Source organism: Ochotona curzoniae, unplaced genomic scaffold (assembly GCF_017591425.1).
Source record: "Ochotona curzoniae isolate NIBS_2020 unplaced genomic scaffold, NIBS_Ocur_1.0 contig_2754, whole genome shotgun sequence".
NCBI classification, from domain to species: Eukaryota; Metazoa; Chordata; class Mammalia; order Lagomorpha; family Ochotonidae; genus Ochotona; species Ochotona curzoniae.
The window spans coordinates 16,115,229-16,227,825 of NW_024465582.1; the positions used below are offsets into that span (position 1 = coordinate 16,115,229).

Sequence of the window (112,597 nt, forward strand, 5' to 3'; positions counted from 1 at the left end):
ATCTCTGCCACACCCATTTTCCATCCTAGTGGGAGCTTCAGTGACTCGCTGACTCTAGGGAAGAGCATTTGCCTGGTGAGACCCCTCTGATACAGTTTGTCCACCCACAGAGGAAAGTTTGAGAAAACAGCCCAGATTCAAAATTTTAATAACAGCAATCCCCTGGAAGTCATGGATCAACCCTTGTGACAGACTTCTAATGGGGGTGAGTGTTTTATCAGAGCGCCAGGGCTGGAGTTCCGGCTGTGTGTTTTTTGTGTGATCATAGATGAAAAATAATATAAATTCCAGCTTCCTGCTGTTATGCATCCTAGACAGCAGGTGATAGTTTAAGGATTTGGATCCCTGCCATTTGTGTGGTAGGTCTGGTTAAGTTCTCCCTGTTGCAGGCATTTGGATGGTAGATTCTCTCTCTCTCTCTCGCTCGCTTTCTCTCTCTCTCTCTTTCTTCCTTTCCCTCTCCCTCTCTCCCCTCACCTCATTTCCCCTTTCAAATAAAAAATCAGCTAACCAAAAAAAATAAATAAATAAATAAAACGACCTTCCCCAAAATCCGTTTGTTAAATCAAAGCTTCTTTAAACTCCAGCTGAAATTTTAGTTACAGAAATTGAGGCTTATGCATAATATTGTTCTGGTCCCCAAATCAGGAGCACTTTAAAATTTGCAGTCAAGAAAATAGATGAACTCTCTCATCTAAAAATGTCTAGAAACACACTAGCAAAGAGGTAAAGAAAAGTAGGAGCTGCATGATGAGGAATTATAATTAAAATATTCTAACTTTTGTTAATGGCCAAAGAAGAAGGTTCAAGTTGATTAGACAGCTACACATATCCACCATACTCGCTACTTCTAGGAACTTTAATAGTTGCCATTGTATTTAATCTATATTTCAGAGCTAAGGAAATAGCTTCAGAGGAGACAAATTTGCGATTGTCTGTTCAGTGTCTTTATTTGTTTCCTTTTCTCAGTCCCAGAAAATGCAGTGTTAACATAAGAAGAAACACTGATGGACGTGAAAGTATGAACTCAGTTTCTGAGCTGAGGTTTAGTCATGTGGAGTCACGCAGCTGTCCCCCAAGGCCTTGTCCCTGGGACCGTGCATTTAGAGCTTCCAGGCAGTTCTCATCATAACTATGAAGTACACATCTGTGTCAATGGATGCACTTACACCTGCGTAGTAGTTCATAAATTCCTCAGGGGTCACCTGCAGCAGAAATGTTAGAAACAAAGGGAAACTTGATGTCTTACTGCTTCAGTGGAAGCCCGTCTTGTGTACCTGTAAACAGAAGGACTTTTTGAAGCAGTTTGGGAAGGACGGGTCATAGCTGAGAAACAGATCTAACACAAGAGAGAAAAAATTAAGCTGAAGAGGGCAGAGAAATTGGCACAGGGAAAGAGAGGATGAAAGCCTGGAAAATGTCCCAAGCAACCTAAATGCAAAGTGAGGACAGGTTTATCATGAGAGTCCATCAGTTCTGGTAAGTGAGACTGAAACGCAGAGTAAAGAACCCATGCTCTAGAACTGGAGTTAAGGTCGTCTCTCTGTGACACACAAGGATCAACACGCCATGTCCTGTGCCAGGATAAGAAACGCTTCTCCTTTCACCAAGTGTAGTTCTCTCCTGCAGACAAAGGAAGAGGTTACCAGTCAGACATGCTGGGCGCCACGGTTTTCCAACATGCAAATCATCTATGCACTAATAGCGCAGAGTGAGCCAAACTATCTTCTGGCCCCACCTGTCCCTGCCCATCATTCTGCTTAGACGGGAGGACATACACTAATGAAACCTGTTTGGGAAATTCATTGTTCTCTAGCTAGCCCTCAATTTTCCATGTTCAAGCGGGATTAAAACCATCACAAGATGGGAAATCCATAGGTAATTCAAAACCTCTTGCTAGTTCATAACAACAAACTCTTCTTACCATATTTTTGCAGGTATGCCTGATGCTTCTAAGAATCATAGAACCTGGTGGAGCTATATATTTTTTTTTGACTGCTTTGTTGTTGTTGAAATTATGTGAACAGAAAAGAATAAAGGTAGAGGATCCATATTTCTCTCCCTTGCACCTCTCTCAAAATCAATTAAAAGCACTGGGCTTAGTGTATAGTATAGCTTGCTCATCCATGGTCTGTAAATACAGCAATCAATATATCATGGCCTAATTATACACTTTATTTTAAAAATTACCATAAATTTTCACTATATCAACAATTCCTTGTGCATTTAGGATATGATTCAATGTATGAAACTTTGAGTTGCACAAATTCAGACATTTTTATTATGTTGCATAACGAAGATCTCTGTAGTGTGATGACCAGTTGATAAATGCTCAGCAAACGCTGCCCAGATTCAATAGCATGCTAACTGAGGCTCATGTGCACCTCATACTCAATAATTAAAAACTCAAGTCTGAATTCTTCAGAGTCTCAAATATAAATGCGTATAGGAGACACTTAACACACTTAATATGTAAATTCTGGTCTCCAACCCCCAAAGTCAGACTATATGGTCCTGTAGTACAATCAGAAATCTGCATTACTAACTTATCCCTCTCTCTCCACCATAATCCCAAACAATCAGACTTGGGTTTTGCTGCAGGGACTGTAATGTTCAGGTGACACCACATGCTGGAACTGCTCTTAATTCAGTGATGTCTCTGAGTCCTGGGGAGCTTCAAGTGGCTGATTAAATGTCACACAGGGAGGGGTGGAGACTTGAATCAGCTGAATCACAACTAGCTGCCTTGATCTGCGTTAGAGAAAGGGGCAGCTGAGGTTTCCCATGACGATGAGGAGGAACCACCTGCAGAAAGTACGACAAGACACCCCTGGGATCCACAGACAGTTGGGTGAATTTGGGGAAATGGCAGTTGGCTATTTTTCCCCCTGACATCTCAGAGATCAAAGGCACAGCAACGCTGGAGCAAAACATGCAGCTCTGCTACTTCTGTCCCCAAAGATGTGATGGCCCCACGGAATTTAAAAACCGCCTTCTTTCACCGACCTCCACAATCTCTCAGCCTAAAGAAGATGGGGAAAACGTCAACAAGAGACCGAGAATTGCCCCATGCCTCTTCCCCACCTCCTCCTAATACGTAGGTCTCACTGTAAAGTGTCACACAAAAGCAAAGGGGAAATTCCCTTCAGAATGGAAAAGCCTCTACTTCCCCTGAGCACCGCCTCTTTCCGTCCACTGTCCTGCAAGTTTTTCCTGTATTGCAAAAGGACTGAGGTCACACATGCTGAGGTTCTGCTGCTTCTGACATCAGTCGTGAAGAGAGCCCCATCTCCCATCTTCCGGACCTCAGAGCAGAACTGGCTCTGGCTGTTACAAGCTCATGGATATCAATTTACCTGTATTGGAGTCCCAGCTCTGCTCTCAATTCTAAGTTCTAGTCAATGGGAGGCAGCAGCTGATGACTGAGCTGATGGCTAGCCCCAGCCTCCCACCTGAAAGCCCTGGATTAAGTTCCTGGCAACCTGGCTTCAGTCCAGCACAGCTCCAACCATCCTGGACATTTGTGCAATCGGTCAGCACATAGGCTCTATCTGTCTCTATCACTTTGCATCTCAAATAAGTAAAATCATTTTTGCAGTCCATTTACGGTTGTGGGTAAAAGACACATGCCAATTCCATCTCAACTCACATATGGCTATAAGGACACAATTCTTTACCAAGCTATGCACTTTTTTGGTTTTTTTTTTTAATCTATGTGCTTTTAATGGAAAAATAACAATTTAATGGAGATGGAGTGGTCACTTTTTATTCAAGCTAATCTCAAAGCATGTCAAAGAATAAATCAGAGTGAATTCTGTTACCTGGTATTCTCTTTACCAAAAGCTGCCTCTAAATGGCAAAGGCTCATTAGGATGGATGTAAAAGGCACTGGAACATTCTAAAAGGCCTTGTGAGTCTATCACCCCACCAATTAAATGGTCTAATTTTAAAGTTGAATATGTTTTACAGGATCTTGTTCATGGGGATGTAACTAGTTGAACCAGAGTGTTTTATCAAAATGCCACATCCTCCAGATAATGGATATCTATCTGAATATGAATTCCCTACCAATGCAAGTGCATTTATAACAAATGTGTTAACAACGTGTTGAGATGTTTAAGGCTTTGGACCCATCGTCCCTTTGCAGTGTTAAACGAGATAGAAAAAACGTTGCTTTTGATTAAGCCTTTTACTTACCAATCCATCTTTCTCATAAGGAGAATCAAAGTTATCCAGAAATTTCCTGAATACTTGTTCCTCTGACCATTCTCCATTTTGGTACTTGGGGTGATGTTTTGCATTATACACTTCACGAAGGTCTTCAATGGTTATAACGCCATCTCCCGTCTTGTCTAACTTTCTAAAAGCTTGCATGATGACCTCTTTTCTGGCTCTAGACATTGGAGGCTAAAAGAATAGAAAAAATACGTTTACATTTACTCAGCAGATGAACTCTCACATCTCATGTAATGAAAGATCATATTCCCTCAGTGACAGGAAATAATGCAATGTTGTGTGCCATTAAATTCTACGTGTACTATTTAATATTTAATTTAATATGTACTATTAAATTATTTACGATTAAATTCTACTGCCACAAAAACGCCCCTGAAACTGAACCCAAAGTTCTACCCCAACTCCTCACAATGCACTAATAACTTCTGAGGTCAAACCTTAAAATAACCAATGGAGACTCCTTGAGAGTCTATTTCAGCAAACACACTGATTCAAGGGGCTGCTTACTCTTAAAGTGAGAAGAAATTCATTGAAGTCTATCAGACCATTTCCGTCTTTATCAAACCTCCGGAAAAGCTCTTCTATCTCTTCCTTTTCCATGACCACAGCATAATCATTTAACCCTTTCACAAACTCTTTGAAATCAAGGGTTCGGTTATTGTTGTCATCCATAATTCGAAATGCTCTGAAGAAAATACACACACAGAATTTTTTTAAAAAAAGCCCTCACAGACCACAAGCATGAAGGTTTAAAAAGCAATTTACAATTAAGGTTTTCCAAAGGAGAATACGGCTTCTTCTGGCGCCTTCCCTTCCAAAATTGGAACACACACACACAATCACTCTATATACATAGCATGAACTATGTTCCCAGTGCCTGACTTGGCTAACAGACCCAAGGAATGCAGAATTTGGCTATTTCTCAATTAAAGGAAGCCAGAAAATGTAGGTAGGTAAACCCTATTTATGCTGTTTTAATCTATGCGTCCTCTAAAACCTAACATAGATTGTATGCATCGCTTCTCCTATTTTCAACGTAAACCCACGAACTGCCCAAAATGGACAGAAAGGTTGTTAGTACTTTGAAACAGATCTGATGATCTGTTACTAATCCTAATCCCCTTCAAACACATGTTACACATAGCCTTTTCTATAAAGAAATCATACACTCCTTCCTCCCTATTGTGCTCAATTGTGACACTTGAGATGCTTCCATAAATCTCATTTTGCCCCATTGTGTTGACCACATGTTCCCATCTCCACCATCACTTCCCACTGCCTTGAGAATTTTCTGATTTGTCGACAGTCTGGCATGTAGAAACAGCTCTTAACTACAATTCAGGAAAAAAAAAAAAAACTGGGCTTGCATTCCAATTCTACTACTAAAACTAGCTATGTGACCTCAAGAATAACATGTAACCTCTGGCTCTCAGTTTTCCATGAAGGACTAGATCGGTTTGTCTTAATTCCCTACCAGTTGTAAGGGGGAAAGAAAATGTATAATCTGAAGCAGAAGTTGTACTTTTCTTTACATGGGAAAAGATCAGCTCCTTACTCACCGGTATTTCACACATCATTTCAAAAACAAGAAAGTGAACTTTGAGTAAGGGAGCCACACGGAGTAGAACACAGGCTTCATAGGGGCAAAAACCCTAACTGCTTGACTACTTTTTGATGTTCACTACATAGATGTCACTCTATTAGTATTTGCTGCCTGCATGAATTAATGATTAAAATAACTAATGAATACATACCCGTGCTACAGTAACAAAACTGATTTTCTCATAAAATGCTTGTAAAAAAACATTTGCTAAACATTTTTTTTAAAAAAATTGAAATAAATAATTCACTATTAAACCCCTGGGGTGGGGGATTTGGTCAGGCAGTGGACACCTTCAACCCATGCCAGGGCACTTGGGTTTGATTCCTGATTCCAGCTGCCTGTTACTGCCAGTGGTCATTTCTTGAGTAACTGGATTTCTACCACCCATGTGAAAGACCAGGATTGAGTTGCTAGCTCCCTCCTTGCATCCTGTTATGGGCATTTGGGGAGTGAATCAGAAGATAAGAGTGCGTCCTTAAGCCGTTGCTCTTTTTCTGACTCTGAAATAAACGAGTAAATATTTTTAAAGAGCAATAGAAGGTCCAAACTCATTGGCCATCTACGGCGTGCCAAATACCGCTCTAAATCCTGTGAGGAGAAATTCAAAAGGAGCTAGACTTCATCTCCTCCCTAAGACGTTTAGAGCAAGAGGGAAGGAAGGACAGAGACAGGCAAAAAGAGGGAGAGAGACAAGAACAAGTACTGTTCGAAGTCACCGTTACAGGGAGACAAGATGCACTGCAGGTCAAAGCACATTTCAAGGATGCTTGAACACCCTCCAAGGCAGCCGGAGGACTACTGCTCGGGGAAAGGTAACAGAACAAAAATGGAAACTTGAATTAGTGGCAGAATATGACCAGTTATAAATATCCCCTGATTTGGGGTTTTTAATTTACTTCTTGAGAGGAAGAGGGGGAGAGAAAGAGAGAGAGAAAAAAAAGAAGGAAGGAAAGGAGGGAGAGAGGGAGAGAGAGAGGAGAGAAGGAAAGGAGGGGAGGAAGAAGGGAAATGCACCTCCACTGCTTCACTCCAATATGCCTGCCACAGTCCCTGACAGATGGAGACAGAAGCCCAATCTATGCCTCACATCGTTGGCAGGAGCCCAATTGCCTGAGTCCTCACAACTGCCTCCCCTAGTCCACATGAATAGAAAGCTGGAACCAGGAACTGGATGCAGTTACTGAAGTCAGGGTACCCCAATACAGGGTGCAAACGCCCCCCAACAGTGTCTTAACCTCTATATCAAGTGCCCACCCTTATTTTGAATTTTTAAAATATTTTTAAATGGTTTTCGTGTGAAGTGACATCACCAAAATAAAAGCTGGAAAGAACTCTAGCAATGGTAGGTTAAATGAGTTAGAGGACAAAATCCCTGGAAGTGAAGGAACCACTAAGAATACTTTATAGCAAGAGTTCAGGGGAAAGATATTTAGTGTCTATAGGAAAGCAGCTGAGGTAAAAGTAAGAAAAGAGATTGCAACATTTAATAGAAGCAGAGGAGCCAATGTGACAAGTTACTGAAGCAGATTCTAAAGTTTTCAGTTGAAAGGAAATGTGCAAGTTGGTGACAGCATTAAGGAGTAAGTGCTGCAGGAGAATCTGTGTCTGTATCAGGGCTGGATGAATTTTTATTTGGTTTTGGACAGTAAGCCAATGATGCAGAGCTATTAATCAGGTACTTATTTAGTAGGGAGCTAGTGTTGTTCCTGATAAAAGATACAAATTGCGAAATGAGTTTGGCACTCAGGAAGAGTTTTCAGTGCCAAGAATGTGGCAAGGGACTGGGGAAATTTTTAACTAACTCAGGAGTGGGCAAGATGTATGGTGAATTAAAGATGCTGGCAACAGCATCTTGGGAAATGTCTACATTTAGGAGGCAGCTGCAAACAAATGCACAAGAGCGTATACGGCTGGAAACCATCCAAATGTGATGTCAGAAATGACAATGTCAAGATAATAATAGAGGCACCCTGACCTTTGCCAGAATAAAGACTCAAGACAGGATGGAAAGTTTGTTCCAGGAGCCAACATTTCTCAGGATGTTGGAAATCCTGGAGGTTGGCAAATGGTAGGATCCAAACTTCAGGGCTGTCCTACAAAGCAGGATTTATGGGAGAAGGATAATGAACCAAGAGGGAAGAACTATTCTCTGTGCCTGAAGGAGAGCATTAAACATTCAGGTGACCCTAAGGAGTAGAGGGGGAAGAGACGGAGCAGAGATTCGGACAAGGCCAAGACTGTAAAGGAAACACAGGCTGAGGATGACATGGTGTCTATGGGCAGCAGTCAGGTTCATGGCAGAAGAACCACTGCAGGTGCAATGTGGGGACATGGCATAAGGAAATCGATCAGAAAAAGGGAAAAGGCATGAGATTTTCAGGGGTCTGCAAAGGCAACACAGTGGACCCAGAATGAGAGGCATCAATGCCATCATACTGAAAGGAAGTGGGCACATCTTACCACTAGATTGTAACAACCTAACCCCCAGGGTCCCTATCCACCACAGCCCAAGCTTTGTGACAGAGTTGGGCTTGGTCTGAGACTTAGAAATGCTCAAAAGGTACTCTATCCCTTCCATGGGCCCTCTATTTCCCAACACTCATCTTTCTGGGCCACTGCAAAGTTCATTGACATGACTCACTCCTCTTAATCTAAGGCTTTCATGGGTACTGGAGAAGGCTTAAAATGAGTTAGCTATTTTTATAGGAAAGGCAGATATACAGAGAGGAGACACAGGAAGATAGATCTTCCATCTGCTGGTTCACTCCCCAGACAGCTGCAAATGCCAGAGCTGAGATGACCTAAAGCTGGAGCCAGGAGCTTCTTCTGGGTCTCCTACCTGTGTGCAAGGTTTTAAGGACTTGGGCCATTCTCCATATATTGCTCACCCAGGCTACAAGCATGGAGCTGGATGGGCAGTGGAGTGACCAGGATACAAACCAGTGCCCATATGGGGTCCCAGTGCTCAAAGTGTAAGTTAAACCAATTGATCCATTACACCAAGCCCTGGAGAAGTCTTCTTCACCCACAAATCATCCAGAACATGTACAGGGCCTGGACCATGGCAGACACTCACTAGGGTTTGCTGGAATGCGCAGAACTTGCCAGCGGGAGGCTCATAATCTCCCTTCACCTTGGACTTCTCAGGCCCAAGAAACTTGCACTGTGAGTACTCAGAACCGAATCCACCACCTGGAAGATCTCCCACAGTCAGCGAGCTGTTAACTATCAAATGGGCAGTTCTGGTGTTTATAGGAGTGAGCAAAACATGACTGTCTTCAGGTAGAACTCCATATTCTGCAGTTACCACCAAATCATCACTCCTTCCTTCCTCTTCTTTCCCAATTATCCCAGCTACATGGAGTATCTTCCTCGTCATTTTTCTAGGTCTCTCTACTCGTTGCTCATGTGTCTCCCTTATCTAAAGTTATCCCAGAAGCCTCCCTGTCCAACAGCACACATGGGCCTTGCTGAAATGGGATCTACGAACCTAAAAGAACTCTTTGCAACTCTGTACATCACAAACAAGGAAATGACATGCCCAAGATCACACAGCCAACATTGGCCTCACCCAGTCATGCCCAAGCTCTGTGCTATGTGTTATCCGGGTCCTACCTGCCAAGTCCTTTGATGCCAGCCGAGCCTCTGGCCAGGCATTGCAGTCGGAGTCTTTCGACAGGGTCAGTGGCCGTGGTGAGCTTTTTCTTGGCTTGAATTGCCATCTCTCGGTCATGGCGTGCTGTCCCTGCCATCTGAGAAGAGGAACCCACAGTGCAATGATGCAATTCAGTCCTCGCCATCACCCTCTAGCTGGACAGGGCGACAGCAGCCTCACTAAGAAATATATTTACAACTGGCTCTGCCCTGACACTTCTCAGTTTCTCAGTCTCCAGGCATTAAGTATGCCAACTCTGCACCTGGCACATTGATTACTTACTTACCCAGTCCTAAAGACACCTACTTTCTCCAGCCAGGACAACATTTAAAACACACAGCCATTTTCCAAGGGAAATAATTTTTCTGAAGCCTTCCCCCCTCCATAGAAAAGAAATCCAACCTTGCTATACTTTTTTTGAACTAATCTGATGTGTGTCTTTTTATTTCTATTTCTGCATATTCCTTTGGCCCTATGTTCTCCCCTCCCCTTTGAACCAAGCATTAATTTCTATTATGTCCATCTTGATGAAAACTTTCAACACTTGAGCCTTAATGATTCTTACTAATAGCCAGTGTGTTCTTCTTGATTAACAGGTCAATGCCCCTTCAATACCTTACGAGGTGGAAGGGCAGAAAAACAAAACAACAACAAAAACATAGTAAGTAGATACTACCACCTGACAACTGCATGTAAGACTATTTTCCCAATTTGTACTTCTGTGTTTTAAATATCCAGAAATAGGAACAAAGGTGAGTGCAGAGACAGGCGCCTCCTGGGTGTCATCAGAGCGGACACACTGGCACAAGGAGAGTGCATCCTCTGGATTCACCCAACACAGAAACAGCTGGGCATTTCCTTTTGAGGTGATGAAAATACTTTTGGAATTTAACATAGTTGGTGGGTGGAGAACATTAGGAATGCACTATACGTTTTTGAGTAATTAGTTTAAAGTTATGTAAGTCTCATTGATTTAGAGAATATATCAATATAGTAAGAAATGGGGGTGTGGGAGAATCTGGTAAGGTGCACAGATCACGCAATGACACAGTTCTTGGGAATTCACAAGTTCATCTAGTGCCACCTCCTCTTGTTTCAGGTGTGCTGACCATCCTTGTCTTTGTTGCTCTGACAAAAATACTGTGATCAGATAATAAATACCACTGTATCTGACTCCTGGCTCTGGAGGCCAGCAAGTCCAGCAGTTCAGAGCCAAGTCCCTCTTGCTGCAGCAAACTGTGGCGGGAGGCTTCTCAGGGTGTGACAGAGCAAGCAAGCCGGCTGCTCTTGCAAAGCCATCAGTGGTATCAGGGCCGCTTCATAACCTCACCTGAGCCTGATCACTCCCGAAGGCCACACCTCCGGCACCATCAGCACATAAACTTGGGTGTAAGCAGCAAGTGAGCTGTCAGGGGATGCGGTCCAGCCATCTTTCATTGGTAAAGGCTGGCCCAGGACCCCAACTTAGGCTTCCGCGAGGCTAGCCCCACCAGCAACAATAGGGGAAGTTGCGCAAAGCATTGGTTATTATCACACAGTCATTCTGTTCAACAAATTACAAATATGCATTCTGAGCTGTTTTCAAGGCACTGTGCTTGATCAGGATGTTAGTGTGTGAGGCATGACTCCAGAAATCAATCCCTGGAAAACCGTGGAACCTTAATAACTGAATCCTAAGTCCCCCATCTAAGAAAAAACAGGAAATACTAAATATGCCATCCAGGATCTATAAAGAATTCAAGGAACTCCATAACAACATAACAAATAGCCCAGCTGGGAAATGGGCAAATGACACGAACAGGAATTTTTCAAAGGATGAAATACAAATGGCCAATAGACACATTAAACACTCAGAATCTCTAGTCGTCAGAGAAATGCAAATTAAAACCACACTGCTTTCATCTCTGCACAGTTACAATGGCTATCATTGAAAAATCAAAAAAAAAAAGCAATAAATGATGGCAAATATGTGGAGGAACAGGTGCCTTAATCCACTCTTAGTGGGAATGTAAACTACTATAGCCACCATGGAGGACAGCTTGGCGACTCCTCAGAACTGCGAAAATAGATCTACCATACGATTTAACCATCCCACTCCTGGGAATTTACCCAAACACAATGAAATCAGCACATGAAAAATTATCTGTACCGCCATGATTATTGCAGCTCAATTCACAATAACTAAGATATGGAATCAACCCAGATGCCCATTAATAGATGATTGGATAAAGAAATGTGTGATATATACACTATGGAATACTACTCAGCCTAGAAAAATAAAAAGTCCAGAAAAAAAAAAGATGGAATTGGCAATCACTAGATTTAGTGAAATAAGCCGGTCCCTAAAAACAAATAGTGTGGCTTTTCCTTGATCTGTGATGACTAGTACACAGACAGCAAAAAGCATAATCTATGTGAGAGAGATTGATATTTTGATGTTTGATTATTGCTTAGATCCTTCCTCTATAATCTTGAAAAATAGCGGGGCTTTTTTTCTTCCTTGTCATGTGCTGAAATCTTTACCTAAGGGACTGCTAAGCCTGTGATGTTAAAGAGAAATGAAAGAATGTTACTGTAAAAATTCTGAAAAGAAAGATAGAAGGAGGGGGTGGGGAACACAGGCGGAGGGAGAGTATGGTGAGACCTATCACTATGCCCCTTAATCTAGATTGTGAGATACGTGAAAATTGTTCGCTTTATCCGAATGAGTTATAGCATTTTTTTTTATCCAAACAAAAGAAACTGGGGCTTTGGAGGAAGGCAGGAGTTTCTGAAGTTTGTACAGACACAGAGTAAGGTCTGTCCCCATACATACATCACTGACATCATGAGTGTCCCTGGTCCCAAAAGAGCTCTGAGCGCTAAGGACTTGGTGACAAACGCTGAGCTTCCAGCCTGCCCTGCAATCCCGCGGACGCTGTGCTGCGGATGCCCGTGCCCACAGCGCCACCGCGTGGTCGCTCTGCGTCTCCGCGTTTCACCCCGGCGGCTGTATAGCTTCAACAGACATCTGAGAACCCAGGGTGTTCTGGGGCTGAGATAACTGGATGTGCACCCAAGACAGAACAGAAGCTTACAGCCTGGCAGAGAGAATGCCAACCCACAGCTGAGCCGTGCCAAATCCCCAGAGAGAGGCTGACGCTGCTTTGTGGGATGACTTTCTGAACAGATTTCAGATTTCATCCTAATGAAGCGGCAGAGTGGAGTCGGGCTGTGGAGTCGAAGGAAGAGCGCTGTGCATTTTAGAGAGCAGGTGCACCAAGTGCTAAACTGACAGGAAACAGAAAACAGTATAAAGAAACGGGTATATTTCAGAAAGGTCGAAGAGCACGGGTAGGAGAGGGGGCGTGGTGGGGAAACAAAGAGTGGAGGGATTAAAAGAAAGAAGAAACTAGAAAATCGGGCAGGGGGGTGGAAACAGACAAGTAAGCAGGTACCACAAAGCAAAGAACCACTGGGGTGTTTGGACTTTGTACTGAAAGCAATGGGAGGCCACAAGGAGTCCTTTGGGGTGCAGGGAGCCGGTGGACAGGAGGACGAGACAGCCAGCCAGAAGCAAGCGCCACTTTTGGACATGAACAGTGTGGGGACGTGGAGCCGAGGACGTCCATGGTGGCGGCCTCAGAGCTGGCACCCCACTGCTGGCTCCTCACCTCATCCTAGTCAGTGTGTGCTTGGGAAGGGACGTGCACAGACCCACACCACACAAAGGCCTGGGGATCGGGGCACAGGCGAGGTGGGACCACTGGCAGCAGAGGTGGGGGAAAGTTTGTGTCTGTGGCCCCTGTTCAGGCTACCTTGCAGCCTGAGGCTACAAGCCCAGGGCTCAGTCACTGCCAATGCCATCTGCCTGGACTTCGAGAGTGCGTGTAGAATGAAATTGCACGGACTATTCTCAATAGGGTTCAGTGGCAGGTTTAAGCCAATTTTTTTTTCTCATTAAACTTTGTTTCAATGGGTCCCAAAATTCTGTGACAGATTTTTGGTCCAGTTGTTTCCATGAAAAAGTATTGATTTTAAAAACTAATAAAACTGCCACACACAAAAAAAAAACCAAATTGTCCACAAAACATTTTCCTTTCCTTCTGAAGGTTTTATGATGCATTGTAATCATTAACCAGTCTTTTACTATTGAGACAAACAGTTCTGAGATGGTTCTTCCACCACTAAGAATGGGGTGGCAGGTGTTTGGGGAGAAGTTACTCAGCCCCTGCCTTCACTTCATGCTATTGGATTGTCTTTGGTGCCCCCTAACGGCAGTAAGCCGAACTACAGCTCGCTTGCTTGCTCTCTGTCCTCTAACCATCCCCTACCACTTCTCCAAGTCCACCCACTCCCCACTCCCACCCTAGGGATCCTTGAAGCAAACACGACAAGGCACCAAGCTCTCCCCCAGCCTCTTTCTTGCAAAATCCAAAGAAACCGTCTCCCCGACCCGTCCTGTAAACTCGCACCCCTTTTGGCTTCTCTGTCGCTATTCTGCTGGCTTCCTTGTTGTAGAAAAAAGGCTGGTTGCTTGGAAAAGCCAAGGAAACAGGCAGGGCTACTCATCTCAGATCAACTTTGAAGAAAAGTAAAGTCAGGTCATGCTGAAGCGCAGAGGGAAGGGCAGAACTGGGTAGCAAGAAGGCTCATCAACAGCCATGCAGGGCGAGAGGACAGTCAGTCTTTTGGGAAAGCTCCCATCCCAGCAGGCTGGCTGGCCGTTCCCTGGGGAGGTCAGATGGGGACTGTCCCCAACTTCTGTCTGCACTGCTGGGTGCTGAGATGCAGGCACCGTGCCACCCGGGCACAGGAGGTCACGCAGCTCCCATCCTCTGCAGAGCTCTTCTATTATCCCAAGTGCCTATCACATCCCCCTGAAGCCAGCAAAACCCATTTTCCCCACAGTCAGACCCTATAATGATTTTTGCCTTAAGAACAATCGTTAAAATACCTGTGCTATTCCATTAGCCATTCTCAATAGCAAGAGACCTGGAATTGGTCTAAGAGTTCCATGTGACTTTAAAACATTCTGCTATGTAGAGAGAAAACAGAAAAGTCGATACAGAGGGCAGGTAGCTATAGATCAAGCCGGTAGGACTTCCAGATAGTTCCAAGGACTGAGAAAATTCTTTCAAGCACTTAGCCACATCCAAGCTTTTCCTCTCTCGCCCAACTCAAGATCAATTCTCAGACCAGTCCCCAGTAATACAGTAAACTCCTAAAATGTATGTCGTTTTGCCATCCATTTTCAAAACAAATGCAACCTTTCACTTTCTTCTTCCACCGTTCTCACTTCTGTGCCCACTCCAAAGGACTCACGCTTTTCTAGCTTTTCCACCTTGTGAGGACATGGGCTTCCTCTCCTCTGGAGGCTGCAATTTAGGAAGCAGAGAGAAAAGCCCTTCTCCGACTCTAGACTTGCTGCTGTCTCGAACTTGGAATTCCCAGTCTCCAGGAACTATATTTTGTTCCTTATTGATTACTCAGGCTAGGATAGTTTACTATAGCAGCATGAATGGGCTAAGACTCCTGCGATCCAAAATTTCTTTGAGAGGGGCACTTATTTATTGTTTTAATTAAATAATTTATTTTAAAAAATTCTTTATTTTTCATGGTACAGTTCCTTAGGCTCAGGGACTTCCCCTTCTGCCTTCCCCCCACCCACTGTTTTCAAGGGAGCACTTTAGAAATATTAATTTTACTTATTTGAGGGGTAGAAAGGCACAGAGAGAGATGGGGCATACACATACACACAGGTAGAGGTAAATAGAGAGAGAGAGAGAGAGAGAGAGAGAGAGTTTTCCATTCTGTTGTTCACTCCCCAAATGACTGTGACGGCTGTGGCTGGGGCTGGGTGAGCCAGGGTGAAGTCAGGAGCCAGGAGCTCCGTCTGAGTCTCCCTGTGGTGGCAAAGCCCACGCATTTGAGCTGTGATATGCTGGTTTCTCAGGTGCACTAGCAAGGGTCTGGGTCACAAGTGGAGCCGTGAGGATTCATACCATTGTTCTGGTAAGGATGTGGGCTTTGCAGACAATGGCTTAACCTGCTGCACGACAATGTGGGGCCCCAAAGGGCCACTTTTATAAAAGAATTTTTTTTTTTTTTGCGCAATCACAGGGTTTCTCCCCCCCATCCTCCTGCTGATCATGTAACAATAAGACAAAATTCCATGCAGATGGCGCAAGTTTGTCCAGTCACTGCCTTCAAACATATTCTGGTACATTTCTTTCATTTTTAAATTAAACTTCAAGTATGAAAAGGTCTTCTGAGTCTAAATGAAAATTTTAGTCTAATATCTAGTCTAATATCTCCAGTAAAGAGAATGAGAGAGAATTAAAAAAAATCACATCCCTATTTTAAAAGCCAATTTTCTTCACAATTGGAGTTCCACTCTCAGAGTAGCTGGTAAAACTGCCTCCAGAGGACACGAAAGAGCCCTGGGTGTGTTTCTAGCACATGCGAGACATCTTCCAGCACAATGTCATTCACACAGCCCATCGCCTCACATCTCACAGTAGGGTTAGGGGGGTGGGACGTGTCCTTCACGCGGGACACTCGTTTAGCCTGGCAGGTACCTTTGGCTTTTGTCTGCTGTATTAGCTTTTTGCTCTTGTTGCTACAGATTGCCTACAAAGAGAAGGGGTTGATTCAGTTCATAGTTCCAGAGGCTCAAGAGGGATGGCACTATCTCTGGCTCGGTCCTTAGGAGGGCCCTCTTGGCTGTGTCACAGAGGACAAAGGACAATACTGGGAGTGAATGACAAGTGACTGCAGCTGGAGCAGGAGGCAGAGGAGCTGGTGGGGCCAGGCTTGCTTCTCCAGTAGCAGATCCTTGACTAGAACGACCTTAGTCTTCCTAAGCGCAGGGCCCTGATGATCTTCCTTTAGGCTCCATCTTAACAGGGCCACCCTGAGAACCAAGTCTTGGATGCACAACCCCTTGGGGGACAAATCACATCCAGAACATAGCTACAGGTGCATGTCCAGTTTATGTTTGCCTGATCATGACCTTGGACCTGGGAGCCAGACTTTCACTTTCTGACATCTCTTGGAAAATCCAGGATCTTCAGAAGGAAGACACACATTTAAAACAGAATCGCGGGGTTGGCATGTTCGCTCAATTGGCTAGTCCTCCACCTCCAAGTTGCAGGCATCCCATATGGGTACCAGTTCTTATCCCGGCTATTCCACTTCCCATCCGGCTCCATGCTTGTGGTCTGGGAAATCCCAGACCAAGATCACAAAAGCCCATCTCAGTGCCAGGCTGTTTCCTGTAAGGACTGACAGCCTGGAAGTGGCTTCTCACAAACTTCTGGGACCTCTTTTCACCACCGTAACATCTACTATCTTCTCTTCTTAGCTAACACAGGATAAGGCTGATTAAATCAATAAATAAAGATTGGTTTACCTTCAATGTTAACCTGCTGCCACAGTTGCTTGGAACCGAAACTATGGACGCATCTGGGAAATCTGGTCCCCTCCCCTGTCTCTTTGCCTCCTCCCTCTTACCTTCTTCCTCAGAGGTCCTGGCCCAGCCTCTTAGTGTTAATTGGACAATTTAGGAACAACGAGGGCAGTCTCACAACCTCATTGGTCCGGTTCACAGTCAATCCCTATGCTGACCTTACCTTTTCTCAAGTTTACACTCCGGTTGCCTAGGAAATCCCACGGCCAGTGCAAGTTCAAGCTGTTTACCCTGGGAGAGGAGCCAAGGCAGAAATCTTGCTGGAAATTGTTTGGTTTCTAGAATGATAGTAAAATTTGCCCCCTATATTGTTTATGCTAATATACAGCAAACTGTCTCTCTTCTTTCAGGCAGCCCCTCCCTGCCCTTCTGTTGTCTCCACCAGATATGTTGCTAGGATGCTTTATTACCAGGTGAGATTTAAGCCACAGCTCCTGGGAGCAGGCAGGTGCACCTGCAGGTGCATCGGAGTGCTTCCCTGCATTCACACGCGATTACAAAGCCATGCCCATTCTTAGTTTCTCCTCTCCTTTCCTCTTTTCTTCGGTTTTTATTCACTTCTGTCACTCTTGGCTGTAGGTTTGCCACATAAGCAGCAGCTTAACAATTCTGCTTAAAGAAAGTTATCTAAATCTTCCTGCTTTTTTGAGTGTCTATGACATTCACCCTAGCCATGCCAGTCCCACCCCTGTGCACCCTTAAGTTGTGAAGTGCCTTTCCATCCATTACACAGTTTACAGGATGTGCGTTCTCAGGCCAGTGTGGTATTTGTTTTCTAGGATCTCTGAGAGGACAGAATCTGAGAGAATCCCCAAGAGAACAGAATCTCTGCTTTCTTATCAAGTGAAACAGGTGAATTTTAATATTCCATGTGAATTTTAATAAACTCTGAAATTGATTGTGAAGATTTCTAACAATGTACTGGTGGGGCAAGAAAAGCCCACTTGTTCAAAAATATATATGTGTGTCTGTTTCATGTCACTTTCTTTTTTTTCCCCCATTTTTACAAAAGTTTATTTGTAAATGCACAACAGACTCCAGGTCAACACTGCATTCTAACTACAGGTGACAAAAGACGTTCCAGCCAGGAATGCAGTTGTTCGGATACACGTGGGGTCGAGGGCAGCATCACTTCAGTTGCAAGGAGCAGCTTACTTTTTGCCAGATTTCTTAATTCCACCTGTGGCCAAGGGACCCTTCCCTTCAGAGTTCACTTTCAGCTCAATTTTCTTCTGGTTATCTTTCTGTTTTTGCTTGAAAAACTCATCCTCCTCATCCATATCCTTGACCTGCTTCTTGGGTGGTTTCAGGGGCTTCTTGTTGCCACCTTCCTGGCCAGACATGAAGACCCGGTCCCCAGAAATGGAGTGATGTCATTTTCAACAAATGAAATTGTGAAACTGAGCTAATTAGCAATTGAAAAGCAGCCATTTAGACAAGATGCGTCTCCAATAACCAAAACAGTCCAAATCTGTAATTAATTAGTAGGGCATGAGAAGCCAAAAGAGAGCTCTTAGAAGACTAAGAGGGAGCCTGGTTATCTTTCAAGATGTCCAACACAGAGTTTGAACAAACATGAAACCATTCAGGAATGGCTGAGTGAAGTTGTTCAACTGAGCAAAACACATTTGTACTATGGACATTTGAAACATGCAATCTAGAGCAGGCATTTGATTCAGCTGTGTAGGAGCTGCTAGAGATGCCTGCATTCCACACTGGGGTGCCTGGGGGTGAAACAACCTTCCATCTCCTCTCCACTCCAGCCTCCTGCTTAGGTACATGCTGGGGAACAAGGTGACAGCTGAAGCATCTGAGCCTCTGCCACCATGTGGGAGATGCAGATTGAGTTCCCAGATCCCAGCTATGGCTTGAGGGAGATAAGTCATCAGACAAAATATCTGTTTTTCCAACTCCAAACTTATTTATGAAGTGACTGTATGGAGAGCTAACTCTGCCACTCTGTTCTCGGCAGAGAAACACACAACAAAAACAAACACTTCCTGCGAAAAGTCAGCATTTATTCCGTGAATAAATGTGGTTTTTTTTTTTTTTAATTTTCCTCCTCAACTTCCTTTGTCTTGCCAAAGGGGGCGTTTACTCTTTCACTTGACGTTTTTTTCACTTATCAGCGTTATAATTCACTCCACATCAACCCATAGACCTCCTGCTCATTTTAGCTTACAGCTGAATCTTGTTTCTACTGCCTGTATAGATGTTCCACTGTCTCTTCCTTATTTTGTTTAAATTTTAAGAAAACATGTGTTTCATTTGGGATGCATCATGAAATCTTTTCCTCAAAGAATTTCATTTATATGCACCTTTGCTTCCTATTTTATAATGCAAGAGATGATCTGGCTTTCTCATGTTTTCAAATCAATTCCTTTTCTTTCCTTGCTGAGAGGATCTGTTCTAGACGAAATGCAAGGGAGCAGGCAAGGTCTCCTGTGCTTTGGAAAAAACTTACAGAAGAAGCAAGAACAAAGTATCAAATGGAAAAACATGCCAAATATCTGTTATGATTTTTTTTATGTAAAGTGATAAAAAAAATAGAGGACAGAGAATGAGACGTCATCGTGACAGGGAGGATGACATTATCCAAGTACTATGTCTTGGAGAAGAGTGAGGAGAGGGCAAAGTGGCTGGTGAATTCTGTGTCTGGGTGAGGATGGGTGGGGGTCTAGAGAGATGAGTCACAAGAATCAAGTCAAGAAACCTGTGTGTTGTGCACAGGTTTTCTAAACCAAGGCAGACACAAGTGAGGAGCCCGTTGCAGGATCACCAGCAGGTGGAGAAAAAGAGGAGACACAAGGGGTACTTTGTGCTAGTTCCTCCAAGGAATCAGGAACTGCCTGAAACCTCCACCCCAACTTGGCACCTGGCATCATATCTCTTTCAGCTTCTTGGCCCCACGCAGCCACTTGGCCACCATGCTCAACAGCTTGCCAGCAAGCCAAGCGGAGCCCAGAGTGGACCCCAGCAAGAACAAGAAGACGTCAAGCAGGTAGTGCTCATGCCACTGCTGCTGGGAGGCATAGGGTTTGAGGTGCGCTGCCCCGTGTGTCTGGAGAATATGGTCGATCCAGCCCACCAGCCTCTGGGATGCCGTCAGGGGGTGGGAGTGCCTGATGACACTGGCAGCCACAGCTGCAGCCTTGTACCTGTTGGCAGAAACAGAGATGGGCTGTTCCTCATTTGGTCTTCCAAGACCTAGGAGGGATTCTCTTTTTCTATCTGATACTCTCATAAATGGGTTATAAGGAAACATTGGCTTTGCGATAGTTTACTAGAGTCACTTTTAACAATCAACAACAGGAGTTGGCGCTGTGGCTTTGCTGGTATTAAGCTGTCACTTGTGATGGCATCCACATATGCACCAGTTCAAGTCCTGGCTGCTTCACTTCCCATTTAGCTCCCTGATAATGCATCTGGCAGGGCAGCAAAAAATGGCCTAAGTGCTTGGGTCCCTGCACCCATGTGGGAAATCCATAAGAAGTTCCTGATTCCTGGCATTGGCCTGGCCCAGCCGTGGCCATTGCAACCATTTGGGGAGTAAATCAGCAGATAGGAAATATCTTTTTCTTTCTTTCTCTCTCTCTCTCTCTTCCTTTTCTGTGTAACTCCAGCTTCTAGATAAGTACATTTTCAAAAATAAGCAATAATCCCTACACACAAATATCCACACTTAATGCTACAAACACTAAACTACAAAAAAGATTAAATTTATGAGGACAAGTGCCTACTGCAAGGTAGCTTATAATATACAATAAGAAGGTCATTTATATATGATACAGTTATTCATGCACATGTACATGTACCTGGAGCACTAATTTTGTGCCAGTTTTGGTCCAGGCCTTTGAAAAGCCACTGAAAACTATAAACTTGCTCACGGTTCTCTATTGGATGCTGTTTGAGTGTTCCCCAAGAGTTCATGTGTTGGGATCTTAGTCCAAAGTGTGATAATATAAACAGGTCATGGGACTTTTAAGAGGAGAGGCCAGTGGGCAGTTGTTACTGACCCTTCCTCAGTCCCTCTGTCGTCCTGTCCCTCCACACAATTTCTTCTTCTTGCATGTGTGCCCTGTGGGGTGCCATCTGCCTCGAGCTGACTCAGCCACAGAGGCCCTCAGCAAGGCTAATCAATGAGGTCATGTGGTCTTGGCTTTTCAGCCTCCAACACCTTGAGCTAAAGAATTCTCCTTTCTTTATATAAAGTACCCAGTCTCAGGTGATTATTTTTATGTAGCAATTGAAAATGAACTACTTTTAGAAAAAAAAAAAACCCACCACAGATGAAGTTACAAATATATACAATTGCTCTGGAATGAGTGATAGACTATTTTCCAGGCATTCCACTATAATGGCCAGGTTTTCTCCTACATACTAGATAAACTGTTAAGCCTTCAGGACCGAGTCAGGCTGGTGCCCTTGAAACTCTAATAACCTACAGCTCTTATTCATCGCAGGAAAAAATATGCACTTATTTTTGTTGTTGTTGTTTTTCTTTTTACATGAGGTCACTGTGCAGAATGAACCATTAATTACTTTAGAGATCACTAAGCCTCTGTTATTTCCTCATTTAACCCAAAATCATTAACTGCTCATTTTTGTGGATAGTCTAAATTGCTCCAGTGTTACTCAGAGAGCGTGAGGCAGCTGTTAACATCATATACCCATTCCTTGACTTGACAAATTCACTTTCTTTTGGGAAGCACACCCACCCAATGCCTTCAGGTTTAGGCCTTTGTTCAATCTACAGGACCACAACTCCAGAAAGCGGCATACCTCTTGTCTCCAATGACTTGTTTCATCATAAAAGCCAAGGTATCTGCCTTGAGGTTATGCAACTGAATAGACACACCAAGCTTTTTAGCTTCTATTCTGACAATGTTTTCAGGCTGGTCTCCAAAGAGAGGAATCCCCACCATGGGCACAGCATGCTGGATGGCCTCCATGATGCTGTTCTGCCCACCATGAGTGACAAACAGACGGATGCTAGGATGAGCTGTGGAAAGCAAAGGAAAAGATGTAACATTACAGCGTGGGAAATTTCAGAACATCATGCACAGTAAGGAAGACATAAGAAAATACCAAGGAAATCTAGAGGTATGTTAAAGTCATTAAGTAATGACTTAGCTTGTCCAAGAATGTACATTCCAAAATATAAAATTCCAGGCCTTGCCTTTGTTTGGTGATGTTTGCCTCAACTAGAAATCAACTAAGCATCATGTCCAGGGAATTTCACAGAACAGTGTTAAGTAAGGCACATGCCTCTTCTACTGATCCATCCACATCTAGGTTCACCCTGTGCCTCTCTTTGACTTTCTCATAGCTGTTCTTTCCCTGAGTCTCAGTCTGCATTGAGCTCACTTTTACTCACTGCCTAGTAATTCCCAACTGTTTTTAAATTCCTGCCACATTTGTTGACAACACAAACTATGTATCACTCACAAAATTTGCACTGACTCGATTATATGTTTTGTTATTTTAAGAAGTCATTAAAAGCAGAGACCAGACTTTCCTATACCTCAGTGTTTCCAGATTCTGACTTATCCACCTTGAATTCATTGGAGATGTAGCCTGTTTCCTTAAGAACTCCAATGTGTTGATTCTTTTCTGTCCTATGGAACCTTTTGTCTATCTATAGAGAGCTCTTCCTTTCTTAGACTGAGACCCACAGATCTGGGCAGTGCTTACCTAGGAGGTCACTCTGAGGAAGCCAATCCATGACTTTCACATTGGGAGCCCACTTGACATCTTTGGTCCAATGTGAATGCTTACATTTCCATATTACCCCTTGTGAGAGCTGGGCAAAGGCACTGTTCATCTCCTTAAGGACTTCCTGGGTCTCATAGGTGCTCACCATGGACCCAAGGGCCACAAGAATGAAGCCTGAGTCCCCAAACTTAGCAATGAAGTTCTCCAAGTCCTAAAAACAGACAATAAAGAGTGACAGGTTGTATGTGAAAGCTGAGGCAGTCATGAACTGAAAGTCATATTATGCTCAAAATATACCTAAATTTTTGGCAAATGTGCTGTAGTTTAGCCAAAAATTCATTGTCTTGCATGTTGTATCAGTTAAGGTGAAAGACAAATAGAAGGAGCAGACAATGGCATACTCACACCCATTGTGACTGATATATTCATGTTTTTGGTGTAAGGCTGCAACAAATTCTGCATCTGCTTTCCTTTCCCTGAGTCCTTCAAACTTCCTGACTCCTGGGTCAGTGCTTGGCTCTGGGAGAAGTCCAGACTCCTGAAGGACACTCATGCCATTAAGGTTGACAACAAGAGGATTTGGTCTTTCTTCTACTATTTGGGGGTTCCAGTTCATGCACTGCATCTCAATCTACCTTTGCTATCCCTCACTTTATATTAGTTTTCTCTCTGTGTCTGTGTATCAGGTAGGGCAGACTTCAAGTATCAGACTTCAAGTAGTATCACAAGCAAACATAACATTCTTACAAGAATACCCAAGCACTAACACAGTTACATAAGCCCATTCTCAGCAATAAATCCTTTCATTTATCCTAAAGAAAAAAAAATACACCTTCCTGTCCATTACTTGTGCTCACTGTCCTGGCAGTAGTATAGCTCTTGGTACAGCTCAGTGTCCTTCGCACTTGGTTCATGTCCATTGTGATGTTGAGAACTTCTTCATTCTCTGAAACCCTGGTTCCAGGTCCAGACCATCCCTCTCTCTCCAGAGAGTCAAGGTCATCTGGGAACTTTTCAAAGACAGAGCAGAGGTGGCAGTATTGGAACGACTATCAGTGGAAAATCAAAGCCCAACAGAGGAAATGGTTCTGCCAGAAGCTGAAATGGAGAAGCTGGAGAAACCGCTGGGGCGTAGAAGAAATGGAAACAGAGTGGGTTAAAACTCTTGCTGCCCTCACACAAGCTACACCATTTAGTATGTTTGCCTCCGTATTCCATGGTAACCTCAGTCACGGACCTTTGTACCTCAGACCCACCTATTAGGCAAGGCCTCTCATAATCCCACCAGACTTTATTTATACAGCTGAATCTTTCACTGCTCTAAGTCAACCAGAATCCCAGAGAACTAACCTCATGGCTGTCTCATGCCTACCTCCACTGGACCCTACTCTCTCCATCTGAGAGCCTCTTTCCCAGGTCCACTCCTCCGCACAAAGTTCATATCACCGTAAATTATTTCCCAATTCCTTCTCCCTCAGTTGGGGGAGGAAACTGTGGTGCCTGAAAAATCCAGAATAATCCCTGGCTCTCCCTGGCTCTGAATGAAACACTAACAAGAAAGCCATCCACGTCATCTGAACCTCTGTCTGTCTTCTATTTCTGATAGTGGAACGGATCACACCAACCTACAATAAGCAAAAATATTGTGTCTCATCATTTGTATATAACAGTAGTCCAGTGCTGATAACATAACGGGCAGCCAACCCTGTTAAAAAACCTGATCCCGAGGCCAAGGAGATCAGCGAGGTCAGGTTCACAAGTGATACTGATTGCAGCCTACTCCAAAACAATTCAAATGAGGTGTCCATATGGAACTGAGGAACCACATCTCTACACACAGGAGACACTGGAGACAACACCCACGGATTGTGCTGTCAGGCCCTGGTGGTTCTACCCTGGTAATTCCCTGCTCCAGTGTTCTCTAGTTTACTGTGAATAACCTGTCTCCTTAACCATTGTGGCATGTAATGGACATTGCTACATGACTCCTGTATGCATCATCACACAAAATGCAAATGAAAACTGAGGGCAGGACTTGGATGAGGTCAAAGAGCCTGTACTAGGGTGTACTTGGTATGGAAGCCTCAATCTCAAGGTCTCAAAACTTAACAATCTCAAGCAAGACTTAACTTGCACAATCCAGAAAGCAGGCACTAGTGTCGCCTCTGCCTAACCCTCTATTCTCAGGGGTCCTCTGGCAAGTGACAGTGAACAGCCTCTGCACAAAGCCCAAAGTGAAGACAAAATTGTACTTACTTGTGGTACTGGCTTAATAGGTTTCACCATTAATCCTCCAACATAAACAGTGTTGGGATTCAGGGGCCGGGCAAATTCAAAGGCAAAGTCAGAGTTTACAAACCAGAGCTCTGCTTTCTCTAAAAGATGAGACAGAATTGGCCTGGAGCCTTCATGGAAATGCTCCTTGATGCTGTTATCGAACATAGACTGCAATTTTCGTTGCTTCATGGAGAAACCAAAAAACGTCAGGAAATTCTTCACCCGGCCCCAGAAGTTCATGTGGTCAGTCAGCAAAGAACTGAACACTGGCACATAAGACAGCGGACTTGGAAGCCCAAAATCCAAGGCACCAAACGAGGAGGCTAGAAGAGACACAAACGGCTTCCCAAGCTTCTCAGCCACCAGAAGAGGACAGTAGTCAAAGATCTCCACGACTACCAGGTCGAAGTTCTCACTCCTCAGAGACTCCAGGATATCCCTTCTGCTAAGCAAATGACTGCACTGAAACCCCAGTTGTTCCATTAATTTTAGCAAGTTTTCGAAAGTTCCTCTGAAAGAAATAAATGGTGGCCATGGCAGATGTTAGGTTTGTATCACTCAAGAGTATCTTGACCTCTAAAGAAAATAACCCAGAGGCCATCTAGCAACAACCTACAGATCTATCATTTTCCCACAAATACCCTCTTCCTTGGTCACTCTTGCCCAGTTATTTCTGCTCCCTATAATGTTCCTAACCCTCATCCCCTTTCCTTGATCCCGACCCTGCCCACCATCAGAGTCAGGATCCTGCTGCCCTCAAAGTGGTTGCTCAGTGTAGCAAATCTCAGAGTCCTGAGAGCCACTGCTTTCCCCTCATTTACTACATTTGTAGTGGTTTTCCTTGTTTACTGTGGAAGAGGCTTGATGACACAGCCATCAGTGTGTTGTAGGTTATTTTCTTTAGACTTCACCACACCGTGACAAGTGAATAAAATTTTCAAGAAAAGCAAGGGGGTGAGATGAGGTGGTCAGCCAGAATGGGCACCTCTAACATCAAGGAGTTATGTGTTCCTTTCCATTCTAGATAAATATAAAGGAGATGGCATCACATCTCATTGTGTACTTGGCTGATTGATTTACAACAAAATAAACGTTTACATGGCTAGAAATTCTGTGAATTCAGTTTTCTCTCCATTTACAAATCAAAAGTACTTAAAAGCATTCATGTAAAAATGGAATTCAAAGCTAAGATTGTTTTGGTATAAAACATTGACAGTCATGCATATCATATACGGTTTGATCTCTGTATTAACAAGAAGAACGTGGGATACCTTAGTGTCTGTGTTGGGAGATTCTAAGTGAAGGGTTGCAAAGAAGGGCCAGAAAGAATCATTTCCCTAATTTTCACAGAAATATGTGCATACTCACAATGTAAGAACAGTAAGAGTACAAAAAAATTTCCAGTGACTACTGTGAGCAGTGGCTGGAATAGCGCTCCGGAGACTAATGAGATCTCGCCATCTTGGACCCCGCACACTTCCTGCTTCTTCTTCCCACGGCTCACAGGATCTGCACCGTTCTGGTTGCCCACCAATTGGCTATGACCTGGTGGCACCTTGCCTGACAAGTCCACCCACCAACTCTGGCGGCCCATCCCTTAATGCTCACTCACCACTGCCCTCCCACCCACTTCCTTCTCCTCTCTGCCTCTGCACATGCTGTGGCTTCCCAGCCAGTTATCTCCCCACCTTCACTCATCTTGCCCCCTTTCCCTTTTAGCCCCCTCCTGCCACCATGGCTGGAGATGTTTCCCTTCTATCTCTCTTCTCCATCCCTGCCTCTGCCTCCACTCCCATCTTTATCCTGTTGGAGTAATGGACCTCCTGGGTTCCTTGCTGCGCCTGGTATTTTGGCATTAATGGCATCAAACTTGTGCTGAAGAGAGAACTTAACTGTGTGTAAGAACTGCTGGGTGGTTTTATGTGTGATGTTCATCTACTCCATTCACGCATCATCTGTCCCTCCACCTGTTCATTCATTCCCTGATCCTCACTTCAGTAGCTTCCACGTAGCTACGGCCCATTAACATTGGTTAAAACAGTAACTTTTTAGTTCAAAGAATGAAAAAAAATTACCTGCCATGCAGTGCTTCTTCCATAAAGTTATCAAAGCACTTGTTAAATTCCTTTTGATGATCTTGAGGTGGAATCCAACTGGTAACTTTGTATGATTTTTCCTCTTCTTTAAAACCTAAAAAGACACCAAAAGGCTAAACATGTTAAATATACCATAAAACATGGTAGCACCATCATAGCCACACCAATATTTCATCCTAATTATTTTATAATTATATAAATGTACACCTTTTGAAGTATTGTTTTTATCTTTTGATGCTTTCTCATTTACCCTGGTTTATAAGCTGACAGCATTTACTAAAACAATAATTTGTGATGTTTTATTCAATTTAAAGTTTTGGAAGTTTCATTTAAAACTTTCATTGGAAGATAGGTTTTGACTGTTTCCAGCTTTTTTGAGGGGTACAGATATAGTGCAACCATGTGGACGTCCTTATCTGAGGAGATCCATCTGGCATACTTACTCAAGGCAGACATTCACAAAGGAGTTCACAAAAGGGATACCCCATTGTCCCAGAAACTCTCAGTAGATTCTCTAGAAATCACCTGCTCAGCTTAAGGCCTCTCCATTCCTGACCCTGTGATGAAATAAGTATTGAACCCCTCTGCACCTGCAGCTTTTGTAACAAGTCTAACACTTTGGATCTCTATTCAAAACATTGCACTGTAGAGAAAACACATTCCTCTATATAGGTTTTTAGTGAATCCCAATCACGCTTCTAATTTAGAGCCCAGTTCACTTTTAATAGGACCCCTTGCTATTAAAATGATCTCCAATCTGTCCAAACTGCAATACTATAGGCACTACCATGGGGCTCCCCAGAGCCTCTTTCACTATAAGCTTTAGCCACCTCTTCTCTCTCATCCAGTTGTTTTCTAAACCACTCACCTTGTCTGCCTGGTTTCCTATTTCTGCTGCAATAAACTACTATAAATTTAGTGGCTTCATACAATATCCTTGTGCTATCTTCCAGATCTGGAGATCAGAAGTCCAAAATGCATCTCATTAGATTAAAACCAAGTGAGCTAGAGGACAGCTCAAAGCCTTGGGATTCTGCATCCACGTGGGAGTCCCAGAAGAAGCTCCTGACTCCTGGCTTCAGATTGGCTCTGGTCAGTACCACCACTTGGAGAGTGAATTAGTGAATGGAATATGTTTCTGTCTCTCCTTCTCTCCGTAAATTTGACTTTCCAATAAAAAGTAAATAAATCTTTTTTTTTAATCTCTTACGAAGGCATCAAGCCACCTACAGAATCCCTAATATTTGCCCATCTCAAAATCTTTGCATTTGTCATACCTGAAAAGTCTGTTTTGCAGTATAATATAACATATTTATTGGGTCCAGAAATTAGAACATGGATATCTCAGAGGGAGGTATCACACATCCACCATTGACTGCCCTCTGGGCTCCAAATATTAAAAAGAGCATTTGCTCCAATCCAACTTACTCCAGTTTCTCAAATCATAAAACTAGTAACTCAAAATGCAAAAATCTCATCTAAATTTTGTCAACTCAAAAGTCCCAATTACATCAACCAAATAAATAATCAAAATCAAGTATGTTTGAAGATCTGGATATGATTCATCCAGAGGTAAAATTTCTTTCTCTGTGTGATGCTATGAAATCATAAAAGAGTTCTCTGTTCCCACGAGTCAATAGGGGAACAATAAAATTGGGACAAAATGGACAGAAAACAATGAGTCTTCAGAAATATTGAACAAACAACAACCAACATCAGATTTTGACTTAAAACTTGGAATAACCCTCTCGCATTCAGCTCCCACCTCCTCTGGGCCCACCGCTGCATTCTTAGCATCATCCTCTGTTTCTCATAGAAAGTAACAGGTGTTTTCAGCTGATAGTTCACCCATTGATCTCCAATAGACAGAATTTCCTATCTACTCCCCTGTTCCTTTCCATCAAAATTGACAGTACTTCTGTTAGCATAAGATTCTCAGAAACCTTGTGCATTTTCTTAGTTGTCATGAAAATTCATACTCATTGACTTTTGATAATTTCATCTCTGTGAGTGGAGCACAAGCAGTAGAGGGTTCATGTACCTCAAGTAGCTTTCTGAGCTGGGGGTACAGGTTCCCAGTGAACACTGGGATCCATGGCCCCTCACTGCCTATCTGTAAGCACCAGCCCTCTTCCACATGCTGCGTTATCTATGAACATTTTGTCTCACTGAACTCAGACACGTTCATGGAACCAGGACACATTTAGTCTGCTTCATGCTCATCTTTCACTCTTGAGTGGCTGAGGGCTGTGACCATTCAATCCTTCAGGAACATTAGCAAAAGTTCAGAACAACCAAGATAAAAAGATTCAGTGCTTTCCTGGCATGAAATCCCATAATTTTATAATCTTTTGCAATTATAACTTCCCAAGTCAAGAAGTTCTGGTTTCTTTTTGTCTACAATTCCTATCTCAATTATTTTTTTTCTCTCATATTTTGCTAGACTCGCACACAAAAAAGAAACCTATAAAACTATAAAATCCATTTCCCTTGAAAGTCTACTTATGATCATTTGTGTGGTCTCTAGGACAATAACGAAGTTCTCTTCCCACATCTCTCACTTCTTTCTGAGTCTGCACAACATAGTGCTTTGCATCCATATTTCTAATAGTCTGTCACAGTCTGTCACACCAAACAAGCCACCCCACTGTGATTCCACATCCTCATTAAGGCACGACTATACTTTAGACCCTATTTTCTTTAACACCTGATGTCACCGGTTAAAGTCATAAATAAATAAGCAACATGCAGAGGACGTACACAACCATTCATTAATGAATGGTTCCAATATTTCTATACACTGAATTGGCAATCGCATCAGAAGTAGTAGCCCCATTATGTGCTTTCCTTATTTGCAGATGTCTATTCAAGCTCTGCTAATAAAAGGAAAAAAATGAAAGTTCGGTGTCAAAGCCTCAGAGATAGTCACCACAAGAGAATATTGAAAACTCCTAAAACTAGGACAAAATGATAGGAAGAATATGAATTTCCTGAAATTGTTTATGGATTTTAGCTTGAATGTATTTGTTGTAAAGAATGGAAAATCTGCATCTTTCAGTAGTGTCTCAAAATTCCCAGTCGCTACCAAATTAATTTTAATTTAAAATTGTAATTTCATATAGTCCAATCATAATTAGAAAATTATAAGAGACTTATATCGGGGCCAGCGCGGTATTCTATCAAGCTAATCCTCTATCTGCTGTGTTGAGATTCCATATTTGCAACAGTTCAAGTCCTGCTACTTCACTTTTGATCCAGCTTCCTGCTAATGCCTGGGAAATCAGCAGAAGATGACTCAAATTCTTGGGCCTGTGCACCCACATGGGAGGCCTGAAAGAGGCTCCAGGATCCTGAATTAAGATTGGTCAGCTCCAGCTGTTGCAGGCATTTGGGGAGTGGACCAGCAGATGAAAGATCTCTCCACCCATCTCTCTATCTCTCTCTCTAATTCTGCCTTTCAAATACAAATAAATGAATCTTTTTAAAATGGCATTAAAAAGTAGTATACTACATAGATTCAAAGAGATTTCACTGATGTTCAATGAGGATATGGAAACTAACCTAGCAGGCAATTACAATGGTACTGGCTGGGACTCAAAAAATATTTATATGCCAGTGTTCATAGCAGTACTATTCACAGTAATAAAAATACATAAGTAGCCCAAATATCTGTGAATGATTTCACAGAATACTATATAAAATTCAAGTGGAATATTATTCAGCCTGCAGAAGGAAAGAATCAAATACCTACTAACTTATGGTTGAACTTTGAAGACATTACAGTAGCTGAAATAAGTCAGACACAAAAAGACAAATGTCTTTTACTTATATAAGCTCCCTAAAACTGTCAAATTTTAAAAGTTTTTAAAATATGGTTTCCAGCAGGTAGGGGTAAGGCTAATAGGCAGTTATTCTTATTTTTTTTAATGAACTGTATTTCAGCATTTACTATTTTTAAAATATTTTTTGTTGGAAAGTCAAACATACTGAGAGGAGGAGAGATGGACAGGAAGATCTTCCGTCTACTGATTCACTCCCCAAGTGGCCACAATGGCCAGAGCTGAGCCAATCCAAAGCCAAGAGCCAAAAGCTTCTTCTAGGTCTCCCATTCAGGTGCAGGGTCCCAAGGCGTTGAGCATCCTCAACTGCTGTCCCAGGTCACAAGCAGAAAGTTGGATGGGAAGCAGGGCTGCTGAGATTAGAATCAGCACCCATATGGGATCCCAGTGCATGCAAGGCAAGGACTTTAGCCACTTGTCTATCACGCTGGACCCAGGCATTTATCATTTCATGGTAGATTAAATGATTAGTCTGTGATGAAGAGATGGGTGATAGTGATCGTGGTGCAACAATATGAATGTCCTTAAAGTCGTTAAATTCTATAAACTGGTTTAAAGGGGAGTATGTTATGTAGAGTTTACCTTAGCATATTTTTTAACTAAATGAAAAATTTCTACAGAAAAGTATTGTTAGCGCCTAAACAAGAGGCTAAAAGTCACCTGCCTAATTTTATAGTATCTCTCAATATGTTCTTTTTCAAAGATGCATGATTTGCAATTTTTTTAACTTTATTAAAAAGGCAGTTAATTTGAAATGAATTTTTATCTACTGACTAACTCCTCAAAGAGCCACAACAGCCAGGGCTAAGCCAGGCTGCCTGCAGGAGCCCAGAGCTCAGCCAGGCTTCAAATGTGGGTGGCAAGGAACCAGTCAGGAAGCTGGAATGGAAGACACAGTCAAGACTCAGACTCAAGCACTCCAATATGCGATGTGGGAATCTCGCGCCCCATTGTAATAACAGCATCTCATGTCTGTCCCACACACGCTTGATTGGGGAAAACGTTTTAATCAAATACAGCACAACATTTCATGCTGAATAACCCTAAAGTGAACAGGTCTACATTTCCCAGCGCTGTCATTATCCTGTCAGTTCTCCTCAAACACGCCCTTTTGATCGCCTGACTGAAATAATTTCCTTATCTGTCAGCAGAGAAGAGTTGATGTTATTTAGGAGTTATGTTTTAGCTGAAGCTCTCCGGATTCAATGAATCAGTTAACAACATCCAACATCACCATACACACACCCACTCGTAGTCACTCATTTTTCAAAAATAAAAATCACCTCAGTGATACCTTAGCTGCAAAAACAGGGGCTCCTTCAGACATCTTTTTTGATAGCTATCATTAAATGAAGAAACAACCTATGATAAATAGAGAAAAGGTGATTTTTCACAGATAAAAATTGTTAAATTTGGCTGAATATTTCTGCTTCACATACTTTCAAGCCATATTATACAGTGACATTTATCAAAATAATCTAATAACCTGTGGAGGCTGTTTCAAACGGCGTCGAAATCCAGATAAGGAAGAAAAAATATGGGAATATGGAGTGTAGAGTCCTGGTCAACAGAAATGGACATTTTTCCACACTTACACACACATACACACACACACACACACGCATACACACACACACATCCACACAATACAAGTTTTGTATCTTTTGAGTCTGACTTGATCTTTGAAAATATTTTGCTAAGTTTTTTCTTCTACAATGCATTTTGTTCTTTGCCTAGAGTAACAAAAATCAGCAATTAGTGAGAAAATATACCTGCCATCAAAGAGTTTCCTCCCTGATGAAGCATGGTGACATTATGGCCGTGATCTTGGAGAATCTGGGACACCCGGGCCACCAAGAGGTAATGGCTTCCACCTAGGAGCCAAGTGCAACGTCAGGTTCATTAAGATGACAGTAGAAGGTTTGATTGGTTGCATGATGCATTCAGGAAAAAGGGTTTGGGGAGCAGGAAGTTAGAGCTGGTGGAGAGGAAAGGAAGAAGAGAAGTTTTGTCTGTATCTCCGTCTCCCTCTGAGTAACCCCCAGATAGCAAAGCCCAAGTGTCCAAACTCTTCATCTATGGCAGGCCTTTCTCAGAGCTTCCCACTAGAGGCTCCCAGTCTCCATGTCAGGGAGATGAGTTTCCCTGTGCTTACCCCTGAGAGGGTCTCCATGCTAAGGAACATGCTGTATTTTCTCTAGGCCTTAGGGAAACAGCCACAAGCTAAAGAAGGAACCACATAGCGGAGGGAGATTAGGTGCAATGTCAGACCTGTGCTTCTGAAGGATTCCTAATGATCAACTAATGAAAGCGATTTCTGAACTCTTTCTCATCTGAAATTGATGCTACTGTAGGAAATGGGAATGTGGAAACTAGAAAGTGAATCCAAGAAACAGCTGTGAGAGCAAGTTGGGACTACGTGGGGTTCCTGAGGTGAGGTACTCCATCCCAGCCGAAACAGCTGCTCCTAGGACAGCATGGAGATGCTAAGGAAGGAGAAACCCAGTCTACAGGTGACGTGTGAGTGCCAGCGCAACAATGCTTCCTCTCACACCGTGTTCCCCCGCCAAGCATCTGCTTGAACCGGAGGGACTTGGCAGCAAAGAAAACGATGGAAAAGTGCAAGGCAATGCCCAGTGTTTGGGGATGCATGGGAGGAGAGCTAGAGAAGCAGTACACAGCCCTGGGAAGGACTCAATATTTACACCACCCAGACATGCACAGCTGAAAGCAACAAGAGCTCGCTAAGTCCAAGCCCTCTGCATTCTTACTGATGCAGGATGCCCCAGAGGCAGCCATTCACTATGGGTCTGGGTGAGTCAGGTGCATTCTGGAACAGGATTCCAGAAAGTCAGAAACCACACCAGCTCAGCAAGCATGGAAACTCTCTCACTTATAGCTACTAATATTCAGAAGCAAAAATGTATATAGGTTTCAAGTGAAATTACATAGTTTCTTTTTTAAAAAAATATTTGTTTTTATTTGAAATGTAGATTCACAGAGAGGAGAAAGAGGGGGAAAGAGAGCGAGACTAATTAAAAATATTCTAATTTAAACTTCTGATTTAAAAAATAATTTAAAAAAATTCTCACTAAGAAGGGTGGAAGCGTGGAAGGTGTGCGGATAGTCCTGGGATAAGCTGTCCAGAGATGAGCAATCCTGAACAAATGGGTGCATCACCATCAGGTTGCTGTGCTCTTGAAAAGAGAAGCTGTATTCTTTGATCCTCCCCATTTCCTCTTACAAAAATCCAAGTGAGGACTAGATGAAATAATCTATGTTTCCTTCCAGCTCTAAACTCCCTACACGTGATCCGATCAATGAGTTTGAACAGATGCTCATCCTAGAAAGACCCCTTTCTCCTGCCATATTTTCCTCCTTAATTTCTGTTCACTTTGGGCCCAAAGTAAAAAAGATAAAAGTGAAGCACCACATGCTTCAAAGACTTCCAGCCGCCAGGTTAAGAGCAGGGATTTCAGCCCCACTGGTTCTCAGGGTTTGCTAGGAATGGAGGCACACTATGTGCTAAGACCTGTCGCACTCCATCCTAATTCTGGTGCCCTTTAGGAATCCTGCATTACAGCCCCCACGGGTTGTACCCCAGGCTACTGCGCACAGCTCCCTCCCTGGAAGGAGCTGGGGCACATCCTGCCTGCGCCCTCCGGGAAGGCAGCCAGGGTCTGGTTCGTGTTCCAGGGGTGTGTTCTGAACAGAGAGAGGGCAAAGGAGAGAGCTCTGTTTGTTCCGAAACTAGCTTCTCCACTTCAGCGGAAGCAGATCCTCCTTGTCCCACATCTGGGCCAGCTCCTCCTCCATCTACCACCCTGGACACCAGCCTCCTGGGTGATCCCTGGTCCCGCGTTGATTATTTGAGCCCTGACAGCGCGCGAACCCCGGATCTCCCAGCGTCGATTTTTGCATCACTCACTCACCCAGTGTGGACACGGTCAGGATTTTGGCGGCGTCTGAGAACAGGGTCCCAGAGAGAAGGAAGCACCCCAGAAGCAGCATCCTCTACCCAGCCTTGTTCACTCCTGCAAGCAGCAGCCCTGGGGACTTTGTGCCCCACTGGTTGGAGCAAAGGCACTGGAAGCAGACCTGGGAAGAGGTGAGAGAGGTTTTCTGTCTGCCCACACCCTCGCCCTTTTGTCTCCTCCTCTTTTGGTGCGCATCCATTGGATATTGGGTCATCACCTAACCAAATCACAGGTAGTCTGCAGGAGGGGCCACTGAGCTAATCCTTCATCCAGCCCGGGCAAGGACTCCCAGCCCTCCCTCTTGGGAAACACGAAGAATCAGGGTGGCGAGGGCCTTCTGAAGAAGTCACATAGGAGTCAGCCTCATCTAACTCTTTACTAGATGCTGTGCTGAACACATCGCGTGCCTTATTTCCCAGGGACTTGCTTAAAATTTCTAACTCGTTTGAAGCCCCCCACACCCCGCCCTGCTTTCGAAGAGAATCGTTAAAAGCAATCTTGTCTGCCTTTGCTGGCAGCTGTCTGTGAGGGCCTATGTAGATGTCAACATCAGTGAAGGGCTAACGCCCTAATCCTGGAAGTTGGAATCTCTATCTGAAAGACAAAACGGCTGAAGCCTAGCCTGTGATTCCAACTGAATTGAGCATCTTTCCCAGATCTGCCAAATACAAGATGAAGGCACTTTGCATTTCTACCCCCTTCTTTATATCAGCTCTGGGAAGGGTAGAATCACCTTTGCACTCCATCTGCTATAGAAACAGCCTTCAGTGCAACCCTAAAAACATGCCACGAATGAATGAGAAAGCAGCAATGCAGATAAAGGGACTGAGAGAAGTGCCTGAGCACTTTGATCAAATCCTAGATAGCAAACGTGCAGGATGAGGCTTACTCTGTTTTCTGCTGTTACAACAGAATACCACGGACTAATTTATTAAAAAAAAAAAAAAAGAAGAAGAGGCTTGCTTTGGGCTCACAATGCTGGAACCTGCACGTCCAAGAACCAGCAGCCACATCTGGGAAAGGTCTGATAGCATAGTTACTGGCATCACATGGCAGAGGTGTACAAGGGTGGCAAGCAGGTGCATGAGGAAGACAGGGAGCAGACAAAATAACAGAGCCACTTTGTGCCATAGCAATGGGCCACACTCACTCCTACCTGCCACCTGAGCTGCACAACCACAACAGTGATGCAACCAGAGCAGTAACATGTACTGAGTATAGAACTGCACATCACCTTAATTCAGGATACAAATTACCCTGTTACAATGCAACAGCTTTACTGGGTAATGAAAAAGTCTTTCAGGTACCAAGACTAACAATAGTCTATTGTGGCTAAATGACAAGGCCACCTAGATGGGTTTCCAAATAAGAATTCCAGATAAAATCAAACAAATTGTTTCTCCAGGAAATACCCACTAACAAAAAGGAAGCCTAAAGCCTGGTAGACCTCTTCAGATTCTAAAGACAGCACGCATCCAACCTGGGTGTTCTTTCTGCCTTTTAGTCAAAATGACCCACAAAGCTGCCAACTTTGAACGGGGCCTTTTGACAACATCAAGACTTGGAAGCCAGTCAACAAATTATCACTCAGCCACAGCCTTTGAAGTCTTCAGAGCCTACTGACCTGAAAGAATTATGAGTGTCCGCAACCAGCAAGCCTGCTGTTTATAGTTTAAAAACTAACTTGTAGGGAACATTTTGGCCCCTTTCTGTACTGGGACCCAGGACTCCCAGTGCACTGTGCCTATTGACTCTTTGGCTGGTTTTCTTATGACATTAGGCAATTGTGAGTATATGGAATCTGTTAAACTGCTGTTGTCATCCAATCAATGGATTATTGAGACTGGACACTGTTTCTTCACAATGGACCTGATTTTATGCTATGATAGAGGCCTTATTGCTACTTCATGTTACATTTGTATTGACTTATGGACTCCTGTGTAAAGCTTTTGTCCCCAAAGGCTTACATTAATAATATAAGAGGATAACATTGTAGTCCAACTACAGTGTTTCGATGTGTGGACTTTGGGAGATGATTGAATTGGACTGTTATCAGAGAACAGCTGCATATGATTAAATCCTGGAGACTTTCATCAAGACTATATAGTCACAGCAAGCATGTTCTGTGACTCTTGCCATGTGCTGCTTGGAACTTTGCCAGCCAGGACATCAGCACCAGGAGTCAAACCACTTGGGCCCAGCAGATCTTAGAAAGGTGAGCCTCCAAGACCATGAGTTCAAATAAACTTTTTCTTTGTGTAGGTAGGATGCCTCGGGTATTTTGTTCCAATAATGTTGAAAGCTGACTTCCATAGGCCATTTCTCAGATGCTACCACATTAAAGTGAGTGGGACAGGGGAGGCGAGACTCTATCTTTACTGGGCAGCTTTCCTGAGCTTGGAGAACTAGCCACCAACAAGTCCTAGGGCTCTTGATACCTGTTAGCCAGTATAAACCCACTCCATATAAATTGAGTGTTTAGGTCTCCTATCCGACAAATGAGGCCAAATTTGATCTATTTCACATTTTTTCTTTTCCCAGATCCACTATCTCTTCAAAAATACTTATAGTCGGAGTCCAATGAATAGCTCTGCTAACTTCTGGTGCTTATTTTTCTCTTTATGGGGATTTCATTTAACCTTTTTTATAGTGCAGCTAGCACAGAATTCCATGTAGGTTAGGGAGCACAGAGAAAGAGAAGCCCCTATGGGAATGTGCCATTTCCTGTTTCCTGATACCAACCTCAGCATTTTACAAACCTTATTGTCAGTCAAGAGAAAGAAAAGTTATCAAAGAGCAAGTTAACCTTTATATGCATGAGTGTGCAGGTCAATGCCAGCTCTCATCAGGAAGTCTAAAGTTGCCGCCCTCTACCTCTGTGGGAACATGATGATGAGGACACATTCCTCCTGCTCGTTAACATAATGAGTTTTGCACAGGATTTCACAGCCATGTCTACCGTAAAGAGAGCTCATTTGTGAATCACATTTTCACATTAAATTACCCTAAAGAACGTAACTTTCACCTTTCTTGCATTACTTAAGGTTTATTACTCACTAGTTTTTGGTAAGAATCTTTCTGGAGGAACAACAGCCATTCTTTCCACCTGCTCAATAATTATGAACTGGCACTCTAGGACTGAGACCCTCTCTTTGCCCTACTTCATAGCTCCCATCAGCCTTGAAAAGTTTTTGAGACCAACATAGTGCCAGGGGCTCCCTCAGGCCCAGCCAGAGAAGTTTCTAGGAGTGCTTGCTACTTTGGCATATCAACATATGCCAAAATAAAATTTTTCTTTACATGCTTGAACATTTTTTGGCCCTTTTCCATGTTCTTTGGACAGCACAGGTAGGTTATGCTAACACTCAAGTTCCAGCTCCCTAAGCCCGTGCCATTTGCTAGTGGAGAGACTGAACTGTCTTTTGTCTTGAATAGTCAGGAATCAGAATCTTGGACAAGTAGGACAGGATGCTCTTATGGTGGAGAAGTTCTATGAAGATTTTTGTACACTCTCTCCATGTTCAATCAGCAAAGAAGCTCTCAAGGGACTTAAGTGGCAGGAAACACCTATGCAGACCCACCAGAGCAGATTCACTCCTAAATGCACCCACACAACATAGCTTCCTCAACATTTATGAGAATGCACAGGAGAGGCAAATAGAAAATGAAAGAATTGGAGCAGACATTTGGTGCACCGGTGGCGGCTGCTTGGGAGTGCCACGGCAGATTCACTCTTAAATGCACACACACAACACAGCTTCCTCAACATTCATAAGAATGCATAAGAGAAGCAAATAGGAAATGAAAGAATTGGAGCAGACATTTGGTGTGCCATTGGTGGCTGCTTGGGAGTGTCACATCCCATCAGTGCCTGGTTTGAACCCTAGCTCCACTTCTGATTCCAACTGCCTTCTAACGTACACCTGGGGATGCAGCAGGTGATGGTTTAAAAACATGCATGGGTCATTCTGGTCAATGTGGGAGATCCAGACTGAGTATCTGCCCCTCAGTGTTAGCCTGGCCCATCTTGACAGTTGTAGATGTTTAGAGGGTGAAGTAGTGGATGAAAAAAGTCACTCCCTGGCTGTTTCTCTATCTGTCAAATAAAGAGCTGAAATTATAAGAAAGAAATAAGGAAAGAGAAAAAGAACGAAAGAGAGAAAGAACAAAAGAAAGAGAAAGAAAGAAAGAAAGAAAGAAAGAAAGAAAGAAAGAAAGAAAGAAAGAAAGAAAGAAAGAAAAGAGGAAGGAAAGAAGGAAGGAAGGAAGAAAGAAAAGAGGAAGGAAAGAAGGAAGGAAGGAAGGGAGGGAGGGAGATCTTCCTCTCTGTCTTTCCTCCTCTCTGTATATCTGGCTTTCCAATAAAAATAAACAAATCTTAAAAAAGAAAAAAAGAAAAGAAATGCTGCTGATCTCGTTGTTCCTTCCAAAGTCTGTTAGCTGACACAGTCCACCTTAGTCTCCATTCACCCAGATATTTGCTGTTGGTGCTTGGCTGGGGTAATTGTCCAATTTGTTCTTTCTTCTTATGCACTGGCACCCAATGTCCTCTGCAGACCCCAATGAACTTCCGTATCCCCCATGTGCATCTGGATATGTCATCCACTGCTCCATCTACGCCACTTGAAAAGACCCAGTTCTTAATCATTCCATGGACAGACCACAGATCCTGCAATTCTCCACATGATTGGAATTCTGAGTCCAGTGCTTCCTTTAGGGGGAATCACCAAATAAACCCTGACCATTGTGATCTCAGATCTGACTTTTGTGTGTGCTTGTCAGTATGGAGTACGGCTCAGTCCATCACACACATCAGCCTACGCACACACTGGTAGTGGCAATTGCTGGGTCAATTCTGTCTCTAGCCCTGTCTCTACACAAACCAGTGGGTGCTGCCACCCAGCCCAACCCTGCCCACTATGAACTCGGCCCTCACGTACTCCAGCGGCCTAGCTGGAGCAACCACCAATAACCCCTACCAGGCCCACATCCAGCCCTGGTTCCTGTGCTTACCAGTATGTGCAGCAGACTGATCCAGTGTGTTCCACATCCCATTCAGTTCTCATACACATCAATGGCCATCGAGGCCTAGTTCAACCCAACCAATCCCAACATCCAGCCCACACTCATGCTGGTGGGGGCCACTGCCTGTCTAACCAGGCCTGCCCCCAGCTCTGGTTCTCATGCTCACCAGTGGGTGTTTTCTTAGTTTGGCTAGAATTTCATCAACTTCACAGATCTCTTCAAATATTTGAATTTTGGTTTTGCTGACTTTTCTCTAAGTCTATCTACTTGGAATTTCAATGGTTTTTGTTCTATGTTTTATTAGTTATTTTAAATGCAAACAGAATATAAAAAACTGAATATATAAAGTACAGTACATATATTTCACTACTTGTTCAAAAACATTTGCTTTGTAACCACTGCTAATAAATATTTAAGGGTTAAATAAGTCATAAATTTGCTTCTCAATGAAGTTCTCTCAAATGAAATAAAACGCAGAATCAGCAAAACTTAGTAATTTGTAGAAATTTAATTTTTTTCATGCAAAGCTACATACTTTACTATATTTTAACAACTAATCATAAGCATTTCAAGATTTCTTACATCACAATACGTTAAAATACTATGAAGGAACTGCAAGAACTATAAGTCAATGAGTCTGTGAAAACCAAACGGAAACAACTTTGCCACTTTCTCTAAACACAGACTTGAAACTGCAGTGAGCATCTTCAGAGAAAAACAGTCAAATTATAACCCATCCATCAAACAGGAAAACATCTGTCATTACACATTAGGTAATAATGGCTGATGAAAGATAATTTTGGCATCATGTACCAAAAATTAACATAATAAACATTTTGGAAAAGTATCATCAGATACACATCTGAAAGATTTGTTTCCTATTTCATCCAATCAGCTAAACTAGATATAAGTAAAATAACAAGTACTTCATTAATGCAACCCCCAAATCAGGCTTTTGGTACACTTTGCTTGGGGACTGTTAATATAAAAAGCTTCTGAAGCAATGGGTGAGTAGCTTGAATTTACACAGGAATACTGAATTTTAGAATATTGCCCTAAGGAAACAGATCTTGTGAAAATTTTAAACTATTTAAAAGCAATACTACAATGAGTCACTTATAAAACATTTATAAAAATTAAATATCAGAAAGGAAGATCATCAACAGTATAACCTGTACTTTTCAATGTTTTAATTCATAAATATGTATTGGATTATAGTAATTTAAAAGAGGTCCACATATTCTCTACTTTCTAAAATGAGAAAAATCCTTCAGACTGTTTTTAAAATATAAACAAAAACAAATCCATTGGATTGCTTTAAAAGATAAATATGTAATCTCTCCCCTCAATCTTGGTATGTTCAGTAGGGAAGATGCTAGCCAGCATTGAGAAATCCAGTGCTAGGTGAGCAGGCTGAGAAGTTACATCATTAATGTCAATTCTAAATGGTACTGTACAGTGTAATAAGTTACGAGGACATCTGTCTGCCACTGGAAGCACTTTTTCTACTCCTGTGAACTGTGTACAGTGAAATTCTTCTACAAAATGACTTGAGATTAAGATAACCACAAAAGAGGATTTTCAGGGAGAAAAGATTTAATTTTTCTCAAAGTATGTATTGGAAACAACTGTCATTTAGGATATGCATGAGAAGAGAAATATGCCAAGAGTGTTGCTGTTCTAACAAATTAAAAAATTACAGCAAGGCCTCAGTTGACCTCAACAGATGAGCTTTTTTCAAATATAAGTAAAATTTTAGCCAAACAAGGTGGATCAGAGGATTAGAAGTGAGGAACATCACGCTCCAGAAACAACCAGAAGAAGGGTGGGCACAGTGTCTGCGCCATTGAGGCGAGGCAGATCAGAAGGCCTTGTCTCTAGCAGCCGGGAGGGAGATGAATCTCCTCATCTTTTAAGTCTCTGGGGGCAGGAGAGAGTTAAGGGGGTTGGGAGGAATTCAAAGTTACAAGACTTCCATTAACTCCAATACATTGTTCTGACTCATCTAAGGCGCCTGTTGATGTTGCACGCAATTCATTAATTCCTTTTCATAAAAAGAGGTTTCAAGGTTCTGAATACCTTGTATTAAGTCCATTTACTATAGTGCCTTGTTTTGTGACTTACAAGCACATATACTGGCCAGCTAATGGTACAAATACATTCAGTTGTTGCTTAGTTGTCCGGTATCTACTTTAGGCGTAATACTGCTATTTCAAATAGCAGGATTCTTAGAAGCAGTTCATTTCGAATGCTCTGTTCATTAAAAACAATTGGGCACACAAAACAAAAGAAAAAAATTGCTAGCACATTAAAAATTATACAGAAAATCTGAAGGGTGGTGTAAAAGGGGTGAAGTAAAAGAGAAAGGAAAGGCAAAACCTGAAATCCATTCACTTCTTAATACTCAGAACTTAACATAATACAAGCGATTACACATGGAGATTCAAGTATGCTAAGGTTTTTCCGGGACATCTTTTGCTTAGTGCAAATATACTTTTATATTTGTAATTTTTAAGGCATGATTCACTCAAATTACAAGGACAAAACTCACCTATTCAACAGTGAATTATAATAGAGAATTTATTTTTCTTTTATTATAGTAAGCGATATACCATCAAGAACATTCTATAAGTATTTTAAATGATGCTTGCCATTGAATATATATGAAATCCCTGCATTAATATGGTACAAGATACTTTGGAACCACATAGGCTGTCCTTTCTATCCATGTTTCAGTGTATATTTAGCTTAACTTTAACAAGTAAGCACCTCATAAATGCTAAAATCTAAATGCAAATCAATGGGCAACATTTTTCCTCAATGTTCAGATTGTCAAGTTTTCTGATTTATCGTTTATGAGAAAAACTTTCAAGTATATTGATGCAGCTCTTAATATTTTTTGAAGTGAAAGTTTGTGTTGAAATTATTTAAAAGCCTTTGTTATTTGGTAAAAGCAAAGTTTAATAATTAGATGCATACTTTAGTTCATATTTAAGAATTTTTTTCCAAAAATTATCCATCAGTAATAAGTTATTTATGAACTAAAAAGTTAAGTAGCAAGTTACAGATGATGCATGAAATTAACTGCTTACTTATTACATTTGGGAATGATTATTTTAATTACTGGCTTACTGAATATGGTTACCTAACAACTATTTAAAAAATTATAATCAGTAATTTATTATCATGTAATAAAAGACATCAAAAGTAATTATTCAACAAATGTACTTTGTATGTAAAGTTCATGAGTTTTGTAGTACTATTTTTTTGCAAAAAAGCCATTACATCTTGGGCCCACACAATGGCCTAATGGCTAAATCCTCACCTTGCATGCACTGGGATCCTATATGGGTGCCCATTTGTGTCCTGGTTGCTCTGCTTCCCTTCCAGCTCCCTGCTTGTGCCTGGGAAAAGCAGTAGAGGACAGCCCAATGCCCTAGGACCCTGCAGCGGCCTGGGAGACTCACGGGTTCCTGGTTCCTGGTTTCAGATTGGCTCAGCTCTGGCCATCACAGTCACTTGAGGAGTGAACTAGCAGATGGAAGATCTTTTTCTCTCTCCTTTTCTCTGTATATCTCCCTTTCCAAGAAAAATAAGTAAATCTTAAAAAAAAGAAAAAAAAGCCATTACATCTGAATAGGCTTCTCAAAACAGAAAATTTGCATCTGCCATAGTTTTTAAACAAGGTAGCTTAACAAACATTTTTTTTAAACAATAAACTTTTACTCACCAAAGGTTAAATCAATGCATTCTGCATCAAGATTACTCAAAGAAGTAGCCTTTGTACATGATCATGTTTATAATTCGGTAAGACAAGTCCTACTTAAAAGGTTGCATATTCTGGGTCACTGAACCAACCAAACAGTATTTTGGAAATAACTCAAAGTTAAAAGGAATCTATACTGTTTGCTGAGTATATGTAACTGTAAAACTCAACTTTTAAATCTGTAAAAGGTAATTTAAAGGAAATAACATTTCTTTACATGCTTCTGCCAATTTATCATAAGACACCTAAGAATTTATTGTAAAATTGAGTAGTTTTTTTCTGCTTCTTCTATAACAGCATCTATTATGACAAAACTGATAATAAACATTATATACTTAAGAAAAAACATTCCCAAGTAAATCCACAGACCACTATTTTCACAGACTTTGATGAATTAATTCTAAAAGAGTTTTTGCTTTGGGAATTTTAAGATTTCCTGTAATAAGAAATTGGACCCCTATCTGGGATGATCGTTTCCCCATTCCAATACCTTCAAGTACTGCTAGGAAAAATGACACAGCTAACAACTTGCTCTGTCTTTTAAATCTCATCTAGTCAAATCCCTCACAGTAGTTTTGGGAGGTAGATTGGTAGGTAAATGGCAAGTATCAACTTCATTCTGCAAATGATGAAATGAAGGCACCAAAGAGTTATATGGTTTGCCCAAAGTATTCTGTGAATTGGTCATGAGATTGCAAGCAGTACGAAATGATCTCTGCCTGGTCTATTACTCTCTGACCACACTGCATAATACAGAAGTCTGTGTATGAGGGAGCTCAGAGAAGCATGCTATACAACTTTCCATTACAGTAAAGCCAAACATTGATAATTAAAGAGGATATAATTTCCAAAATCATAAAAACTAAAAGATCAAGAAGGATAGCTGATTTGGATAACGCACCTTTCAACACTTGCACAGAACTGCAACTTTAAAAAATTTACCTGCAAGTACTCATTAATTTCAACTTAGGATTCACAGTAAGATTACCTTCAACCAATATGTAACCCTGTCGTTATGGTGACCATGTAATTTACCTTCCAACTTAGATAACTAAGAGTGAAAGCTAGGAGTTACTTTCATAAAGATAATAGGTACTAAAATGAAGCTACCCTGGGCAAACTCAAGTAACGTCATTCAGTGTAGGATGGATCCTATGAGAGCTGCAAATATTTTAGGGACATAAAAATCTCTGCAAGCATGTTTACTTTGAAATAAAATGCTAGTGTCTGAAAAATAATATCCAACATTGGCTTAAACAGTAAAATAATAAATTAATGATAATAAGCATATTCAACAAATAAATTACGTATTTTAGTATAGTGTTGTTTCGTAAGAAAACATAATTTACATGTTAATAATAAATGATTGACTTTTCACCTTTAGATATCAGAATTTTTTCCCTAAAAACATAAACAGCTATATACACAGATAAGAGAATTTTGTGGAACTATTTGCTATATAAAAATGACAACAAAAGAATTTGCCACTAATGTTTCAGATTTTTTCTTGAGTGGAATGATCAACATTGAAATATGCATCATGATAAAGTTAAATATTTCTCTCTGAAATGAAAATCTTACAAAGCAATACCAAAAGCATAAAATCCAATTCCTATGGAGATGGAAAGAACAATGTATCACCTGATCTTAATATACATGCTAAAGACACTATCAGTTGCAATATAACCTCAATTATACATGCAAAGAACCATGGGAATTTGCAATCAGATTTGAAAAACATATTTTTACATTCAGTTATGTCTGGTAAGTAAACCTTGGCTTAAGACATGGGCATTGTGAATATGGTTATTTTTGAGGTCCCCATTCACTTACATTTCTTTGGGAAACACAGATTGAACATTTCCCTTAGAAACAGCAAAAACGTTAACTCACATTAAAACTATATATTATTATTTAAAATATAACTATGGCTTCCTTGAACCTCTGAAATAACTCTCCTGAAAAAGAAAAAAAAACTGATCTGAAACAAACTTGTTCTCAACATATACAGATGTTTACCTTGAATAAAATACTTCACTGTCAACTGTACTTCTAAGGCAGACACCTAGGAAATAGTATGCAATAAATTCCTATTAGAAAAGATGATACTGTAGTCAGAGAATAACTATCATTATCAGGATGTGATTAATTCTGAGTGCCTTATATATATACGTATATATATATATATAATCCTGGAAGTTTACACTGAGAATACAAAGCAAACTGCATAGCACACAGATGTTCGTGGAGACTGAATTGATGTGTTGATCTTGGTTAGTTGTTCTACACCTTTTTTTCAGAATTTAAACATCATCAAACATTCCCTTGTGAGACATTGAAAGATATCGTCCACCAGGCTGATACCTAAAAGGTGAACATAAAGAATCAGTCTGAGACAGCAAAAAACAATAAGAGGAAGAAAAAAATCAGTAACATTAAAAAGAACTGGCTAAATACTTCATAAACAATGTGAAGTCTTCTAGTAGCTGAGAGCAGAAACCTGCCCTCCAAGGATATTACCCAAAACGATAATTAATAATTACAAATCAATCAGCAACTCTTTTTCTCTCTGGAGCACAAGTGCAACAGAATGAAGGAGAGGACCTAAGATGGTTTGACAGGGAAAACATGTGCTGATTCTGACCACAGAATAACAGAGGAAAACTGGTCACACTGCAGTTCCCAGGGTGCAGCTGGAGCTAAATCTGCAGTGGAAGTCTACAAAAAGCAGACAAATGCCTAGAGGAGGGCAGAAAACCCAGTCTTGCAGCAGTGAGCAGGATACTGTCAGTGACTCCTGCACTTGGGGACTGGAGGGAACATGGTTTTCCTGGAGCTAAGCACCCACAACCACAGGGAGAAAACACCATCTCAATAGGAGCACAAGCCATTGCAACACTGCCCAACTGGAGCAGTTAATTCAACATTTCCCAGTGAGTTTGAGACTGGTCTGTGGAGTTGGCAGGGGACAGGGTGGCCACTCAAGCCCCCGAAGCACTCTCCTAGCTCTCTATTAAGATATTTGGACTCTACTTGTCAAGGTGGAGCACTGACCAATCTCTAATGGTGAGGCAGATGGTTTGGAGTATGTTCTGGCTCATTTGTTGAATGGGGGAGGCTTGAGAAGATTAGGGTAGGTCGCCTGCTTCCTGTGACTGTGGGAGTCCTGTGTTCTGTGACTGTGGTAGAGGGTGCAAACAGCTGCAGAACCCACCAGTACACGTGAGATGCAAAGGGAGGGGTGTGAGCCTAGTAGGGAGGCAGTGCAGGCGCGCCTGCTGGGTCACTGCTCCCACTGGTGAGTGTGAGAGCTGAGACTAGAGGCAGACCAGGCCGGGTGTGCTACAGCACCTATTGGCCTGCATTTGAACTGGGCTAGGGGGAGAGCCAAGCTGGGCTAACTGACTCTATCTACTGGTGAATGCATGAGCTGGTTGAGCAAGCCACAGCATGAGGGGCATGTACAGGGACTGGAGGCAAATCCTGTCAAGCTGGATTGCAGAACCACCTGGAGAACGCAAGATCTGGGAATGGGAGTGGGTCCAGTAAATAAACTATGGGCACCTCTCTGATGGGCTGCAATTTCTACTGGTGAGTACAAGAACCAGAGCTGGGGGCGGGCCTGGTTAGACAGGCAGTAGCACCCACCAGCATGAGTGTGGGCTGGATATTGGGATTGGTTGGGTTGAACTAGGCCTCAATGGCCATTGATGTGTATCAGAGCTGAATGGGATGTGGAATACACTGGACCAGCCTGCTGCACATACTAGTAAGCACAGGAACCAGGGCTGAGGGTGGGCTTGGTAGGTGTTATTTGGGATCACTCCCACTAGACTACAATTCCTGCTGGAGTACGAGAGGGCCGAGTTCATAGTGGGCAGGGTTGGGCTGGGCCACAGCATCCATTGTTTTACATAAGAGATGAAGACAGAGACAGAACTGAACCAGCAACTGCCACTACCAGTGTGTGTAGGTTGATGTGGGTGACAGACTGAGCCAGACTCCATACTGGTATGCACACACAAGAGTCAGAACTGGGACCACCTCAGATGGAGTTTCTTTGGGAATTTCCCCAGCTGAACCACTGGATTCAGAATTCCAACCATGTGGGGAATTGCAGGATCTGTGGACTGACTATAGAGTGCACATGTGAGAACTGGGCCTCCTCAGGGGATAAGATAGAACAGTGGATGGCACACCCAGATGCACATGGAAGATATGGCAGTCCATTGGTGTCTGCAGAGGACATCTTGTACCAGTGCAGAGGGAAGGCAGAATAAATTGGACAACTACCCCAGCCAAGCATTGACAGCAAATATCTGAGCAAATGGAGATTCTAATGTGGACTATGTCAGCCAATGAGCCTTAGAAGCATTTCCTCTTCCTTGGAGCAGCGAGACTGACAGCATCTCAGAATAATCAAATCCACTTGAACAGAACTCTTGGAGCATGTTCCCTGTTGGGGACCCTGAAATGATATCAGATGGCCATTCCCCATGCTGGGATGCAAAAGGATGCAAAAGAAAATTTGGAAACAATGGTCTCACCCACTTTCCCCTAACCCTTGATCCTTCCCACCCTGATCAACTATGTAAACATCATCAAAGAAAGAAAAAAAAAAAAAAGAAAAGAAAGAAAAAAAAAAGAAAGAAGAAATTCTGTATGTCAAATAAAAAAAGCCAGTGGAAATCCCTGCCTTGGTGTGGCAGAATAAAGAATTTTGGAGCTAGGAGACAAACCCTTGGAAATAGCTCAGTAAGACAAAAGAGAAGAAAAACTAGACAAAGCAAAAAAAAAAAAAAAAGTGCCTCAAAATATTAAAACAACTACAAGGGAGGGAATCCTCCCGAACTCCTCCTATGAGGTCAATATCACCTTAATTCTAAAACCAGAAAAACACTGTAAGAAAGAGAACTTCAGATCAATATCCCTGATGAACACAGATGTGAAACCCCTCAAGAAAATGCTAATTACATCGAACAACACATCAGAAAGAACTTTCACATGGACTAAGTGAAATTTATTCCAAGTATATAGGGATAATTAAACATATGCAAATCAATAAACTAACAAAGAGAGGAATAAAAAAACAATTATCTGAATAGGTGCAGAGAGAGCGTTTGATAAAATTCAACATCCTTTCATGATGAAAATGTTAAGCAAACTGGGTAGAGAAGAAACATTCTGAAACACATGCAAGGCAGTTAAAGCAAACTCACAGCCATCATCATCCTAAACGAGGAAAAGCTGGAAGCATTTCCACTAAGATCTGACATAAGACAAGGATGCCCACTTTCGTCCTTGTTATTTAATACACATTTTAGAAAATTTTAGCCAGATCCATTAGACAAGAAAAAGAAATCAAAAGCATACAAATTGGAAAGGAGGAAGTCAAGTTACTCCTGTTTGTAGATAACATGATTTCATATAGAGAGGAATCAAACACTCTTCTAAGAGACTATTGGAATTCACAAAAGAGTTTGGTAAAGTTGCAGGTTATAAAACTGACACACACAAAAAATCAATAGCCTTTGTATCTACAAACAATGCCATGGCTGAGAAAAAATGAGTAGCATCAGTACCACTGACTATAGCTTAAAAATTTTTAAATACTTTGGAATAAATTAAGCCAAGGAAGTCAAAATCTCTACAAAGAAAATTCCAAAACATTAAAGAAATAAACAGAAGAATACACACAAAAAAGGGGAAAATCTTCCAGGTTCATGGTTTGGAAGAATAATACCACAATGTCCATGTTACCCAAAACAATTTACAGATTCAATATAATCCCACTCAAAATACCCAGGACATTCTTCTCAGATCTAGAAAAAATGATGCTAAAATTCAAATGGAAACACAAGAGACCTTGAATAGCTAAAGCATTCTTAGACAATGAAAGCAAAGTTGAAGGCAATTATAATACCTGATCTCAGGATACCACAGAGCATTTATAATAAAAACAGTCTGGTTCTGTAACAAAGATACACATACAGGCCAATGAAAAAGAATAGAAGCCCCAGAAATCAATCCAACCATCTACAACCAACTAATCTTTGATAAACGAGCTAAAATCAATTCTTGGAAAAAACAATCTCTTACCTTATACACAAATCAATTCAAAAAGGATCAAGGATCTAAATGTGTAACCTGATATCATCAAATTAATAGAGAAAAACAAGGGAAACAGCAAGACACTAGCAAAGGAAAGATTTCCTAGCAAAGATGAACAGATAATAAAGATAAAAATAGACAAACGGGATTACATCAAGCAAAGAAGTTTCCACACTTCAGAGGAAACACTGGACAAAGTGAAGAGGCGAGCAACAGAATGGGAAAAAATATGTGCAAATTACACAACTGAAAAACAATTAATATCCAGGATCCACCACAACAAAAAACCAACAATCCAGTACAGAAATGGGCAAGGGACATGACCAGGCATTTTTCAAAGGATGGAATACATGAAAAAATGCTCAGAATCACCAAGGCAACAGGGAAATGCAAATAAAAACCACAGTGAGGTTTCACCTCACCCCAGTTAGAATGGTTATCATTCAAACATCAAAAAACAATAAATGCTGGTCAGGATATCGGGGGAAAGGAACACTGATACACTGATGGTGGCAATGTAAACTACTACAACCATTATGGATGGAAGACAGTAAGGAAATTACCCAGAAATCTGAAAATGGATCTGCAACATAACCCAGCCATCTCACTCCCGGAAATTTACCCACGTGAAATGAAATTAGTACATGAAAAAGTTGTTCACATTCCCATGTTTATTACATTTCAATTCGGAATCTAACCAGATCATCAACTAATGATTAGGTAAAGAAAATGTGACACATACGCACTGTGGAATACTAGCCACCCATGAAAAAGAATAAAATCCTGTCTTTTGCAACAATGTGGATGCAACTAGAACCAATATGCTTAGTGAAATGTCTCAGCTCCAGAAAGTCAGATATTATATATTTTGTCTAATTTGTTGTAACTAATATAGAATACAAAAGATATATTGGAATGAAACAGAATCTTGTGATTTGATTACTATTTTTTCCCTTGCTTATACTCCTGTAGAAATGGAGTCTTTCTATGTTTTACTCATTGGATATTATGGTTAGTGGTGCATTAAACCTGTGATTATGGAGTGGATTAAAATCATGGTTTTACTAAACCTGAAAAATAAAAGAAAGGAAAGAGGGAGGGAAACTGAAACAGAAGGAAGCATTGTTATCAGAATTGGTCCTATAAAATATGTTCTCTTTGTATCAAATTTTTTTAAATGACAGTTATAAAAAAAGAGGATATAAGACATATCCAGATTAATTTGATAATAATTCTCAATTGTTCAATATAAGCAGAATGTGTTTTTTTTGCTCCTTATAGGCAACAACAGGTAAACATCTTCATGCAAATGCTATTTTGCTTTTAATTATTTCCTCATAGCAGAATTATTTCCATCATGCAGACAGAGTTGAATGCTTGACCTGTCATTTACAAGTTCTGTGATCCTATTCAACTTAATTTATAATACATTTCATAAACAAGACTGTTAGAAGCAGGCATATAAACATTACTATGAATCCTTGTTATTATAATTTAATTCCTTTTAAATTTATACCACTTTGTGCTGTATGACGACACCAATTTCAGTTACGACTACTGAATGATGTAATTTCTCAAATTAGAAGAGACAAGAAGGTAGAAAAATTACTTGATATGCTTTTAAGTTAGTGGTAATGATGATCATTTTCCTTATGTTTGAGTATTAGTGATTTTTAACCTTGAGGACTCATTGTGCTATTAGATTCTGGAGGAATCTAACAGAGCCAAAATGACACAACAGCGACTTACCTCCCTGACTCAGACTCAAGCGCATCATCAGTGAACGTTTCTGCATTAAAATCCAAAGGTTCTGCATCTTGGAGAAGCTCTATGCGGTCCCTTTCAGTTTTATTATTGGCCCTGGTATATTTGGATACTGCTGCAAAAGGAGGGAAAAAATATTTACTTCCTCCTTCCTCTTAACATACAGGTTACAGTTGATCAGTTGATAGATTCACAGAAAAATCAATATTCTAAAGGATCTGAATAGCATGGAGAGAAATAAAACAAGACAACTACAGGGCTCACTAAATGATTAAAATTATGAACAGCATAACAGAAAATGTGAAGGAATTTCCCTAGTCTTGTAGCTAGCCTAATCTCAAAGACAGATATACATGATATTTATATTAGAATATAAAATTATGTTACTAAATTATTCATTATCAGAGAGAATATTATCAAAGAGAATATTATCTTGGGAGCTGGGACTTGACGGTATCAGTATAATCAACTCAAGCTCTTACAGAAACATCTTAGTCTTTGTCCATGAGGAATAAGGCAAGCAATGACTAACAGATTCAAAATGCATGGGGTCAGCATGAAGGTACAGCAAGCTGATCCTCTGCCCTGTGGTGCCAGCATTCCCTACAGGCATTGGTTCTGGGCCCAGCTGCTCCACTTCCAGGCCAGCTTTAAGTTTGTGGCCTGGGAAAGCACCAGAGGTTGGGACCCTGCACCTGCGGGAGACCCAGAGGAAGCTCCTGGCTCCCAGCTTAGGATTAGTTCAGCTCTGCCTGTTGCAGTCATTTGGGAAGTGAACAAGTGGATAAAGATCTCTCTCTCCCTCTGTCTCTCTTAATCTCTCCTTCATTCTGTAAAATAATCTGCCTTTCAAATAAAAATAATAAATAAATCTTTAAAACAAAAAAATGCATGCTACAAATTTAAAATCAAAATTTTCTAGTAGCTACATTAAACAGAAAAAAGAAATAGATTAAAATTAATTTTAATATATTTAAATTAACATAACCAAAACATCATTTCAACCTAGGGTACCAGCTACATTTTATATGCTCAACAGCTACAGGTAGCTAAATGGTTACCATACTGGTTGGATACAGCTCTGCAATTAATTGTCCTATTTTAATTTTCTCATTAACAAACTAAGTTCTTTCAGTGTTGTTTTAAATAATCCAATTATCAAAAAATTCAATTATCCTTAAAACAACTTAATGATAGAGATCTTTAACTTAAGGCAAGTCATTAATATTCTTAATTTGTCCTCTTGAACTAAGCCCTAAATGTAAGCCACTTTATCTTTTCATCATTTCAAGTAGTGTTGCCTATGAAATTCTAGGTTTTCTCTAACTCAACATTCCAAAGTTTTTCTTACTTCTTACCATCTTCCCATTCACCCTGATATTTCCAGGCTCTAAACTTCCCCTCTGGTAACCAAGAGCCCAAATTCCTTCACTGATCTTTCCCTCTAGTTTTCAACTTCAACTAAAGCTTTAGCCTTCCCCTATTTATTGTACACTAAATGTCATTTAAACACATTTTCTTTTTAGCACAGTCAGTGCCCATTTTTGGCTCTCGTCATTTCTTGACTGGACTGCCAAAATGACTCCGAAATGGTTTCTAAGTCTTGTAAAATTGTGCTTTATGTGGCCATGAAATCCTTCCTTTTAAACCAAAAATCTTCATGCTTCTTCATAGACTGAAGTCACATCTCCAGGACAAAATCAACACTTTGGAGCAGACCGTACCTGTTTCTTGACACTGTGGCCTCTTATCAGTGTCTAAGGCTTGAGCTGTAGTAACAAAGAAAAGCAAGCACTTCTTCAAAGGTTCTCTCAGGTAACGATGTCCTGCATGCATTCTCCCTTCGAATTAAAACACCCCTTACTGGAACCTCAGTGGTAGAGCGCTCTCAACGATATTATTGCTAAAAGACAAATATCCATTGCCTGCTTCTTGCTCAGTGCAAGGTTTAACACAGGTTTCTTGGTACCTCCTCAAAGGCAAATGGCTTCTGTCTCATTTTAGTGTAACTAGTCACTGGTCTCCTTCCCCTCCTACCTGTGTTTTCCCTAGCATATACTGAGGAACGTAAGAAAGTAAAGTCATTGTAGATACATACAATTCTAACTGTCAATCTTGCTTTGCAAGCAAGCTTAAGAAAAAAGCAAACTAAAAAAATAAACAACTTACATCGGTTAGTACTAACATCTGAGAAATTGGACTCTTTCAGATCCATGTAAGTATTTCTGTTTCTTGTGGAATCTTCTCTGTTGTGTCCATAACGTTCTTTCCACTCCTAGAGAGGAGATATAAATATAAAATAAAAGGACTGGACATTTGTAAGTGCCAAGAGGTTGTAGACACAGGATTCTTTTCATGTGAAATTTATTAGCACTTAGTGTAGTTATAGTGTATTTAAAATTCTGTCATGGTTTTTATCATTAAAATTAATCTCTGTAAGTTTTAACTTTTAATGAAGAAATTCACAGTTTTGCTAGCTATCATTATAAAAAATTATTTTGTCCAAATAACAATATTACAACTATAAGCTTGCCACAGTTATGTAAAAGTATGAAAACCTGCAATAATGAAAAAGATATTATCAAATTTTCCTTCACTCAAATCAACTAAACATATATAGGATTTGAAAAGTCATTTCCAGTAACAAAATTTAAGTTATTTAAAAGCACAATTAGACTATGACTCATATGGAATTAAAGCTATCTCAAATGCAATAAAACAGCTTCTCCTACCCATCCAATCTTAGACTAGAAAGCTCGGAAAGGTGATTTAATTCAACCTTTCAGGCAAAACAGTCTCACTTGACTAGGCAACATTGAATTTTCTGTCTGAGCAACTTATCGCAATTTTGGTAAGCCGTGAAATTTCCCTGCTGTCTTACATAATGTTTGGACTTAGTTTGCAATTTCACCAACAATGTATAAAGGAACCATTCTGCTTAATGAAAAAAGCCAGTCCCCAAAAGAAAATATCATATACATTCTCTGACATGTGGTAGTTAAGATATAAAAAAACGTAAGAATGAAAGTTCAGAACAATATCTTATGATTTGGTTATTACTTATGGCCAGCAGAACATTGGTCTCTGTACTTTCACTTGCTGAACATTACGATTAGTGGTGCACTAAACCTGTGACTATAAAATAAATTGAAATTATTCTAAAAATTAAAAGCAAATAAGGAAGAAAGCAGATTGAAGTATGGAGGATTTGGGGGGGTATGGTTATCTTCTTAAAATCATATCTATAAAATATATATGAATCTGTCCATATTAGTAAAAATTTTAAATAATACATTTTATCACTGTTGTTTTGTCCTGAGCCAATCATTCAAAATACGTAAGACTCTCATGATATTTCACGTTTATTTTCAGCTTATGGCAATTTAATAAACACTGCACTTACTCTTCTTCGAGTTTCACCTTCTTCTTGCCTTTGCCGCTTTCTCTTCTCTAGAGACAGAAAAATGACCTCAAATTTGGTATAACATGGTTTAATTAGACATTGAAAAAATGATCACAAAATCAAATGCAATATTCTAATGTTGGAAAAGAGCTGAGAGAACACCTCATGTACATGGGATAAAGATACTCTCCTTCTTGGAGATGGCCCCACTATCTCCAGCTGAACAGCTCTTTTAAAAGACATTCATTCTTTATGGTAAACTGATATTTGTTTCTCTGTAACTTCTATTTTCTTTTAGTCCTATTTTAAATTCATATTTTTTTCCTGTTATCAGAGTCTTTCATTAGTTTCTTGAGGTTACATATTTGGTGCTTTTCCCCCCTTTGTCCATAGCATGTAGTCTATAAATGTATCATTCTGGCTGTCCCTGTCTAATTTTATTCTAGTTATCAATCTTGTTCTAAAAAAAAAATTCACCCAGGATTTGATGTGATGTACCAGATGAGAACTAATTAATGCAAAACAAAGAGGCATCAACTCGATATTATTTTCCAAGGAGAGTGCATGAAGGCTGTATCAGCTTTTGTGGAGAATGTCTAACAACCAATGTCCCATCATATTTTATCCCTATCCTAGCATCATTAAATGCCAGTAAATTCAATATATTGTTTGGGATTATGTCTAGTACACTGCTGGATACTCTAATAGACTGTTTAAAAGACTTAGCTTGAATGATTTTCCATGCAGTATCACTTACACTTCCTTAAATTAATTTGGCTTATAATTATGTAGAACTTGGCAAATATATTTCTAACCAAGTAGTAAAAACTCTGACACTGTACAAGGTTTTATTAATTGTAAAGAGAAGGAGATACACAGAGAAAGATCTTCTGTCCACTGGTTTACTCTCCAAGTGGTCACAACAGCCTGAGCTAAGTCAATCTGAAGCCAAGAGCCAGAAGCTCTTTTTGATAAAACGGCTGTTGGAAGATTTTTAGCTTAAAAACTATATTGGTATTCTCTTCAAATAGGTTAAATGATTTGTTAATTATATATTTTGCATTTATACCTTAAAAGTATCTTTCCTCTTTTATCTTAAAAGGCAAATCTTACCTCGTTTAATTAGTTCTTTTCCTTCATCAATTAAGTCTGATGTCATATCATTATCTCCCATGAACTGCTGGAAACCAAGCAGATTCAAACAACGGGTCCCCAAACTAATAAAAATAGATTAAAAGAAAAAAAGAGCATCATTTCACATTGTGTTCCTTGGGCCTATTATTCTCCCCCAAAGAAGCCTATACTTCAGTACCACTCAAGTTGGCAAGTAATAGAGTCACTTTAAACTAATTTAAACATTTTTAAAGATGATTTTATTTACTTGAAAATCAGACAGTTAGAAAACTTCCATTCACTGGTTGGTTCTCTAGTGATGTAATAACCAAAGCTGTGCAGGTCAAAACCAGAAGCTAGGAACCCATCTAATCTCCCACTTGGGAGGTAAGAATGCAACTACTTATCCATCAATAGCTTCCTCCCAGCCTTGCGTCAGCAAGAATCTGGAATGGAAAGGGAGCCAGAGCCCCAACCAGGCATTTCAATAAGGAGTGTGGGCACATCAAGTAATGTTTTAGGCACTATGCCAAATGCTCCATTCCTGTGTGTGTTTTTTTTTTTAAGAATTATTCTTTTATTGGAAAGGCAGATATACAGAGAGGAGGAGAGACAGAGGTTCACTCTGAGCTATTCTGTACCTTGATTCACTCCCCAAGCGGCCATTAGGCTATTGTGCTGGGCCCTCCACTCCTGTTTTTTAAGAAGTACTTTCTGTCCCTTTTCTAAAAACTTTATCCCCAAGACTTCCTTGAATAGGATATAAACTATTCTCAGACTTCTTACATTAACTCAGGCCATGAGAACACCTTCAGAACACAACTGTACCAGGATGCTCCATGTTGTCTATGATAAGAGCAACTTGCTCTTATATTCACATAGCAGTTTCAACACTGAAATATACATTCATAACTTCCAAGAATAGAATATTCTGGCTTAGAAAGGATTAATTATGCAAATTCATTTTCATGTTCTATGAATTAATTCTAATTTATTTGAAATGTAGAGAAAAGTTTCTTATCTGCTACTTCTTCTAAAAGAAGTGTTTATTAATATAAAGACAACTTTTATGCATTCCATAGGTATAATTCTCCCTCACTCCTGTGCTTTCCTAACATTTCTCGCTTCCTTCCCTCTCCTCATCAGTTTTTGCAGAAATAATTTTAACCCACTTTGTATTCACAGCATAATTTTCCACTAATCATAATATTCAGCATGTAAAAAGTGGGAAGATCATACTTCTGCAGGAATGTAAATGGGGCTAAAAGTGACAATCATATCCTAAAGTGACTGTTTCATTCCTATATCATTTTTGGCATTCTATATTAGCTACCAGATAACACAGAAATTATATATGCCCACAACTGTTGTGGGTTAGCTGGAGCCAGGAGCCAGGAACTCAACCCAGCAGGGGGCAGGGCCCAGCTGCCCAAGCCAGCACCTGCTGCCTCCAAGGGTGTACAGCATGAAACAGGAAGAGGAGGCAGGACCTGAGCCCAGGGTACCATACTGTTACACCAGATGCTTGCTCCAGTCAACGAGCCTTTAAGTAATGTTGTACTTGGGGATTATTACGCTGTATCATGTTTTCATTGATTTTGTACCCTACCACCTGCCAAACTCTTAGGATTTCCAGTAGAGTATTGATTGAGTCTTCTGATGCTCCTATGGATAGAACCATGTCATCTGTAAATAGGGAAAATTCTAATTCCTCAATTCCAGTTTGAATTCCCTTCATTTCTTTTTCTTAACTAACTCCAGCCAGGACTTCCAATGATACATTGAATAGCAATTGTGAAAGCGGACATCTTTGTCTACTTTCAGATCTTAGTGGGAAAGCTTCCAACGTTTCCCCATTTAGTATATTGCTGATATTGAGTTGTTTGCATATTGCTTAAAACTATCCCTGTCTCTCCAAAAGTTGCAGTAAAACAAAGAACTACTAAAATCTAACAGGTAAACACCAAGTTTCAAGTAGAAGTGATATCCATACCCAACCAAAAGTACTGAGAAAAACTAAAGTTAACATTCTTACCTAAAATAAGTAGCAATGCAGAGAATTACCACCAGCATTGGATAGTATATATAGAATCCATCTGCAATAAAGGATAAAACTTTCATGGACCCCATAATCTGAAGAGCAAGAAAAAAGTAAATTAAATCAGCATAGTTCTGTACTTTCATTTTTTTCCATCATTAGAAAATTTATCTATAGCCATCAATAAACTTAGACTAGTCAAAAAAGCAGAAGCAAATGAACCAAATGGACTGATTGAAGAATTGGCTCTTCATTGAAGTTGTAAGAAAAACTTGTATCTCACAAATATAACTAAAACTTTTTATAGATATTATAACTATAAATAAGAAAGTTAATAGTATCAATCAGGTCCTTTTATACTATTCAACCAATCTATATCACCTACAAAACTTTTTAAAATAGGAGAAATACTTTTTGTCTACTGGCAGCCATCAAGGAGTTATATGTCAGTGTTTAAAACATGTTGTATGGTATAAAAAGTGTTAAATAAATCCTTTAAAATGGAAAAACATTAAAAACAATAAAACAAACAAAATCACTTTATCCAGCCATTAACAATTACATATATGACCTTTAAAAGAAAGTTTTAGTTGTCTGAAAAAACCAAGTCAAATAAAACAAACAAAAAAAAGAATCTAATACACTACAGAATTTTTCTGCCAGCATTAAAATAAATTCTAAAGCAACAACATTACATATAGGCAAATAATCCAGAGGCAGACATTTAGTAACAGATGGGACACCTGCAACTCATATCAGAGCAGCTCAGGTCGAGCCTCTGCTCCCAATCCAGCTCCATGCTACCGTGCACTCTGCAAAGCAGCCATGATGGCTTAAGGAAGTAGGTCCCTGCTCCCAGTGTAGGATCCCTACATTGGGTCCCCATTTTCAGCCTCAATCTTTGCCAAACTGAATGTCTGTTACCAGAATGAATCAGAACGCAGCTCTCTGACGCCATCTGTCTCTGAAATAAAGGAATTTTAATATTCATGACACTTACAGATGTATAAGCAGTTGGCTGAGTATTCTGGTGAGAGATGGATGAGTCCATGTGAGTCAAACCCAAGAAATTAAGACACAATGGAGGAGTCAAACGACAAAATAACCTGCAGTAAATATTTATAAAAGCAGAACATAAGAAAAATGCTTTTTATATTATATTAAGAATATTTTGTGCCTAAAATGTTCATTAACTTGTGTAGTATATGAGAAATCCATAAAAAATAATGGAAAATGTGCATTATGAAAAAATTACACATCGATTTCAAAAATGTTTGCACTGAAGTAAACTTATGCTAATTTGTCATAAATGTGTCTAAACATAATCTAGTCTGAATAACCAAAATAGATATTAGTTGGAAAAGAGCCCTTATCAGAGAAACATGATTTTTGCTAAAACAGAAGCAAGAACAAATATCAGTGTCACTTAAAAGTTTATGGGGACAATGTCCCAAAGATACCAACATTTTAAAAATGACAGTTTGCTTTAAGAAGAGACAGACAACTTGTAAGTCCACAGTGGTAGATATTCCACATCAGTTTGAGAGGACAAAATTAACCCTGCTTACATCCTGTGTGAAAAAGACAAATTAGGAACAGCACACGTTTCAACTGGCTCAGCTTATATATCTGTGACTAAAAAAAAATTAGCTACAAAATGAATACCAAAACTATTATGTCCAGATCAGCCATTCTCTTAAAATCAAACCTTCTCAGGAAAGATTATTCCTGTAGGTTCTCTCCTTTTTGTCAGGCCACAGAATCTCTGAACACTCACTGTAGCTCAGATTGACTCCGTAACCTCTGATTGTTGGTACTAAGTACTAATCTATCTGCTGAAGTTCTAATTCATAAATTCAGGCATACTGCACTTTTCTTCTCCCTAACCTCGCATACCTATTTCAACCCTAAATCTCAAGCAGAGTTTAGCTGCCAGTAAGCAGCTATCTATTATTTAAATCTAGTCAATGAACTCATAGAAAAACAGAATTCCAAAATATTTTTCTTTTTTTAAAAAAAAAAAAACAAACTCAACCCTACTTACATGCCACTGAAAAGAAGGCTGTAGGCATCAGTCTGGTGATGGGAAGCCAGGTAATAATAGTTAAATACACGAATCCTGAACACAGTCGAATAAACACAGATACTTAGAAAGAAGATGGAAAGAAAGCAGGCAATCTGGAAAAACCAAAAACAACAGTGTGAGACTAACAGATTTTAAACCATCACTTTATATACTATCACAAGCATTCTCCATTTCCAGCTGATATTTACTGATCAACAGTGTAAATATAGTAATAGAAACTTTTAAAATCACATTAAGAAAGTGAAATTATGAAAGTCATCTGCATCTCAGCAAGTTCAACCTCCTAAGGGCTTCAGCTCCAAATCTACCTCTTAAAGTCTGTTCTCCCATTTGCTTGGTAACTCTTCAAATGAAGGTAACCTGCAGCTCCGCTGGCATGGGGAGGACCAAAACACTTCCATAAACTCAGCCCATCCACACATGCTCTTTCCTCCTCACATACCGTCTTGAGTTTTTATGGTCTGTACACATTTATGAAGCTTCTTTTCAGAAGTATGCACAATATTACTGTGAGAACCATCAAAACTTTCATTTCAAGCTAGGACTATATGCAAAAGATACGACAGTTAAAAATCATATTTTTGACAGATGTAAAGCAAACTGACCTCGATATAAATATAATTGTAGGTTTTTTCTGCAAGCTGTATGAAGACTGCAAAGAGGGATAAGACAGGAGTAGTGCTAAAGAATGTGCACTCCGACCACACGACAATCACAGAAAAGATGGATAAAACCACAGCTAGGATTCTGTAAAACCATGGGCGTAACAGACATTCCCAATACCATTCTGGAAGATAAAAGAAATGCTTCAATTAGGAAAACTATAAAAAAAACAACAGAGTATTTAATTGTTTCAAAAAAAAAAAAAACAACTCCCCAAAATACTTAATTCCAAAGAGAAACATCAACTTTATGGAGGCAAAACTGACACTGCCCTAGCAAAATGATCATCAATCATGGGATAAAATTATGCTACGTACTTCCTGTTGTGGTTTACTGCGAACGAGGCATTAGTGCTCCAGCCTTCCTGCCAGACATGTAGAAACTGTATAATCATGTAGCAACATCAAATTCAAATCAGGGCCACTCAACAGAAAAATGAAGCATGCTTTTCAAAAGCCTCCATGTTACGATCCACAAATAAAGACTAAGAAAAAGTTTAGGTTAAAGGAGATGCAGAAGACCTGACAACAGAATGTACCATATGAGCCAGGATTGTTCTTTTTCCTTTCTTTTAACAAAGAATATTTTTTGATAAAAATTAGCAAAAGCTGAATCATGACTGTAAATAATAGTATAGTGCCCATATTTGTTTCCTGATTTGTGATAGAAAGTGTCTTTATTGTTAGAAAGTGTACATTGAAAGCACTGATGGGCAGAGTTACCAAATCTGGATACAATTAAGGTAAAATTCAAGACTATACATTGAGAAGGATAAACCGAATGAGTATGGTGAAATGTTAACATTTAAAGACCATGAGTTAAGATTGTATGGGAATATTTCAGAGGATTCTGGTTTTAACTGTGGATTTAGGTAAACACAAAGAAATAAAGGGCCCAGCACCAATAGCCTAGCAGCTAAAGTCCCTGCCTTGCACATGCCAGGATCCCATATGGGCACTGGTTCTAATCCTGGCATCCCTGCTTCCGATCCACCTCCCTGCTTGTGGCCTGGGAAAACAGCAGTGGACACCCCAAAGCCTTGGGACCCTGCACCCACGTGGGAGACCTGGAAGAAGTTCCTGGATCCTGGCTTTGGATTGGCTCAGCTCCAGCCACTGTGGCCGCTTGGGGAGTGGATTAATGGACAGATCTTCCTCCCTGTTTCTCCTGCTGGTTTCAGTTTCTGCATGTATGACCCTCCTTTCCATCAGGCAGGTCTCTCACTTTCTTTACATAATGATTTTGTCATCTATCCCCAGTGAACCTAAGCTACTCATCTCCATTGCTATCCCTACGTTCCACTGTCAGCAAGTCCAATCCTTTCATATAATCTCATTCCACCATCCTTGTCTCTGAACAAAACCTTTGTCTAGCAACCAACTGTAAGACTACACTTGCACCAGTTAGCCATTTAGTCTATCACTTTAAAAAAATTACTTAATACCCTTGTATCCTTATTTCCTTTCTTATTACCTATCTCAGACTGTACAGTCTTTGGGGATAGCTACTCTCTGTTCTCCCGGCTCCCTGGTGCCATGTTAGTTCACTGCGCTTGCTTTGTTAAGCCACATCCTTGTTAGGCCTGACTTCCTGGCCACTGTGAGCAGGCACATCAGACATTGCCAAAGAAAAACATACAACTTTGTTGACCAGCCTCACTTTAAATTCTTCATTACTAGCTTCAGGTGGGTTATCGGATCTGCCTGGTTAACCTACCATAATCCTTTCATTTTTCTGCAGGTCCACTTTTAGGTAACTATTTTGTACCTTTTCTTTCCTCCTCAAATATCAAAAAATCATCTCTTTTATATCCACTAAGAAAAAAAAAAATTTTTTAAGGTGATTCAGAGAACTTCCCCTAGTTTGCATCACTACAAGTCATCTACACCTGAAGTGTAACTAAGCCTTTCCTCCTCTTCTGATATTCTCCATTCACTGTTGCCCAGCTTACCTCTAACACTCATAAATACCATCCTAGAAATGCTTTACTGTCCCCAAGTTTCCTCTCTAATATTATTGCCAAACTGTAAGCCAGAACTTCTCTGACGCTCCATCCTTTATCTCCAGTCAATCTTCAGTCAACTATTGTCACTTTTCTCTGTTCTTTTACAAGAACACTAAGGGTCTACTATTCTGACTGCAATTATTCTCCATGCCCCTTTCAAAGTTCCAATCAGGTTTTTAAATTTTAAAGCCATCTTCACTTTACTAAAATACAATGATCCTATCTTAGCATTCATACTTGACCTGAACTTAATATTGGAAAAGTTACTTCGCATACTCTTGTCCTCAAAACATTTTTTTTAAAGATTTGCTTAATTATTTGAAATACTGAGAGACAGAGACAGAGAGAGAGAGATTGAATAAGCACGCTTTTATCCTCTGATTCACTCCTTAGATGGTGGCACAGGTTAGGCTAGACCAGGCCAAAGCCAGGAACCAGTGTGGGTGGCAGGAGCCCAAACATTTGGGCCATTCCTCGCAGCTCTTCCCAAGGCACTAGCAAAGAGCCAGATTAAAAATGAAGCAGCCAGGACTTGAACAGGCACCCACATGGGATGCTCGTGTCACAGGATGCTGGCACATTTTCTAGTTTTTTCTGCTGATTTCTCCTGAAAACAAAAAAACTTATTGCTAAATTCTGGAGTTCTTTAGGCTTATCTTCTCTATTCCAATCATTTCTTTACAGATTTTATCCGGACCCATGGCTCACTAAACATTAATGGCAACCAAATTTATATTTGCAGCCCAGAAGTTTCCACAAATGCCAATTGTTATAGCCAAATGCCTATTGAACATACTTATACTTTAATGTGTTTATTATTTGCTTTTCTCATTCCACATGACAGAAATGTTTGTCTTCTTAAATTGACATATGAAGCTCCCAACAATAGTACTAACATACTCAAGCCAGTAGACGTAGTACATATATTTTTGTATTGAATTCTGATTACTTATGAAATAATAGTGGAATTAATGGATTACATATAATGGGACAAGCAGAAGTTATTGGGGGGAAAGCTTATCATATACTGTGCTATAATCAAAACACAAGTAAAATTCTCAACTCTTCACTACTGAAACATATATATGTTTTTATGCAGAAAAAAATATAATAAAACTTGGAAATTTTGTATCAAATTACATACCAACTGTAGGAGTATAAAAATATTGGATAAGTCTATTTTCTGGCTCTGCTGGCTGAAAGGTGTGAATAAACTGACGAGTAGCAGTAGTTTCATTTTTTGCTACATCTTCTAAATAAAATGCTTGTTCCAAAAGAATTTGCCATTGTACTTGAGTTCGACGGTGCCTCTGAACTGAATAAATCACCTAGGAGGAGAAACATGGGCAGAGCCATTACTGCTCTGATGTAACAGTGGTTAACTCCCCATGAGGGAGTCCAATTTCATTGCCACAAGAAAGGAAGGTGCTAGCAGCATTTAATGTTTGGGTCTGAGGTGTTAATATCAAAATGATTCTATACAGATTTAACAGTATGCTCAATGAGTAACTCTCCCCAACACCATACCATTACCACCCCTGAGAAAAACAACACTCTAAAGAGGATTAAATCCAGGATCGAAGGCAATGATACACACATGCACTCAAAATCTCTTTGCTGCGGACAATTGTAAATCTAACAAATTATAAGTATGTAAAATAGCTACAACTAATAATCCAAATTACCTGTTTATGCAATTTTACCAGACTTTTTTCACTTGGGTAAGTATTACGCTTTTCATCAAAATCTTCATAATCATCCATATTCCTACCCATTTTTTCCTGATACTCTGTAGGACACTAAAAGGAAGATTTTTAAAATATTAATGTAAAAAGACACAAAAATGATTTTGTTAAAAATCTTTCAGTCTTCAGCATCTGTAATTTTCTCAATAACATTTTCCTTTATTGGCATTCCCAAATAGATCTTGATCTTCTGGAATCTTTGCGAAATACTTTAAGAGACTCAATGAATTTCTTCTTCTTTCTTCTATCAATCTTTATGCTCAGATATACTATCTAGATATGGGTAGAAGCAAAGAAGTCTACACATGCGAAGCAACTAGTACTTAAGAGGATTATTCCAAGCAGATGCCAGATAAAACTTCCTACATAATATAGAAGAATTATCATAAACCTAAGATGCTGAATTTTTGAAAATGTAAAGAAAAATGAACATGTAGTTTAGAGTTACTACTGTACTAGTAGTAATTTGTTGTCTATATGAACCTTGGTAAGTTAGTTAACCTTCCTGGCAAGTCCTAAAAAAGTAGCAAACGTAACCATCATTATAGCCAAAATAAATGTGAGCTAATACTCAGTACCACAGATGGAAAATATAGGAAAGGAGATATTGTAATGCTTCTGTGGGCACCTACAGAAAAACAGAGAACTTAACAAATAATAATTTTTAGAATTATATCAATACTCCTAATTCAATATTAATATATTAAAATCTTAACTGTATGACATCTTATTAAATATGTTTTCAGTATTTCAAGTCATCCACTTAATGATACATGAACTGCGTATATTGCAAAATACATAGAAGAAGCAGATCGAAAGATATCAAACCCTTGTTAATTTTTTTGTAGGAGACACGCCTTCAGTAACCACATACAACAATGTTTGAAAAGTTACCTCCATTACTGTGTCATGGAGACTATTAGACATTACTTGACATCACAGTTATCTTCATATTTCCATGGAAAAAACCGCCAATAATTAACGCTAAGCTTGTAATAATAAGGGAAAATACCACTTAAAATTACTACTGATTTATGCTTCATATTTCCATGAACATATGTCAGAAAGACCTGAGCTACAGGGTTTTTTTTTTCATACTTTTCTGATGTTTTTAATAAATAGAATCTATACTTTCAATGAAAATATTTGATTACCTTCTTAAGTATTGTGTCCACACATTTTCTCAATGGATGGTTATACTTGATGCTTTCATTCACTTTACGAACCTCCTATAAGAACAGTAACACTGCTTTCAGTTCTATAAATCAGACGTTTCAAATAAGAATGCACTAAGTACTACAGACATTCTCACAAGTATAATTTAAACTCACATTACTTAGTATTACATGAAGTTCTTTTCACTGAACAAAGGTCCTTAAGTAAAATTGTAAGGTCAACAAATAGTCCTTATCTGGATCCTCATTTTTTTTATTATTACTTTCTAGATTTATTTCATTATCATTTGCTTACTTGGTACACAAAGATGAATAAATATTATAAATAAGTCCACAAAGGATCAAACTTGGTAATCCTCAAAGAACAGGATTGTATTCCTCCACTTTGCTCATCAAGATCAATTATCTCATCTAAAACAGAGTGAAGAAATTAGAGGAAGCAAAAATGACAAACGTCCTAAAGCATAGGCTCTTTTCCCTACCTGCAGGCTTTGTACTAGAGCACTGTTCCAACTGACTGATCCATCGTACATGTGCCTATTTAGAGCACACTACACGGCAGCACCGTGCTGCATTCAAGGCCGAGAGGGCACGGTATTAGCAGTCTTTGCCTAAAATTACAGTTTTGTGATAAAGAATAAGTAATTTAATGAACATAAGATACATAAAAGGGTTAGGGAAAAGAATCTTTAGAGCCAGTAGTTGCGAAGAAGTCACAATATTCTACACTATTCATGAATTCGTTTAAAAAGTTGAAGCCACTGTTTAAGCAGAAGGAACAGCATGTTCACAACCTGGGAGGCAAGGAACATCTGAGTAGGAAGCCAAAAAGAACATTCTGGCAGTATGGTGGAGAAAGGCTTTCAGGAATACAAAACTAGTGACAGAGAGACCAACTGACTAAACTGTGAGAAAATATTTATATGTCAAATAATCCCTAACTTTTGTGTGTGGAGCTCTCTTGCACACAAACAGAAAAAGGGGCTACAGAAGAAATCCCACTGATTAATAAACATCTCAAGATACTTGAATTCACTGAAAACAATGACAGAGGCTGTGTCTGGGCACAGCCACGTATCCCGCCACTCACAATGTTGGCATCACATATCAGAGTGCTGGTCTGAGTCCCAGCTATCCTTCCAATCCAGCTCCCTGCTAACAGGACCACCCACGTACTTAGGCCGTTAACCTAAGCACATGGGAGGCCCATGTGGGTGTTTACTGGTTGCTAGGTTTGGTCTGGCCCCAATGCTTACTGTTACACCCACTTGGGGAGTAGAAACAACGGATGGGAAACTCAGTCTTTCTCAAACCTGCCCCTCTGTCCCTCAAATGCATACATCTTTGTTTAAAATTACAAATTACAAAATGAGATGTTTTCTAGTAAAATTATTTTAAAAATTGATATATTTGATGAATGTAATGAGTTAAAACTTTGAGAAAACAGGCTTTATGTACAGTAAAAAGTGATATACTTTACTTGGAAAATATTTTAGTTACATCTGTCAAAATTTAGAACATATAGACTCTACGAATAATCCATACCAATACCAGAGGCAAAATCAAACCATTCCCTAAAGGCTCTAATAATAATCAGTGATTTATGAGTGGTTTTTTTTTTTTTATTTTTTCATTGGAAAGGCGGATATACAGAGAGGAAAGACAGAGAGGAAGATCTTCCGTCCGATGATTCACTCCCAAGTGAGCGCAACGGGCCGATACTATGCCGATCCGAAGCCAGGAGCCTCTTCTGGGTCTCCCACGCGGGTGCAGGGTCCCAAGGCTTTGGGCCATCCTCGACTGCTTTCCCAGGCCACAGGCAGGGAGCTGGAAGGGAAGCGGGGCTGCCGGGATTAGAACCGGTGCCCATATGGGATCCCGGGCATGCAAGGCGAGGACCTTTAACCACTTGCGCCACCGCGCCCGGGCCCATGAGTGTTTTTTAAAAATTTTTCTTCCTTTTGAGTCCAGTACGGTAGCCTAACAGCTAAAAGTTCTCGCCTTGAACATACCAGGATCCAGGCAGCTCCACTTCCCATCCAGCTCCCTGCTTGTGGCCTGGGAAAGCAGTTCAGGATGGCCCAAAGCCTTGGGACCTTGTGCCCGTGTGGGAGACTTGGAAGAGGCTCCTGACTCCTGGCTTTGGATCAGTTTAGCTCCGGCCGTTGCAGCTGCTTGGGGAGTGAATTAACGGATGGAACATCATCCTCTCTGTTTCTGTCTCTCTTGCTCTCTGTATATCTGACTTCCCAATAGAAATAAATAAATCTTAAAAAAATAAAAGGTGGATACAAATTTATCTTATAGAGTTGTTTTAAGAATTGTTATATTAACATATGTAAATTAGTGAAGAGTTTTCAGTCTCTATAATTGCTATTGTGATCATTGTTAACTTGGGGAACCAAAGTTGAGTGTTTGGCAAACACTAAATCTGAACAACTTTTTACTACTTCATTATTATTAGCAAATTACAGAATCAAAATCAATCAATATGAGAAAGTTAAGAGGCTTGGAATAAGCCTGCAGAGCTATCATGCGTAAAACTAGTTTTTGTAGACAACATTAAAGCCTAATGGAGCTTATTCTAATACAAATGAAAAGCTTTGAATGTGAGATTTTAAATTGGACTGTAATAACTGAGTGGTGCATTTTCACAGAGGAGTAAAAGATGTGAGCTAACTTCAATAATATCTTCAAATTCATAATCAAATTTCTCTTAACAATAAAAGTTTGTAATTTATTGTGCATTTCTGTGTATATTATTGAAAGCTACATTTCAACAATGCTGTGAAACTGGCTCAAGTCGCCTGCATTTCATAGTACATGAAGTAGCTCAACGTTACAATAGGAAATGCAATTTATTGATTCAAACTGCAGTGTAATTGTTCTCAAATGAGGTTTCTAGACACAACCTTGGGTTAAGCTTTCAAGAAGAGTGTCCCCTGATCATTATTTTCATTTCTATGGTAGGGTGACCTTATAATTTATCATCTGATCTAGGAGACTTTTGAGAGTAACACTATTAAATGTTACCCCAAAACAACAGGATTAATCTTGAATTTTTCCCAGTTGGAGGTTGCAAATAAAACCTACGAGGCTGAATCGCCATTAGAAATCCATCTAGGATGACCCATTGCCAACATCTGTTGTCTAAACCCCATCCATGTGCTAAAAACAACAAAAATCAACATTGAGTAAAAGGAAATGGCATACAATTTAGCCACAACTTTTCATGAGGTTTAAATTTACTCACCTCCATAACATCTTCTAAATTTTCTTCTGCATCAGCTTTCTCTGTCATGAGCTTGGCTGCCTTAAAGTAAGTCTTCATAAGCAGATAACCTCTTTTTGCTCCATTCCAGTATGATCGAGGTATTTCCACCAAGCCATATCCCAACAGTAACACAAGAAGAAAGAGACCCCATGTATTTGCAGCAGCAATGCCAATCGTCTGAAGCTGGTTCCTAAGAAACAGAAAACATAAGCAGAGGGCTGTGATAAATACATTTTCCTATAGAAATGTAAGCTGAAAATAATAACAATGAAATGTTTTCTCAGAAAGTATTTCCCCTGATGATAAGCAGAATTTTACATTACTAATGATAGATAATTTTTTTTACTTACTAATTATAGATAATCTATGGATTTTGATGGAAAAATCAACTATTATTGCAATAATTAATGTTAATATAGAAACCACTGCTTCTATTACAGTTGAAATTGGAATCTAGAATAATTAATGGAAAAAAAAACACGAACCAAAACAGTGAGGCCCAACTACTGCTCTGCTCCTAAATTTTCAGATCTCATTTTTAACAAAATATTACAGAAAATAAGCATAAAACAGTTCTACATTTTGTGGAAATATATAAATCTAAAATTACACTAAGGGCAAATATGACCTCAAACTTAATTAAAACAGAAAGAAATAAGCCATAAGTTCAGGCGAGAAAGGAAACCATTTAAAAAATCTGAAATCTATCCAAAAATAATGTTATTGCTTTTAATATAGTTATAGGCAAAGCATCAACTCATTTACAATAGCTAATGTCTTTAAAGATGTTATTTCATATTTTCTTTCTTAACAATAAGGTTATTCAGATGCCATTTTGGAGAATCTATACAAAGCACAGATTGATATATATATCTTGTCAAAATGTCTGTTTAACTACATGTATGAGATAAAAATCTTTTTTTGTTTTTCAAAGTCATATATTTATTTGAAAGGCAAAATTACGGAAGGATTGAGAGGACAAAGAGACTGACTGATCTTCTATCTGCTGGCACAGTCCCCAAATGACTGCAACAGCCCAGGGCTGGACTGGGCCAGGCCAAGAGCTTCCTCCAGCTCTGCCACACGCTTGGCAAAAGCATCAGTGCTTGGGCTATCTTCTGCCACCTAGGGCTTAGCAGGGAGCTAGATCAGAAGTGGAGCAGTCCAGGCTCTAATTAGTACTAGTTATGGGATGCCAGCCTACTATACTACAATGCCAGGCCTTGAGAAACTAATTTTTAAAAAGGACAAACAATAGTAATGTTTTCTTACCATTCTAAATGCAAACGTGGGTTTACAGCTACATAAATTAGAAATGCTCCAAAAATCAATAAATAAGTGCCATAGTAGATTGCATTTTCTATGAGAGCAGTTTTAATCTTTCCAGTGATGGAAAATCCTCCTGATCTTGCATACGACTGCATAAAAGGTAACAGAATCCTGGAAGGGCAGAAAAAATATGATTAAGTAACAAAACATTTATATGTACTTGTACAGTCTCAAAAATACCAGAAATAAATGCATCTCAATTTTAATGTATGATTTTCCCCACTAGGAAATGATTACAAGAGGCAGGCATAATGGTGCAGCAAGTGAAGCTGTCACTTTGGGCATTGTATCCCGTGGTGGAGTGCCTGAGCCTGAGTCCTGAACTCACTGTGCATGCAACTTCCTGTTGATGTGACTGGGAGACAGCAGGTAATGACCTCAACACTCACATGGGAGACCCCAAAGGAACTCCTTGCCTTGGTCTGGCTCAGCCCTTGCTTTTGTGCGCATTTGGAGAGTAAACTAACATGGGTACAGGGTCCCAAAGCTCTGGGCAGTCCTTGACTGCTTTCCCAGGCCACAGGAAGGGAGCTGGACAGGAAGTGGAGCTGCTGGGATCAGAACTGGCACCCATGTGGGATCCTGGCACGTTCTAGGCGAGGACCTTAGCCGCTAGGCCACGCTGCTGAGCCCAGAGGGATGAACTTTGACAAGAGTGATTCTCCCCACCCCGTCTCTCCTCCGCCCCTTGGAGGGGGAAGGTAAGTAGGTTTGCTGGGAAGAAGGTCAATGGTTGCCGACTGATGACTTTCACTTTCACAGTATGGTAACAGAGTAGTCACCTGTGCTGAGTGAAGGTGCTTTGGGGGAGGAGCAAGAAAGAGCCACAAAGATAAATTCAATAGTAGGACTTAGAAATGATATAAATGGAGCCACCGTGGTGGCTCACAGGATAATCCTCTGCCTTGCAGCACCAGCAATGAGTGTTGGCACTGGTTCAAGTCCCGGCTACTGTGGCCATCTGGGAAGTGAACCTGCAGAAGGAGGATCTTTCTCTGTAAATCTGCCTTTCAAATAAAAGAAAAATAAATAAATAAATCTTTTGAAAAATGAAATAAAAACATAATTTTAAAAAAAAAGCAGAGAGTAAGCTGATTAAAGAATTAAAGAAGGCAAGTCTGGCACTGTTGACAGCCCAGCTGAATTCAATAAGCATGACTGTGTAGGAGCATTACTCTGCGGGGGTTTGTTTTTTGTTTTGTTTTGTTTTCCTCTTGCAATATTCTCTGCCTCCAGTTTTAAAGCTTTGTTGCTTGAAGAATATCTAAGAGATCAAAGTGAGTAAATGCGGAACTCAATGGAAAGCCAAGGCTCTAATGAATAAAAATGAAGACTTAGAATGAATGATTAATCAATGAGTCTATGGTTATCCACTGTCCGGAATCAGAATGATTACAGATGAGACTCTACAGAAGGTCACTCTTAAGGAAATGAACCACAGAAGTGAAGGTAATTCTCATGCTGTTAATTTCGAAGGCTGGCCTAAGAAAATACAAAGAAAACCAGGGAAGGATGATGACCTTATCAAATGCAGTTTCACATAGCAACAGGACCAGAAGAAGCCTGGACTGAAGGTCAGAAGAGAAAGCAGTGTCTGATAGGACACGGTGACAGGCAGATTCTGTTTCTGCTTATCTGATTTTCCTTTTCCTTTTTATTTTCATCTTTTAAGATGGGAGAAACTTGAGCCAGCAGAAAGAAGACAAAGATTTAAAGGATAAAAAGCAAATGACACTATATGCCAAAGTGAGAAGTTTCAAAGAAAAAAACCATAACTTTACTCCAGTTTTTTTTTTAAATCTTGCAAAGATTTACCAATTTATTAATTTATTTGGAAGAGCATCAGACAGGAAGTGAGGGAGGAGGGAAAAAGGAAGGAGACATCTTTCTTTAGCTGTTTCACTCCTAAAATGGCCATAACACAGCATTTCAGAACTATCCACGCCACTTGGACAGACCCCTCGGAATATGTGCACACCGAGACTCTGCGTTGATGTGAGGTGGCAGTTCCTCATCCCTCGGTACTGGGACGTGTGGGAGGTCGTGAATGGTTTCCCCCTTTGTCTTTCCTCTTCCCCCAGAAACAACAACAAGACAAAGCAAATTTGGAAGCAATGAATTTACCCAATTTTCTCTAAACCTCGATCCTTCCCACCCTGATCAACCGTATAATCATTATTTTAAAAATAAAATTAAAAAAAAAATGGCCACAAGAGCCAAGGCTAGGACCAGCCAAATTCGGCAACTCCAGGTGGGTCTCCCTTGTGGATGGCATTTGGGTCAACATCTGCTGCCTTTCCAGGCACATGAGTAGGAAGTGGTTTGCAGACAGAGTAGCTGGCACTCAAATTGGCAGTCTGATATGGGATGCTGAAGTCACAAGCAGGGAATTAACCCACTGCACCACAATTCTAGTCCCCAGAAAATTAACTGTTTAATTAAAAAAAAATTTAACTTACCATGTTAAAAATTGTGATGTCCAATATACTACCCTCCAGAAAATTGGCATAATTCCATCAGGAATATAACTCCATGGCTTAAAACATGGGTGTTGGCTGTTCAATAACAATTTAAAGCCAATTAATCATAAGTAACAACGAAACTAATTTTACACATAGAAAAGTGCATATATATTCAAATTCTAAATTACTGGCTCTAACTAAATATTGAATAAAACACTAAATGCAAAACTTATTACAAAACTGAAAAGAAACACACAAAAGTAATAATGCAGTTTTAGAGATGAATGCAATTTCGATTTTCAACTTTCAGTGTATTTCTGGTTACTGAATAAAATCAGGGCAAAGTGTTAAATTAATGACTTAGAACGCAGCAGTCCGAAAGTAAAGGTATTTTGAATCAAATCTCTAATGATTACCTTTGAAATACCCACTCACCTCATGTGTAGAATGGGATTTTTGTTTATTTTCTGCATTGAGTTGGGTTATGGGGAATGGAAGACATTAGGTGATTAATTCCTGGACAACGGAATACTAATAAGTAAGTTACAATAGTATAGCTCTAACAGAGATCCATGCTAGCTAACATTTAAGCAAAATTCTGTCTGAAAAGTTTTTAAAGATTTGATAAGTCTCTGACAATACAATCCTCTATTTACAAACAGTTGTCCTAGATTGTAAAGATATCTTTTAATCCAAGGTCTTCCAACAGTCTGGAATGGCTCCTAATTTGCCTCCAGTTTTTCCCTTAATTTTTATTATTTACCGAAGAGGCAGAAAGATAGAGTAGAGTTCCTATCCAGTGGTTCTCTCCCACAAATGCCCACAAAGGCCCCTGACCGGCACTTAAGCCAGGAGCTAGGAACTCAATCCAGGTCTCCCACACAGGAGGTAGAAACCCAACCACTTGAACCATCACCACGGCCTCCAAAGTTCTGCACCAGCAGGAAGCTGGGCTTAAGAGCCAGAGATGGAGAGTTGTTCTATATACTGTGGTATGGGATCTGGATATCTTAATTTGCATCTGAAATACTAAGTTCAATGCTCACCCCTACATCCATCTCAAATGTTGTTCAATGGGGAGTAACACATTTTAAATTTACCTTTACTCAAGCTAGTTTCATGGATTTTTTAAAAGCTGCATGAAGAAGCATGCAACTAGTACTTAAATTATTGGTAAAAGCTAATTCAATGTCCATTTTTTTAACATAAAAATTTCACATGAATTCCATACAATATTTTCACAATTTAAACTTTTATTTACTGTAGATGAAATATAAGAACTTCAAAGGATGTGCAATGAGAAACACTCAGCTTGTCCTTTTCACAACTTTGTCCTTTATCATAACTCTGCTTGCCTTTTTTTTTTTAATTACACTGTATTATGTGACACAGTTTCATAGGCTCTGGGATTCCCCCAACCCCTCCCCCCACCCTACCCCCATGATGGATTCCTCCACCTTGATGCAGTATTACAGATCAAATTCAGTTAAGAGTCTTTCATTGCATCTGCTTGCCTTTTGACACAACTTTACAAATTAGGCAAAAGAGAAAAGGCATGTCCCATTTTCTTGGCTCTGAGATGGGCTGAGAGAAAATGAAAGTTTTGGAAATAATATATTTAATAAGAGGAACAACTTGCACTAAAAATTCAGATCTTCAAACTTCTCACTACAATCTACTGCAAGGCCTGTGTATCAATACATATTTTTTAAAAAACAGATTTACATAGAATACAATGTAGTAAAGTCTACCAAAACAGAAGTGGAAGGAACAGTTGAGAGTAACTTTTAAAAATGTAAAATTGATGGTAAAAACTATTTTAAAATCATTTCCCAGGGCAGACATCAGGCAAAGCAGTTACAATAGCATTTACTAAGCCACGTCCTCCCAGGACACCTGGACTCAAGCCCCAGCTCCCTCCTAATGTGGAGCCTGGGAGTTGGCAGGTGATGGCGTGAAGTGCACAAGGCCCTCTCACCCTTAGGGGAAGTCACAATTGGGCTTCCAGGTCCTGACTTCAGACTGGCGGGTCGACAGCCAATAGGCATTTGGAGAGTGAATGACAGCTGTCACTCTCTCTTTGTTGTCTCTCAAATAAATAAATTAAAACAAGACAAATTACAGCCTGGAACATTCATATTTAGAAAAAAAGAAATACCTTGGAGTTGGGGCGAGAGTTGTAGATAACCTTGTGATGTTGTTCTCAGGAGGGCTGGAATTTGCAGCAGCATGCTTGCATCGGTTGTATATTGTCTACACCAGTGGATGGAGGGTTTAAAAATCAGAACCAAACCATTAGCAAGTACTTAAGGGATATGGCAGTTAATAAATCTTCTTAAAACTACTATTTTCACTATGTTTTCTAATGATCAGAATCTGAAAACAGCATTTAAATTCAAAATGTAAGCATAAGCTTATATCACTTAGCTATATTTAAGAAATAACGTAGTGTCAGATATGCTAAATGATTATAACTGCTTTTGTGACATGAACATCAGTTTCACTTCTTACCGTACTAACATCCAGGGGCAGTATGAAGACAATAAGAAAGCAGAGATACCAAGCAAGAAGGGTGCCAACGATCACAAGCTTATGTTGCTTCTTAAAGTCTCCATATCGATGAAGTAGAAACAGAGCCAGAAAAAAGACAAAAACAATCTCGAGGCCCAGAGCTGCACCACTCATTATTCAGTGCTCAGTCTGACTAAGCGCAGTTGTTCACATGCACGTCTGGATCATAATTGTATACTGAAAAAAATACACAGCTTTAATAAAGGAAATAACCAATTACTTAATAACTGATAACTTGCATGCTTAATATTAGACTATATATGATGAAAGGGATAGTTTCTATGTGCTTATTCATTTTTAAAGCGCATCTTTTTTTAATGTTGATTTAATGTGTAATTAAAATTTTTAGGAGACTCTAGAATATACCTTAAATTCTGCGCTATAATATGAAATTAAAATTATTGAGCACCAGTATATTTGAGGTACTTTCACATTTTATCTCCTTTGATCCTAGAGACCTTGAAACAAGACAATTAAGGATCCCCATCAATTCTTTAAAGGACATCTTTTAAAAAGTCACACACGTTGTATCTTTAAAAGTTATTTTGCTGAAAATCTTACTTGAATTAAGAAGTTATAAACACAGATGCGAACAGTTTCAAAACACTGTCCTCTGGAGTTTGTTTCCAGATGTTATAAGTCCTAATAGTATGTTTTATATAGATACATTTCTGTCTAGATTCCAGGAAAACAAATATTTAGTAAAGTAATTTTCTAAGATTATCATAGCCCACAATTTAAGATCTAAGAGAATGAGGGAGACAGAAAGGTAAAGATTATTTGTACCTTTCCTTTGTCTGCACTAGTATTTTTCTTTCATGTTAATTCTAACCATTTTTATTATCTGAAATTCCTATTCATCTAGTGTTCCCAAAACACATTTACCATTTTCTCCTATTAATATCAGTCTTATTTTCATCAAAAAAGCTACCTTAACAATTTGATACAAAGAAAATTTATCAACAAGTATTGAAGTTATATAGTTTAAAAGTTTTATTTATAAATGCCAATGAGGTAAACATCAACAAATGCTTTGAAAGTTCTCTACTCAAATAATTTATTTTATGTACTGAATAATTTTTAACCTTTACATAATCAATGTTAATAATACTGTCTACATAGATACAAGAGGGTATATATAGGTGTGTGTATGTATTTATATAAAGATTGAGCTATTTACTTGAAAGTCAGAGTTTACAGACAGAGAAAAGGAGACAGAGAACAGTGACTCGTCCATCTGCTGGTTCACTCCCCAAACAGCTATACCAGCTAGCGCTGGGGCCAGGCTGAAGCCAGAAGAAACACTCTGAGTCTCCATGTGGGTACAGGGGCTCTATAAGTAGACCATCTTTCGCTGCTTTCCCAGGCACATTACAGGGAGCTGGATAACCAGAACCATATGGGATGCATGTGCTTCAGGTTTCAGCTTAGTCTACTATACACACACCAGCAGCCACCAAAGTTCAGTACATTAAAGAATTAATAACTTCATAGAGAATCAAGACTGCGATGTGGGGTAAGTATTGTGGCACAGCAAGTTAAGATGACATCTGTGTCCTGGCAACTATGTTTCCAATCCAGATCCTTGTTAATGTCCCTGGGAAAGCAGCTGAGGATGATGAAGTACTTGGGCCTCTGACACTGAGGAAGGAAACCTGGATGGATCCTGGCTTCTGCCTGGTCCAGGCTCCAGCAGCTGTGGCCATTTGGTGGGTGAATCAGCAGATGGAAAATCTCTGTCTCCTTCCTTCTCTGTTACTCTGCATTTCAAATAGAGAAAAGGAATAAATCTTTTTTTTAAAATGTCTATATTGTAAACATGATGCTTTGAAACACAAATAGACCAAAATAATGACTATGGTCAAGTGAATTAACACATCCACCCACGCACCTCACAGTTACTTTTCTCCCTCCCTTTTTTACGTGTATGTGAGCTTAGAGGCAACCATGGCTTCTTTAACTAGTCCTTCTCATGCTGGACGCAGGCCTCTTCTGAGGAAAACTCTGCTCTCTAGGGCTCATCAGGTCATAATGCAGCCACTGGGATAATCTAATTGCCGTTGCTTTTGGATGTTAGGGTATAGGTACCTTTTGGGGAGGATTTCCTTATTCTGTTAACTACATCATGTATTCTGTTCAGGCTGAAGTCTTGATGTTACGACATAGGTTAGACCTAGTACTCCCATGAAAGTGGATATAACAATGGGGGGGTTCCCTAACATGAAATGTTAATACCTTTAAAGCCTGTGTCTTTTTACAGTCCAGAAAGATAGTACTTCTGGGTTCCAATACTTCTTAGAGCCTAGATTTCAATTACCTGTTGAAATCAAGAAATGCCTTATTTTCCATCAAATTTAGTTATGTGCAAATTAAATTACAGTTCATACAATAATTATCAAATGAAGTGTAGCAACATTAAAAATTGAATAACTCAAGCTTGACTTATTTTAAAAAACTTTGTGTCTGGGGTAGAGAAAGAAATAAAAAAAAAAAACTTTTAAAAAGTATATATCCTTTGTCCTATCATATTCTCTTCAGATAACTTATTTCAAGGAAAAAAAAATGAAAACAAAAATATAACTACTACGTTATTTGTCACTACAATATCATTTAACTATATAAAAAGAAATTAAATGTTGGAACTCAACAGTCCACAAAATCCACCAGCCTCCTCACTGCCCACTGCTCCTTTGAGAAAAGGATCAAGTTTCATGAGTCACTAATCCTGCCACTCTGGCCAGATTGATGGCAGCAGGGGTCCACAGCCAAATCAAAGTAAGTCTGCTGCAGACATGGACTAAAACAGCTGTCTAAGTCTAGAAGAGATCCAGAGCAATACCTTAAAGGGTATCAGAAAGCACACAGGTGGGATGTGGGGGAGGATATACAAGAAATACAGGGTGGTGCCACCTGTAACACCAGCTGTGCTGCTGATCCAGCTTCCCGCTGATGCACCTGGGAAAAGCAGCAGAGGATGGCTCAAGCGCTTGGGCCCTGTCGCTCCTGTGGGAGACCTAAAGAAGCTCCTGGCTTCTCCAGCCCTTGTGGCTGTTCAGGGAGTGACTTTGTGGATGAAACATCTTTCTCCCTATAAAACTGCAATTCAAATAAATGAGTCTTTTTTTTTTAAAGATACATACATTTGTGCATACACAGATATATAACCAAATGCTAATATTGGCTGTTATCATGCAATGAAGAGATTATTCTTATTGTCTTCTTTGTGCTTATATATGTGTATGTTTAAAATGTTTAAAAATATAGATTTTGTAATTTAAAAATTAAAAGTCAATATAAAGTACATAAAATAGAAAATTAATTTTTTTCTGGGATATTAAATGCCTATTTAAAGGTACAGCTACTTGTTCTGGGTTTCAAATTCCAACTTTATTTAATCACTGTGTAACTCTGTGCAATTTAAGCTGTTAAACGAGGATCATCATCTCACATGAATTGCAATGAAGATCAAAAGTAGCAGGCATAGTACATCCTTGAGCATGCAGAAAAAATCTAGCTATCTCAATGGCCTAAAGGATAACTTGACCTTAAATGGTTTCCCCACTGCCTCAAAAATAATAAGTGAGAACAGTGAATGGAGACAAGTGCTTTTCACATCCCATCCTCAGTGACTGCAACAGCCACAGCCCATCCTCATTCCTATAAAAAAGAAACAAGCTTAGGTCACAAAACTGGCTGCTGGTGCCTCTTTTCACAAATTAGGATCACCTCCCTTGGTCTGCAAAGTAGCCTAACACCATTTAAGCTGTCTGTTGTGAAGAGGCTGAACGTTTCCCGGAGCCATGTTCACAAGGTAAAAGTGGTACAGAAAGACAAGGCCCTTTTTCTAGGCCCATGACACAGTGGAAGTGGACTATTACAGATCATTGGTTGAACTGTAACCAAAAGAAGCTTTGCAAAAAGATTTGAAGGACAAAGAGAAAAATAAAATTCTGTCCACAATAGTCATTATGTAGTACTCAAATTGCAATTTAGTATCACATATTAAGAAATAAAAAGGGGGGTTGGTGAGTTAAGCTGCTACCTAGATGCTTACATAGGCTGTTCTACTTCCCATCCAGCTTCCTGTTACTACACCGAGGAAACAGCAGAAGATGGCCCTAAGTCACTGCACTTGACTGAAGCGGAGATGCAAACGGAGCTCCAGGCTCCTGGCATCAGCCTGGCCCAGCCCCAGCTGCTGCCGTCATTTGGGAAGTGAGTCAGCTGATGGAAGACTGATCTCTCTCTCTCTCCCTTTCAAACAAATAACAAGGGGAGAGATAATTAAAGCTATCATAGGTTGGTATTAACATCACAACATCGAAAGATTGTTTTACTGAAAATCAAAATGTCAGTCCATCCATTCTATCAAGTTGTAGTGTCTAAAGTAGAGGTTATCATTTCCTGAAAAATATCAATTCCACAAATCTTAAATATTTAAAATCCAATTCAGTCTTTCTTCTAATTATCAAGCTAGCACACAGTATTATTTTTAATGCCTTTATGATGGGTTTGTAATCAGTTTGCTCATGTTACTGATTTGGAGTACTGTTCCTTGAGGACTGTATAGTTAGTGATGGTTCTTCAGGTTCAACATAGTCTGAATGGAAATTCTACAGCTTAAGGTCATTTTGTAACCTGGATGTTAAAATGTTAAAAGAGTCAGAGAAGGAGAGAAATGGTAGCAATTGAAGGCAAAGAATATAAACAGAGAAAAAATCGACAAAAATTTTGTCAAAACCAAAGACTTTCGGATGTGAGGGCGATCTGGCTGCGACATCTGTCACCCCACTGATCGTCAGGGTTGATCCTGCTGATCTGGCTGGCTAGGCGGGTGTCCCCTTCCTCCCTCACCGCTCCATGTGTGTCCCTCCCGAAGCTGCGCGCTCAAAGAGGACGACCATCCTGGCTAGAGGAGGACCGGTCTTCGGTCAAGGGTATACGAGTAGCTGCGCTCCCCTGCTAGAACCTCCAAACAAACTCTCAAAACCAAAGACTTTGAAATTGAACAAAAAAATTCTGATTGGAATCCAGTATTCATCACTCAGAAAGTACTAGAAAGATATCCTTACTTAAATACATAAATAATAAAAACCAACAATTAAAGACTCTAATGATGGACAATTAAAGGAACCAGAACTACAACTGAATGATAAAAAGCTGGCAACCCTCTACTGACAATCCAAACTTAAATCTTTCAAATGTAACTGTTACTTTCAGATCCAAAGATTCAGGTATGGAGAGACTTCAGTTTGGAGTGTAAAATATCACAGGCTCCAATGTAAAAATGGGAACAAGTCAGATGTTTTGAAGCTACCCAATATCTGAGTTGAAGAACTAACCATATGCCATACACTCCAAAATGTGAAAAGCCCCTACAAGAAAGCAGAAAACTATACAAATTATTTCATCTTAAGGCATGAAAAAGAGCAGAGAAGAAAAAGACAACTAAAATTTAATAAAATCTTAAAAATGCAAGTTTGAAAACTATGACTTATTTTGAGAAAAAAATAACTCTTAGAATTCTAGTAATGAAAAACAGAAAAGAAAAAAAAAAAAAAAAAGGATGGTGGAGTGGGGCCAGCGTTGCAGCATGCTGAGTTAAGCTGCTACCTGCAATGCTGGCATCCTGAATGGGCACTAGTTCAAGTCTAAGTTGTTCCACTTCTGATTCAGCTTTCTGTTAGTGCTGGATCATTAACCTGGGATCAATTCCTTGGGAAAGCTTGGAAGTTAATCCAAGTCTTTTTTTTTTTTAAGGTTTATTTATTTTTCTTAGATTTACAGAGAGAAGGAGAAAGAGAAAAAAAATCTTCCATCCACTGGTTCACTCCCCAAGTGGCAGCAACAGCCAGAGCTGAGCCAATCTGAATCCAGGAGCCAAGAGCTTCTTCTGGGTCTCCCATGCAGGTGCAGGGTCACAAGCTTGGGCTGTCCTCTACTGCTTTTCCAGGCCACAAGCAGGGAGCTGGAAGGGAAGAGGAGCAACTGGGACATGGGATATGGTGCTCATATGGGATTCCGGCACTTGCAAGACAAGGACTTTAGTCACTGTCATTAAGTCCCTGCCCCATTGAAGAAAATCCAGATGAAGCTCCTGGCTCCAGGCGGGCACGGCTCCGATTATTGCAGCCATGTAGGGATGGAAGCAGTGGATAGGAACTTTGTGGTTTTGCTTTTCAATAAGTGAGATAAACTTATTTTTTTAAAAAAAATAGCTAACATTTAGTGTACTTACTATATTCTTAGTATCATGTTTGTACTTATTATAGTTCATTGATCTGAACCTCACAACCTAGTGAGAAAAATTGTTAGTGTGCCTGCTTAATCGAGAAGAAAGCATAAAAATGTAAGTAATTTTTAAGTTCCTACAGCTGGTAAGGCTAACGCTGTGCTTCAAACCGAGGCACCCTAACAACAAAGCCTTGTCACAGCTGCACCCCTCTTCTCCAATCCTAGTATCCTTTCCACATGCAATGTGAATTATCCAAATAATGCATTGTTAGTTGTCATGGTGATGAAATTACGAATACTCTCCTGTGATGATTCTTCTCTATATATCAAGATAGAATGCTGAGTCATGTGTAATACAGAATTTAACAAAAATCTTTTTACCTTACAGGCAACATTACCATTACTTTATTTAATGTAATATACAACTCTAATATACATAGAAAAAACAGACCAGCTACTCCACTTCCAGATCCAGCTCACTGCTAACGTGCCTGGGAAGGCTTGGGCCCCTGCCACCCACATGGAAAAACAGAGCAAATTTAATCAAACCTAAAATTCTTTTGCTCTTGGCCCAGCCTGTTTATTCCAAAGCTTTAGGTTGCAGCACAACACTAAAATCTGCTATAAAATTGATGCAGGGAAAAGGACTCTTTTGAAATGTGATTGACAGAAAGATCTGGAAGAAGCTCCTAACTCCTGGTTTCTCCCTAGCCGAGCCCCATCCATGCAGCCATCCAGGGAGTGAAACAGCAGATGGAAGACCTCTTTCTCCCTCTCACCTCTCCCTCTCTCTCTGTAACTCTGACATTCAAATAAATAAACACAACTATGAAATGTGATTGGAAAATAGAAACCTTTTCTCTGAAATTGTTCTAGTTTTTTTTTTAAAGGTAAATAACAAAAGAAGAAAAAAAATTAAAGAAATTTTAAGATTTCATGTTAAGACAGAACTAAGGAAAGCGCACATTATTCTTCTTCCAAATCAGTTTAATTGGAATCTCTTGTCATGTGCAATTTTCCAGAATGAGACTAGCAATCTACTGTGTATATATGTCTGTCGATCTAGTCACAGAAAGTGTCCATTATGATTGCCCGTCCTTTCTGGTTCCATTTGTGCCCTGATTCTTGGGATCAACTTGCAGTTATGCATTAATGATAGTGCTTTTCTCTCTCAAGCAGCTCAAATTGTAGGATAAATACTTTATCAATTTACAAAGTCACTCTGCATTTTGTTTGAAGTTTCCAAAGAGTACTAAGAAGTTCTTGCCCCAGTGTCATTTCTAGTTATTTTGAAAAATGTAGTCTTTTGTGGTGGTATTGACCTATTAACGTTAGCATTTGAAAGATGTGTTGATTTTTTTTTTTTATTGGAAAGTGAGATTTACAGAAAGAAGGAGAGACAGAGAAAAAGATCCTGTATCTACTGGTTCACTTCCCAAATGGCCACAATGGCCAGAGCTGAGCTTATCTGATGCCAGAAGCCAGGAGCTTCTTCATGGTCTCCCATGTGGGTATAAGTCCCAAGCATTGGGTCATCCTCCTTTACTTTCCCAGCCTACAAACAGGGTGCCAGATGGGAAATGGAGCAGCTGAGACATGAACCAGGGCCTATTTGGCATCCCAGCGCCTGCAGGGGATGGATTAGCCAATTGAGCCATAATGCTAGGCCCCCAAAATATACAAAATATATATATATATTTTTTATTTTTACTAAATTGGAAATGAGGCATCTTGAGTAACAGTAAGATTAATCAAGAAAATACCCTACATCTGTAGCGATCATAGTGCAGCTCTTTAAAGGAATAAACTGTAATCTCTATGTAGCTGGTAATCTGAAGTCTTCAATGAAAGCAATTCCTTGCCAAATATACTCAAAAGAACTGCATACACCAACTTAAACTTTTACTCTATTAACAAAAAAGATATGATTAAAGGGGATGTGAACAGATTATTCCCATACTAGCAAGCTGTATGCTTGTTATCAGGACAAATAGAGAGGAAAGTATGCATTTGTGTGATAGAAGGTGGGTTTTCCTGCCTGCCAGGCTCTCCCTGAAGCCCCCAGGAGACCCTGCTGGCAGGAGTTCAGACAGTCACATATGCCAGTTCTCAGGGAGCTCCTAGCTGAAGCCAGGCCCACATGAGAACACCGCCTGTCTTTACGATCAGCACCAGCCTGCCAGACTTTCCCATCCATGAGCTTTATATTGGAGGTGGCCTCTCCCACTTTATATCCTGGTATCAAGGTGTATAATTTTTCCCTTGTTTATTCTTTTTACCTCCAACAGTTTACAAGCTCTCATTTATTCTACTAAAGGAAGCTGTAACCTTGTTCAAAGGTTTTCTGTATTTTGTTAAAAACATTCTCTTCGGTGAGCTGGCAATCTTAAGGGAAAGAAGGTGTTTTCAGAGCCAACAGCTTTCTCCTGAATGTAAGTGTAAATTTATGGAGAAAGAATCAGGATGTTGCGTTTTAAAATATACTATATAGGACATTACTGTAATGAATTTTGAGCACCATCAATATTCTTTACCAATAAACAATCAGACGGCAAGTGAAGAGATCTCTTCTTTACACCAAGCTCACTTTCAAGAACAAACTTGAAAAGGTTCAGGAAAAAACCCTCCTCAAGAGCTAGTTACTTTTCAAGTTCAGCACCAGTCTGGACAAGGGAAGTCTAATTCTAACATAAAGCCAATCGGTTTCTCCCCTCCCCCGAACCCCACGAGGGTATGTCCTATGACTTAATACTGCATTTTTGATCAAGCTGGCCAGCTTACTCTTGAACCTCCTAGATCCGCTTCATTTGTATGAGGCTTTGAATCTGTCTCCCTCCCTGCTTGCCCAGGGTCACACTTGCAGGTACGGGTTGCACAATTTCGCCTGGTTATTCAACCTGTAATACGGCACATTTTCTCTAATCGCTTCCAACCTCTTCTCAGAAGATGGGCTGAAAGAGCAGCTCTTTAAGGGGGCGGGTGATGCCCATTAAGATGCAGTTGGTTGGTTGGGTCAGGGGCACCGAAAGTCTTTGCAGGCGCTCCCTGGCGCTACACTGGTCAAACCCTGTGCAAGCCTCACAGTTGCAGTCTTACTTATTGCCTTACTAGTGTTTATGAGACCTGTCGAGGCTGCCAGAGAGAGGGATTCGCGTTTTCCCTGCTGCAATCTCCCGCGCCCCTCAGATTAAACCATGGCCTGCACTGGAGTTTACACAACACTGTCACGGCGCGTGATCAGATCTGACCCTCACTCCGACGTGCATCGTCGCTGTCAGTTTTACAAAGGACGGGAAGCTTCACTCCATAGACCCAGTCCCAAGGGTCGCCCGTCTTTCTCCCCAGGTGAAGCTTCCCGGTCGCCTCTCACACAGCCAGTGGGCAGGGCCACTGCTCCCACTCAGCGGCGGGGGGCCGTAGGCCCTTTAGGGGCGGCTCCTCGGGATGTCCCCGATTCCCCTCCGTCTCCCCTTGGGCTCGAGCCCCGAACCCAGAGTCGCACGCGCTTTCCCTTAGGCTCACCGTCCGATCTCGCCAGACAGCAACTGGAAGGTTCCGGGAAACTCCGTGTCCGCCACAGACTGTCTAGAGTCTGGGACCTCCTCTCGGAGGGGACCGAGGAGGCGGTCGCCAGAAGGCCCGCGAGCTCCCGGTGGGGCTGAAAACCCGTCAGCAGTCAAGCGACTGACATTTCCCCGTCAGCCGCAGCACCGCCCGCTTCCGCTTCCCCGCCTACCCCGGTGGGCCGGTCGGCCCCACACCGCGTGGGATTGTGGGTATCCAGAGGGCGGGCGAAGCGGGCAGGGAAGGAAGTAGTAATAACGCTTCGGACTACGAGACGGGACTACAATTCCCAGCAGGCTGCGGGCGCCGCCGACGGCGGTCGTCGGGGAGAGCGGGCTGCAGCCTGCGCGCGCGGCGGGGATGGAGCGTTACTAGTGTTCGCGGGTCGGGCGCCGGGGGGCTGGAGCCGCACGCTTCGAGCCGCTGCGCGCCAAAGCGGGCATCCGAGAGGCGGGCGGCTCTGTGGTGAAGGCACCCCAAGTTAAAACCTCCGAACCTTGTGGGCAACCATGCACAGGTAAGCCAATTGTGGAAAAAGGGGGCAGAACCTGAATGGACCGTCTTTCTTCTTTTAGGCCTCAAATACTGCTACTTCTCGTAATGCTGTGGCGAACGCCGTGTTGCGACTAGACCCTTCCTGAGGAAAGTGTGGGTGGATGGATGCTTTCGTGACGGGACTCGGTGCTCGCGTGTTCTTTGGCTTCCCCGTTTTCCACGCACTGTGGGATGGCTCTTCTTCCTTTGGCTTGTTCCCTGCTTGTGAAAGCAATGCTCGAGGCCTTCTGCACAAAGTCTTTCCGGTTCTTTTTTTTTTTTTTTTTTCCTCCCTCTCGTTTTATTTTCTGCCACGTTCCTGGGGAACTTGCCACGGGCGTATCAAAATCAATGTCCCTTGTATTAGTTGGCGGTGAAGGTTTCCGACAGTGCCCTAGCTGGCAGCCTCCTCGATGCCCACCTTGGCACGATTCACGCGTGTGCGCGAGAAAGGAACGCGGGCATTGTGCCCTTCCACAGGAAACACCTCCAGGAGATCCCGGATCAGAGCGGCAACATCAGCACCAGCTTCACGTGGGGATGGGATTCCAGCAAGACTTCTGAGCTGCTGTCAGGCATGGGGGTCTCCGCCCTGGAGAAGGAGGAGGTGGACAGCGAGAACATCCCTCAGGAGCTGCTCTCCAACGTGGGCCACCCGCAGAGCCCCCCGCGGAAACGGCTCAAGAGCAAAGGCAACGAGAAAGACTTCGTGATTATCCGCAGACCCAAGCTCAACAGAGAAAACCTTCCAGGTAGGCTGCAGCCTTGGGAGGATGAGACTGTGGCTTAAGGGGAAAGGCTGCACTGGACTAAGCTTTCGCTGCCAAACTTTGGTTTAGGGTCCTTGACGATGGGTCCCTGTTCAGATGGCCTAAAACCGAATTCGTTTTCCAGGCAGTGGGGCAAGTTGTTGAGAATCTTGGGAGAGAGGTATCTGCAGGTCCACCGTGGGTGTCGCAATGTCAGCCTTCCCCTGCTTCCTGAGAAGGGAATCAGCCTGTCCAGAGGCCTGCTCCATGGCACTGATAAGTAGGAATTGAAACAATGACCTTTTCGGATCCCTTTTGTTTACAAGCCCCTGCTTTGTGCCTCTAAGGAAGGTTTTTGCCTTACTTGCAGTCAATGGACGGCCAAAGTGAGGGCTGTGCTCAGTGGAGGGCACTTGTCTCCCGGGTCCCCTCCCAGGGGGCTTCTCCCACCCAGTGTGTTGCTCTGGCTAGGATTATGGTGTCAGCTATTCAGTTACCCAGCCCCAACCTGTCAGTTCGCCCCAGTCTCCAGCATCCAGTCAGTTATTGCGTCTTCCCCTCTCGCCCAAGCCCTCGTCATCTGCTGCCTGAGCTGTTGGAATGGATTCCAGATTTGAGCCTACTCTTCCCTGGCGCCTTCTCCAGAGTGGGCATGGGTTGACACGTTAACACTCACCCTGTTGTCCCTGTTCCCCAGCGCCCTAGTGCCTGGTTTCTCAAGCAGGTGAATGGCTGCCTTCCACCTGACCAGACTGGATCAGGAACCCAGTCTCCAGAGCCACAGAGTAAACACAGTGCATGGACAAGGGGGATTATCCGTTTTTCCTACTAGTAAATCATTCCAGCAGTAATTTAGCACTTTCCTGCTGGGTACATGCCCCGTACTAGGCCTTGGGGGTGCTGCGGTAAGGCAAAAATAAATAATTCTACCACATGAAACTTCCATTCTAATGAGGGGGTATAGTAAACATGATAAATGTTTTATGTGGTTTGTTGGAAAATGTTAAGTGCTATGTCTAAAAATAAAAATAGAACAAGCCAAGAGGGAGTCGATGCATTGGAGTAGGAAAACAGATTCAGCTAGACAGTAGCCTCTGAACAGAGAGAAAATGGGGCAAAGGAGCAAGCCAATGCAGTGTCTTGCAGAAAGGAGAGCTCCTGAGGCAGAAGCATGACATACTTGTTCAAGGGAGAATCAGGAAGTCATGTTCCAGAAGTTTCGGGAGCTGGGGGAGAGCAGGCCAGATGCTGTGCTGTGACCTAACCTTTTAAAAGCACACACTGATATGCTGAAACTGAACGATAGTGGAGAGCAAAAACCCAGAGACTTAAAGAGCTATGGGGGTTGTGATCAGCAGTGCTTAGATCTGGATGAATTCTGATGTTACAGTCAACAGAACTAGTGGGCTGTTGGAATCATAGAAGATGCAGTCAGTCTAAGCTGGAGTTACTTGGGTGATGGAGGAAAGAACAGTGAAAAAAAAATCAAGACAAAATTGTGTAGAGCCAAGGTCAATAAGTACATTCCTAAAATCTCCCATTTGGTTTTCTTTGCAAAGGGAGTTGCTTAGCTACTTACTTGCTTTGAAAAGATCGTTTGATTTCCCACTCTTTTTTTTTTTTTAAGGAGAAAAAGCCTTATCCATCTTACAGCTCAGGGATCCTTAGGAGGAGTTGGGTGACTTAAAGGCAGTAGAGGATTATAGTGAAGTCAGGCAAATCTAGGTTCAAATCCTCTTAGTGCTATAACCAACCCTGGAAAGATGCTTGAGCTCAGTGTGCCTTAGTTTATCTGTGAAGAAGAGTAACATACCAGTTAGTGAAAATACCAGTTAGAATTGGTTGACTGCATTTCCAACACCTGTTCAGTACGCTGATGATTTTGCCTTTTGCCCTTAATACTGTCAGTCTGATCTTGTTAGTGTGGAATTTTACTTCTTCCAAAACTTGGTGCTACTTTTCATGTCTGGAATACAGCACTCGCAGTTTGGCGCTTGACCACCCGAAAGTGGTGAAAGGGACTCCCTGCTATGAAGCTTAACAGGTTTAGCTTAACGTGACCTGTGCTGATGGCTTTTGACATAAAAGGTGATTGTTCTGTGCTTTCCACATCCACAAAGACATTTATAAAGCGAGGCCCTAAGGGAACAAGAAAAATTTAAGAGATGGCTTGTGTCTCCCTAGGAATTGACCAGTCAGACTGGGGAGAATGAAGAATCAGAGCAGCTCACCTGTAACAGTAGGTGGTAGCTTACAGAGCAGCAGCAGGTGCTCAAGCTGTGAGGCCCGAAGGGAGGGAATATCTTCTGCAGAAGGGAGCCCAAAGCTGCCCATTCAGGTGGGTGTAGGTGATTCTCCTTCCACTTGAAGAAAGTAGAGGTTCCAAAAATGAAGCAAGCTACCAAGCCTGGTCCCATCAGTAAGTATAAGTAGTGGACCTCAAAAATGCAGTTACGCAAAGAGAGAAAAGATAGTGACCTTTGTTTTGGTTATTGCCAAGGAGAGACAGGCCTTAGAGGACAGAGTCATCCAGCAGTGTGCATTTGTACGTGCATAGACGTGGACACTGTTGAGATAGGTGGGGAGGACGGGCTCAGTGGGACAGGGCGAGGGACAGAGGCTGAGGAGGAGTCCCAGTGGGCCGCCAGGGTTGCTGGATTGCCATTCCTGGGAGTTTTGTGTGCAGTCATCAGGACAGGTGGCTTTTGGCTCGGCCAAGACTCGGGTGAAAATGGCTACACCTGCTGTGCATAAATATCTAATGACTGACCCTGGGCTGCAGGTTTTTGCTGGTCCCTTGCTAAGCAGGCTCTCCTTGCAGGCCCCAGTCCAGCCTCACATCTGGCAGCCAAATCATCTTCATTATCTGTTTATTTTGGAAGATAAAAGGTATGTGGGCAACCGGTACCAGAACAGGTCTGATTGGTCCCTGGAGTGAGTGGATAGGAGAAGCTGGAAGAGCAGCCCAGCAGTGAGGTCAGCAATAGGCAGCCAGAAGAAAATCACACTCTGAGCTTGGTAAAGGCTGCTCCCCACCCTTTAAACAAGCAACACCCTGGAAAACACTGTTGAACCAATTTGCTGATCAGCTTTTCCACGGCTGTGAAACTGCTTGAAATTCCAGAACCTTCCACAGTTCTCAAACGGTGGCTCTAAAGCTCAGAGTAGATCAGAAACCCCAGGGGAACTTGTTCAAAGTGCAGAATTCCTTAGATTGTGATCCAAGAAGTCCTAGACCCTGGAAATCTGTTTCAGTGTCCCCCGGGCAAAAATTTTTCTCACAACTTTTTTCTCTCCCTCTTTTTTTTGGGGGGGCGGGAAGAAGAGGGGTCAAGAGGAAGGGGAAAGCGGCCGAGACACAGGTCCCCATCTGCTGGCTTGATCTCCAAATGACCCAATCCTCTAATGGTTAAAGCTAGGCCAGGCCAGAACCCGGAGCTGGGAACGCAGTCTGGGCTTCTCAGGTGGGTGGCAGGGATCTGATTACTTGAGCCGTCGCCGGCACCTGCCAGCGTCTGCTTTTGGCAGGAAGCTGCAGTCAGGAGCTGGAACACTGTAACACAGGCTGCAGGCATCTTGACCGCTTAGCCTGCAGTTCCCGAGTGTCAGCTCTTAGAGCATTTATGGGCTCCTCGCCAGTCACGTTAATTCCCTAGCTCCTTCCATTCATTCGGCAAGCATCTGTGAGGTACGACCATTCTCAGGGTTTGGAATGCAGCTTTGAACACAACAGGCCAGAGACCCTGCTGTTGTGAAGCTGTGTCCTTAATATCCCCCATCCCGCAAGTCCCAGTTCCCATGGTTGCTTTGTTCCTCCCACTATACCCAGGTTTGAACAAATCTTCTGTAAAAGTAAAGGGTTATAAGGCTGAGCAGGGCCCCTGTTTAGTTTTATTTTGTTTTGCTTTTGTCACCTTTGTTCAATTATTAAAAACAAAAATCCGAAATATGAAAAGATGGTATGGTCTTAGGTTTTCTCATTATGGTTTTGTGGGAAATGGAAGGTGAGTCTTCTTATCTGGAATGCCAAAATTTATGGTTCTCTAGAAATGAAGTATGGGAGATTGCTATCTAAAACAAGCTTGAAATGAGCCCCACCTAAAAAAGAAATAGTTGGTGTGGGTGCCAGGTCTTTTGTTCCTTTTGTCCCTGCTTCCATAAGTGTGATGGCATTACACACTTGAGGTGCTAGAAAAAAAGGTGTGTTTATTTAGAAGCAAAGAATTCTGAAATCCATGCAGTATTTTTCATAAGATACATTTTTTGTGAATCTTCATGGAAAATTACGTGAATTTGATGAATTTTTTTTTTGCACCAAACACCTTTTCCATTCTTGTTTTCATTAACTCGTTTAAGTATAGTTTTTGATTATCTATGCCTAAAGAAAGGAACTATTATGAAAGCCAGCGTTTCGGATATGATTGGGATTATTCTGAATCTGGGTGTAGGTGATATTCTGAGAGAGGAATGTGTCCAGTGAAATGAGTTCCCTTACTGCAGCCACTAAATAAACGCATAGGAAACTCTCCCGCAAGCTCCTCTTCCCAGAGGATTTTGAGAATCCTGAGCTGGGATGGGTTTCTAACAGAGGGAAACTTTGTCGCACCTCTGGTAGGCTTGCTGGTCTGAACCATGGGGCTGTCAATATCGTGGGAGACCCAGGACCCTGACTTGATCATTATTTTCCTTCCTCTGGAGTTGCTGTGCAGCCTACGTGGTGTTAGCAGAGGCTAGTGGAGAGGAGACATCTGAATTTCTCTTCTACTCTCAGGAAATAGGCCAAGCATCTGTGGAGTCAGGAATCCAGGAAACAGATGGCTGCTGTTTTGAAATTTAAATTCAGCAAGTAAAATTAGATGAAGCACATCACTGCCTGGATGTCAGCTGGGAGAGCAGCAATTGACGACAAACTTGTGTTCCATCTGCTATGACGTGAGCCAGTTTGGGGGTGGCCTTACATAGGGAGCTCTAAAATTAGGGTGGTCCTGTGGCCAGCTGAGTGGAGCTTCAGTTCCTCCTGTGCCAGCTGAGACTGAGTATTTTGTTAGCCACTGATCCTTGCACTGGATGCTCAATCCATCAATAAACGCTCAATAAATTAATCAATAAGTTATCACTTCCCCGCCACTGCTCACTCCCTGATCTTGATTGAATTCTTTTCTGGTAGCAAAAGGGGTTTAATTCCCAGTTTTCTAAGCTTGTGGAAGAATCAAGTCCTGTGAACAAAGGAACATACAGGCTCTTGGAACAAGCTGGGCTAGAAAGATGGCATGATTTGAAATCAGCTGAGGTTGGATTCCCACTCTGTCAGTCACTGGTTGTGTGAGCCTGTTCCTTTGTCATAGTTACATCTTCTCCTGAAGCCCACCTCCCTTCTCCCAAAGACCGGCACAGTAGTGCCTCTAGTCCATCCAGGGTCCCTGGCTGGTACTGACCCTGAATATTTGTTTTCCTACTCATTTATACCTATGATAATTTGCAAATTAGGTACAGTTAGAAATCAGTAGTAACTAACACAATAGACTAGGTATAACAATAAGTTAAAAATGTGGGGCTATTTAAAATACATAAATTGTTTCTAGAATTTTCTATTTAATATTTTCAAACTACAGTTGACCTCAGGTCATAAGCCATGGATAGCAATACTGTGGACTGAGGGCTGGAGCACATGGTTGTGCTCTGGGACTCTCAGCCTCCTTCCTTCCCTATGCCACTGCTATCATGCACCCATGTGTGTGTCCTGCACCCCCACCTGCAGTGCTTCTTGCCACCTGGCAGACCATCAGATTTCAGCTCACTCTGGGGCATGAAAGTTTGGGAACAGTACAGACAAAGTTTGTGTTTTGGCTCTGCCATCGGATAGTTAAGATCATCTTAATGAACTTATTGACTCCCACTAAAACAGATTTCTCATTCATATCCAGGGTTGCAGCGGTTAGCGTCAGTGTACTTGAGTAAGTGCCCAGTGGTTTTTAGGAGGTCAGGAAACAGTACCTCTCATTGTTAAATTGTTTATTTATCAGTATATGTCCAAATGAGGCCACCAGGCGGGGACTGTGACCTAAACTCATCCTTCAACACTAGTGCATCAGCCATACACCCACAAAATGGTTGTTGAAAGTGCAGTCACAGGGCAAGCTCATCACCTTACAAATGAGACTCTGGTCCTAGCAGGCCAACAGTCTTGCCTGTATATAATATGAAACCTACCTGGCATGGGGGTGTGAGTCACTTCTCTAAATCGTGGCCATGTGGGGAGTAAACCAGCAGATGGAAAATCTCCCTGTCTGTTTGTCTCTCTTTGCCTTTCTGAGTACACTGCTTTTCAAATGAACAATCAAATGAATGAATAAATCTGCAAAAACAATTTTTTAAATGTGCTCAATTGCAACACTGGATGTGGGGCTGTGTAGTACTGGCCTGTTTTGGGAGTTGAAGGGAGTTCTTTGAGCAGGTGCTTTTGAGCTGAACTAGAGGATGACTAGGAGTTGTGCGGGGAGGATAGAAGGTGCAATACAAAGCCGTTCCAACTCTGCACTGTTCTCATGTTTGCATGGCTTCATTGTCTGGCTGTGCTGCCCACTGCATTCACTGCTGTGTCAGATTGTCCTGGGAATGTAATTACCTGCCTCCCCCTGCTGTCCTGACCACTCCTGATTGCTTAGGCTTTACCAGGAGACTAAGAAGCACTACACTCATTTGATTTCTTTCTGTGCTGCCCTTGTCAGCAATTTCCTTTCTGCACTAGTCTTCAGCAGGCACTGTCGACGTCCCTCCTATAACCCACTGAAGCTCACCATTCCTCTACACACCAGAGACTTAGACCAATTTGAGGACTCTGTGTGGGCAGGAAAGCTTAGGAGGTAGCACTGAGCTTGCAGTCATGACCAGCAGCAGATGGTGAATTCATTCCTCAGCATGCTTTTGCTCAGGTGGGACAGCTCTGAGGCAAGTTCTAGATGGTCTCCTGGATTTGTTTTGAGTTGTTTTCGAGAATTAATTCCGATGTTTCTTTGAAAGAGAGATAAAGAAGGAGAGAAATTGTCCACCTGTTGGTTCCTTCACTCATGATCTGAGTCCTGACTATTTCACTTCTGATCCTGATCCCTTCTAATGCACATGAGAAAGCAACAAAGATGACCCACATCCTTGGGTCCCTGTACCCATACAGGATGCCCAGATGGCTCTGGCCAGTCCAACCCTGGCCATTGTGGTCACTTAGGGAGTAAACCAGCAAATGGAAGATATCTCTCTCTCTCTCTCTCTCTCTGTCTTTAACTCTACCTTTCAAATGAATAACTAAATTTTTTTAATAATTAAATCTTAATGAAATCAGTATTAAGTGACCTGTCACTGATGGTGTCATGGAAGGCCCTCTATAGGAGCTGAGGATTAATAGCAATTTGATTTTAAATGAATGGCAGTGGAGGGAGAGGCATTGAGACATGACACAGAATGACTCATTCTAGGAACTACAGGTAGTTCCAAATGACTGGATCACATTTCTAAATAATACGCCTAGTTAAAACAAGCTGGACCCTGGCAAGAAAACTTTGAACTTTATGTTAAGCAGTGTGTGCCTCAGGCTAAATATTTGATGGGTGCCATTCCAGGACTCTGATTTAGACCTGGCCCTGGTTGTGTGGGGATAGTGCCTGGAGGCAATAGTTGTGATGTTTGTTAGCCACCCCAGTGCTCTTCTGCACTGGCCTCAGACCACTTACACAATGCCTGGTGAGATGTGAGGGAGAGAGCTTCTAGTGCTCATAGAGATGGAATTAAAAGGTAAACTGGGGCACTGTTTGATCCAGTTCTTAAGACACTGGTGAGGATGACCCCACTAGAGTACCTGGATTTACTACCAGACTCTGCCTCCTGATCCAGCTTCTGCCAGTGCAGATCTGTGGAAGCATCAGTGATGGCTCAGGTGGCTGGATCTCTGCCATCCCTCTAGGAGATCTTGGATGAGTTCCTGGCTCCTGATTCTGGCCCCAGCTGTTGCAAGCATTTATGGAGCTAATTAATGGATTTAACTCTCTGTCTCTTGAATAAATTTACAAATGTAAAAAGAAAAATGAATTTAGTGTAAGAATTGTAATATGTATACAAAAGATCTTTTAAAGAATGGTGGAAATGGCTATTGTGAACAAAGTATACATGGATTTCAGAAATATTTGCACCAACATAAATGCATTTCTAATTCCATTTTTTGGAGCCTTCTGACATGCTACCCACTTTCAGTAAATAGTGGTACCTTTTAAATGGGGCTGGGAGGAGAAGTACATTGAAAGCATGGAGACTTAGAGGACTCTTGTTAAATTCATCAACACATTTTGGCATTTGTTTGCTGTGTGTGTGTGTTGCCTTGGCCACATTGTATTATCCTAATCTTTTGGACTTACTCCATAAGCCTGTAGATCTGAATTTAATACTTACTCTACAGCTGAATAGATGGATTTTGTGAGACAAAGAAAAAGAAAAAAAAGGATCTTCTGACATCAACTTTACTCCCTGCTCTATTTTGATCAGAGCAGCCAGAGTGATTATTTTAAAACTAGCTCCTCCTGTCATTATTATGCTCAGAACTTTCTAGGCATTCCTCCTGTCATTCAGAGTCCAAGCCATGACCTAGAAAGCCCACGTGTCCTCACCCTTACCTCTCTGATTTCATCCTCTACCACCCCCTTGTTCACTCCCACTTGCTACACCCGCCTCCTTGCTGCTTCTTACACCTGTGACACACCGTGCTTACTCCCACCTTGTTGGTTTAAACCTTTGTTCAGGAAGGCTCTGACCACTGGGCTCAGATTCACAGTTTGTCTCTGAACTGCCCACTCTCTATCACGCTGCTAAATTTTTCCGTATTACACTCATTACTTACAATATATGGCATATTTCTTTGATGTTTGTGAATCCCCTTCACTAGCAGTGTACCTCCAGGAAAGCGACAGGCTTGTTCTGTTTATTGCCATTTCCCTAACATGTGAACTGAAGGGGCTTGGTAGATGTTTGTTGACTGCCGAAACGAGAGCCCCGTTGCTGTTGCTCTGCAGGTGCATGGGCTGCAGCATGCTCTCTGTAAACCTGACCAAGCAGGGGAGGAAGACTCAGGGCCTTTTAACCTAGGTCACCACTGAGGCCGCACCCAGGAGACTGTAAGGCCTCACAGTATGTTAGACATGGAGTAGCACTTAAAAGGGTGAAGACTCCCCCTCTCCCTGCCACCTCACCTACAGTTGTCCAGCTGGAGCTGAAGGCAAGAAGGAGAGCAGAAAAACTCTGGGTGTTCCCTGACTCACTTGCTGTATTCTCTTATTCACCTCAGAATCCGTAGGCAGCAGGTTGAGCAGAAAAATAATTGTGAGGAATAGAAATTCAGTTAGTGTCCATTTCCCCCTTTTGAACCAAATGTTGTGTGAACTTAAATGTACTTGAAAAAACTCCACAGGCCTGATGAGCCAAGAATGAGTGGTGACGGACAAATCCGTGGGTTCTCTGTGTCCTCACAGGGGTTTCCTGGGACTCCCTTCCTGACGAGCTGCTCCTGGGAATCTTTTCCTGTCTCTGCCTCCCTGAGCTGCTGAAGGTGTCTGGGGTTTGTAAGAGGTGGTACTGCCTAGCGTAAGTATCACGTACTCCTTTTGACATGTGCCACACAAGAAGAGCAAACAAGGTGATTTCTTAATTTTGGCCCAGTGCAACCAAGAACCGTGAGAAGGAGAGCAGCCTCAGGGCCACGAGGCATCATCATGCTATTGTTCCTGGTCATGCCCTCATCTCTCAGTGGGAGGGAGGAGTTCCCTGGAGGGGTCGGGCCCTGTTTCTGACAACGTGGCCCCGTATTCAGTCTGGCACGTGTTTAGCAGGTGCTGACTCTAGGTAAAGGAAGTCCTAGAGCTGCATGGACCCACTTTTCCTCCCCCAGGTGGGCCACCAGGTAGGACACGGGGACTGTGGTGTGAGAGCAGAGCCTGAACCCAGCCTCTGCCACCCACACTGTGTAAAGTGGGGATGCTGCTACCTTTTGTACGAGTGGCAAGGAGCAAGGAACTTCTCCAGGTCTCCCATGTGGGTGACAAAGCCCAGACACTTGGTCCATCTTTCACTGCTTTTCCCAGGCATGTTAGTGGGGAGCTTGATCAGAAGTGGAACAGCCAGGAGATGAACCAATACCGACCCATATGGGATGCTGGCATTGCAAGCTGCAGCTTTACCTGCTGTGCCACAATGCCAGCCCCTCATTTGGAACTTTAGCCATACCCATCCTCCTCAATCCCATTCTTTTCCCTGAGCATTTTTCGTTTTGCACTATTTTGGGCCATCTGCGCTAATGTGTCCATGCTTAACAAAAACTAGTCTCATTGAAGAGCTTTTGAACCCCTTATCTAGGAATAATTAAGGAAGTGATTGGAATAATCATTTTAAATTGTCAGACTGAAGTGAATTGAGTTCTCCATATTCAGATCATTGTATACATCTTATCACTAAGCCATCCCAAATTGGAAATATATGAAAAAAGATTGCTGGAAACATCCACAGTAGGATCAAGAAATCCTTAGTAGCACCCTTAAAATATGTTTGTAACATATATGTAAATAATATAATTTTTTAGTAATTATATAAATATTTGAAAAGCAGAACAATAAAAGGAGTAACAGAAAAAGAGAAATCTTCTCCTGGTTCACTCCCCAAAAAGCTATACCCGGGAAGTCTGGAGCAGACGGAAGCCAGGGGCCAGGCACGCCATCCACGTCTCCTGTCTACGTGGGTAGTGTCTTCCACTGTCTTCTCAGGGACATTAGCAAGAAGCTGAGTGAGAAACACAGTAGTTGGGACTTGAAGAGGTTTTCCGATATAGGAAGCCAGTGTCAATGGTGTTAACTTACACCACCACACCAGCCCCCAAATGTCATAGCTGATTGTGTAGCCAACCCTTTACGTTTGAGAGACAGAGTTCCCATCTACTAGTCCACTCCCCAAACGCCCGCAGTGGGGCGTTAAGTGGAGAACCAGGAACTCCGTGCAGGTTTCCCTGTGGGTGGCTGACATCCTAGAACTTGAGCCATCGCTGCTGTCCCCAGGGTCTGCATTAGCAGGGGGCCGAAATCCGAAGGCAAAGCCAGCAGTGACCAGGTCCTCCAGTGCAGGATGTGGTTGTCTTTACTGGAAGCTGAACACAGTCCCAACGCTTACCCCATGTAATCAACCTTAAATCAAAGATGTCTTCGGAGTCTGAATCGCGGGTGTTTAGTGGCCTGATTGTTGGGGACTGCCGGCACATGTGTGATGGACTCACCAAGTCAGTCACCTCCTCTCTCCTAGGTTTGATGAGTCTCTCTGGCAGACATTAGACCTCACAGGTAAAAATCTGCACCCTGATGTCATTGGTCGGCTGCTGTCTCGAGGAGTGGTTGCCTTCCGCTGCCCACGGTCGTTTGTGGACCAGCCGTTGGGTGAACACTTCAGGTAACAGAAAACTCCCTGGGAAAAACCACTTTCTAAATCCTGAGGTGGAAACAGGTCAAAACTTGTTTCTGCAGTTTCAAGCTTCTGACGGGTCATCTGTCATCTCTTGCTAAGTTGTATTGGCAGCCCATTTGTGCTTGGCAAAAGCCCATTTAAATATTAAAATGGATGAGGGTGACAGTTAGCTAGTAGGAGTTTGTTTTGTAATCAAAACTCCAGTTACTACTTAATGTGTGAAAAGGATTTAAAACACATCACAAGTTTTCTTGATTCTGTGATATCCGCATTTCAACTCAGGGCTGCTGGTGGACTTCCCGGGGTTTCTCAAGGCAGGGCCTGGGAGACCACAGAACAGGAACATGCTCAGCAGGGGCTGGCAGACGCATGACAAGCGTGGGAAGAGTCTTCATTCTAGATTTGTAGCTTGGAGCTCCTGTCCTATCATAGACCAGGTATCAACCTGGGAAGGGGAGAACATCTTTGTCTGTTTCATAGGACATTAAAAAAAAAATTCTATTACTGATAGTTTTGCAGTGTTAAGGCTTAATGCATTTTCATCCTTGAGTTGAATAACTAGACACTGAAATGGAAAACAGGCTCAAGACAGCAGAACTAAGAGGAAGCATGTCTCCTGACTTGCCCTCTACGCTCAGTCACCGCCCGTCACCATTTGTCTTTGCCATAGCCCTTCTCTTGGTCTCCTTCATGCCTGAGATTTCCTTTGTTTGCCCCAACATCTGACCTTGGAGAGACCTTCCTAATATGCCTGCTGCCCTGGGACAGGTTGTGCCCAGCACACTGCACTGATGCCCAGCATTCAAAGCCTTGTTTGTACTCAACACTGTCTTTCAAAATCCTATTAAAGTTAAAGCTCCCTTGTCCACTCTCTTCCTTCTTTTAGTTAAAAAAACCATTACTGTTCACCAAGGTGCCAGGAGTCATAGCGGTAATCTGTTAGGTATATGCAGCTCGTTTCCTTGACACCCACTGCTGTTCTAAGTGGGACTGTATTGGCAGCCACTTCTGTACTTGGCAAGATCCCACTTGAATATTAAAATGGATGATGGCGACAGCTAATAGGAGTTTGTTTTATAATCAAAACTCCAGTTACTACTTAATGTGCGCACAAGTATTTTAAAAATGTCATAGAAAAAAAAATCAGACTAAAAGATAATCTTATTTTGGTGTTAAAAAAAAAAAACTTGAAGTTGATTAAGTTTTTCATGCGCTTTGCATGATTTTTTAAGAATTTGTGAGTCAGGATAGAGGGAGTTTCCATATATTAGTTCATGAACTATCTGGGACTGACTGGGCTGCTACTGGGAACTCGATATAGCTTTCCCAGGCACATGGAAAGAGCTCAGGCACCTCAGCCATTAGTGTACACCCCCATTGTCCATGTTAGCAGGAAGCTAGAGCTTGGAGTCAAGCTAGGTATCTCAATAAGGGACAGGGACAAATGTCTGTCAGAATTGTTTGCACCAAAGAAACGATTTGCCTAAGAGATAAGACAGATCTCTGCTGGTTCACTCCCCAGATGTTGCCATCAGCTGGGCTAGACTAAAGCGAGGAACCAGGAACTCCATCCAGTTCTTCCACACGGAGAGCAGGGACTCAAGCACTTGAATATTAACAAGCAGCTGGAATTGGGGGGAGTGGAGCCAGTACTCCGGGCATCTCTAGCTGACTACCTGCCCCTACTCTTGCTTTTTGATTGCGTTGTCTGTGAGCTTAGTGAGCTATTGTGGTTAGGGTCTTCATGGGCTGCTCACCTGGTTATACAGAGAGTCAGATTTGACCTTGAATGTGCTTGTGTGAGCCACCTCATTGAGCCTCTATTTTTTTTTTCTTTGTCCAGCTCTTTTCGCGTGCAGCACATGGACCTATCAAATTCAGTTATAAATGTATCTGCCCTCCATGGCATTCTGTCTCAGTGCTCCAAGCTGCAGAATCTAAGCCTGGAAGGCTTACAGCTTTCGGATGTCATTGTCAGGTGAGTGGGAGCCAGAGCATGTCCCAAAGACAGCTGTGGATTGTTTTTAATTTTGTTCCTTGGATTTAACAAGAGTGCCTTTCGTACCATATCCAGGACGGACGTAGAAACCACCTGGTGCGGTACTCTAGCCTCTGTACAACTTCCCAGGATTCATGGGCCAACACAAGTTGAACTGCTAACTAGATGTCAGACTCTAGGTTAGGCTGTAGAGTCATGAGAACAAACAAGTCATGGAATCATGGTCCCTGCCCCATTCACAGGAGAAGCATAATTACAAGTGCAGTGTGTTTGTTACATGCATTGGTGATGATGCAGCAGCCAGCCTCCTGGGAGAGACTAGTTAAATTGAAGGAGGGCAGCCTTCTCAGAGGACGTGACTGTGCAGCTGAGAATTCCAGATATACAGGGAGGAGCTACCCCAGGTCACAGGTCAGAGGAAGGAGCCTAGATAACAGCTGTGTGGAAACTGAAGTGGCCAAGAGTTGCTGGAGCCCAGGGATCAGGACAGGAGGTGACAGGAGGTTTGGGGAGTCCGGAGGTGGGTTGGCAGTGATTAGCATGGGCAAGTGGGCCACACTGTCATGCTGAGCTGTGGAGAGCGAAACAGGTATGAATCTGGGAACTGAACTCTGTAGGTGCTGTGAGGTGACAGACGACGGAGAAAGTAGACTAGCTAGGGCCCGGTTGTGTAGAAGATGAAGCCTGATACTGGGAAGCATAACAATAGCTACTAACACTGCACACTGGTCTTTATTTTTTATTATTTTATTTGTTTTAATGTTTTAAGAAAAAGCTCCCCCACCCACTGGTTCGCTCCCTGAGTGTCCAGGAGGGAGGAGCTCAGTCCAGGTGTTCCACGTGGGTAGCAGGTACCCCACTACCTGAGCCGTCACCTGCGACCTCCCAGTTTGTACATCAGCAGCAAGCTGGAGTCGGGAGCAGAACCAAGGCTCAGACCTAGACACCGTGATGTGGAAATGGGGGGTGTTCCGAATGTATTTTAACTTCCACATGAAAACCCAGTCCCCAAATTCTTTTATTTTGTTCTCATTTAATTCTGACAAGCAATCCCCGATGTGTGTTCTGGATGTTTCCTTTTTTATAGCTGTGGACACTGAGTAACAGGCTGAATAACTTAACCTAGGATCACATATTTAATGGATAGCTAAATCAAAATCAGAACCTGGCAATATAATGGGATTCAAGAATTAAGCTTCATTACTACAGAGTGTTTGGGAAATATAGAAGGTGACAAATTTAAGAGACACTTAATTAATACAATCTGAGTTTTCAGAGGCACAAGCTTGCTTGTAAGCTGATTCGATATTGGAGTTAATGTTTTATCTTGTTGCCTTTTTTCTTTAAAAAGTACACAGACAAATGTTTTCTGTGATTTTTGGTGCCAGATACTGTGTCAGGTCCTGTATTACATTATTTTGTTTGATCTTAATAATCTAGGCACAAAGGCACGGATTTTGCATCTCTCAGGTAAGCTAAGGCAAAGGCACCTGCTGAGTGTCAGTGGACTGTGGTCTCTGAACTCAGGTCTGACTCCAAGGCCTTGGCGCCTAAAGCCAGCCACTTTCCCAGGAAAGCTGCCTAACCACTGTTGCTCTTTGTTCTCTTTTCCCAGTAATCTTGGTCAGAACTCAAATTTACTGCGACTAAACCTTTGTGGGTGTTCTGGATTCTCTGAATCTGCGCTGCAAACTTTGCTAAGCAACTGCTCCAGGTGGGAAATCTGAGACTTGGTTCAATCATTAATTTACTTGAAAACCAGTGAAACAAAGAGAGAGACAGAGACCTTTCAGCCACTCGGTCTGCTGTGCAGAAGCCTTCAACAGCCGTAGCTGGGCAGGTCAAAGCAAGGACCTGGGAATTCACCAGTCTCCCATGTGCTGTTAGGTTCTCAACTGCTGGAGCCATCACCTGCCTCCCGGAGCGTGCGTCAGCAGTCAGGCGGCATCAAAAAGTGGAGCTGAGGTTCAAGCCCGGTTCTCCAATACGGGATGCCAGTGTCCTGCGTGTCATCTTTACTGCTGTGCCAAATGCCAACTCCAGCCCTCGAAGCTTCCCAGAGCCAAATCAATTCAGTTTATAAAGAATGCTTACCTTGTCACCCCTCTCCTGCTTACTACGTTTGCCACTAAAGTAAAAGCAATGCAGTAGTGTCCTCATGAGCGGCCAAGATGAAAGGAATGTGCTTACACTTGACTGTACAGTCAGATGTTTGCCCTGTTATACTATAGACCTGTTTTTGATCAGATTTGGTACTTTGTAACTATCAACCAAAAGTGTGGGCTATTCAGGTAAACAGCATCTTTTATAAAAAGGGCAGCACCTAGAGGGTACAGCTATCACTGAGTGAGGGGAAACATGGTTTGCAGAGGGCACAGAACTCGTGTGTGGTTTCTAGTGTTCGCTAGTCTTGATGGGATGTCATTCGTGCCTGTGTCTCATAAGTGACCTGTTAAATGTAAACTTTCACCTGTACTGGCGGGATACAGTGGGTAGCTCTACATTTAGTCAGCAGTGCCAGCCTGTGGGCTGTGTGGTGTAACGACTGGACGTGGATTTTGAAATGCCCTTTGCTCAGTTAGCTGAGGCAGAGTTGGAAGAACTTTGTCTTTTTTAGTATCTGCACCAAACAGTAATCCGCAGTGTAATCCATCTCTTTTTAAAAGCTTGTTAATGTTTACTTGTGTTTTTTGAAAGGTAGAGAGCTACAAATTGTGAGAGTGACAGCTTACACATGCATGTGTATGTGAATCCATCGATTCACACCCCAAGTGCCTGCAACAGCCAAGCCTGGGCCAGGCCAAACGCAGAAGCCATGAATCCAGAAACTGCTCCCGGATGTAATATGCATGACAAAACTTGAGCCAGCTCCTGCTGCTTCCTGGTGGGCATCACTAGCAAGAAGCTACGTCACACCAGAGTGGGACTCAATCCCAGGCATTCTGATACAAATTAATTTACTGAGCTACAAAATCCACCCCTCTTTCAATTGTGTTTAAAATTTCTCCATGATGAATCTTAGACTAGAATTTCTACCTCGGTTCTTGGAGGTATGAACCGTGAAGAGTAGCGTCTGCTCCCTCCACTTCCAGAAGGGGGCAGCATTCACTAAGGCTTGTGCTCAGGTGCCCTGAGAACTATGAGGCCTAAGTGGCGCAGAGGTGTGTGAGAACAGGGCCAGGCAGTTAGTTCCAGGTGAGCAAATGTAGCTGCTTCGAGAAGCAGGTGACGGCATGCAGTGGCAGGGAATCTCTGGTTTCATGTTTTCTGTGCAGCCTGTGACAAACTTCCCGTGTGATGGTTTCATGTCTGCTTTCTCACCCCTCTTCGGTGCAGACTGGACGAGCTGAACCTCTCCTGGTGCTATGAGTTCACTGAGAAGCACGTGCAAGTGGCTGTCGCACACGTTTCAGAGACCATCACCCAGCTGAATCTCAGTGGCTACCGGAAGAACCTCCAGCAGTCAGGTTAGCGCTCCCAGGCCTGAGCCACCGGGGCCTTCTCAGCTGCAGTGCTAGTTCAGCTTTGCCTCACCTCTTCACCTCTCCTAAGTGCTGTGCTCCATATGCTGTCTCATTTAATCCCATGCATAGACCATGCTCATTATTTAAATGAGGTAGTTGGTGCTCACCAGGGTTACGTGAAGCCAAGCCTGACCAGGGCAGGTTGGGAACTCTGCGCTCTCCCACATGGGTGGAAGCAATCCTGTTACCTGAGACATGGCTGCTGGCTGCCGGGATGGAGTCAGGAACCGGACCCAGGACTGCAGTCCCGGGAGGCAGATTGGTAGAGGAGAGGCTGGGGGCTGCTGAGCAGTGCACAGCAGAGTAGACACACACACACATACAGTCTGGCCCTCATGTCAGCAATGGCAATATGCTGTAAGTTCATGGTTGTTAACTTTTCAATTCATTCTAAGCAATGAGGCTGTCTGAATGAACAGACAGGTCAGATGTAGTTGCTAAATATTATGCTGCTCATAAACCTCACCATTTGGTTATGCTTTGTTTTATTTGTATAAATACCAAGAGAAAATCTTGATTTGCAAAAAGATAAGTGATTACAAATAAAAAAAACACTTATTCTAGAATTCAATAAATCATTACTCTTTTGTTTTTACATTTAGAACTTTTAAAGCATGGAATTTATTTGGCTTTATTTCTTGAGTTGGAAAAGTACTTTTTTCCAGTTGTTGCAGGAACGTTGTTTCGGTGACACACAGTTTGCTTCACTGACTGGAAGAGCCGCCATTACCATTGTCTGTGTGTACTGGTGTTGGGGTTTATTTTTGCTGTTGTGGGTGGGATGCCTTTTTTCTTATGTTTTTTTCAACCACTCACTGCTGATACATAGATTAATGTTGGATTGTGTTAACATTTTACACAAGTCTTTTCATTTCGAGTAGTTTCCTAGGTGGTAGAACATTTTATATACCAGGATGCTCACTTGCTTTTCCTTCTAATGGTGACCACAGGCGTGATGCCGAAGGACAGCAGTCCAAGCAAATATCCCAGTCTCTTGTCTCCTGTGAAAGTGACCGTTGTGTGTGTTTGTTTTTCCTAGATGTCTCTACCCTAGTTAGAAGATGCCCCAATCTTGTCCATCTAGACTTAAGGTATTTTTTTTTTTTTTAATTTCGGATTTTAGATCAAATGTTGAGAGATCCTGATTGCTTCTTGTGTGAGAAAGGATCTGAGTGCTGAACTGACAAGTTGCTTTTCTGTAGGATGCGTGGGAGATTTTGGTGACTTCTTTTACTGTGTTTCAGTGACAGCATCATGTTGAAGAACGACTGCTTTCCGGAATTTTACCAGCTCAACTACCTCCAACACCTCTCCCTCAGTCGGTGCTATGATATAGTTCCTGAAACTTTACTGTGAGTATTTTTTGTGTTGATTGCTAGAAGGTAGCAATCAACAGAGTTATTGCCTGGTAGAAAAATGTTCCAGAAATAGCAGAGATTCAAAATGTCAACATTGCTATCAGTACACCACAAACTGGCCAGCAGTGACCGGGAAAATGAAAAGGCCAGGGTGAGTTTCCCATTGAAATGTTTGGTAAAGTTGTCCACAGTTATTCACTAAACATTTAAGTGTAGTTGTCAGCAGTTTTCAATGTTGGAATACCATGTTTGTACTCATGAAGAGCCACAGGGCTCCAAGACTGTTTTTACCCATGAGGCACTCTAGTGACAAACTCAGTGCAGATGGGTTGGTTGTTATTTCATTGATTTCCAAAGTTTTTCAAATCCCAGTCAATTCCAGAAGTTTCCATCTAGGTTTAGAGGAAAACTTCTATAGTCTGGCAATGAAAGTCTGGAATGGTGAAGGAATAGCAGGAATAACAGCATGTCAGTGGACTAGATCCTAAGAATCTGGGGAGAGGGTGAGACAGTTTTAAGGTTCAAACCAGTAAAGTGACTTATCCAAATGTTGAGGGTGTTACTGACTAAGCTGGCTATAGATCCTAGGTCCTCTTGGTCAGCTGCAGAGTCTTCTTGAATATAGCTTCTATTGATTGTCCTGTATCATCCCAGAGAGCTAGTCTTCCTAATGCCAAATGTAGCAATTTTCCTAAGCCACAAGAGGTCAGTGTCTTGGATCTGGCCATGTGCCCTTCTTTCTTACTGCAGCCAATATGCCTGGAGTATGGCTGCAGAACTCATTTAGTGCAGTGCTCAATGGAAGGCTGGTTAGCTTTGGTTTTATACCTAAGGTTGATGAATTTGAACAAGGGATAAATTTAGTTATGAAATTAGTCATTTGGATCTTGTAAGTTCAAGAATTAACATATAAATCAGACACATTTATTTACACAGGGTTAACTAGAAAGATGACAATAGTCTCATCATTGTGTACTTTAATGAACCAGCTTCATCTTGGGGCTCAGGACCTGAGGTGATCTCTTTGGAAAACCATTATCTGCAAAATTAGTATCAGTCTTTCTCTGCCTGAGTCTCAGTTAATAGGGTCTAAATGCATAGCCCTGCAGCCCTTACTAAAAGCGCCTGCCCTCTGTATTCTCTAGCATCTGCCCAAGTTGGCTTTTTCTCTCTCACCCATTCCTTCCTGTCCTTGCCAGCTGAGCACCAGCTCCTTGGCCTCTACTGCCCTCTGGGGAGTATGGTGAGAATTCTGTGGTGGTTTTCTCCAGAGTATCTATCCATGTGTCTTGCTTTCGGTTCTCCTTTGCAAAAACAAAGAAGCTAATCAGGTAATAACTCCCCCTGACACACACACACCCCTAATGCTTTTGCTCTTTCTGAAGCTTAGGTGAGAGAGAAATGCTGTGAACTCTCACAGAGTAATACTTTCGTTCAGTGGAGAAACAGTAATAATAATGCCTGCAGGTGGGGTGCATTGCAGGTGAAGAGCTTGGGCTTGAAGTCACAGAGCCAGGTGAGAATCCTCACTGCGTTAGCACTATTCAAAGTCTTAACTTGAAATAAGAAAACTGGGAGCACCAGGATTCTAGCAGCTTAAACGACCAGACCACCGGAATAGTGAGACGAGAGTTGCTGTCCTTGAACTTTTAAAAGTTGTATTCCTTTAGGCGTTATGTAAATAGTATGATTTATTTTCTGAATTCCCCAAAGATGAGTTTGTTGGTGGCCTAGCCTTTAATTTCTCAAGGTAAAATATATTTCCCCTCTAATTTCAATGATTCTGGCAATTGACATTAGAAATTGGTAGTAAAGGGCCCGGCGCCGTGGCGCAGTGGTTAAGGTCCTCGCCTTGCACCCCCCCGGGATCCCATATGGGTGCCGGTTCTATCCCAGCAGCCCCGCTTCCCATCCAGCTCCCTGCCTGTGGCCTGGGAAAGCAGTCGAGGACAGCCCAAGGCTTTGGGACCCTGCACCCGCGTGGGGGACCCGGAAGAGGCTCCTGGCTTCGGATCGGCATAGCATCGACCGTTGCACTCACTTGGGGAGTGAATCATTGGACGGAAGATCTTCCTCTCTGTCTCTCCTCTCTGTATATCCGCCTTTCCAATAAAAAAATAAAATAAATCTTTAAAAAAAAAAGAAAAAAGAAATTGGTAGTAAAAATTCCAGGATGTCTCACCAGTAATTTCCAGAGATCCATCCAAGCTAAAGAACTCAACGTGGCTAATTACCTTCCGAAGGAGAAAATAAAATTTAAAGTACTGGAGAAATGGTAGGTTTTTCTTCCTGAGAGCTGTCTCAATAAATTTAGCTTTTTACTCCTTAATTGGCCCTATTTTTCATGTCTAAAATTTCTCCTAAATTATTCCATTCCTCATACAAGTAAGAAACCAGAGCTGAGAGAGTAATCTGATTAGAGATTAGGAGAAACTAATGTAGTTGAATCATTTCAGGTTTTGTAAGAACAGGTTTATGTGTGAAGTAAGCAGTAGGCCTGTAAGTTTATAAATATCTTCTATTAAAACCAAATATTTTGAGTCAACCTGTGCTTTTTAACCTGTACTTAAATTCAAAATAATTGCTCTCACACCATTCTTTTTACTTGGTTTCTTTTCTATATCTCCTGTTACATTTTCAAAAATAAACCTTGCAAATTCTAAAAACTCTTCTGGATGTCTGAGTCGGGACATGATCCTTTGCTCGCCGCCCCTTCTACGGCTACCTTCCCCCACTTAACACATTGTGGTTCCTTCCTCACCAGACCTCTGCCAGTGCAGTGGCAAGAACATTTCCTCCTCCGCCATCTGCCACCCTTTTCCTTGCTCCCACTTAGCTTCTCATTTTCAGTGTTACCCCCTGTGGGTGAGTCACAGTCCAGCTTGGACACCACAGGACAAGAACTGCAGTTACGCTTGTTTCTTACACCAGAGCAACTGCAGATCGGAGCAGGCTGCTGTCACCTTCAGTGATAATAATTTCTGTATTGTGATCGTTCTTTGATACCCTTGTTTCCACATTCCAGAAATGAGTTTAACAATAATAGTCGTTTGGTTGTGCTTTCTTCTTTCTGATCTTTGATGATCTCCAGATCTTTCTGTCCCAGTAGTAATATTTGGTAGTGTTTTTGTATTCTAAGTTGTCCATCATTTTGTACTGGATGAGATATGTATATATCAGTATCAATCAATATCAACCACAGATGGGGTTACTCCAGAGACTTTTTGGAGTGTAAAATCAATTCTGTGGGAAGACTGGAGTAACAGGTTAAACATGAACGATGCAAAGGTCAGCTGAACAGTCTGGGTTCTGTAAATATCAAAGGTTTGGGGCCAGGTGAGTGACATAATTTGAGCTGGATTTTGGGGGAATGCTTTGAACATTGCTTTATAGAACAGCCTGGAAGGGAGAATGGCTGGAGGCAAGGTTACAATTACTATAAAGGTAGGTGTTTGGGGTTTTGTTTTGGTTTGGTTTTGGCCTGAAAGCAATTATTGACAATGAGAATAAAGATTTTTAACTCTAGGTCATGAAACTGTTCCTTGGGATTTTATTGACATTCTAAAATAAATGTTCCACTTCCTGGACTTTGGACTGTATGTCCCAACCTGCAGCAAATATAGATCAGAGAGATGAATTTCTAGGCACACAGATCTGGATTCAGAGGAATCATTACCAAAACCAAAAAGTACTCATTTCTGGGGAAAGCCTCTCTTTTTGGCATAAAAGAAATCAGATAATCAGAAATTAGATATTTCTAATCAGAAATTAGATATTTCCTAAAAGAAATATCTGAGAAGAAGCGTGGCTTATCTGTGATGGAACGATGCACTGGTCACCCTTTTTTTCCATCCAATTATGTAACCCAAAATCATCTTTGAAAATTCACTAGTAGGTTCCATGATACATAATGGACTCGTTGGCTGTTAGCTGCTATTAAGAAGCTGTCAGCTCCACTGACATTTCCTTCTACTTTAAGTAAAGCTGAGGTGTGTACACACTCGGATGGCATGTAACCTGGACTATCTCCAAGTGTTGCCACAGAAAGACATTTACTTTTATCCTCACTAGCTTGTTGGTGTGTGCTCACAGCAAAGGAGCCCTGTTCAGATCACTATATCCATCAAGAATGGAGAAAGGAAGCAAATGTAGTCAGATATTCAATAATCCTCTGTTTCTCAGGGTGCCAGGGCCTCTTTCAGCCAAAGGCCTGCTGTGTCTGCCAAGGCCAGCTGCTGAAGCCGGATAGCCTGCGCTCGCCTGTGTGAGTCTCAAGTCTTCCCTTGCAGAGTAGAGTTCCAGGACATATTTTATAGACTGTGATGTGAATTGTAAAAGTTGGGTCATAGATGTCTAGTCCAATTGGTTCCTTAGATAGTGCTACTCTAAAAGTCTCCTTCTTCTTTGCAGTGAACTTGGAGAAATTCCCACGCTAAAAACACTACAAGTTTTTGGAATCGTGCCTGACGGAACCCTTCAACTGTTAAGGGAAGCCCTGCCTCATCTACAGATTAATTGCTCCCATTTCACCACCATTGCCAGGCCAACTATTGGCAACAAAAAGAACCAGGAGATTTGGGGCATCAAATGCCGACTGTCACTGCAGAAACCCAGTTGTCTATGAAGTATTTATTGTAGGATGAAGTCTCTTTGGAACAGGCAGGAAGCCCGATGTCTGGAGCACTTGGCTAGTGTTAGCCTTGGTTTTCCCTTTGCCTTTATTCTGCAAGTATATTAAAGAACAGCTGGAGAGGGAGAAGGCAGGTACTGCTTTCTTGAAGTGACTAGAAAAGCTTTTGTTACTGTTATGCTCTTACGAGCCTAGGTTGTAGGCCTCTTGCAATTTCAGGAAAACGAGCCTGTAACTTGAGGATACCCAAGAGAGCCAAATTTGAGCCACCTCTTCAAGTGCCCTTCTTTTACTAGCCTATTTAGAATAAGTTTTAAAACTATCATTGGAAATTTTTTATAGCCTCTATGATAACTTTTCTGTATTTAATTTTTCAGCGTTGTTTTATAAGAGATAATTTGAGAGAATAATAGCCATTTGTATTATGGGCTGACTAGAATCATGGGATGGTAGCATTGGAAGCAATCTCTTCTAGGGATTTAAAAGAAAAAATGCATTTCAATTCATCCTTCAGACTTGAAATTCAGCTACTAGGAAAGAAAAAAAAAGCCCTATGTAATTCATCTTAAAACTTAAAAAATGGAAAAGGACCCACCAGAGATACAGAACTGATCTCCAGGCCCAAGAGGCAATTTTCCAAGTCAGATTAATTGAAGTATCCTTTATCGGTCATTAATACACTGTGTTCCCAGAATCCTAAATTAGGTAAGGAAATAAAACTGTGGTTTTCTAACTTTAAAATCAGATTATGTTATGAGTTGTTCAGCTTCTAAAATGACTAGTTTTGTTTCAGAACTGTATTAACTCCTTCTCCATTCTGAAGTTATCTGTTGTTTTCCTGTAGTGTTGAGATTCTTGAGATTATTTTTATATTACTATGGAGTCACGTTTTGTGTTGTCTTTTTTTCATTTTAATGATCTCTTATAATTGCTTGAACTGTCTACTTTCTGTGGTTATTGGACTTAAGAGTTCCCTAAGAATTGCATGTTCCTTTAAATCAGAAATACACTAGAGCAGACACATGTGTCATGCCGTGTCGGAGCAGTAAGCACTACATGCACCTACACAGGAGTTACGTCTCGGGTATTGGAATACGAATAATTTAAAACACGTACCAAGCAGGTACTGAAAGTAGAGATTATATTCTGCCTGAAAAAAAAAAATCACATTAATTTGAGTAGATGACCTCCCCATATTTTAAAAATGCAACAGAAGTGCCAAAACCCATCATTTCTATTGCCTTTTTTAAATAGTATAAAGTGCCCTTATCTGCTCAGAACATTTTAAAGTACTGTTACACAGGAATGATTACGCTTCAATTTCGTAGTAGTTAAAAAGTGCTAAATACTACTTGAAATTATTGTTTACAGATTAGTGACAAGGGCTGGTGACAGGATCCGGTTGGACATTGACTCCGGATGCCCTCACTGACAGTATCTCTACTCCAAACTCAAGTCCAGCCATAAGCTATTTTGCCAACACGTCAGAGTAATCTGTATTTTTGTATGTGATTTCTACTTTTATAGGCTTGTATTAAAATAAAGCACATTTTTATAAAAATCAGGACTTAGTTGTATCTGTTCTATTTACATGGTTAAAATCAGAACACATTCAGTATGACTTGCACTGTGGCTCAGAAACTGCTCTACAGACCTTTCTAAATCGGCCTGAAAGATGATCCTGTGGACCCGTTTACTGCTGACAGTTTATAATGCACTTTTTAAAAGTGCTAAGTATGAGGGTACTCCAAAAAGTTTGTGGGGAATGGAATTCAGATTTTATTTTGATGCAGAAATGTTATGAAATATGCATATTTTTTATTGTATTCATTTCCCGTGAACTTAGAGTATCTATATATTGGTGTATTCTTTTCCTTAAGATTCTAAAACAACCCACATATAAAATATTTCAATATTAGTAATTAATGTAATGGTCATGTACTCTCAGCTAATGACACTTTAAAAGTTTTTAAAGGCAGCATGATGGAAAGGGGGTGGTACAGATAAAAGAGCTCATCCAGCTGCCAGTTCATTCCCCAAACTGCAGCAACCGCAGGTGGTTGGCCAGGTCAAAGCCAATGCCCGCAGCTCTTATCTGGAGTCTCCCACATGGGTAACAAGGGTCCAAGCACTTGGGTCACTGCTGCTTACACTGTGGACACTATGTGTGACTTCGGGCCCCCAGGCAACATGTGCAGGCAGTTGTGGTTGTTTCATGGGAAGTACTTTTACTTGGCATCTGGCTGCTAAAGGCTGAGGATGCTGCTGACCGTCTAAGGACAGTCCTCTGATTGCCGCTCCCCAACCCCCAAGAAAGAATTGTGTGCATCAAAATATCAACAGTCTCAGTGTTGGGAAACCCTGCTCCAGAAGCTTCTCTGATCAGGTTCTTGTTTTAGTGAGGCAACACTTGATAAACAGTATTAAGATCTCTGGTTACGAGGCATATAACATTTGTCTTCTTTTTCATTTTCACTGATGTCACTTTATCATCTCCTCAGATAGCAGCACACTGGAGTGAATTTGAATTCTATTTTAAAGTTAGTCTCTTCATTGATGAGCAGTATTACACCTTAAGCTTACTGGACATATTTTCCCACTCAAGCAATGTGAACTGGTTGCTTATTTATTTAAAATGAGACATACACGCTGATGTGGTGTAGCCCACCAAGCCTCCATCTGTAGCATGGGCATTCCCATTTGGGCTGCAGTATGAGTCCTGGCTCCTTCACTTCTGATCCAGTTCCCTAGGCAACCAGCCGAAGATGGACCAACTCTTTGGACCCCTGCATCCATGTGGGAGATCCTGGCTTCTGACCAGCCCAGAACTGGCCACTGCACATTTGGAGAATGAACCAGCAGATGGGAGATCTTATCTGCCTTTCAAATAATAAATACATCTTTTTTTAAAAATGAAATCATGTAAACTGTACATGAAGACTAAATATTTAGTGAAGCATAATATATGTATGATGTGCTGGGGCCACATATAACATCTAATAGATAAGCACTTTAGCATCTGATTAAATATCAGACCAGGGCCCGGCACAGTGGCCTAGTGGTTAAGTCCTCGCCTTGAATGTGCCGGGATCCCATATGGGCGCCGGTTCTAATCCTCGCAGCTCCACTTCCCATCCAGCTCCTTG

The 112,597-nt window shown here is 41.4% G+C and overlaps 5 protein-coding genes across 9 annotated transcripts; 1 reads left to right on the forward strand and 4 right to left on the reverse strand.

Moving 5' to 3' along the window:
- Positions 1-931: 931 nt before the first annotated feature.
- On the reverse strand, positions 932-16,992 carry CAPSL (calcyphosine like). Its single transcript, XM_040977663.1, has 5 exons — positions 16,888-16,992; positions 9,455-9,591; positions 4,744-4,921; positions 4,198-4,407; positions 932-1,205 (listed from the first exon to the last, which is right to left on the reverse strand). Exons 2-5 carry the CDS (start codon positions 9,589-9,591, stop codon positions 1,104-1,106), a joined length of 627 nt encoding a protein of 208 aa, XP_040833597.1. The 5' UTR covers positions 16,888-16,992; the 3' UTR covers positions 932-1,103.
- Positions 16,993-18,026: 1,034 nt separating this feature from the next.
- On the reverse strand, positions 18,027-18,318 carry LOC121154639 (translation machinery-associated protein 7-like). Its single transcript, XM_040977664.1, has one exon. It carries the CDS (start codon positions 18,285-18,287, stop codon positions 18,096-18,098), a length of 192 nt encoding a protein of 63 aa, XP_040833598.1. The 5' UTR covers positions 18,288-18,318; the 3' UTR covers positions 18,027-18,095.
- A 1,141-nt stretch (positions 18,319-19,459) lies between these two features.
- Positions 19,460-35,062, reverse strand: LOC121154381 (UDP-glucuronosyltransferase 3A2-like). The gene is given in 7 exon segments (XM_040977329.1): positions 19,460-20,102; positions 21,727-21,946; positions 22,639-22,870; positions 24,916-25,447; positions 27,012-27,126; positions 32,644-32,745; positions 34,804-35,062. Coding segments are annotated over 7 exon segments (1,737 nt in total). The 3' UTR covers positions 19,460-19,825.
- A 10,760-nt stretch (positions 35,063-45,822) lies between these two features.
- LMBRD2 (LMBR1 domain containing 2) lies at positions 45,823-85,319 on the reverse strand. 3 transcript variants are annotated; one of them, XM_040977463.1, is made up of 18 exons: positions 85,135-85,319; positions 75,319-75,555; positions 74,966-75,060; positions 72,805-72,900; positions 70,289-70,456; positions 68,996-69,206; positions 65,722-65,796; positions 64,508-64,621; positions 63,967-64,150; positions 60,760-60,941; positions 60,113-60,246; positions 59,069-59,174; positions 58,066-58,163; positions 56,031-56,134; positions 54,918-54,964; positions 53,684-53,789; positions 51,500-51,629; positions 45,823-46,003 (listed from the first exon to the last, which is right to left on the reverse strand). In XM_040977463.1, exons 2-18 carry the CDS (start codon positions 75,490-75,492, stop codon positions 45,943-45,945), a joined length of 2,085 nt encoding a protein of 694 aa, XP_040833397.1. In that variant the 5' UTR covers positions 75,493-75,555; positions 85,135-85,319; the 3' UTR covers positions 45,823-45,942. The 3 variants fall into 3 exon arrangements, 2 of the variants coding, with proteins under 2 accessions (XP_040833397.1, XP_040833398.1); XM_040977464.1 differs by lacking the exon at positions 85,135-85,319 and adding an exon at positions 77,614-77,685; XR_005883528.1 differs by having other exon boundaries at positions 45,979-46,003; positions 54,918-54,983.
- Positions 85,320-85,518: 199 nt separating this feature from the next.
- SKP2 (S-phase kinase associated protein 2) lies at positions 85,519-111,012 on the forward strand. Of its 3 annotated transcripts, XR_005883529.1 has the most exons (11): positions 85,520-85,693; positions 86,191-86,462; positions 95,969-96,080; positions 97,782-97,925; positions 99,784-99,918; positions 101,555-101,653; positions 103,276-103,406; positions 104,503-104,554; positions 104,708-104,815; positions 109,232-110,156; positions 110,823-110,907. XR_005883529.1 is itself a non-coding variant. In XM_040977466.1 (10 exons), exons 1-10 carry the CDS (start codon positions 85,686-85,688, stop codon positions 110,881-110,883), a joined length of 1,122 nt encoding a protein of 373 aa, XP_040833400.1. In that variant the 5' UTR covers positions 85,519-85,685; the 3' UTR covers positions 110,884-111,012. The 3 variants fall into 3 exon arrangements, 2 of the variants coding, with proteins under 2 accessions (XP_040833400.1, XP_040833399.1); XM_040977466.1 differs by lacking the exon at positions 109,232-110,156 and having other exon boundaries at positions 85,519-85,693; positions 110,823-111,012; XM_040977465.1 differs by having other exon boundaries at positions 109,232-111,012.
- The last annotated feature ends 1,585 nt before the right edge of the window (positions 111,013-112,597 follow it).

Coding starts and splice junctions, on each gene's coding strand:
- LOC121154639 (XM_040977664.1), bottom strand. CDS start 18,287: ATGTCTGGCCAGGAAGGTGGCAACAAGAAGCCCCTGAAACCACCCAAG.
- CAPSL (XM_040977663.1), bottom strand. CDS start 9,591: ATGGCAGGGACAGCACGCCATGACCGAGAGATGGCAATTCAAGCCAAG. Junction 4,408..4,743: donor AATTTCTTCTCACTTTAAGA/GTAAGCAGCCCC, acceptor CTATTCTTTTAG/CCTCCAATGTCTAGAGCCAG. Junction 1,206..4,197: donor CTTATGAGAAAGATGGATTG/GTAAGTAAAAGG, acceptor TTTCTGCTGCAG/GTGACCCCTGAGGAATTTAT.
- LMBRD2 (XM_040977463.1), bottom strand. CDS start 75,492: ATGAGTGGTGCAGCTCTGGGCCTCGAGATTGTTTTTGTCTTTTTTCTG. Junction 70,457..72,804: donor ACATCACAATTTTTAACATG/GTAAGTTAAATT, acceptor CTGCCCTTCCAG/GATTCTGTTACCTTTTATGC. Junction 54,965..56,030: donor AAAAGAACTAATTAAACGAG/GTAAGATTTGCC, acceptor TTCTGTCTCTAG/AGAAGAGAAAGCGGCAAAGG.
- SKP2 (XM_040977465.1), top strand. Junction 86,463..95,968: donor CAACAGAGAAAACCTTCCAG/GTAGGCTGCAGC, acceptor GTGTCCTCACAG/GGGTTTCCTGGGACTCCCTT. Junction 97,926..99,783: donor CCGTTGGGTGAACACTTCAG/GTAACAGAAAAC, acceptor TTCTTTGTCCAG/CTCTTTTCGCGTGCAGCACA.